Source organism: Lagenorhynchus albirostris, chromosome 3, assembly GCF_949774975.1.
Source record: "Lagenorhynchus albirostris chromosome 3, mLagAlb1.1, whole genome shotgun sequence".
Classification (NCBI taxonomy): domain Eukaryota; kingdom Metazoa; phylum Chordata; class Mammalia; order Artiodactyla; family Delphinidae; genus Lagenorhynchus; species Lagenorhynchus albirostris.
The window spans coordinates 62,524,290-62,646,185 of NC_083097.1; the positions used below are offsets into that span (position 1 = coordinate 62,524,290).

The following is a 121,896-nucleotide window of genomic DNA, read 5'->3' on the forward strand; positions in this document are numbered from 1 at the left end:
ATTGTAAATTGAGATTTGTTCTTAGCTGTACTATACATTTGTCACTTCTTGGCTAAACTTTTTTTTAACCCTCTTTTGAATTATGTTTCTCAACTCCCTTCTGTTTTATTTGAATCAAAATGACTTTCATCTTAAACAGATATGACAAAAGGAATTTTTCTGTTCTGAAAAGTCTACAATACAAGCTCATTCCTTTACTACCCAGTCCTGAAACCTTACCTTGAGTATTTTTAGCCTAAGCCAATCTTTCACTATTTACTTTATGTATGTAAATAACACATGTTCCTTTTAGAAATGCTACTTACATTCCAAAAAAGCAGTGACTCTGATTGCCCGCCACTGTCATTCAAGTCTTAAGGGTTCTAATTTAAGTTCCTGGGTGACTGGAGACACCACCCTCACCCTATTGGATTCATTATGAATAACACAAGGATAATGACACTTGTCATTACTGACAGACAGCTTGCCACCCTCTTTGAAGTTCCCCAAAACAAGATGCCCCAAATGTATGCTCATACTTGTTTGTTAGTTGGTCAGATTGCAAAGCAAACCTTGGCTTACTCAAAACAAAATGGCATTTTTTCATTATTTAACTTGAGTTACAACGTTTCTAACTTAAACACAGAGTATAAATACTCATACATATAAATACATGAGCTGTTTGCATGAAGGTGCCCTCGTAAATAGAAGTCAACCAGTAACAAATTCTGTTTCAGTAGAATTATTACTAATGTTAAAATAGTCAAATCCCACTAAATAAAAATAGATTATTTTCCTTATAAGGCAAATACATTGTGTGTTTCAGTGCTGATGATTCAAAAATGATCATTTCAGATTGCTTATCTTAAGATTTTGGAGAATCTAACGTCTAAAGTTCTGTCTGCCCTCTGGCTTTCTCATCTCCCTTACATTACAGGTTAAATCTCATAATATTGTTTTGAAAGCTTTTGTCCACCTTCCTTCTGACTCTCCATCCTATTTTTATATAGCAAATTTTTTTTTTTTTTTTTTTTTTTTTGCGGTATACGGGCCTCTCACTGTTGTGGCCTCTCCCGCTGCGGAGCACAGGCTCTAGACGCGCAGGCCCAGCGGCCATGGCTCATGGGCCCAGCCGCTCCACGGCCTGTGGGATCCTCCCAGACCGGGGCACGAACCTGCATCCCCTGCATCGGCAGGCGGACTCTCAACCACTGCACCACCAGGGAAGCCCTATATAGAAAATTGGTGACAATTTGACACCCCAAAGTCTATGGCTATTTTCATCTGTCTCCATAGTAACTACACATTCAGCACAATGTAAAACATTAGACCAAAGATAAAAATATATAGCCAAGAAGAAATTGTTTTCAAAGTACTGACTCTCTAAGCCAGTCTAGTATGTTTGCTATGGATTCCATCATCAACATCTTTATAATGGAATTAACTGTGCTTTTTAAATCACCAAGTTTGGAGAAATTATATGAAGCTGATATACAAAATTGTACATTCTCCTGAAGGATTGCTTAAGATGTAATGGTAAAGGCAAAGTAATTGCCTAGGCTGTACTCCAAAGGGAAAGCAAATTATGTGGTCAGGTGTGGCTTCCCCATGACTTGAGCAAAACTATTTCTTCCATCAAGGAAGTAATTCCCCTTCCCAGCAAGAAACTCACTGCAACTCCCCTGAGTCACCTGCAAACTGTGTTGTTATAGATTGACATCAACTCACATCCATAATCATAGTCCCATAATTTTTCAATGTAAACATTTAAAGCCATGATGATCTCATGGACCTGCACAGTCTTTTGGTAGTTAAAGATGACAGACTCCATATGATATTTAACCAAGCGGCAGCAACCCTGTAGCTGCCTACCTAGAAGGGTGACCACCACAGCACAATGACTTACATGTTTATATGTTGGTTTCCCCAGCACCCGTCATTATAACATTCAGGTGTTGTAACACATCAAACATTACAACACAAGAGACTGCCAAAGGCTTAACCAAACTACAAAGCCTCGCTCTTGTTGGTGAATGATTCAGGTAATTGCAATGAAAATAACATCAACAAGGTTCATAAACTGAAACTAATATTAAAGAAAACAAGTGAAGTTTTACTGCGTGGAAAAAGAACATAAGATCCTGGCTTAGAATCATGCAAACCTATAGTTGGAAAGTGGCTTAGAGGTCATCTAGCTCAGCCACCCACCTGATGCAGAGATTTCTTCTACAACATTATTAACAACGGGCCATTCAGCCTCTCCTTTTTCATGCCCAGATCCCAAGAGTGCACTATTGCTACTGAGTCAGAATTTGCCTTGCTAAAACTTCCGCTCATTGATTGTTTTCTAGAGCTTTTAAATCAATTCTGCCACTCCCTGTACCAGTTATTTGGCTTTTAAAAATGCATAATAATAAAAATAAAAGCAAACATTTATTGAGTACTAACTATGTGCCAGGCATTGTACCCGTATTTTATATGAATTAAATTATTTATTTAGAGATTATGAGTGTAAACTCTGGAGCCAGACTGTCTGAGTTAGAATTCTGGCTCTGCCATTTACTAGCTGTATGACATTAGAAAAGTCACTTAACCTCTCTCTGTACTTTGGTTCCTCAACTATAAAATAATAATAATAATAATAATAATGCCTACATGATAGGGTTGTTATGAAAACTAAATGTTAGTATACATAGTGTTTAGAACAGTGCCTAGTACAAGATAAAGACTAAAAATATTGTGCTACTCATTGCTATTATCATTTCTATTATAATCCCATTTTATAGATGAGCAGACTGAGGTTTAGTAAAGAGGTTAGGCAACTTAAGTAACAATTATCATTGTTAAATCACGTCGGGAATCAATTCATTATCCACTGTTTTTGCTATTGCTTATGTGTTTGCTATTCCATTTAGCTTTGCATAGTTTTAAATAGAGTCAATTCTGGGAAATTTTTTCTGTTCTAAGAGTTTGGAACCAATAGTACGGCTTCTCCAAAAGAGGCAATTTTTTTTTAATTTTTTAATTTTTGGCTCTGTTGGGTCTTCATTGCTGCACACGGGCTTTCTCTAGTTGTGTCAATCAAGGGCTACTCTTCATTGAGGTGTGCGGGCTTCTCATTGCTGTGGCTTCTCTTGTTGTGGAGCACGGGCTCTAGGCACGCAGGCTTCAGTAATTGTGGCTTGTGGGCTCAGTAGTTGTGGCTCACGGGCTCTAGAGCACAGGCTCAGTAGTTGTGGTGCACAGGCTTAGTTGCTCTGAGGCATGTGGGATCTTCCCAGACCAGGGCTCGAACCTGTGTCCCCTGCATTAGCAGGCAGATTCTTAACCACTGTACCACCAGGGAGGTCCCAAGAGGCACTTCTAATACTATATTCTCCCATGAAACAAAATCATACAGTGTTAACTGAGAGATGGTAAAAGTGCTTTTGGAAAACAATATTACAAAATGTATCGAGAATCATAAAAATTGTTCAAAAAGACTTTGATTCAATAATCCTACTCCTGGAAAGTTATTCCAGGGAAATAATTCAACAAAACAAGTAAGCTGCTTACTTCTGAATATTTCTTATAGCATTACCAGCTCCATCCCCTAAAAAGATATTAGGAGTAAACATTAGGGGTATAGTTAGATAAATTATGATAAATAAACATGAAGGAAAATTATGTAGTTAATTAAATAATCATTATAACAAATTAAAGCTTGGAAAGAAGTTTATGGCATAATATTAAATGAGAAGAAAAAAGTATTAAATGGGAAAAGAAGAACCCAAAATTGAGTTATAATTGAATTATCACTATTACAATATGTACACTTGAATATAAAACTGGGAGAAAATAGCCCACAAATGAAAATAATTCTGTTAAAATGGTACAACCACTGGCTCTCTTCAAAAAGAAAATTTTAAAAATATTTATACAATAGAATACTATACAGTCATGAAAATTAACAAACTACATGTACCAATATGAATAAATCTTGAGAAAAATTTTCAGAAAGATACACATGACATAATTCCATTTATACAAAGTTTTAAAAACTTATAAATGCCATACCGTATATTATTTAAGTTTATAAACATACATACACATGTGGTAAAAGTTTAAATATTTGGATGAGAACAATAAACACCACATTTAGGCTAGTGATTACCTCTGAGGCTTGGGAGGGAAATGTGACCAGGGAGAGATTCACAGGGAGAGATTACTTCTTAAGCTGGTTGGAGAGTAAACTGGTTATTTAACAATATTATCTTCCACCGGTGGTTCTCGACTCATCTGAGGAGTTCATTAAAAATACGGTTGCCGGGCTTCCGGGGTGGCACAGTGGTTAAGAATCTGCCTGCCAATGCAGGAGACACAGGTTCGAGACCTGGCCTGGGAAGATCCTACATGCCGTGGAGCAATTAAGCCCGTGGCCACAACTACTGAGCCTGTGCTCTAGAGCCCACGAGCCACAACTACTGAGCCCATGTGCCACAACTACTGAAGCACTAGAGCCCGTGCTCTGCAACAAGAGAAGCCACCGCAATGAGAAGCCCGCACACCGCAATGAAGAGTAGCCCCTGCTCGTCGCAACTAGAGAAAGCCCGTGTGCAGCAACGAAGACCCAACGCAGCCAAAAATAAATAAATAAATAAATTTATAAAAAAAAAAAAAATAGGGTTGCCAGGGCCCCACCTTACAGATTCACATTCAGCTGGTTTAGAGTAAGGCCTGGGCCTCAGTAATTTGAAAAGCTCCCAGGTGATTCTAATGAGCACCCAGTTCTCTCCCACTCAATGAAAGATGAGAACTAATGTATTTTTTGTATAGCTAAAATAGTTAATAATGATTAAAACTGATCTTCAATGTTGATATATTGTTCTAGCAATAAAAATATGAGATTTTAAAAATATGCATCTTGGACTTCACTTGATTCGTAAAATTAAAGAACCCTGCAGCTCTCCCAGCCCAGGTACCTGTGGGCACTCTGTTATCCACAGTACAAAGAACCCAGCATGTGCATTATGCAAGAATGGAAACTAAGCCCAAACAGATCAGGGAAACAGTACTGTTCAAATTGTCATGCCAGCGACAGACAACACAACTGAAAACGACACCCCACAGTATTGTTTTCCCTGCAGAGCGAATTTCACAAGAGCTCCCTTGTAGAGGGTGACTTCTATGCCCGCGGCCTCCTCCTCCTCTGGGCCTCTCTCTGACTGTAATAAAGGAAAGAAGAGAAAGAAGCCAATCTGTTATGTCTCTGCAAGGCAGGCTTGTCAGATTTCCATGAGGCCAGGCCAGCGGGTACAGTGGCAGAATCACCCTGTGGGCCAACAAGGAAGATAACCAATTGCCTTCTAAGACAGTCAGCCCGGAGGAGGGTCTTCAAGTCAAGCGCAGAAGTCAAAGGAAGTTGCAGAGGCCAAGTTTTGGCCTCAGGTTAGCTAGATGGGGAAGAAGGTGCCCTGAACTGTTGAGGGCAGCTCTACCCCACCCACTCCCCAGCGTCCCCATCTTCTTTGTCCTTTTCCAGAAGCCCCTGGGCTTGGACCTCCATCCTTTTTCCAGGTTTTCTTTAGAGACCAGAGAGGGGTGTGTGAAGAAGAGGATCTTAGAGTACAGCAGTAATTTTGTGGCAGAAAAGAATAATGAAATAAATGAAATGTAGGCATATTAAGGTAAGAGCCAAATTCATAGAATAACGCCTATAGACTGAACTGTGGTTCCTTAGCAACTTAAAAGTCAGTGTTCTTAAAGAGAAAAGAAATATCCTCTTTTGGTTAAATAAATAAATAAATAAATAAAAGCAGTAACTCACTATCGAACTATTTATTGCACAATCTGTCATCAGTGGAACCTAAATTCTAACGGGACATTTATCACTTGAGGTCCTTGTGGTCCAGGATCCCAGCATCCCAGACTGCAAGCATATTTTTACTAAGGGACCTGAAAATCCCTCTGGGTCACAAAGGGTTAAGCATGGGATTAAAAAGAAAGAAGAGACAGAAGGAATGAAAACAGCATTGTTGAAATTTATTTTTATTAAAGAACCCAAGATTTTAAAATGAGGATATTTCAATTAAGTATTCTGGCTAAGAGAGGCTAAGGAGTGGCATGTGAAAAGCAGTGACTTCCTTAGAAAAGGGAATTTGTGTCAGTGAGTGTGGATCTTATGGTCCGTTTGTAGGAAGTTCATTTATAAAGGCTCAGAAATGAGGCTTCTCAATTTTCTCTAGACTGGAGGAACAGTGATTAATTCTGAGACGTTACAGATGGATGTGCGTGTAAACAAATGTGGGCAGAAACAGGAAGATTAAGGAATGCTACCACTGCTATTATGCCTGGCATACAATTTTTTTTTAAATTTATTTCTCCAGACCTAATCATGCTAGCATCAGAAACAAAAGCTGAGGGATTAAGCTCTGTTCCAAGAACAGTTCTGATGATATTAATTACATTGTGAAACAAATACAGAAATAATAAAAATGAATCAAGCCATAGTTCAGTTCCAGTGAAAAAGCAGCGTCTGCCAAAAAGGCCCTAATAAAAAGGGAGAAATGATTTTCAAGCTTCTAAAAGAAGTCTAGCCATGAAGACTAAATAAGAAAAATTAAAACCTCTGGAAAGGAAAGAAAATAAAGCAATTTGCTATTTTAAAAAGTATTGTAGTCATTTTAAAAGAAAAAAAAAAACAACTTTAATGACCATCGTGTACTAGTGATTCTCTGGAACTATGTGATGAAGTTATCCAACAAGAATTTGCTTGCACTTAATTAGTCAGTTGTGAAGTCATCAAGCAAGGAATGCCAAGACTTTCGCACAATTTCATGTCTTCAGTGGCAAAGACCAGTCAGACAAGTTTCCAGATAGATATAAAAATAGATGCAGAAAAAGTAGAGACCAGGAATACATGGAGAAGATAGGGCTTGTCAACAAAGAGAAGACATATACTTCTTGGTCCCTTGTGAATTAAAAACCCACAGTCCAATTAAAAACTCAAGTTAATTTAAAATTCAACAAATCAAGCAAATAAATTAAAAACTCTTCATTATCATTTAGGTATCTAAATGTAGTACTTCATCAAATCATTCTGGATTATAAACATGACAGTAATAGTTTATACATATGAGTTTCTTTCACATCACATTAATGAGCTAAAATGGTTAGCTCATTAATCTTATACCACTGTGAGGAAAATTGAAAAAGTGATGACAGCCTCATCAGTAAGTATAAACACACTAGAACATTATTTTCTAAACTGGGTCACAGGTCTTTGGTCAAAGGTCAGGTTCAAGTTGTTTGTCTTCCTGCAAGGACATTGAAAGCATCTCTTGAGTAATCATTATAATGCGGACTTCTCCAGCCTAGGGATGTCGACAGGTAAAGATGATACATTAATATCCATTTTATATTGGATTAGTCCATCTCAGGTCCCATTCTGAGATTCTTTCCTCCCCATATTGCTTGGAGGTTGTATCCCAGTGGTGGTGTCTACTGCAACAAAGCTGTAGCTCTACCATTTTCATTCATTCACTCAGCCCTTCATTCATTCACATATTCATTGATTCTTAATTTTTTTTTTTTTTTTGCGGTATGCGGGCCTCTCACTGTTGTGGCCTCTCCCGTTGCGGAGCACAGGCTCCGGATGCGCAGGCTCAGTGGCCATGGCTCACGGGCCCAGCTGCTCAGCGGCATGTGGGATCTTCCTGGACCGGGGCACGAACCCGTGTCCCCTGCATCGGCAGGCGGACTCTCAAACACTGCGCCACCAGGGAAGCCCTGATTCTTGATTTTAAGCACTGACGTGAGGGGACATTAACCCCACATCTTTAATCATTTCATACAGCAAACAGTTTCAATTCAAGCTCCCTAACCTCCAATCTCAACTAGATGAGATTTCTAGATGAGAAATCTCTAGGTTTGAAATCTAGATGAGATTTCAAACCATTTCTATATCCAAATCCTAGAGATCTCACAGTATTAACCTTCACAAACATTTCTGTTTCAGGCATTGGGCTGGCACTGGAGATACGGCTGACATCATGCCTGGCTCAGGTCTCCATCCTCAGAATTATAGAGTCGGGCGAGTATCTGCTTGGACAAAGGTAGGAACAGGATGGAGTTAGAGAATTCTGATTTCGCAAGACTCTTAAGCTGGGAGAGACCTAGAAAAGGATCCAGGATGTAGACATCCCTAAATATTCTAATTTAGCAAAGCTAAAACCTATCACTCCACTAGATACTCACAGTGTGCCTTTCAGAAATAATATTTAATAATAACTGAACACCCCAATACATAAATGGCTCCTGATTTACACGCATCCAATACTGATTCTGCCCCTAACATAAAGAGGAACACTCTACAGACACATTGAAACATCTGCAATCAGGTTAGCTGTGACTTCACGGAGAGATGGGATAACTTGCCTATGATCACACTGCAAGGAAGTCGGGAGGACAGCATTCCGACCTTGCTGGTCTAGCCCCGGGCCTGTACCCTTAACCACCATTCTGGATGAGCTGTTGATGCAACTAGTTTCACTTGTCCTCCCGTTCTGGAACCCTTTGCAATGTAATGACAGTAATTTATTTGGAGCAGGAGTCGTCTGTGGTTTAAAGTAAGTATTTATTTTGTGTGTGTGTGTGTGTGGTACGCGGGCCTCTCACTGTTGTGGCCTCTCATGTTGCGGAGCACAGGCTCCGGACGCGCAGGCTCAGCGGCCATGGCTCGCGGGCCCAGCCGTTCCGCGGCACGTGGGATCTTCCCAGACCGGGGCACGAACCCGCGTCCCCTGCATCGGCAGGTGGACTCCCAACCACTGCGCCACCAGGGAAGCCCTAAAGTATTCTTGACTGAGAATTCTGTTCTTGCCCCAGCTCTGCTAATGAGCCCCATGAACAAGGGCGAGTATCTTTCACCGCACTACCTCTCAGTTCCCTCATCGAAAAAATGCTCACATGGAATGAATGGTCTCAAAAGACTTTTTCATTCCTAAAATGCAAAGTTTTAAGAAAAATATATTTAAAATTAAGAGTATATATTTTAAATTAAGATGTAGCTCATAATTTAAATTATCAGTCTATAATGACATGTTTGAACTTGAGTATACCTTAGGGAAAATCCCATAGGATTTTTGTTTGTTTTGTGGAGAGCTTTATAACATTGTATCTTGATAAAATCTCAACTTTAAAATGATTTTATTTCACTAACCCTTTTCCGGGATAAATCCAGCTCTAGCAGTGCCTTGACTCATGGAGCTCCTCTCTGGAGGCAGAGTAGAAATAGGCAATTTCTGCACTGGCATCTGGACACCTCACTTGACATTATGACATGTCAGTAGAGGTGGCAGCCAGTGTTGATGGGAAAGGAGAATAACGGAACGCAGGAAGGTAGGAGTGAGACAGGTGGTGGCAGAGAAGACGGTGGGACCCTCCTGGCAGGGTGATACCTCCAGCTGTCTAAGTTCATCGTCAGTGTTGACTTTGCATAAGGGAAACAAGCTTCATATGTATTAGTACATAAGTGGTTGCCAAGTTATACACAACTTGTACTAACACACTCAGCCCTTCATCTGACCTTAATAACCCCTTCTTCCTTCTTGCGCCAACTCTTGCCTCCACCTGCCTGAATCCCTGCCTTGACAACAGCTGAGAGTTGAGGGGAGGGCTGCTTGGGTAAGAGTGAGAACAGAATGGGATTACAAAAAGAATTCTTATTCCTTGAGCCTCTTAAGCTAGGAAAGACCAAGAAAAAGGATCCAAGATGATGACTTGTCTAAATATTCTCAGTTGTATAAAGTTGGACCACACTAATATGCATAAAATCCATAAATAATAAGAACCTGCTGTATAAAGAAATAAATACAATTAAGTTAAAAAAAAAGTTGGACCCTGAAACTGTACTAGAAACCCATAGCATTAAGAGCAAATATTTATTGAGAACTTACTAAGTGCCAAGCACTATTTTATTTTATGTGGCACGCGGGATCTTAGTTCCCTGACCAGAAATCGAATCCGAACCCCCTGCAGTGAAAGTGCAGTCTTAACCGCTGGACCGCCAGGGAAGTCCCCCAAGCACCATTTAAAAAAGCCTATATGTATCAACCCATCATTACCCCAAAGCTGTGAAAAAGAAATTAATATCGCTGTTTTATAGATGAAGAATATAGGCACTGAGAAGTTAGATGAGAACTGTGTTACAAACTCAGGTGATCTGGTTCCAGAAAAAATACTGCTAACTGCCACCCTATGCTGCCTTGGTGTAGAAATTTTTCCCTGGAAATCCAGAATCCATCTTACAGATAAGGAAGCCAAGATCAGCAATGTTATGAGGCTTACTCACATCCACACACCTAGTTAAAGGAATAGCCAAGAAAATCCTAAAACTCCCAACTTCTAGAACAGTAACTCTTCTCCCATCTTTTGCTGACTCTGGCGGGGCTAGGAGTTGGGGATATCAAAAGGAAGTGTTTTGAGTTTCTTATTCTTGCTTCATATAGAAGCTGTTCCATGCCCTTGCTAGTTCTGTTGCTTTTTTTTTTTTTTTTTTTTTGCAGTACGCGGGCCTCTCACTGTTGTGGCCTCTCCCGTTGCGGAGCACAGGCTCCGGACGCGCAGGCTCAGCGGCCATGGCTCACGGGCCCAGCCGCTCCGCGGCATATGGGATCCTCCCGGACCGGGGCACGAACCCGTGTCCCCTGCATCGGCATGCGGACTCTCAACCACTGCGCCACCAGGGAAGCCCCTGTTGCTCTTTTCTGAGAGGTTCTGCCTTTCCTGAGATGCAGTACCCAAAAACATACTCTGGCTGAAAATCTCCATTAGCAAAGGCCCACTGTCCTTCAGAAGACAGTTTATTACCGAACCAGGTTTGCCCAAAGCACAGCAAGCCAAATGCTGAGATGCTGAGGTTTGCAGCAGAGAAAAGGTTTATTCACAAGGTAACCAAGCAAGAAGACGGGAGAGCAAGTCTCAAATCTGCCTTCCTGAAGGCGAGGGGCTCAGGATATTTACGGGATAAGGAAGCGGCATGATCTGAGGTGTGGGGAAGGATGACTGGAGTCAAGAAAAGGTGAAGTGATTGGTGTTCTGTGCAGGCCTATCTGAGTTACGTGCTTCTTCATGGGATGCCTGTTCAGAAAATGGCAACGTTAGCATGATCTGAGGGTGGGGTTTTTGGACCTCTGACATCAAAAGATCATCCATTGGACACTTGGGCAGACCCAGATGAATGGTTGGCAGTCTTAAGCTATTTGATCTGGGCAAGAGTAGCTCCATGTTCCTGAAAAACAACTTAAGTAACCATTACTATAGCAACCCACACTTTAGAGGCATTATCTATAGAGGGCAGTTAAAGGAGATTTGTGGTACCTTGTCTAAGCTACATGAAGCTTGGAGAGTATGCAACCTGCAAGAACATTTCAGGCGAGTTTGATCAGTGAAGGCAAGTTACAGGCTTATTTATTCAGCAAGTTATGGTTTAAAGGATCTAACGACTGCCCTAGGTTTCAAGTTTACACACTTTTTAAAAGAACCAAAAGAACATTCACCCTCAAGGACGACACCTGCTACCATGAGCAGAACGTGCCCCAACTTTGATGAGGTTTTCTTTTTTCAAAGTATCACACACACACGTGCACGTGCACACACACACACACACACACACACACACAGAGTAAAGGCTCATGACCCCTGACCCAGACTGACAAGGGCCTAATCCCAGATCTATCACTTACTTACCATTGGGGGAACTAAGCAATGTTACTTAGTCTTTCTGTGCCTCAGCTTCTACTTCTGAAAAATGAAGCTAATAAGCTTCGCAGCATCACTGCGAGGACCTGTTGTGAGGTACTACTTAAGCATTTGTGAGCTGTTTAGGTAACATTAGTTCTGCACAATTAACCCACCCTGAAAGATTATTTATAAATGTCTTGCTAAGGAAACTTTAAAAATCTCTTAAGTCCAATCCATGTGTGGCAGTTTTATGTTTGAGTTAGTCCAGGACAGCCTGGTGTGAGCTTCAGTATTCCAAGATCTGGACTCCCAATGTCACCTGAAGATCAATCCTTCATTATTCTAGAGCATCCTGGAGGTGAGTATTAAATCACACACACACACACACACACACACACACACACACACACGATACCTTCTAAAGAAAAAATAATAATTTTCAAAAGTAGTATACTTAAAGTATATTAAGAGAACTAAATAGCCTTTTCCACATAAGGTGCTCAGCTCAGAGACTCAAATCCACAGGGGATATGGCGCACCACATTACTGCTTAGCCATATTAGCATGCTCCTTGTGCTTGTTTTAAGCTTCTGAACTCACCTAGCTCATTACCCTGTACACAAGCCAGGCCAAGACTCTAAAACTGTAGCCTTTTTTTTTCTTCAAGCAAGATTAGATTCTGCAGCAAGATGTCCCTCATGCCCTGTGTTAATTCCTTCAAAGGAATGATTGCAAACATGAGTCTCCATGATTTCCTGTGCTGTGCCCTGGCCCCAAGGAGACAGGGAGCAGGGGTGAAAGATTTTTTTCTCCAAGTTTTGGGAATTTCAACATTTTTGTGTGTCTTTAGAAATTTTTCAGCATGTTTTGTTTTAATCCAATAAAACATTTATGGACATGTACATTGTTTTGTGTATTGTTTGATATACTGACATGTAAAATATGTCAAACAAAATCATGATTAAACCCATTGACTCGGAGGTGTTTAACCCTCTCAATGAATTTACACCTATTTGTTTCAAATGCTTCATGTTCCTGATTAGACAGTAAAAATAATTTGAGAAATTATCAAACTCAGTCAACACTTGAAATGTATAGCATAGGTCTTCTAAAAATGAAACTATCTATTTACCAGCTGAGAACCATATTATGGTTAAATTAAATAAGAGATAGGAAGCTACAGTTGAAGTTATTACTTTCCATCTTCTTGGGTAGTAATTTAAATTCAAATGCATTTTATTTAAATCAATTCCACCTTAACTTACGTGCATCGATGCAATCATTATGTCATTATGAATAGTAGATGGAACAGATTTAGATAAATAACACTCAGAGATTAGTAGGATGAATAAAAAAGAAACTGTCATCTTGCTCTGATTAGTCAAAGAAAATATTAAGGAATAAGTAACCATTTGGGGATGTCTGTGATATGAAAAGTGACTTTGTGACCTCATGGAAGGGACATAATAAAAAGAAGGTTTTGCGAACTAATTTTTGTCCAATCAACGCAACCAGATTTTCCAGACTTTATATCGATTCATTTTACTTAGCGCTAATCAACTTAAACTTTTTAAATGAGGGTATATAAGAGGAAATCCAAATATAAATTTCTAGGATGTCAAATGAATTATTAATCAGCATTATAAAATTTCAGCTTGTTTCCACTTCATCAACCTGTATTTCAAGTTCGTGTTTATCTCACAGTATGCTTCAGGTTTTTATTCTAAGAAGCCACATCGTCAAAGTCAATAATGAATTCTTATGAAATAGTCATATGAAGTTCTGACTCGTAGAAAATATTCAGAGAGAAATTATTTTGGCATAAAGAAATCATTCTTTGGAGGCAACAGAAACTCAGATTTCCACTGTGCCACAAGCTACAGACTGAAAATGGATATTTATTAAATTAAAATAATATAACGGCATTTTTCTTTATGATCAGCACCAGAATCTTATTTCATCGAATTTACTTTCATTCTCTTGCCTGCCTGTGACCTTATCATTCTCTGATGGCAGAGACAGTCCTTTGTTTGTTCTGGGTGTAGCCTCATCCATGTTGGGTAGAATAGCAACACAAAGCAGGATGCACATGTGTATGACCAAAACAGAGGAATGCCAGGAATTTTATGGGTTTTATTCTCAGTGGTGCTTCATATTAATTTCCTGTGATTTATGTTTTAATCCTTAATTGCTCCATTTTGCAACCAGCCACCAGCTGTAGATAACGCCGTTCACAGCCACCAGATTAGTCAGTCTCACATTCCTGAGGCCATTGTACACATTTGCCAACCGCATTCAGAGCAGAAGCCACCGCAAGGTGACAACAGGCAGATGGCTGGGTAAAGAAAGTTGGTTTAGAGCTGTGTTTCTCAAATCGTGATCCCCGGACTAGCAGCTTCAGCATGACTTTGTTAGAAATGCAAATTCTTGAGCCCCACCCCAGGTCTAGTGAATCAGAAGTTCTGAAAGTGGGACCCAGCAACGTGAATTGTAGCAATCCCTCTAGGTGATTTTGATACACACTAAAGTTTTTGAACCATTGAGGAATTCCCTGGCGGTCCAGTGGTTAAGACTCTGCACTTCCACTGCAGGGGGCACGGGTTTGATCCCTGGTCGGGGAACTAAGATCTCACAAGCCGAGGGGACAAAAAAAAAGTTTGAGAACCATTGGATTAGAGTGATTCCCCAATGTCATGATTTTTTTTAAAATGTATATGATTTTATCACAAAGCTTCAGAAGGCCCAAGATATTGTTCACATTACATTGTCTTGTATCCAGCTATGAAAAATTAGGAGAAATGAAAATTGGAGATTTATGGGTAGTCTAAAGAACACAATATTTTAAAACACAACTAACTTTATAGGGGTGAAATTTGGGTGGAGAAAGGGCGTGAATTCCCTTTCCAACACCTACAACCCACTGAGGCAAAGTCTCTCAAGGAAACTGCTTCCCAGAGTCCCCCGAGATAGGGCTACCATCTCCTGACAACAAAAGAAACTTGGGCGTGAGGGCAGGTGCTCAGGCCGTGGGAGACTTGGATTGCCGTCATCATAGTGACCTATAACACTGACTCATTTTTTCTTTTATTCATTCATTCCCTAAATATTTAATAGAAAACCTGAGCTCATTGGGCATGGTAAAAATCCTTGCCCTCACAGAGTTTATGTCATTTCTGAACCCTGCCAGGAAGGGTCAGGACTGACCAACCAAGGCAGCTTAAATTGGTGGGCACACATTTTGAGTGGATCTAGGACACCTACTGCTCTCCCCACTATCATTCTTTTCCTCACTCTTATCCTTTCCTGGGATCTCCCAAGAGGGTATAAGTGCCAGTCTCCAACACGGAGTTTGGCATACCTAATGTTTACTACCGCATTTAGAGAATCAATGAATTTATCAAAACTTCCACTGCTAGGAATGAATTTAAGAATGAATAAATGAAAAAATAAATGAGTCCTTCTACTCTTTCTTTCTCAGACTTTTTAATTTTTTAAATCTTGTTCCTTGCCTGGGTATAGTCTCTTGCTCTTGTTGGGGTTTTGTTGTTATTTTATTTTTTCAAGTGAACATAGTGTTGCTTTTATGGAAGTATTTTATGGTAATATAAATTCATAGCCCTACTTTTTTAAAAAATAAATTTAGGCCTTACAGTAACTTCCAGTAAGAGATGCATATAGAACACATTTATTGGGATGGAAATATAATACCAAAGTCATAAAAAGGAGGAGGAAGCATATACTCTAGCCCCAAAGGCTAACATGTTAACGGTGCATGATTATTAATTCTATTTTTGCCAACCAGAGAAAGAAGAGCTATGCAATGTATTGCTCTTAGAAAGGCAAATTTGGAAGGCAATCTTTTAGAAGGGATTTTTCCCCTAGTACTAAACTCTAAACTAAAATAAACCCATCATGCAATGTCCTATGTCAGAGACACTGCTAGATATTTTAGTCAACAACTTCAAAAGCTTTATAGCAAATCTGGTCTTTGCACTCTCTAAAAGATAAACAGTAACGGTGATTCTGGAGAAGACTGAGTTAATGTCACATAAATATATAGCTCTACCACGATCTAATGAGATACCGGGACAGATCTTAAAAGTAAAAAATAGATGGATAACATGTCCCTTAATCTTTACTGAATGTCACTTTTCTCTGCTTAGCTTTCGAAAAAAGGAAAGTAATTGACAGTTCAAGGTCATTCTCCAACCAGAATGTAGTGTTAGGATTTTACGTTGTTGACTGATATAAGATACATAAATCTTGTACATCAAGCAAGCAGGTAGCAAGGCTGACATTCTATTAAGCAAGTTGAAAATGCTGCCCTAGGTAGTCCCCTGGGGGCCTAGAGGTTAGGATTCTGGGCTTTCACTGCCATGGCCCAGGATCAATCCCTGGTTAGGGAACCAAGATCCCGTAATGCACACGGCCAAAAAAAAAAAAAAAAGAAAATCCTGCCCCAAACTCTCTGTTCTGAGGGAAGATGGACTGTAGAATACCTGAGCCAAAGCCCAAATTTTCCCTGACGAAACCTTTGCCTCTATTCTAGCACCTGGGTGAGGTCCCTGGAGAAACATACAAATCTGCAGAATTGCATGGGACTCATCTTCCTAGCAAGCATGCTTGGGCACAGACTGGTATACATAAGCTTGACCTGGAAAATTTTCAGAGTAGGTATCATCAGTTTTGCCACTCAGCCACAGAAAAAGTCCAGTAATGTTCCTGTGGAACATCTGATTCTGAACAGCATAATTTCCTGACATGCCTGCCAGAATGAATTAGCTGCAAAATGTACAGCCAGGCACCTGCATAACTTGACCCTCTGCACGGAGCGTTTGAATTCTGGTGATGGCCATGGAAGGCAGCAATTGGAACTTGAGCCATTCTTTCTGGTAGAAGTTGGATAATAGAAAGGACTGCTTATAAAGACTCCTCCCATAACACGTGCTATTAAAACTATATCATATACCACTTACATGTGGAATCTAAAATATGACACAAATGAACCTATCTAAGAAACAGAAACAGACTCACGGACATAGAGAACAGACCTGTGGGGAATTCCCTGACAGTCCAGTGGTTAGGACTCCAAGCTTTCACTAATGTGGGCCTGGGTTCGATCCCTAGTTGGGGAACTAAGATCCTGCCAGCCCCGCAGCGTGGCCAGGGGAAAAAAAAAAAGAGAACAGACATGTGGTTGCCAAGGGGGAGGGGGTTGGGGGAGGGAGGGAGTGGGAGGTTGGGATTAGCAGATTACATCTTAGCAGATTTGGATGGATGTCCAGTATGGATGTCCTTGACTTGTCCTTGACTTTCATGGGAAGGAGCTTGATGTTTCCCATTAAGCATGATTCTAGCTCTTGGGTTGAGATATAGTACTTTGCCATGTTAAGGAGTTATCCATTTATTTCTATGTTATTAAGAGGTTCATTTTTATTTATGTATTTTACCAAGAATGAAGCTTGAAGTTTTTCAAACGCCTTTCAACATCTAATTTCACTTTTTCAATCCTTCTCACCAACTCAGCAGTGTATTCTATCATTCCGTTATTCAGTACTTTACTTGTCCTTGGCCATCCAATTAGCAATTGCCTCACCCTCATACACACTGTAGTGGTTACTGTGGTCTTCCACCCAGATCCCTTCACCATCCCTGCAGGTGCTAAAGGCTCACACCTGCATCCCTCCCTGGGAACTTCCCTAGGTAACAGGCACGGCTCCACCTTAGACAAAGGTTGTAATCTATCTGGCTGATACATGGGTGCAAAGGGCTACCCCTTGGCCTCAGTTTGGGGATGACTGTGAAAAACCGTCCCAGGTCCAGAACTCCTGATAGAATAGTCTGACGCCTTGGGTTGCACCTGCATGGTGAGTCAGCTTCTCCCTCTGTCGGAGTCCTGCTTCCCTCACTTCCTTAAAGCTGTATTTCCTGAGTGAAATCTTTAATAAACGTTCTGCATGTGACTCTTTGTCTCAGAATCTGTTTCCAGGGACCCAGTCGAAGATACACAGAAACATGTGAACCCTTTTGTTATAGACATTTTCCATGTGTCCCTACAGATCTCCGCTCTCTTCCACCTGGCTTTCTGCCCCTTGCAGCTCACTTGTGTGAATTACATTAGCAGGACTCCTGTGCCCCTGTCTTGCTGTTGGATTTAGTCAGCGGAGTGCCACCGCAGAAGATCCAAGGGAGAGAGGACAGTGAGGTGGGATATTTATTCCCTGATAGAGGTTGGCTGGGTTATTTGATTGATTGCAAGTCAATGCTGCTCTCCGATTGGCTTGGTCTACATGACTCTGTCCTTCCATGTTCTGGCAGCATCTGCCTCTTTTGCTCTCTCGGACTCAGGGAAGGTAAAAACTATTGCTACTATCATTTGTGGTTCTCCTCCCCAGCCACACGTGTTTAACTAGCCTCCCTTATAAATAAATGCTCCTCAAATTATCCAGGTTTGATTAATCAATTTCCTTTGGGGACTAAGATTAATACAGACCCATCAGGTGTAAGGAGAAAGCTGGATTCCCGTTGCTTCCTGCCTATACTGGCAAAGTTTTAGCACAGGACAGAGGAAGAGGATGCAATGAAATAATAATAATAATACTAGCTAATATTTACTGAGTACTTACTATGTGCCAGGCACTGTCAAAAAACAAATCCAGATTTAGTTAAGGAGAGACTTCATGTAAAAGGATTATTTCAGGCGTGGGAGGTGGCGGGCCAAGGGGCTATGGCAATAGGAGGAGGTGTCTCATGTAATGGGGAGAATACTCTGATAATGAGAACTGCAAGGGCCTCAGAGGTTAGGTAAAATGGGTTATTCTTTTATAGGGAGGACTACACAAGGCTAGAAAGAATGTAAAACAAGATAGTGGGATGAAAGTGTTGGGATGGCCGATCTGATAGTAGTTCAGAGAATGTTTTACCCCGAGGTCAACCTACTTCAGGAGAAGCTGTTAAGGAGGGGCTGCATGCCACCTTAAACTGAGGACGAGTCAAAGTACAGGGGCTTGAGGGAAGGAGAGAATCCTAACCAAAGTTTGTTTAACAAATATTTTGTTCCGATTCATCAGTGGGGACAAAACAGTTCAGCTCATCATTTATGAGGCAAAGAATAGGAATTGGGCGGGTCCCTGCCTGGCCTTTATCAGGGGTAAACAAGGGAGCACCCATGAGTCTTAGGTAAGTCATATAGGGAAGGATGGCTCTTTGCAGTAAACCGTTTTCCAGAACACAAAGGGTCGGGGCGGGGGGGGGGGGGTTCTTTAACCATAGCTATTTTCCAGGATCACAGGGCTCAAGGTAAAATTCAACACTGTCAGCGCTAATCTAAGAGTTTTACATGCATTCTCTTATTTAATCCTCTCCACATCTCTACTTGTTAAGTATAGTAGTACGGTTAAGAGGGTGCCAATAACACAAACTTAGACAAGTTACTTCAGCTTCATCTTTGTCAAAGGGGGTTAATAACAGTTCTGACCTCATAGGGCTGTTGTGAAGGTTAAACAAAGTAATACACACATAGATGCGTCTGGGGCAGAACGAGCGTTCACTATACCACATTAACTATTATTACTATAATTATCCCCATTTTTCAAATGAAGAGAGGGTATGTAATTTATCCAACTAAGTAGAGATTAAACCCCCCCCCCCAAATTACACACTTTTATCCTCTCTGTTGCACTCCCCATGTGGGGAAAAAAAAAGATAAGGTGGGAGAAAGGTTAGACAAAGTTGTCATAGATTTTCCAGTTTCTGCCTACAATTTGAGAAGAAGGGACAGAAGCACTTTTTTACTTTTCTCTAACCTGAGGGATTTTGAGTCAGTAGCAGAAAGAAAACACTCTTACCTCTTAGAATTGTCATCATGCTGCTAGCAGAGTCTGTGATCACCCCAGGCTGGTACTGGGGCTGCAGCCAAGAGCCCCTCCCTCCCTCCCAAGTTATCAAGCCCTCCAGAGTATCCCCATTCTAACTGGGGCTGTCCTTTATTTCTAGGTGCAAGAAGGTTGTAAAATTCTGCAAAACTGTTGTGATTTATTTTCTGCCAGACCAATTAGCAAAAGCTCTCTACATACTTCATCATTTTGGTGGTTGTTTTGTTGTTATAATATCAGTAACCTTTAATAATTTTGTTTCTTCTCTCTTGCTCTACCTTATTTTCTAGGGGGAATAAGTAGGAATATCAATTATCTTTCTCCCTCCTCCTGGATCTGACCAAGTTCTGGAAAATCTAGAGCCTAAAATGTTCGTTGGATTTTGATCAGGATGGGGGATTATTGGTAACTTCTTAGGCATGATCACTGGCATACCTATTTTATTTGTTATCTGGAGCTGATCATTTTTAAACTCCTAACTCTCTATACAACAAAAAGTTTTCAGTAATCATCATGAAATCAAATTGATCATAATGTCCAGAAAAAGCAACAGTGTATTTTTAATTTATTGAACTTTGTATGTACAAAACATGTCAGTAAAATAAAGAAATAACAAAACAAAGATTATATACCCAAAAATGTAACAAATTAATCCTATTTAATTACATTAATTTTAAGGGAAAAAATTATACCAACATATTGGTCTTTCACAGTAATGAATGATAACATTACATTACCCAAAAACTGGATTAGTCTCTTGGTGGGTCTGGAGCTAAAAGACTCAACCAAGCCAAAGATTGAGAGAAGGAAGGAAGGACATAGCAGGTAAAGAGAAGGAGAACACTGGGGATCTTTCCCAAAGCAGTGTCTCCCAGAATAGCAAAACTGGGTAAATTTTAAGCTAAGGCTATACACATATTCATGAAGGGCCTTGGGCGGTCTATAGAGTCCAAGCTTCAGTGGATTGAAGGTCCCAGGGTCAGAGAAAAGGTCAAACATCATCATCCCTTAGGTTCCAGCTGACCTGGTAATTGAGCACTTCAAGCTAATCCTTACCTTTTAAACAGAACTGGGAGTCTTTACAATTAATAATATTGTCTTTGCTGTTGTTACTTCTCTTGCCTTGTTTCTGCATTCTTTTATCCCCTTAAGATCATTAATTACTGAGACCTGTTCAAGGGCAAGCATTGTGACCAGGCTTAGATAACACAATGACTTAGGCTAAAAAATGGTTTCTCTTATGTCAAGAAAGCCGTGCCTGGTTTTCTTTCTCCAGGAACCCCCTACTTTATCTACTTACAATTAGAGATTAACTGCAATTAAATAAGAATTCCAACTAAAATAAAACAGTTTCATGTATGAACTAAAACTTGTTAGCTTTCTGCTCAGAAGTTCCAACCTGCTCCAAGTCATGAGTTTTAGTGTCTGTCCCAATCCATTTATGAGATCAAGTCTTTATGAAATTAGGCCTAACCCATATCTGAATTCTGTCCACAAAACTAAAAGTTGTTTAGGTATTAGAAAATGTAAAATTACCAGACAAAAATATTTCACCTCCCGGTTCAAACTGTTTCACTGTTTTAAGTTTTAAATCCAAATAACAACTCCAAGCAGACACATAGAATGACGGAATTATAGTAATTCAAGTTCTCTTTGTCTTTACAGTCATTATGCCATCATTGTTCATCTACTGTCTAGATGCAGAAATATTAGTACCACTGGGATCTCAGACACGAGCTGTGTCTCCCTCATCCACAACCCACCCAATATAGCTCAATAATTCAAAACCTTTAGGAATTTACAAAATGAATGTTTGTAGTTCAGGGCCAACTGTGTAACTAACAATTCTCTAACTGCCATTAGAATACAATGTTTATTTAAATATAAGCAATAAAATGTGCTAATTTGAAGTTTACATGTATTATTCAACACTATAAAGCAATTTTTTACAACTAAACAAAAAAATTATTTTAGGGAGAAGTATTTTATCACTGACATTGTTTAGAATTGCCAGTGCATGGTCGGTTTTTTGTTTTGTTTTGTTTTTAATTTATTTTATTTTTGGCTGCGTTGGGTCTTCTTTGCTGCAGGTGGGCTTTCTCTAGTTGTGATGAGTGGGGGCTACTCTTCGTTGCGGTGCATGGGCTTCTCATTGTGGTGGCTTCTCTTGTTGCAGAACACGGGCTCTAGGCACGCAGGCTTCAGTAGTTGTGGCACGCAGGCTCAGTAGTTGTGGCGCACGGGCTTAGTTGCTCCGCGGCATGTGGGATCTTCCCAGACCAGGGCTTGAAGCCGTGTCCCCTGCAGTGGCAAGCGGATTCTCAACCACTGCGTCACCAGGGAAGCCCTGTGCTATTAATTTTTAAAATGTCTCAAAGTGGGGTTTTTTGACCAACATTTTAGGATTTAAATACAAGGCAAGGAATGAGTAAGAAAAAAAATAACATATAAATAAAGGAGCATAGTTTTCAGGAAGTTGAGAGCTGTAGTCTATTATTAGGGAGTCTTGGTTCCGTGTTTATGTTAAATCTAACCACAAAGACAGGGCTATATGAAACCTCAACAAATTGAGTGTAAATCAGTGGAAAGCTAGGTGATAAAATTTTGCAACTTTTTTCAGAGTTAAAACAAAGGGAGAGAGAATTTCCTGGCATCATGCCACAAAAACTTGATTCAACATTTTTTTAAAAAATAAATTTATTTATTTATTTTTGGCCGCATTGGGTCTTCATTGCTGCTCAAGGGCTTTCTCTAGCTGTGGCGAGTGGGGGCCACTCTTTGCTGCAGTGCGCAGGCTTCTCATTGCAATGGCTTCTCTTGCTGTGGATCATGGGCTCTAGGTGCGCGGGCTTCAGTAGTTGTGGCATGCGGGCTCAGTAGTTGTGGTGCACAAGCTTAGTTGCTCCGCAGCATGTGGGATCTTCCTGGACCAGGTCTCAAACCCGTGTCCCCTGCATTGGCAGGGGAATTCTTAACCACTGTGCCACCAGGGAAGTGTAGGACTCACACATCTTGCTTTCTACTCCCGACTCAGCCACATAGAATTTGTATGGCTTTCTCACCTGTAAAATGAGCATGAAAATACTGACCTCATGTTTTTATAAAGATTAGCAATACAGTGCACAAAACCTCTAGGCCAGGGAATTCCCTGGTAGTCCAGTGGTTAAGACTCTGAACTTCCACAACAGGGGCATGGGCTCGATCCCTGGTCAGGGAACTAAGATCCCACATGATCTGCGGTATGGCCAAAACAAACAAACAAAAACCTCTAGGCCAGTGTCCGGTTCATAGTGCACAAAAAAATATGATGCTTACCTAGGAATTCCCTGACAGCCAGTGGTTAGGACTCAGCGCTCTCACTGCCGGGGCCCCAGGTTCGATCCCTGGTTGGGGAACTAAGATCCTGCAAGCTGCATGGTGTGGCAAAAAAAAAAAAAAAAAAAAAAAAAGTATATCTGTTTATTTTTAATTATTTCAGCAGGATAAAAGGAGGCTGGAAAAAAGAGGAAGGATAGTGTTGGCGAGTTTTTCGTATAGCAGAGGAAATAGACTATAAGCCTGTCTAGATGGCAGGCAGAAGTTTTAAGAAAGCATATCTCTGTCCCTAGGAAAAAGTGTTTGTTTTGTGGTTGAGTAGGCAGAGTGGAAAAGTTGCTTGATAAAATATTGAGCTCCTTATTGCTGGCCACCTTTGATGACTGAGAAGTCACATAGTAAGGATGTTGTAAATTAGATTCATAGTGATAGAAGATCCCTTCCTAATCCTGGGTTTTGTGATCTGGTATCACAGAGGTACCTCCTCTCCACCTATACCACATTTCAGAGGTTCAAAGCCCATAAAGTGAAGAATTACTGGGTACTGAACTTTTACCCATAAATCCCCTGCTTACCTCCCAAACTGGGGAGAAGAGGACCATTTACAGACCATGCCTATCAACTAGGAAGAGTTGGTGGAATTAATCTAACCATTTGTTTCTTATGTTCAAAAACATTCAGAAGCGTGCCTCGAACTATTGTATTTAACTTTCTCTCTCCTCCTGGTCCATTCTTTCCTTCCGCTCACCGCAGGCCAGATGTCCCCTTCTACCTCTGAACCTTCTCCAACATTCTACTGTATGTCAGGACACTTTCATCTTCCCCTAACTTTGCCACCTAATCACAGATACAACTTCTGACAGCCCATTTTCCTCTACAACTTCTAGTTAAAATCACCAAGAAGGTAGTTTCACATATTAAGATAGAATAAAAATGTTAAGAATCAGCTGAGAAATATGAAGACTTAAAGAGGATATGACTGCCATGTTTGTGGTCATGAAGTTTTAGAAACAAACGAGTATTCATCAAATTTCACATTATGAAATAAGTTATGTCTCATTGAGCCTGAAGTAGTTCATCTTAGGTCTAAAAACTTCTCAGGATGGCTTTATGCAAAGACAGATGGATGACTGTGATGTAAACATCTTCTCTATCTCTCCCCTTCCTGTAACCCCAGACCACTGGCCCCCCTTCTCTAGGAGGCTGACCTCTATGAACTGCCACCATGAACTCTCCTACCCTCTGGCTTCCTGTTGGGTTTGACCAATGCAGAGCACTGGCAAGAGATAAAGGTAGGGAAGAAAGCATGGCCTGGGTATTAATCTCCTGCTCCCCCCATGTGGGGGTCACTAGAGGCTGGGTGCCTCCTTCCACCAAAGATCTCAACTCCTGTCAAGTGGTCCTCTTCACACAGCCCTCTCTCCGTCTCCAGTTCTAGGAACCGATCCCACCTCTTGCCATTAGGGATGGCTCTGCTACTAGCGTCTACGTCTTGTGTTTCCCTACACCTGTCTTACACCTTTGTTCATCCTCCCTTCCTAAACTCTTCTTGAATGATCCCAATTTGAATATGCAACCTTTCTCATATCAGAACCCTAACTAATATAACAACCATCTCTATTGCTGAGTATCATCAATATGGTACTCACCCAGTTTGAATCTTTTACCAGTGAGACCTTGTGCTCAGTTGGATATACGATAGGACGTAGAAGAGAGTGCAAAAATAAGGGTGAGGCCTAATACATATTTAGCACAAAGCTTGACATACTCCTGCTGGAATGTGGAAAAACTTGGCCTCTTGAACTTATGAGTGAGCACATACAGAGCAATAAATTCATCCTCAAGGCTGAAGGGTAACCAGGGGAAAGCATATTTAGTACGGACACTTTTATGGACAAGGCTATACTGTAGCAGTGATTGACTGTAATCATCGCTGGCTTGCTTAGCATTCATTTAGTCTTTTAATGGTTTCAAACATATCACAAAAACTTGTAATATTTGAAATAGTGTCTTGAACTCAAAAATATCAAGAATCTCTGGGTTTAGTGTTTAAGCCCTGGGTAATACCCATTGCGTAAGGTCTTCTTAGACATTAGGATTAAAATGTAAATTCATTTGGAAGAAGTAACACTAAGGGATTAAATGCATAAGGTAATGTTTCTCAAGTTTAAGAGTACATAGAGGGCTTCCCTGGTGGCGCAGTGGTTGAGAGTCCGCCTGCCAATGCAGGGGACACGGGTTCGTGCCCGGGTCCGGGAAGATCCCACATGCCATGGAGCGGCTGGGCCCAAAAAGAGTACATAGAATTACCTCAGAAGCTTGTTAAAAATAGAGATGGCTGGCCCCTACCACAGATAGTTTTTCTTCATTCAGATGTGACCTGAGAGTTGCATGTTCAATAAACTCTCCAGAAAATTCTGATACAGACCACATGTATTAGGTATCTATTGCTGCATAAGAGATTACCCAAATTTAGCAACTTGAAACTACACACGTTTATTATCTCACACGGTTTCTGAGGGTCAGAAATTCTGGAGGGACCTAGCTGCATGTCATTGCCTCGGGGTCTCTCATGAGGGTGTAGTTAAACCGTTAGCAGAGGCTACAGTCATCTCAAGGCTCAACGAGGTGGGAGAATCTGACTTTCAAGTTCACTAACGTGGTTGTTGGCCAGAGCCTTCATTTCCCTGCCATGTGGGCCTCTCCATAGGGCTGCTCACAACCTGACCACATACGTCCCTCACAGTGGGTGACCAGAGATAGAGACAGCCCAGGATGGAACCCTCAGTCTTTAATAACTTCATTTTGGAAGAGACATATCATTACTTTTGCCATATTCTATGGGCCCCACAGACCAGTCCTCAGAGAATGTCAGAGGGGACTAGGCTAGGGTGTGAATACCAGGAAGCGAGGATCGATGGGAGCTGTCTTGGAGGCTGGCTACCACACTACATTTTGGGTAATTCTGGCAAAAGTGACTAATATCATCTACAAGCTGCTTCTTTCTACAGATTTAGATAGAACAGATGATCCAGTAAGAAAATAAGAACAGATCCTGACCAACCCAGTGCCGGGTCAGCCCCTGTGAACCTAGACTCTAGGACCCACCGATCAGGCAGCTGAGCAGTGTGCCCAGTGTCAACAGTGACACTTGATGCTAATGCCTGGTATCTTGTCTCCTGTTGGCCTGGTCCCTTTTTTGTCTCCCATTTTCCTGTCCTGAGTTTCTGGTCGTGGAGTCTGACATTGCTGATCTGGACTTGCTGCAGAACCTCTCTTACTTCTCACTCCTGCTCTCACTCCTCACCCAGAACTGATCTCTCTGGATCTGACCTCTGTCCTGCCTGCCTGAGGCACCTGCATGGAGACTCACTCCTGGTCTAGCTGAAGCATCTCTCACCTCACACCATCCGGCCTGACCTGACGCAATCTGTCTTGATGTAGAATATATCTACTGCTTCCCTCAGCTTCCCTTTTGGTGCAAAATTGAATGCAGTCAGTCTCTACCATTAAATACATTCCATTTATATAAAAGGGTATTTTGTTGTCTATGTACTGTCTGTATATTTTAAAATATTTTCTGTCCTACGTTTTTTATTACTCTATTCATTCACTTGTTCGTTTGTTCTTTCATTCAATCACTCAGTGATACCAAGTGATATTCTTTGTCTACCACATGCACATTTTCCCCTGCTTGAAACCTCCCGTCCCTGTTCACACATGCCGTTCCTCGCCATCCAGAGTGGAGTCTATTCCCTCTCTTTGAATCTGGCTGGCCTGTGACTTGCTCTCACGAACAGAATGTGGCAAAAGTGCACCCTGCTGGCCAAAGGCCTGGGCCTTAAGAAATCTGACAACCTCAGCTTTTGCTCTCTTGAGGGCCCCAAGTCACTATGTAAAAAATTTCAACCTCCCCATTGGAGAAAAAATGAGGCAGCTGAGGCACCAGACATGAGAGTCAAGCATCATAGATCCTCAAGCCCCAGTTACACCTTCCCAGACAACACCACTTGGAGCAGATACCAGCAGTCTCCACCCAGGCCTGCCCACACTGCAGAATCGGAGCAAAGGAATGGTTTTATTGTTTTAAGCCACTAGGTTTTGGGGTAGTTTGCAGTGCAGCAGTAGATAACATACATTAACAAACATGAAACTTCGAAATAAACAAATACGAAAAGTAAACCAACACGGAAAGTATACCGGGGCAGAAAAGGCAACTTCTGGACTTACCACCTACTCTCAGGACTGAATGGTATTGCATTCGATTTTTTTTTTTTAAAGTTAATGGTTTCAGTAAAGCAGAAGACTCAGAGTCCAGTTTATGGGGAATTAAGGAGAAAACAATTAGTGAAAAAGTAAAAACATGCAGGTATGGAGAAATCATTCCAGAAATTAGAGAAACACGGTGGTTTTCGCCCTGCCTGTATTTTAAAATCACCTGGGGAACTTTTTTTTTCTTTTTTTTTTTTCTTTGGCTGCATTGGGTCTTCGTTGCTGTGCGTGGGCTTTCTCTAGTTGGGGCGAGTGGGGGCTACTCTTCATTGCAGTGCGTGGGCTTCTCATTGTGGTGGCTTCTCTTGTTGCAGAGCACGGGATCTAGGCACGCAGGCTTCAGTAGTTGTGGCTCGCGGGCTCTAGAGCGCAGGCTCAGTAGTTGTGGCGCACAGGTTTAGTTGCTCTGTGGCATCTCCGTGGGATCTTCCCGGACCAGGGCTCAAGCCCGTGTCCCCTGCATTAGCAGGCAGATTCTTAACCACTGCAGCACCAGGGAAGCTCCTGGAGAACTTTTGAAAGTGAAGATTCCTGGGTCCCACATGCTTTAAGATCCTGATTTCAATAATTCGGGGTGGGGTCAAGGATATTGTTCTGAGATGGTGCTGAGGTTTGGAACAGATTGTGAAGAATAAAAATAAACTTGTAGTTGAAAGATCCAACATGGCAAATAAAGATTTTGGGGAGATTGGATTATGTTGGAAGTTTCAGGAAAAATAGCTGGTGAAGAGAGTAGAGCTGTAGATTTGAAGAGAAAGGGAATAATTGAAAGAATTGCAAAGAGAAAAGGCTCAAGCACACAGGATGTCTTGATTGGATGGGTTTCTAAAGAACTTCCAAATGTTGCCTGAAGTCTCAAGAATGAAACATTGCATGCATATAGAATCATGTGAAAGAGTGTTAAGTCAAATCAGAACATGGAATCTTTTAAGAGTGCGGGTTTAGAGGGTACTTTCACTTACTTGATTTTATTTTTCCACAGTGAGAGTATTACTTTTAATAATTAGACACACACATGCACACACACACAAAAGATTAAAAAATCAGCTGAGAGAACTTTTCATTAAGCACCTTTTAACAATCATTCTGTACCTACTAAATTTTTTAAAGTATGTTCAAATGTGTAAACCCAACATTTTTAGATCTAAGATAAATTGATATAATACTGGAATATGAACTTAGAATCACAAAACTATTCATACCTTTTGGCCTAATTCCACTTTAGGATTATACCTCAAGGAAATGACCAGAAAGAAAAGAAGTAGCTTGCACAAAGATGGTCATAGAAATGCTATTTATAATACTGGAAAGTTGGAAAAATCTCAAAACTTCAACAATAGTGGTAAGGCTAAGTAAACCGCAGTGCATTATCAAGATGGAAACTATGGAACACTGACTAGTGTGTGGGCCAAGTGATACACAGAAATGTTAACTGATGTTAAATAAAAAGACAACACCAAAATCCCTTTGTAGGGATCAGAAAATAACATGGAGGGTGCAAATTGTTATAACTTAATATCCTTTCTCCATAAAATTGTTTAAAATCTGGATTTTTTAATGAGGGAGAGGCATAACCTAAGACTTGCCTACCTTGCCTCTTCTCTTAACTTCCAGTGCCTGAGTATACCAATGATTTTGTCCCACTGCAGCAATGGAGTTTTAACACCCCCCAAAATAACTGGACACATAAGTACTGGGGCACTTGTTTTTAATCAGGGACACTAAGTCAGTGTTTTAAAAAAATGGGTGCAGCAAAGGATATACCAGAAAAAAATGGCGATTGGAGATTTATAGAAGACACTCTTTTCCTTTCCTTTTCAATGCCAAACAAGTGATGGCATCTACTGATGTGGTTGTTTTCATTATAACCAGAGGGAAAGACCAATCAAAATGGAATGTTTAAGTTTTTAAAAAATATGAACTATCTCAACTATACCAAGAAGCACAGAGTCATACAATAAATAGCCATGTAGTCAACACTGAGATTGAGCCAATGTGAATATCTGGAAATCTTCTTTGTATCCTTCCCCAGTCCTATTCATCTCCTTGTCTTCTCAAAGGTAAAACTATTTGGATATTATTGGTGTGTTTCCTGCCCTTGCATTTTAAAATACTTTTACCACATGAGTATAGATCTATAAATAATATAGAATGTCATTTTGCTTATTTAAAAATTGAAATGGGGGAATTCCCTGGTGGTCCAGTGGTTAAAACTTTGCCTTCCAATGCAGGGGGTACAGGTTCCATCCCTGGTCGGGGAACTGAGATCCCACATTCCTCATGGCCAAAAAACCAAAACATAAAACAGAAGCAATATTGTAACAAATTCAATAAAGACTTTAAAAATGGTCCACAAAAAAAAATATTTAAAGAAATAAAAAATAAATTGAAATGGCAAAAATATATAAAAAAGAAAAAAAGAACTAAAAAAAGAAAAAGAGAAAAACAAAAAAAATTTAAAAATTAAAAAAAATTGAAACAGCATCATCATGTATATACCCAGCTGCAAATTCTTTTCTTCATTTAGCATTGCTTTTGCAATATATCTATGTTAATGTGTGTAAGGGTAATTAATTTTTCTTTAATGACTACATGGTAGTTTTTTAAATTATTAATTTTATAATGAAGTTGTTTTAACACAGAAAAAATAAATATAATAAACTTTCATGTACTCAAGACAACATTTCGTCATATAATAGCATTGTGCTATAATGCCATGTTAGTTCAGATCTTTTTTAAAGAAACCAAACTTCCAGATACAATTGTAGCCTCTGAGCCCCTTTCCCTGTTGCTAGTTCCCACCCTCCCTTCCTAGATACTATGACGAATTTAGTGGTTATGATCCTGATGAATATTTTATTACTTTTCCTATATATTCATGATCCATAAACAAAATATAGTTGGGTTTTGAATGTTTTAAATTTTATAGAAATGACAGGCATGCTTTTTCCTGCACATGCTTTTTTCATGTAACATCATGTTTCTGAGCTTTAACCATGCTGACAGACGGTGACTCTAGCTCTTGACAGATGTGGTGTTAGTTATTTATTGTCATTGCTGTATGTTTTTTCATCATGTAGCTATTCTACATATCTTTATTGATTATTGTATGATGAAGATTTAGATTGTTTCCAGGGTTTTTTTGTTTTGTTTTCTGGTTTTTTACTTTTATAAATACTACTAGGAACCTTGTGGAAGAGACACGGAGAGGCACAGCCCAGATCCTCTTCCAAGGAATGGCTCGTTGCCTCACCTGCTGAGAGAGTTGCCAGTGTACAGTCTTCATTCAGTCTTCACCTTTAGGGAATCACTTCAGCTTCATCCAGGGTTATATACCCTTCCAGGGACAACCCACATCCAACAACTGGGTGAACGCATAAACACCTGGCCCACTGTGGGGGCACCTCAGCTGCAACGATCTCCATGGACTCAGGGGCATCAGGCCCCCACCACAGCTTGAGACCTCCTTCTCCTTACTCCTGCTTCCTCCTCTTTCCTTCCGCAGGTCTTGATCCCAAGGGCGTGTCCTAGTAAACAACCTGCATGTTAAACACTGCCAACGTTAACAGATTAAAGAAGAAAAATACGATTACCTCAATGCACGCCACAAGCTACTCTGTGGGAGAGAGTCCCCATGGAGGAGAACAGAAGCCCAGACATGTGAGGGAAGCAGCCATATTGGACACCCAGCCTGCTCAAGCCTCAAGAGAGAACCATCCAGCTAAGACCAATCAACCTGCAGTAACATGAGTGATAATAATAAATTGTTTTAAATCGTTAAGTTTGGGTGTGGTTTATTACAGAGTAATATATAAGGAGATCATAGCAATAGAAGACAACTTCCTTACTATGATAATGTATAGCTACCGAAAGCTAGGAAAAATATCCTAAGAATGTTAAATCTTTAGTTTCATTCCCATGAACATTCAAAAGATTAATAAACACCGGAACTGTTTCCAACAGATATTGTTTCAGAGGCCTTAGCTATAAGACATATGGTGGGCAGAATAATGCCCCACCCCCCAAAGATATCCACATGATAATCTTCAAAACTGTGACTATGTGAGTTTATCTGGCCAAGGGGAATTAAGGTTGCAGATGGAATTAAGGTTGCTAATCAGCAGACATAAAAATTATCCTGGATTATCCTTGTGGTCTGATATAATCACAAAGGTCCTTAAAAATGAAAGAGGGAGGTAGAAGTCAAGAGTCAAAGGAGATGTGGCAAGAGAAGCAGGATCTGTCTCTGAGAAGAAATGTCATGTGCTGTGGGAAGAATGTGGCCCACTATTGCTGACTTACAAGATGGAGGGAGAGGCTAGACACCTGTGAAGGTGGGCAGCCCCTAGAAGCTGGAAAGGGCTAGGGAATGGATTCTTCCCTGCAGCTTCTAGAAGAAACGCAGCCCCACAGACAACTTGACTTTAGCCCAGTGAGACTCACTGCAGACTTCTGACCTCTAGAACCTTAAGATAATAAACTTGAGTTGTTTTAAGTCATTAAGTTGGTGGTAATTTTTTGAAGCAGCAATAGAAAACTAATACAAACCATATATATATAAAAGAAGGGATATAAGGATAGGAAAGTAAGTATGTATTTGGGATAGGTATGTTGTTCTCTCTCTCAAACATTTTGTGGAAATAGCAGTTATTGTTTCAGGTTCTAGACTTTAATTTATTATGTAAAACTCACCCAGGTTATCTGCATCAAGTGATATGAATACAGTACTGGGTCTACGCAACGAGGAAGAACTCAAACCCCATTTAGTATTTAGCTTTGAATTTACCTTAGATCTTGAAAAATCATTTCAAACACGATAATGAAGCCATACCTTGAAGATCTTCCTCAAGAGAGTCTGGAAATCTATTTCTGTTTCTAATTTCTAAAAAATTATTTGTGATGATCCACTCAAACTGAAGCCAATTACTAGAATGTGAGCACCACATTGTACTCTATTTGTGCACTCGATGTGTCATGAATCAATGAATGAATAGTACCAAGTTTTTGTACAGCACAGATGGTGTTTGTGGCAGCCATGAGAACGTTCATCTCAGATCTCCAAGCGTAATCCTGACAGCCCAGGTTGCTGCATTATGAATCCACCACATTTCCTCCAGGCTGCTCCCAGCCACTGACTAAGGAGATGGGGAGAATGGCAGGCCTGTTGCTGTGAGACACGAAACTCCTCTGACAGGTAACTTTGGCTTGAGGATTCCCCATTGACTTACAGAAAACACTCTAAACTGCACTGCACTCCAAGATGCTTTCTATTGAAACTTCCTTTCTTCCCCATTCCTTCACCACCACCAGTTCTCCCCTTTGCTCTGGCTCCCTCCCCATTTTTCCCTTAGAGGTGTTTCCCTCCAAATTCTCTTACACATCTAATCCCATCATTCTATCTGCTTATTGGAGGATCTTAATACTGTGGTAAAGGGTATGGGTTTCAAAGGATTCCCTAGATGGGACATTGAGAACAAAAGAGAAACAATTCAGTAGGTACTCAAAGATTTAGGATATAAAGATATAGGATTAGGATTTAGCTCAAGGATGTGAGTGATGACAACTTAAATCTGGTTCTGAAGGGATTGATAACATACATTATTATGTAAACATACACAATGGAATTCTTTTTTTTTATTGTACTTACATTTAAATTACCATTAAATACTAAGCATAAGTATATGCTCATCTTATGTCCAGATTTTTGAAATTACAGATAAATGGATGGATGTCTTAAAGGATATTAGACATTGTAGAGTATATTAAACAATTGCAGAATAAGGGTGTCTCTCTCCTCTGACACATTTGGTGGTGCAACTCCATAGGGGCAGGAAGATGAATATGAGACTTCAGGCTGCAATTGGAGGAAAAATCTGTTCAGGACTGAGTGAGGAGCTTCTTGCACAGTGGAATTCTTTTAAAAACAGTATCAAAGATGTATACTTATTAAAAATTTCAGGAGACATTATTACATGAAAAAGATAGTTTACAAAGTAGTATTTGTAGTGGGATCTTGCTTTTGTAAATAAGTATAGAAAAAAAGTATAAAAATATCCATACCAAGGTTTTAAAAGTGGTATCTCAAGGTAGTATTTAAAGTTTCTTGTTTTGGTCTATCTGCAGTTTTAAATTTGACTACAATGAATATGGGTTGCTTTTGTAATAATACCTAAGAAAGTTTTTTAAGCTCAAAAGAAATTTTGAAGTCCTTAATGAAGCATGCTACTCTTAGGTACTGTCAAACATTGAAAGCAGATTTTTATCAGATGTAAATTTTGTTCACCTTCTCAGCTCCCCTCAGTTGCTTTTCTTTCTTTTTGCCACTGAGAAACACTGGCAAAAGGTGAGAGTCCTCTTTCTAAAATTTTCACTGGGGGTGAGTTGGGACAACATACCAGTGGACATGTACCAGTGGCTGGTGCGAAGATTTAGGCGTTTGAAATGTAAGGGTAACGATAATATATAAGGATAATGGAAGTGGAGGGTTGTTATGAGATTGGGCTGTCATCCTAAGACTGATAATGCAAAAGCTGTGGGTAACTACCATTGTTTATAGACTTGAAGGTCACTCTCTCAGGACAAGAGAATTTAACATCCAAGCTAAGACCCTAGTGGATGTTGAAAACTTGCCATGAGGGTGACTCCTAGAAACCTGGAAAAAGCAATGAGCCTCCCAGAGCCTGAATTGAAATGCTTGAATTGCCATGGTATACAAAAGAGGAAGGGAATAAAAGACTCAGGGAAGTGGGAATGCCGGAATGGGTATGTTACGTGAGGCCAGAACAAATATGTTTCCCAGGAAGGTCCGAAGAATATGCCGTTCACCAAGGGTGTTTGATAGAAACGTGTTGGTGAGAGGGGCCCCAGCGTCCCCATGAAGTTCACTGTGGCTCTCCTTTGTAGGCCAGGGTTAAAGGCAGGAGAAGTGGTCACAGAATTTGGCTCATTGATAGCAATGGGGATGAGAAGGTCCTGGAGCACTAGAGGCCATCGATAGCATTTCACCAGCAGAAGTCAGAGGGTCACAATGTCCACAGTTATGGGGTGGTTAATAAACCACAGCGTCCCGAGGGGCAAAATAGCCAAGCAGCCAAGAGACACTGCTTAATATACACAGTCAAAATAGAGCCAGAATGGACGAGCGGGAGCTTGAGGGAAGTACTCAAAGTAGTCTCTTGCCCAGTTTTCAGTTTTCAGACCTGGTACCATTGACTGAAGAGATGACTGAGTTCCAGTGCAAAGAACTCAGCAATACATAATGATTTCCCCAGTGCTTCCCCAAAGGGATCTAGGCTGTGTACTTGAGTGACTGTTCACTGGGGAAAGGGAAATTCTCAGACATTTCAAGGACTACTGAGGACAGGGTCTAAGTTGACAACCAGAGACTTCATCATGGGCTCTGTGGACCAGGTAATAAGTGGAGTCTTGACCAAAGTCTGGGTCCACCAGGTCTGTGAAGTCACCTGGTACTCATTTCCCTGGTCCCCAAATATATATTGGGATTGACATATGTGGCAGTTGGAGGAACCCATACATTAAGTCTGTTGATGAGAGCTATCATAGCAGGGAAGTTCAAGTGGAAGCATCTGAAACTGCCTACCTCCCGCCAAGAGAGTGAATCAAAAGCACTATAACCCTGGAGAGGGATAGCAGAGATTAATGCCACTCTTAAAGATGTAGGCATGGTTGTCCCTAGAATAGCTCTGTTTAATATGCTGGTCTGGTCTTTGCAGAATCCACATGGATTCTAAAGACTTGCTCAACCAAGAAATAGTCCTGATCACAGCTGCCCAGCCAGATGTAGTTTCTTTGCTACAGCAGATAGTATGGTCTCTGGTACTCAATATGCAGCCATTGATTTGGCAAATGTGTACTTTTCTATCCCAATCAGGAAAGAAGATCAGAAACACTTTGCTCCAGGGCCATGTTAACTCTCCCACCATCTGCCATAATTTAGCCTGAAGACATCTGGACCACCTGGACATATCACAGAATATCATATTGATACATTACACTGATGACATCATGTTGATCTGGCAGGATGAGTAAGAGGGTGCTGGCATGCTGGAGACATATGCACTCCAGAGGGAGGGAGACAAACTCTACAAAAATTCAGGCACTTGCCAACTCTGTAAAGTTTCTGCACATCCTGCGGTCAGGTGTGTGTCAGGACATTCCCTTCAAAGTAAAGGACAGATTGGTGCATGATGCAGCCACTACCAGAATGAAGGAAGCACAATGACTGTTAAGCCTCCTTGGGCTTTGGATGCAACACATTCCACACCTAGGAAAACTGCTCCAGCTCATGTATCAGGCAATGTGGAAGGTGCCAGCTTTGAGTATGGCTCTAAGGAGAGAATGGCTCTGCAGTAGGTCCTCACTGCAGAACAAGCAACCCTGCCGCTTAGAACAAAAATCCCAGCACACCCTATGGTATTCGAGATGGCAGTAGTAGTAAAAGATATGGTGTGAAGTTTTTAGCAAGTCCCAGTGGGAGAATCACAACCCAGGCTCCTGGGGTTATGGAACAAGGTCAAAATGTAGATTTCTGTAGCTTTACTTATTCCCAGGGAGTATTTATACACTCAAGAGATCTTGCTTGACAATCAGATATAGCCCTAAATAAAGAATTGTAAAGCACTACAGTCACCTGCCATGGGAATTTCAGTTTTTTTTTTTCTTATTTCTAGATAACAGTTACTAAGATAGAGGAGAATAGAGGAGAATAGAGGAGACCAGAAACATTGAAACAACTTTTTTGACAAAACACAGTTGCTAGAGTACTGGGCGAAAATACTTAACACCTGTGTGACCACAAACAATTTTTCTCTAGCACTATTGTGATAAGACATAATGTTGTGGATAAATATTGCAATTTTAATATACATGTAAATAAAAATACTTCCCATAAACATATTCTTTTGGCATTCATTCTTAGCATTTATACTTATCTATAATGTATTATAAGAAGAGAGCTATAATTATCTCATCACTTTTTAACAGAAAAACTGTTAGTAGTAACTTTTCCACAGAAAAGAGGAAATTTTTCTATGATGTGCTATTGTTTGCTTAGCTGGTGATAAAGATTTGCAATGGCTTTTCTCTCTTTCTTCCTGCCTTTCAAAAGGTGTTATTTCTGATTTGCATTTGAGAGTTGCCACAAGTTCAGTTACAAGCTTTGAAAATTTATAGTTCACATAAAGAACTGTAAAAAGGTTTAAAAACCAGTCCTTTTCCCTTTTTGCTCATCCTGCCCTGCCCAAAGTGCCCCCACTTTATTTTTTTTTTTTGGTCAGAGCAGATCTACAGGTCTAAAATGTCCAGCTGAGTGACAGAAATAAAGCTTTTGGCTGTTTATTCAGGTGTCAGGACAATACTGAAGTAAGTATGGCTAACAATGCCAGGTTAATCCAAATGGTCTTGCATATATTTTAGAAATATGGATAAAAGTAACAATTCCCATTGTACTTTACTGTGAGTGCAGAATACCTGCAATATGAATTGGATACTAGCAGGAAAAAAAGAATGCCAATAATATAAACTAGATTATAAGATCCACTAGGCAATTTTAAGAATGTGTTTCATCATAGTTCAGTATGAACAGAATTCTTCAGATCTACATGATTTTTTTTTTTTGGTATGTGCTTTCTGGTAACTTATAATTGAATACTATTTCAAAAGGCTCAAGTCAGTGATCTCACAACGAGGTTCACAGAACAGCACACAATGATGAATCCTGAAGCAATAAAACACTGATGAACTGAGATGTAAACATTCATACTATTGGGACATGAGTGAATTTTCATTTAATTTTATTTTATTTTGGAGTTCTACTGAGTTGTCTTCAGACACCTTCCTTTCATATCTTAAACTGTATCGCAAGGGTGCTAGGAGAGAACCCAATAGTCTAGGGGATCCCAATAAAGTTTAGCACATAGTTCACATAACGTTACGGACTACTTTCTGAATATAGGAGTTACCCCTCTGGGTGAATGGAGGAAAATTTACACCTGAGAGTCCCTTTGAATGACTGGAGTTCAAAAATTCTCAGCTCCTCCACATTCGTTCCTCTTTTCCTGGGTTCGGAGGCCACCTGTCCCGCAGGGTACACCTGCCTCTCTCTCTGCATGCGGATCACCAGCTCCAGAGCGCCGGAGTAGGAGGCTGAGTCGGAGGAAGAGAAGACTCAGGCGCGCGGCCGCGAGCGGGCGGGGGCGGGAGACGCAGAGAGGCGGGGCCGACGCGCGCGAGCGGGGTGTGCGCGCCTCCGCCGCCGCGTCACCAGCGTGCGGCACGTGCCCGTGTTTACGTCCCTCGTGGAGCCGCGACGTCAGCAGCCGAATGGCAACATTGTGGCGATACTGAGGCGCAGAGTTTAGGAGACGCGTCCCTCCGTCACGCCGGCTCCAGTGGGTCGGGAAGAAGAGGAGGGGCGGGGAGATCGGCCCGGGCGAGCGGCGGAGGCTCACAAGCCGCCGGTCCCGACCACCTACCCGCCTGCGCGGCGCTAGGCAACCCGCGCCTCACCTCCGGAGCGCCGCAGACGCAGCACCGCGGCCTCGCTCGGGGGGCGGCCCGGGCGGGCGCGAGGCGCTGCCGCAGCGCAGGGCTTGTAAACAGATCCGGCCGCACGTGACCATGTGAACTACCTGCTCCTGCGACGCGTATTGTCTTTCCCGCGAGCCGCACCACAAAGGAGCGCGGTGGGTGCGAGTGCGAAGAGACTGGCGAGCGAGCGGGGAGAGCCGGCCGGCGCGCTAAGATGGCTGAAGGCTCCCGGCGAGGGTGAGCTGGGGGCGCGGTGCAGTCAGCCGGTGAGTCCTCGGGCGGGCAGGGCCGGCGGCGCCTTCCCCGCGGCCTGGCGCCGGAGCCACCATGTCGTTCGCGCTCGAGGAGACGCTCGAGTCGGACTGGGTGGCCGTGCGGCCCCATGTGTTCGACGAGCGCGAGAAGCACAAGTTCGTCTTCATCGTAGCCTGGAACGAGATTGAGGGCAAGTTTGCCATAACCTGCCACAACCGGACGGCCCAGAGGCAGAGAAGCGGCACCCGGGAGCAGGCAGGGGCGCGAGGGGGCGCTGAGCCTGGCGCACCCGCGTCCGACGGGACCCGGGGGCCGGGTAGCCCGGCGGGCAAGGGTCGCCCCGAGGCCACTGCTTCCGTGACTCTGGGCAGGAGCCCCGGGTCCCGGAGGCGCCCGGCCTGGGCGGAGGGAGGCTCTCCGCGGAGCGCGTGCAGCCTTCGGGGGGACCCACTGCTGCGGAGTTCGGCCGGCAAAGGGGCGGAGAGCCCTCTCCGGAGCCTAGTGCGGGCCAACTCCAGCCCGGTCCGGAGGACATCTGGAGGCAGGGATGTGGCGGGGGCTGCGGCTGCGGCAGCCCCGCCGGCGCCCAAGGAGGCGCCGGTGTCGTCGGTGCGGGTAGTGAGCGCCTGCGGGACGGTCACCGAGGAGATCGAGGTGCTGGAAATGGTGAGGGAGGACGAGGCGGACCCGGCGGCGCTGGCGCTCTCGGACGCTGAGCAGCCGCAGCCCGCCGCCGAGATGGAGTCCCCGGCCGAGGAGTGCAGCTGGGCCGGGCTCTTCTCCTTCCAGGATCTGCGCGCGGTGCACCAGCAGCTGTGCTCCGTGAACTCGCAGCTGGAGCCGTGCCTGCCTGTGTTCCCCGAGGAGCCCTCGGGCATGTGGACGGTGCTGTTCGGGGGCGCCCCGGAGATGACCGAGCAGGAGATAGACACGCTGTGTTACCAGCTACAGGTTTACCTGGGTCACGGCCTGGACACCTGTGGCTGGAAGATCCTCTCCCAGGTACTCTTCACCGAGACCGATGACCCGGAGGAGTATTACGAAAGCCTTAGCGAGCTGCGGCAGAAGGGCTACGAAGAAGTGCTTCAGCGGGCCAGGAAGCGCATCCAGGAGGTAAGAACGTAGTCTGGGCTCCACTCATTGCTTTTGGTTCCTCCTCACTGTCGGAGGCTGGAGCCTCGGTCTAGGTTGTGCGCATTTGGGGCGCTTGTGTTTCTAGCTAGACAAGGGAAAAGGAATGGCTCCTGACCTATCTCCCCCTTTATTCCTTTCAATAGTGGGGAAAACCGTGGCTTTCCTTAGTTTGCTCTCTGAAGGAACTTTGATAAGTCTTTAGAGTTCTGCCTCCCACTTATCACATAGCTTCTATAAAGTGCTCTGTTTGCTACGAAGTACTGGTAATAAGATTAAAGCCATTTAGCAGAAAGCTGTCCCATAAGTATAAGCTAAATGAGTGTTTCTCTTTGTCCCTGAAGTTGTTTCCAGCAATAATTACCCAGATTATTAACCTTACTTTCCTGGCGTCATGTTCATTTATTCAAAATGGTTTGTCTTATGGAGCAAAAACGGTCAGTTTTTTGTCTCCATGTGTGATTTGGCAACTTAGGCAAATTTACAAATCATTTTCCTCCAGATGAGTGGCCTGTCCAAATGAAAAAGCCCCTACTGACAATTGGATGCAAATGGACTTTGAAAGGTTTTATACACACTCTAGGAATATAGCAAGTCTTTAAAGAGAGCTCATGTTTCACTCTTGTTTTAGGGAGAAAAAAGGCCCTGGGCAGGAATGTTTATTATGCTTTTGGACTTGAGAAGTAAAAGTAGTGCAAACACTTTTTCAAACGAATCTTTAAAATAACAGGAAACAATGGGCAAAGGTCTGAATGGTTATACACAGGGAGCTCTACGATGAGGAAAAGATACGTATAATTTGAGGTCATGTGTACTTACCAGCTTCTGCTGAAAAAACTACTAAAGAAGTACTCTCGTTCTCAAAGCAATTTATTATTTTTAATATTAGTATCAATTGAGGTTGGAGTTGGGGTGGGGAAATGCCCCCTTTTATCGTGTTTATATTGCTGACATTGTGTTGTCATCTGTCAGCCTTGCCTATGTTTCTGTACTACTTGAATCCTATTAGTGCTAGGAAGCTGGAACCTTCTGGTTTCTTCATAGAATATTATGAAGTCTTTGCTAGACTTCAGGATTTAGGAAATAATACTTTATTGCTTATCCCACAGTGCTCTCTTAAAACTTAGAGTGAATCCAGGTTTTGACTTCTGTTAGTTTACTTTATGCTAAACATCACCCATCATAGTATGATCCTGTAGTTCCAGGAATCTGTTTTTATTTCCCTTTTTATCATCTCATTTCTGGAGTCTGTGTTCTACCTTAAATCCTTTCTGGAAGGAAGTGACAAATCTTAAAATGGTCACATTCTCTTTAGAGTTTTCATAGTGACCGGTATTTCTTTTAAACTGCAAGAACAAAGTTAGTGCTTCTTTCGCTTATTCACTTTACAGGTATATATTATCCTTTTTTTAAAACTTTCTATGTTTTAATCCCTGAATGATGTAGGTATGTCTGCTTTTAACTTTACTGATACTCAGAAAAAATAATTATTTCTGGTTATTTCATTCAAACTGGGTCAAAAATGAAGGCTGCTGAAAAATATAGTTTATTACAGTTTTCTAGAACTCATGTACTTTTTTGAAAAAGAGTATTTTTCCTAATTAAGGTTATATTGACCATAATGTTTTATTCTCTTCAACAGAGAAAATTTAAACTTTTAAAGAGTATTTTGTTTTGGGAAAAACTCTAAATGAAGTCTGTTATAAATTCATTGAACATTAAATACATAAATTTTTGGTTTTTCGCTTAGTTGAACAGTATTTAAAAAATAGCTATCAAGGACAACAAATAGGTTCAGTTATAATGCCCACCCTGATTTCTACTGGAAGGTTATTTTGGAAGAAATTAAGCTCAGTAGGGGGAAAGGATTGCATGATTAATTAGTGATGTCTGCCATGGGTGTGACAGTGGGAGTGTATGGCATAACTGCCATATATTGTTTTCTTCCCCATCTGCTTAAATTTTTTGCTGTCTTAATAGTTCGCAGTACCATTTTTTTGGGTAAAATCGTTGTATAAGTTGTGTCATTTTATCAATTCTATTGAGTTAGTAATTATGTCTAAATCTTTTTTTTTTTTAATTCCCAGTTCCACAATTCTTGTGGAATTGGTTATAGGTTTTTAAAAACTAGGTATATGTGGTAAATCAAACATATTCTTAGGTATGTGTTGCTGGAAAATTTGATCCTTTGGTCATGTTTTTCCTTTAATTTCTCTGAATCTGTTTTCCGGTTCTTTTTTCTACAGTCTTCCTTTTCCTATCCATTTAAAGGTTTCAGTTTAGAGACCACACCTATTTGTGCAAAATGGTCAGTAAATTGTGGAAGGAGGGAATTTTTTTTTTTTAATAGAACAGACTGTACAACGAGACTGTAAACTTCTCAAGGTCACCAGCCTTGACAGTATCATGGAATTCTCTTCTTTGCCACCCCTAGTTCAGGGCCACACATCTTGTGAGCACTCTTAATAATAGTGGACAAAGGACACCAGTTTTTGTTGTTGTTGTTGTTTTTTAGTGTTGCAGGAATTTAAAAGATTTAGAAGTGTCATTTTAATGTAAAGTTGTGAGTAAATAAAAATTTTGAGCTGATAAATGTAAATTCCTCAAGAACCATACTGTTTAAAAACAAGGAGAAAAATCTCTTAAAACTGTAAATACTGTACATAACTTCCTAAATAAGGAGTTGTTATCTGGGGTTGGTGAATTCCCTATAAATTGAGGGGAGCTATATGGACTTTAATGGAGTACCTTAAGTAGAATGCATAGGTGTCTGTATATGCATAGGCATAGTCACAGTTTTGGAGGGAAAGGCTTAAAGGTGTTCTTCAAAAAGAGCCTTAAAACCACAATTATAAATTATCTGCTTTGTAAGCTTAGGACATAACCTCTATTTGAATTTAATTTTCGGAATATATTTATGATTTAATATGGGGTTATAAGAAGTAGTCCTATATCTGTCTTGTGGAGTATTGAAGAATTAAACCTTAAGTTTTCTGCCAGAAGTTTTTATTAATGGTTTACAAATTTGGTCAGTTGACTAGTTTGTGAGGTGGTACAATTTATACAATATTAATGAAATTATTTTTATATGACATAAGAATTGTAGATTGTGTACTACTTAGGGCTTTAATCTTGAGTGCAAATGAAATGTGAAATTTATTACATGGTAGGCTTGTCTTGGACTTTTACAAGGATTTACTGTAAGTAGTGCTATTTATATAGCAAGCACTAAATCCCTGAATGAATCGAGTGCCACCAAGGCCTCTTGGAATGGTTTCAGCAGTAGCCTTGGTTGTTGGTTAAAGCTGAGTATCATATCACAAGCCATACCATGGTTTACCTTTGATGACGTGGATTTTGTAAATAATGGTTTTAGTATAAGGACCACTATTGAAATGATTGTGGTCCTTTAGACAGTAAACCTTAACCATGACGGTAGGCTTGATTAAAATCTAAAAATCATTGTTCACTTTGGAATTTATGATGTTTACAAAACTGCTCAATTCTAACTTTTCCAGTTGAAACCACTGAGAGAAGCATGTGTTTTCAAAAGCAGCCATGTAAGGCACACAGTAGACAGAGCGTACTCTGTTTGGAGTCAGGAAAACTTGGGCTTGAATTAGTACTCATCACTTCTGTGACCTGTTTAGTTATTTAACCTCTTTAAAACAGAGAAATGGGGAAAATGCTTAAAGCATTTCCGAAGACTTAAGACATGAAAAAGTACCTAAAATGTGTTTGGCACTTATAAAGGAGGCTTCCAGAAAGTGTTGCTTCAAGGCAGTGTAAATATTGGCACTACTTAGGTATTGGGGCGCTTCACATTACCTATCCCCTTTCATCCTCCACTCTATCTTCTGAGACAAGTGGCGTTTTATACATATTTTACTGAAGCAGAAGTTGAGATTTGGCCAATTTTAAACTGCTGAGCAGTGACTAAACTCAGAGATTCAAACTTGATTTGTCCTAATCCAGACATAGGCCTTTTCTACACATGCCTTGTTTCCCTGATGACATTAGAAAGGATGTCAGTCTCCGCTCCTGAGAATGGGATGGTGGCATCAGTAATTTAAAATCTAGTCAGGTAAATAATGAACTTTTAAATTAAGGTAACTTGTTCGTTTTACTTCAAATTAATCATGATAGGCATAGTGTAGGGCATAGTCCACACGTTGTGTTTTAGAAGTAGGTTGCCTAGGGTGCAAGGATGGGTTTATGTTAGACAAGAGTGCCCAATCACTGTTTTCCTTTGTATTTTAAAATGACTATAAACAACTCCTGACTTGAGCTGTTTAAGAGAAGGAGCAAGGAGCTCTATGAAGATTGTTTACTTATCACCCCTCTTCCCAATTATGACTTTACTAATTTTCCTGGAAAACTAAGATTAGCTATAAAACTCCAGAGCACTGCTGAAGCCCCAACTACAGACAGTCCCCGACTTAAGGTGGTTCAGTTTTAAGATGATATGAAAGTGATACGCATTCAGTAGGAACCGTATTTCAAATTTTGATCTTTTCCTGGGTATCTTACTCTTGTAACACTGGGCAGCACGCTGCAGCTCCCAGTCAGCCACAGGGTCAGTAGGGTAAAGAACCGTTCTGTGCCCATACAACCTTTCTGTTTTCACTTTCAGTACAGTATTCAATCAATTACATGAGATATTTAACACTTTATTATAAAATAAGCTTTTGTTAGATGATTTTTACCCAAGCGTAGGCTAATGTGAGTGTTCTGAGCATATTTAAGGTAGGCTAGCCTAAGCTATAATGTTCAGTGGGTTAGGTGTATTAAATGCAGTTCTGATTTACAATACTTTAAACTTATGATGGGTTTATCGGGCAGTAACCCCAGTGTAAGTCAAGGAAGATCTGTGTATACATTAGAGAAATGACAGTCGTTTAGGAGTCCTAGGATGCTGGTCTTTGGGCCAGTGAGCCACAACCCATGATTAGGTATAAATAGTAGAAGCAGTCTCAGGAAGGACATAATGTACTTAGTTGCAGAGGACAGAGCTGTTCTGCCTGGATATTTCCATGAACATGGTGCAAACTGCTCTTTTACTGTAAAACAGTTAAGGAATAATGAAGCTAAATGAATTTTGTGGGATTCTTGAAAGTTGTGATGAAAGACAACAGTTGTGATGAAAGACAACAACGTTGTTTTAACAGCTGGAAACTGTTAAAATAATGACTTAGACATTTATCTCTTTCTTCAATCCTATGTCCCAATAAACTTTTGGCCATTTGTCATATTACTGAAAAAAAAAAGGTAGGTGTAGAAAAAAAGTTGAATATATGTTTCTCAGTTAGTGTTTCTGTAAAACAGAAACATGGAGGCTGGTGGCAGGATGGCAGCTTTCCTGATAAATAATTTATGTGGTGGTTTCTCTGCTTGCCATTTAACATCACATGATTCCTGGCCCACCAGATATTTCACAGACATGTTTCCTCCTTGCTAAAACAAGACCAACTTGGACAAATACTTTCGTAATGTGAGTACTATCGTGTGTGTGTGTGTGTGTGTGTGTGTGTGTGTGTGTGTGTGTGTGTGTGTGTGTGTGTGTGTGTATGTGTTGAAGGGAGAAGGTGAGTGGGAGGTTTGGTTTGTCAGACATAACAGTTGTGGTTGAATTAGCAATCTTCATTCCCAAAATCTTAACATGTAACTAGTCTCACTGTTCTCCATTGCTGCTTTATTTGGCCTTTTATTGATTGTAGAATATTGTTGGAAGTGGTACTTGAAAGCACAGGGTGGCTTTCCATTGATGGTTAGATGTATGTGTGCTTATATTTTTGTAATGGGAAATTTCCCTGTGGCTCTTTTTACTACTCATTAATAGGCCAGGATCTGCTCCCTCGGAATCTACCCAGTTTCCTTAGTTGTCATAGGAGAAAAATTAAGTTGTATGAGTAAGAGACATAGGCAGTGAAGACTGAACAATAGTTATTGGTGCTGTTTGTTTTTTGATAGAGGTGGTGAAGTTCATTTGGCTTTTCAAGCTTCTTGTAGGGGACTGTTAATACCAAGTAGCCTTAATACAGAGTTAAGTTACTAAAACTGCATAGGAGCAGAGAAGGATTCATTCAGCAAAAAGCTAGAAATTTTTGAGTTGTTTTCTTAAGTGTGGGGAATTGCCCTTATGCTGGTCCTTGAATTTTAAATTTTATATAAAATTTTAAATTTTATATAAAATTTAAAATTTTATATATATATAAAATTTAAAATTTTATATATAAATTTTATATATATATAAATTTTATAATAGACTTTTCAGATTATAGTGAAGGTTTTGTATAATAGGCTATGAAATAAAAATAGGCCTTGTGAGCGAGACATTTTATAGAGAGTGGTCTTAAGGATAAATGAAGTTCATTTAATGATTTGGGGCTTTATTGTAACTTCTAAGGTTACAGTGAGGGTGATGGCTTGGGGCTTAGTTTATTCAACAAATGTTATTAGTGCAATGAAGTAATATAGGCACAGGGAGAATACAGTGATAAACAAGAATGATCATTTTCTTCAGGAAAAAAATTTTAATTAAAATTGGTTACCAAGTCATCCTGCTGCTAACAATTAGTTGAGGTAGGGTACTTTTTAAGAAATGTCTCACTACACTATCTTAATTAATGCTTAGTGGAAAGAAAATTTATTGAACATGGCTCAGGAAAATCTGTGTTTTTGTCCTAGTTGTGATACTAGTTGCTTGACCTTATGCTGTCACTTACCCTCTGTGGGCGTTAATTTCATGTTTGCAGAATGAAATTACAGTCTTCTTTTCCATAAGGATCCAGGGCAGTTTACAAACACAGTGTGGCAACTGTTGGGACCTGAGCCACTTGTTTTATGTGCTTGTATCCAGGTTTGGGTCCCTCTGCAGTAAGGTGACTGTCTAAGACATAGCACTTCTAATGTTGCTAGAGTTTCTTCAGGCTTTGAAAAAGCTCTGATTCATTTTTGAGTACACGAGGGCACTGAAGCAGGCAGGAGTGGTGTTTCTGCCTGTTTTTTTTTTACTCGTTTTCTAGTCCTCACTTTGTTCATTATCATTACTTGAGGGTTTTTTGTGTGTGTGTGCTTTTCCCTATGGACTTTATTGTTAAAACTGCTTTCCCATTATTTTTTTGATAACTTGCTGAAGTTACACTTACAAAACCGTTTAATTACTAAAATTATTTCTGAAAGCCATTCTTCCTCTTCACCTTGCTATCTGAGTCTGTCCCATCTTTACTGACTCTTAACAGGGTAATAACTGGGGCAACCAATATGTAGAGACGTATGTGAGGCTCTAGGTTTTTTTTGTTGTTTTTTTTTTAATTGATTCATTAGTAAATGTATTTGTTTGGCTGCATTGGGTTTTCGTTGCTCTGCATGGGCTTTCTCTTGTTGCGGCGAGCAGGGGCTACTCTTCGTTGCCCTCTATGGGCTTCTCATTCTGGTGGCTTCTCGTTGTGGAGCACGGGCTATAGGCGGGTGGGCTTCAGTAGTTGCAGCACATGTGCTCAGTAGTTGAGCACGCAGGGTCAGTAGTTGTGGCACACGGTCTTGGTTGCTCTGCGGCATGTGGGATCTTCCCGGACCAGGGCTCGAACCTGTGTCCCCTGCGTTGGCAGGCAGATTCTCAACCACTGTGCGACCAGGAAAGTCCTGAGGCTCTAGTTTTTAATGATCACAATAACTAATTTTTATTGAATGCTTCCTGTGGGTCAAGCACTGTGCAGACGTATTTAAATATTGATACATTAAGTTAGCATGTTGATAGGAGTTAAGAGGTAGGGTTCAAGTGAGTTTGAGCCCTGCTCCTCCACTTAATAGCTTTATGTAGTTGGGCCCACCTAATTCTCTCAGTGCCTTAGCTTCCTCATCTGTAAAGTGAGGAGAATAATACTGCTGCCTCATAGAGTGATTTAAAAGTAGCATTTATGTAAGGTACTTAGAACAGTGCCATTTACTCAATAAACACTTGATAAATGTTAACTCTTATTAATATTAATCTTCATATCAACCTAACAGGTAGGGATTTTACAATAGAGGAAACAGGTTCAAAGCGATTAGATAAACTTGCCTAAGATAACATATCTGTGTAAGAGAACCAGATTCAAATCCATGCCTGATTCCAGCTGGTTTTCTTAACCACTAGACTATCTTCACCCCTGTAGAAAGGGAATAAGGCTAACTGATAAACTTAGCCTTTGTCAAATTGAAATACATGGTTAATGTCTCATCATTGGACAGAAACATTAACAGTGTTTGGCTGATGACTTTTTTTGGGCCTTTGTCAAATTGAAGTACATGGTTAATGTCTCATCATTGGACAGAAACATTAACAGTGTTTGGCTGATGACTGTTTTTGGAAAACCTTGATTATGTTCATATACTGTAACCAACCATGTTGTCTGTCATTGGAGAACATTGTAATCCCAGAGGAGGTGAATTTAAATTTGTGCATGTATGATACATAAAACTCTAATGTGAGACAGAATGCATATGTCTTTCTTATACAGACTCATAAAAATAATTTTCCTGTAACCACAGGAAGAATGAATGTTACACTGATGTTTAAATATCTGTTGTAATTTCTGTTCTATATTAAGCTAGCTAAGGGTGAGTTGGTTTAGATGGTGTGATAATAGCTTACTTTCAAGAAAATTTATTTTCTCCTCTAAACATTTCCTGATACTTTTTCCCCCCACAGTAGAAATAGGGAATTTGGTGTATTTTAAGGTAAGACCTGAAATCTACCTCCTTTCTCATGCTGTTTATTCCCATTTCAAACAATTGGTACATAACTTTGAATAGTTAATATTATACTCCCCTTCCCCTCATAACTATACTAAATAATTATCTTACTTTTCTGGCTAGGCAGAGGAGGAAGGCAGTTAAGGATGTTAACTCTCTTGATATATTTTCAGTTGGAAATACTGCCTCCTTTTTTTTCCCTTTTATATTAGGTGATGTGAGTTTGGGTATTGGGGTTGCCAAATGAAAATGAAAGGTTATGCCAAGTAGGGTTAGAGAAAGGGAGTTTGGGATTGACATGTACACACTGCTGTATTTAATATAGATAACCAACAGAGATCTACTGTATAGCACAGGGAACTCTGCTCAATACTCTGTAATAACCTAAATGGAAAAAGAATTTGAAGAATAGATACATGTACTATATGTATAACTGAACCACTTTGCTGTACACCCGAAACTAACACAACATTGTTAATCAACCATACTCCAATATAAAATTAAAAAAAAAAAGAAATGGAGGATTAAGAGAGAAAGGGACAAGAATTAACTTTAGCAATAGCTGAACATGCATTATTTTGGTAAAAGGAAATTATGTGCCGGCTCACAGTGAAGCCTGTCAAGGTGCTTGATTTTTGTAAACAGTGTGTTAAAAGGTCTCTGGCTCCCTGGAGGGCCTTGGAGTTGGCTCTTGAGCAGGTTTTACTCTATATGTGAAGTGCTATGAGACCTAAAACTTGAAAGAAAAAAAAACTTATTTATTTTTATTGAGTTATAATTGATTTTCAATATTATATTAGTTTCAGGTGTACAACATAGTGATTCAAAATTTTTGTAGATTATACTCCATCTAAAGTTGCTGTAGGACTTTCCTGGTGGCACAGTGGTTAAGAATCCACCTGCCAGTGCAGGGGACATAGGTTCGATCCCTGGTCTGAGAAGATCCCACAGACCATGGAGCAACTAAGCCCGTGTGCCACAACTACTGAGCCTGTGCTCTAGAGCCTGCAAGCCACAACTACTGAGCCCGTGTGCCACAACTGTTGAAGCCCGCACACCTAGAGCCTGTGCTCTGTAACGAGAGAAGCCCCCGCTCACTACAACTAGAGAAAGCCCGCGCACAGCAACGAAGACCCAATGCAGCCAAAAATAAATAACTAAATTTATATATAAAACAAAAATTTACTGTAAAATATTAGCTATGTTCCCTTTGCTGTACAGCATATCCTTGTAGCTTATTTACTTTATACATAATACTTTGTCCCTTTTAATCCCCTTACCTCTATTTCCCATCCCCCTTGCCCTCTCCCCACTGGTAACCACTAGTTTGTTCTCTATATCTCTGAGTCTGTTTCTTTTTTTTTGTTATGTTCATTCCTTTGTTTTACTTTTTAGACTCCATATATATGTGATATCATACCGTATTTGTCTTTTCTGAGTTGTTTTACTAAGCATAATACCCTCCAGGTCCATCCATGTTGTTCAGATGGCAAAATTTCATTTTTTTTAAAATGGCTGAGTATTATTCCATTGTATATATATTTCATCGTATTTTCAGTCTTCCTAGACCCAGAAGATTGGTATCATTCACGTAAGGGAAAGATGATAGACTGGTTATGAGTAGGGACAAATAAGGTAGTGGTTAAGAGCTTGAGTTAAGCTGTGGAGGATTCACTTCTGTCTTTCACCGGCTACCTAACTTTAGGCAAGTTCTGGTTCTCTGCCTCTGGTTCTTTGTAAAATGGCATAATAGTTATACCTACATCACTGTGTTATATGTACATACTGATTAGTAAATGCATACTGATTCAGAAATGTTAAATATGAATTTTAGAACTGAAGAACTATGGAGTCATTCATGCATTGGTTACTGCCTTCTCATGTTGCTCCTATACCCACTTTAGTTTAATCTCACTGTTTCATCCTGGGACTATTTCAAGGATGAAAATATTGAAACTATTCAATAGTTTGAATAGTTTGGATGTATGGACTATTTCATCTCACTATTTCATCCTTAGCTCCCCTTCAGTGTCTTCCTTGCATTGTAGCCTTTGTATACCTTGCTCCCAAACTATTTTATGATGTGGACCATTTTTAAAGTCTTTATTGAATTTGTTACAGTGTTGCTTCTGTTTTATGTTTTGGTTTTTTGGCCCTGCGGCATGTGGGATCCTAGCTCCCCGACCAGGGATCGAACCTGCACCCCCTGCATTGGATGGCAAAGTCTTAACCACTGGACCACCACGGAAGTCCCCCAAACTATTTTAAAGCATTACTTTGCACATCTTCATACCCAACTCTTTAGCTGTAACATACACACACCAAACCAAACTCCTCCATTGCTTACCATTGTCCTGTGAACAGATTACAAATTCCTGACATTCAGAGTCATGCATATTTTGGTTAGCTTGCCAGTCTCTTATCTCTTTCTCTGCTCTACGTGAACCTTTCATTATTCTAGTCAAGCTCTTTTACCCATTATTCACTGAGCTCACCATACACCATGCTCCATTGTATAGGACACCCACCCCACCCATGTTGTCATTCTTTTGTCTAAGTTCCACCCTTCTTTCCAGGGCCAGGTCAGGTGCCCTTCCTGAAGAAAGTCATTTCTGACCACTGTCAGAAACCAGAGGGCTTGCTGTCAGAAATTCGGAGATCAGAGAGGCCTTATGTTACATATGGTTCATATCATGCATAACTGCTGCCCTGGTTTTTCTCCTTATGGACCCCTTCTACCCTTTAAAATGCATTTAACCAGGAGACAGAGATGGGGTTTGTTGTTAGTTTTTTCTAATGCCTGAATTCCCCAGTGTTTCTGTACACAGCAGGTGCTCGGTAGATGTTTTTTGATATGTTATAAAGGTGGTTTCTGTGTATGACATGTATACATGTACCTAACATTTTTTTTTTTTTTTGCGGTAAGCGGGCCTCTCACTGTTGTGGCCTCTCCCGTTGCGGAGCACAGGCTCCGGACGCGCGGGCTCAGCGGCCATGGCTCACGGGCCCAGCCGCTCCACGGCATGTGGGATCTTCCCGGACCGGGGCACGAACCCATGTCCCCTGCATCGGCAGGCGGACTCTCAACCACTGCGCCACCAGGGAAGCCCACATGTACCTAACATTTTAATTAAAGGTGTCTCCTCCCCAGGAGTAAAATGAAGTCGAATTTGCCACTCACCTATGAAGTGAAGAATCTGAAAACCAATTTTTATTTATTTTTTATTTTTTTTTGCAGTACGTGGGCTTCTCACTGCTGTGGCCTCTCCCGTTGCGGAGCACAGGCTCCGGACGCGCAGGCTCAGTGGCCATGACTCACGGGCCCAGCCGCTCCGCGGCATGTGGGTTCTTCCCGAACCGGGGCACGAACCCATGCCCCCTGCATCGGCAGGCAGACTCTCAACCACTGTGCCACCAGGGAAGCCCTGAAAACCAATTTTTAAAATATCAGAATGGGCCATTACTGTCAGTAGCCCTTACACTTTGTAAAATTGGATTTCAGCATTAACAGTTGTTGACAATCAGTGATTAACATAGAAATAACAAAAATGATTCAAACAAGAACAGAGTTGAGCAGTGCTTTGTGAATGTGGAAAATGTGTGTGGCATTGGTCCTTACTTGACAGTTGGGGAAACAAGTCACCTAGACCTAAGGGCAGTTCCTAGGGCCACAGATCCAATTTCATTGCTGGTATAGGCCTCTCCCATCTGAGCACCTCATTGCTAGTCTTGAGTCACCCTTTTCCACAAACAGATGATTGTTTGCATGTCTTAATAATTAATGATGATATTATTTGTAGATTTTTATGTTGCTTCTTAAACATCTTTTTTTTTTGGCTGTGTTGGGTCTTTGTTGCTGGGCACGGGCTTTCTCTAGTTACTGCGAGCAGGGGCTACTCTTCGTTGTGGTGCGCGGGCTTCTCATTGCGTTGGCTTCTCTTGCTGCGGAGCACGGGTTCTAGGTGTGAGGGCTTCAATAGTTGTGGCTCGCAGGCCCCTAGAGCTCATGGGGGGTGTCAGTAGTTGCGGAGCGTGGGCTCAGTAGTTGTGGTGCACAGGCTTATTTGCTCCGTGGTATGTGGGATCTTCCTGGACCAGGGATCAAACCCATGTCTGCTGCATTGGCAGGCGGATTCTTAACCACTGCACCACCAGGGAAGTCCTAAACATCTTTTTTTTTTTTTTTTCTTTTTTCCTGTCTGTACCTCGAGGCATGTGGGATCTTAGTTCCCAGACCAGGGATCAAACCCGTACCCTGTGCAGTGGAAGCACAGAGTCTTTAATCACTGGACCACCGGGGAAGTCCCTAAACATCTTATTAATTAAGGGGAAAAAAATGAGGCACTCTTTGGGGTTTGACACATTAAAGTAGGAAGAAAGTTATGAAACTCTGCTCAGGAGAGAGTTTAACTTCTAAATTTTATACCTAGGACTTCAGAAATTATTCTAGGATCTTCAAGGATAGTGGCAGTCCTATAATCCTGAAGTCAGAAAGAGGACTCTAGAACTAACTCTGATTGGCACAGTACAGGATGGGGACTCCACATTAAGTGGAGTTAAGCACAGGAGGTGCTCTTTTTCTCTCCTGTATTTGTAACTTTTCACTGGGTTAGAAGCCAAGTTGAATAGGATTAGGGAAGGGAGTAAATGGCACAAGGTAGTTTTGTTCTTTCTCTGTTGCAGTGGTTAGGGTTAGGGGAGTCTTGAAAGAAATTATTTAAAAGCTGTTGTCACTATCTCCTTTAACAACCTGATGAAAGTTGTGGGTCCTTGCCCTAGAGAAATTTTGCAATAAGCAGAGCTTTGTTTCAAAAATCAGTGTAGGTTAAAAGCTTAGTTTTTATCAGGTTAGATCAGGGGAGGCAAAAAAGGTGTCCATTAGGAAAGCTGGAAAGAAGGGTAAGGGAGAAGTGTTCTACTTATTAGGCTAATATATTTAATTAATGCTTTATATAATTCTGCTTCATTTCTTTTAAGTGAATCGGTAGAGCAAAATAACTTTCTAAAATTGCATTAGAGATGTGTCAGATTTGGAAACAAATAATTCAGCTCTTTACTTTCAGCCCCTGTTCCCGCCTGTCCTCCTTTCCTCTGCATCCTGTAGTGAGCATCTCTATATTGTATTGGGTGCAGTTGAGCCCTTCTGAAATCATCCTTTGCAGGCATGTTGTATTCTCAGATACATCTGTGTTCTGACTCCGTTTGTGTCCATCAATGAATCTTCCCAAATTAGCAAACAGCATTTTCTCCATTTTAAATTCAGGCCTTCACTGTACATCCCAAACATCCTTAATCCTAAGCAAGCTGACTCTCTTTCCAATTTCTTTGTACGCTTTTTTGTGTGTATTATTTATAGCACCTTTTACATTTCACAGTTCATAACCTGCAAATAGCCACAGTTCAGTTTATTTAGTCCCTGGATTTAGTCAGCTTTGGTTAGCAAAATAGAAAATTAAATACATTACTATAACAGGTTGTGATTATATTTTACAGTTGAATTCTTTTATCTGAGTTTATAGGAAATGGTTTAGACTAAACAGTCTAATGCTTAGTAAATTGCATCTTTTGACATTTTAAAATACATTTCCTTTAAGATTATTTTCGGATCCTTAGATTAAACTAGATTGCGAGTTGAAGCTATAATTGGTTTTTAGGTAATCGAATGTTAGAAAAACATGAAACTTTATAGCAAAGAAGACAAATTAATAAATTAGCAGTGTTAGGTGAGATGCCTTGAGCTTCTCTGCAGGAGTATTAAGTTTAGTTGGTTCATAATAGCTTTGCAGAAGTACTGCTCTGTTGATCAAAGGCATTTGGGAAATAAATAAATGTTAATATTTGAATAGAATAACTGATTTTCTTTCTTGTGGTTGCGTGTCTGTGTAGAGTCCTATTATGATTTAATTAACAAGCATATAGTGACATGATGTTTTTGTGTTGGTACAAAATAGTATCTAAACTGTTTGGTGCGTTATATTTACTTTAGTGTCTCTGTAAGAAGAGCTCAAAGAAGCTTAGTATTTGAGGATTGTCTTACTGATGAATCCTGTCATTTGAGTGCTTGTAAATGGCTCGGGGAAATTTATTATTGAGGGACGTTGCTACCATGTTGGGTTTTTTCTTATTCTTTTAACAATTTTGCTATTCCTAAGACTCGGTAGAAAATCAACGTAAATGTTCCATTTTCAAGTGGAATAAAAAATAAAGGGCTTCTGTGAATGCATATTTTCTTGCAAGGAGAGAATTATTGCCTTTATTAAAACTATAAAAAGATAGTTTAGGGAATTCCCTGGAGGTCCAGTGGCTAGGACTCCGTGCTTTCACTGCTGAGGGTTTGGGTTCGATCTCTGGGGGACTAAGATCCCACAAGCTGCAAGGCGTGGCCAAAAAAAAAAGTTCATGATTCATTGTAAAGATTACCATTGTTTTGCTGCTATTATACACTCACCTCACCCCCCCCCCCATTTTCTTGTCCTGTTCTTCCTTAATCTGGTTATTTTATTTCTGACGCGCTGCATCCTTGGTGTTAAGCCATGGTGGAGGTGAGCACCTTTGCCACGAGTTAGAACTGATTTCTGGGACTTGAGAAGAGTGTCGTGATTAGAAATTGATTATTCACACAGCTGCTATTACTTTCATAATCCTCCTTTTCAATTGTAGCTTAAAATAGATGACTTAACACATGACTTAGCTACTTATGAATAATAAGTAGGTGAGCAAAGGAAGAGAAGTGTGTATCATTTTCATATTTCTCATACTTTAGTAAAAGTTATATATGTAGTTTTGGATATTGTGGCAAAGGGGATAATTTAATTTTCCTTTTTTGATGTGTAAGCCAGGATACTTTTGGGGTGGGAAAGTGAAGAAGAAATAGAGTATAAGACTTTCCTTTTAAAAAAAGAGTGTATTTACTTGATAGATCATGATTGAAAAGTGGAATGTAAACCCAGCTCCTTCCCCCATCTCCTCATCTCTTCAGAGGCACCTCAGAGGCAGTCACCCATAAGTTTCTTGTGTGTCTTGCAGATTCAGTTACATGTACAAAGACATAGAGTATATATATGTCCTATTTTCCGCCTTTAAGCAACTCAAATGGTAGCATGTTATATATATCTTGGTTTTTTTTTTCTCAATAAACAGTATTTCTTCCAGTTGCTAGATAATGCTCCATTGAATCGATTTGGTTTGGTATATAGGTTTTTCCTGATCTTTTGCTGTTGAAATAGCATATCTTTTCCCACATGTGCATGTATATCTACAGGATAAAATTCTGTAAGAGGACTTGCTGGGTCAAAGAGAAATATGCATTTTGTTGAAATTGCTTTCTGTAGAGGATGTATCAATTTACACTTTTTCAAACAAAAGGAGGAGGTTGCTATTTGTTTCTGTATCCTTTTAAACACAAGACTGTATTTTCAAAACCTTTTGATCTTATCCATGAAAAGTTTCAGTTTGTGATTTATTTTGAGGTATGAATGAGTCTTCATTTGTTCAGGAGTAATTTCTGTGAACTCATTCATTCCATTTTTTACCTATTTGTTGTTTGGTTTGTTTTGATCTTGGAAATTGTCTATATTGCAAATATTTTTCCCATTGTTATTTGTTTCTTGATTTAGTTTTTTTGTCTGTAGCCAGATGATTTTGTTCTTTGCATTTAAATTGTTGACACTGCTGTAATTTATTTTGGTGTAAGGAATAAGGTGGGAATCCAACTTTTTTTTATTCCTGACTAAATGACAATTATCACAAACATTTCTTGAATGATTCATACTTATTGTGCAGTAAACTTTCATATATCTGAACTCTTTACTACTTCATTGTACTTGGTGCTTATATTAAATATTTATGCTACCTGGTAGGCCATTGCCTTTCTCCACAATTACTCTTTATAAAAAAATTGCGGGGGGGGGGACTTCCCTGGTGGTACAGTGGTTAAGACTCCATGCTTCCAATGCAGGGGGCACGGGTTCGATCCCTGGTTGGAGAACTGAGATCCCACATGCCTAACAGCACAGCCAAAAAAAATATTATTTTTTTGCTATTTTATTCTCTTATTTTTCCATGTAAACTTTATTTTTTTAACATCTTTATTGGAGAATAATTGCTTTACAATGGTGTGTTAGTTTCTGCTATTCACTGCTATAACAAAGTGAATCAGCTATACATATACATACATCCCCATATATCCTCCCTCTTACATCTCGCTCCCACCCTCCCTATCCCACACCTCCAGGTGGACACAAAGCACCGAGCTGATCGCCCTGTAGTATGCGGCTGCTTCCCACTAGCTGTCTATTTTACATTTGGTAGTATATATATGTCCATGCCACCCTCTCACTTTGTCCCAGCTTACCCTCTCCCCACCCGTGTCCTCATGTCCATTCTCTATGTCTGCGTCTTTATTCCTGTCCTGCCCCTAGGTTCTTCAGAACCTTTTTTTTTTTTAGATTCCATATATATGTGTTAGCATATGGTATTTGTTTTTCTCTTTCTGACTTACTTCACTCTGTATGACAGTCTCCAGGTCCATTCACCTTGCTACAAATGACCCAATTTCGTTTCTTTTTATGACTGAGTAATATTCCATTGTATATATGTGCCACATCTTCTTTATCCATTCATCCAATGATGGACACTTAGGTTGCTTCCATGTCCTGGCTATTGTAAATAGAGCTGCAATGAACACTTTGGTACATGACTCTTTTTGAATTATGGTTTTCTCAGGGTATATGCCCAGTAGGGGGATTGCTAGGTTGTATGGTAGTTCTATTTATAGTTTTTTGAGGAACCTCCATGCTGTTCTTCATAGTGGCTGTATCAATTTACATTCCCAGCAACAGTGCAAGAGGGTTCCCTTTTCTCCACACCCTCTCCAGCATTTATTGTTTGTAGATTTTTTGATGATGACCATTCTGACTTGGTGTGAGGTGATACCTCATTGTAGTTTTGATTTGCATTTCTCTAATGATTAATGATGTTGAGCATCCTTTCATGTGTTGTTAGCAATCTGTATATCTTCTTTGGAGAAATGTCTATTTAGGTCTTCTGCCCATTTGGATTGGGTTGTTTGTCTTTTTGATATTGAGCTGCATGAGTTGCTTGTATATTTTGGAGATTAATCCTTTGTCAGTTGCTTCATTTGCAAATATTTTCTCCCATTCTGAGGGTTGTCTTTTCGTCTTGTTTATGGTTAACTGTGCAAAAGCTTTTAAGTTTCATTAGGTCCCATTTGTTTATTTTTGTTCTTATTTCCATTTCTCTAGGAGGTGGGTCAAAAAGGGTCTTGCTGTGATTTATGTCATAGAGTGTTCTGCTTATGTTTTCCTCTAAGAGTTTTATAGTATCTGGCCTTACATTTAGGTCTTTAATCAATTTTGAGTTTATTTTTGTGTATGGTGTTAGAAAGTGTTCTAATTTCATTCTTTTACATGTAACTGTCCAGTTTTCCCACACCACCTATTGGAAGACGCTGTCTTTTCTCCATTGTATTCTTGCCTCCTTTATCAAAGATAAGGTGACCATATGTGTGTGAGTTTATCTCTGGGCTTTCTGTCCTGTTCCACTGATCTATATTTCTGGTTTTGTTCCGGTACCATATTGTCATGATTACTGTCACTTTGTAGTATAGTCTGAAGTCAGGGAGCCTGATTCCTTCAGCTCCATTTTTCTTTCCCAAGATTGCTTTGGCTATTCGGGGTCTATTGTGTTTCCATGCAAATTGTGAATTTTTTTGTTCTAGTTCTGGGAAAAGTGCCAGTGGTAGCTTGACAGGGATTGCATTGAATCTGTAGATTGCTTTGGGTAATACAGTCATTTTCACAATGTTGATTTTTCCAACCCAGGAACACGGTATATCTCTCCATCTGTTTGTATCATCTTTAATTTCTTTCATCAGTGTCTTATAGTTTTCTGCATACAGGTCATTTGTCTCCTTAGGTAGGTTTATTCCTAGATTTTTACAATTCTTTTTGTTGCAATGGTAAATGGGAGTGTTTCCTTAATTTCTCTTTCAGATTTTTCATCATTAGTGTATAAGAATGCAAGAGATTTCTGTGCATTAATTTTGTATCCTGCTACTTTACCAAATGCATTAGCTCTAGTAGTTTTCTGGTAGCATCTTTAGGATTCTCTACGTATGGTATCATGTCATCCGCGAACAGTGACAGTTTTACTTCTTTCTGATTTGGATTCCTTTTATTTCTTTTTCTTCTCTGATTGCTGTGGCTAAAATTTCCAGAACTATGTTGAATAATAGTGGTGAGAATGGGCAACCTTGTCTTGTTCCTGATGGTTTCAGTTTTTCACCACTGAGAACGATGTTGGCTCTAGGCTTGTCATATATGGCCTTTTTTATGTTGAGGTAAGTTCCCTCTATGTCTACTTTCTGGAGGGTTTTTATCATAAATGGGTGTTGAATTTCGTCGAAAGCATTTTCTGCATCTATTGAGATGATCGTATGGTTTTTCTCCTTCAATTTGTTAATATGGTGTATCACATTGATTGATTTGCATATATTGAAGAATCATTGCATTCCTGGAATAAACCCCACTTGATCATGATGTATGATCCTTTTAATGTGATGTTGGATTCTGTTTGCTAGTACTTTGTTGAGGATTTTTGCATCTATGTTCATCAATGATATTGGCCTGTAGTTTTCTTTCTTTGTGACATCTTTGTCTGGTTTTGGTATCAGGGTGATGGTGGCCTTGTAGAATGAGTTTGGGAGTGTTCTTCCCTCTGCTATACTTTGGAAGAGTCTTGAGAAGGATAGCTGTTAGCTCTTCTCTAAATGCTAGAATTCTCCTGTGAAGCCATCTGGTCCTGGGCTTTTGTTTGTTGGAAGATTTTTAATGACAGTTTCAATTTCAGTGCTTGTGATTGGTCTGTTTATATTTTCTATTTCTTCCTGGTTCAGTCTCGGAAGGTTGTGCATTTCTAAGAATTTGTCCATTTCTTCCAGGTTGTCCTTTTTATTGGCATAAAGTTACTTGTAGTAATCTCTCATGATCCTTTGTATTTCTGCAGTGTCAGTTGTTATTTCTCCTTTTTCATTTCTATTGATTTGAGTCTTCTCCCTTTTTGTCTTGATGAGTCTGGCTAATGGTTTATCAATTTTGTTTATCTTCTCAAAGAACCAGCTTTTAGTTTTATTGATCTTTGCTATCGTTTCCTTCATTTCTTTTTCATTTATTTCTGATCTGATCTTTATGATTTCTTTCCTTCTACTAACTTTGGGGTTTTTTTTTTTGGTTCTTCTTTCTCTAATTGCTTTAGGTGTAAGGTTAGGTTGTTTATTTGAGATGTTTCTTGTTTGTTGAGGTAGGATTGTATTGCTATAAACTTCCCTCTTAGAACTGCTTTTGCTGCGTCCCATAGGTTTGGGTTGTCGTGTTTTCATTGTCATTTCTTTCTAGGAATATTTTGATTTTCTCAGTGATCTCTTGGTTATTAAGTAGTGTATTGTTTAGCCTCCATGTGTTTGTATTTTTTACAGATTTTTTTCCTGTAATTGATACCTAGTCTCATAGCATTTTGGTCGGAAAAGATACTTGACACGATTTCACGTTTCTTAAATTTACCAAGGCTTGATTTGTGACCCAAGATATGATCTATCCTCGAGAATGTTCCATGAGCAGTTGAGAGGAAAGTGTAATATGCTGTTTTTGAACAGAATGACCTATAAATATCAATTAAGTCCATCTTGTTTAATGTATCATTTAAAGCTTTTGTTGCCTTATTTATTTTCATTTTGGATGATCTGTCCATTGGTGAAAGTGGGGTGTTGAAGTCCCCTACTATTATTGTGTTACTGTCGATTTCCCCTTTTATGGCTGTTAGCATTTGTCTTATGTATCGAGGTGCTCGTATGTTGGGTGCATAAATATTTACAATTCTTATTTCTTGGATCGATCCTTTGATCATTATGTAGTCTCCTCCTTTGTCTCTTGTAATAGTCTTTAAAGTCTATTTTGTCTGATAAGAGAATTGCTACTCCAGCTTTCTTTTGATTTTCATTTGCATGGAATATCTTTTTCCGTCCCCTCACTTTCAGTCTGTATGGGTCCTTAGGTCTGAAGTGGGTCTGTTGTAGACAGCATACGTATGGGTCTTGTTTTTGTTTCCAGTCAGCCAGTCTGTGTCTTTTGGTTGGGGCATTTAAACCATTTACATTTAATTATAGGTATGCATGTTTCTATTATCATTTTCTTAATTGTTTTGGGGTTGTTATTGTAAGTCTTTTCCTTCTCTTGTGTTTCCTGCCTAGAGAAGTTCCTTTAGCATTTGTTGTGGAGCTGGGTTGGTGGTGCTGAATTCTCTTAGCTTTTGCTTATCTGTAAAGGTTTTAATTTCTCCATCGAATCTCAATGAGATCCTTGCTGGGTAGAGTAATCTTGGTTGTAGGTTTTTCCTTTCATCACTTTAAACATGTCCTGCCACTCCCTTCTGGCTTGCAGAGTTTGTGCTGAAAGATCAGCTGTTAACCTTTTGGGGATTCCCTTGTGTGTTAATTATTGCTTTTCCCTTGCTGCTTTTAATATTTTTCTTTGTATTTAATTTTTGATAGTTTGATTAATATATGTCTTGGCGTGTTTCTCCTTGGGTTTATCCTGTATGGGACTCTCTGCGCTTCTTGGACTTGATTATTTCCTTACCCATATTAGGGAAGTTTTTAACTATAATCTCTTCAGATATTTTCTCAGTCCCTTTCTTCTTCTCTTCTTCTTTTTGGGACCCCAATAACTCGAATGTTTGTGCATTTAATGTTTTCCCAGAAGTCTCTGAGATTGGCCTCAATTCTTTTCATTCTTTTCTCTTTATTTTGTTCTGCGGTAGTTATTTTCACTATTTTATCTTACAGATCACTTATCGGTTCTCCTGCCTCAGTTTTTCTGCTATTGATTCCTTTTAGAGAAAATTCTTAATTTCATTTATTGTGTTGTTCATCATTGTTTGCTCTTTAGTTCTTCTAGCCCCTTGTTAAACATTTCTTCTGTTTTCTCCATTCTGTTTCCAAGATTTTGGGTCATTACTGTCATTACTCTGAATTGTTTTTCAGGTAGACTGTCTATTTCCTATTCATTTGTTTGGTCTGGTGGGTTTTTACCTTGCTCCTTCATCTGCTGCGTATTTTTCTGTTTTCTCATTTTGCTTAACTTACTCTGTTGGGGTCTGCATTTCCCAGGTTGCAGGTTTGTAGTTCCCATTGATTTTGGTGTCTGCTCCCAGAGGGTAAAAGGTTGGTTCGGTGGGTTGTGTAGACTTCTGGTGTAGGGGACTGGTGCCTGTGTTCTGGTGGATGAGTCTGGATGTTGTCTTTTTGGTGGGCAAGACCATGTCCGGTCGTGTGTTTTGGGGTATCTGTGAACTTGTTATGATTTTAGGCAGCCTCTGTGCTAATGGGTGGGGTTGTGTTCCTGTCTTGCTAGTTGTTCGGCATAGGGTGTCCAGCACTGTAGCTTGCTGGTCGTTGAGTGGAGCTGGGTCTTAGCGTTGAGATGGAGATCTCTGGGAGAGCTTTCGCTGTTTGATACTATGTGTGGCCGGGAGGTCTCTGGTGGACCATAGTCTTAAACTTGGCTTTCCCACCTCAGAGGCTCAGGCCTGCTACCTGGCCAGAGCACCAAGACCCTGTCAGCCACACGGCTCAGAAGAAAAGGGAGACAAAAAAAGAAAGAATGAAATTTAAATAATTAATTAAATAAAGTCATTAAAATAGAAAAAATTATTTTAAAAAAAGTAATAGAAAGAAGAAAAGAAAGGAAGAGAGCAGCTAAACCAAAAAACAAATCCACCGATGATAACAAGCCCTAAAAACTATACTAAAAAGAAACAATGGACAGTCAGAACCCTAGGACAAATGGCAAAAGCAAAGCTATACAGAGAAAATCACACGAAGAAGCATACACATACACACTCACAAAAAGAAAAAAGAGGGGCTTCCCTGGTGGCGCAGTGGTTGGGGGTCCGCCTGCCGATGCAGGGGACGCGGGTTCGTTCCCTGGTCCGGGAGGATTCCACGTGCCGCGGAGCGGCTGGGCCCGTGGGCCATGGCCGCTGGGCCTGCGCGTCCGGAGCCTGTGCTCCGCAACGGGAGAGGCCACAGCAGTGAGAGGCCCGCGTACCGCAAAAAGTTTTTTTTATATATATATATATATATATATAAATTAAAAAAGGAAGAGAGCAACCAAATCAGTAAACAAATCTACCAATGATAATAAGCTGTAACTACTAAACTAAGATAAACATATAACTGGAAACAAATTAGATGCAGAAAGCAAACCCCAAGTCTACAGTTGCTCCCAAAGTCCACCACCTAAATTTTGGGATGATTTGTTGTCTATTCAGGTATTCCACAGGTGCAGGGTACATCAAGGTGATTGTGGAGATTTAATCCGCTGCTCCTGAGGCTGCTGGGAGAGATTTCCCTTTCTCTTCTTTGTTCACTTAGCTCCTGCGGTTCAGCTTTGGATTTGGTCCCGCCTCTGTGGGTAGGTCACCTGAGGGTGTCTTTTGGGAAGTCTGAGGTCTTCTGGCAGCATTCAGTCGGTGTTCTGTAGGAGTTGTTCCACATGTAGATGTAGTTTTGATGTGTTTGTGGGGAGGACGGTGATCTCCACGTCTTACTCCTCTGCCATCTTGAAGGCACCCCCTCCATGTGAACTTTAAAATTGGCCTTTTCTTATGCCATGAAAGTGTGAAGAGGTTGTTTTATTACCATGTGAAATTTATAGATTAGTGAGAATTGATATTTTTATTTTTACTCTTCCATTTATTTACTTTTTTTGTACCTTAACATTTTATTTACATGGCTCTTAAAAGATTTAAGTTTATTCCTAGGTATTTTTCTGTTTTGTTGCAGATGGAATCCTGGCTGGTTGTTTTGTATTTAATATGAAAGGGGCTGTTGGTTTCTGCATGTAAATTATAACACCTTACTGAATTCTTTTTCTCTTGTGATTTTTCAGTTTATTCTAAATTGGGATTCTCAATTGCTAGTTTTTAAATTAATGGATAGAATTCTATCAAAAGAACTGGAATATCTTCATGATCATTTCACTGTTTCTTTGTAGTAGTAAAAGGCTAAATTATAATTTAAAAAAAAACAAGTAAACACATCAGAATGAAGGGAGTTATTTAATTTGATGATTTTAATGGCCATTGCTTTTATTTTTTAATTTTTTGTTTATTCTTTTTTTTTTTTTTTTTTTTTGCGGTACGCGGGCCTCTCACTGTTGTGGCCTCTCCCGTTGCGGAGCACAGGCTCCGGATGCGCAGGCTCAGCGGCCATGGCTCACAGGCCCAGCCGCTCCGTGGCATGTGGGATCCTCCCGGACTAGGGTACGAACCCGCATCCCCTGCATCGGCAGGCGGACTCTCAGCCACTGCGCCACCAGGGAAGCCCTGTTTATTCTTATTTATTTATTTATTTAATGTATTTGCCAGGGGTGGGGGGTGAATTATTGCTTTTAAACATCCAGTTTCATTGAATGGCCCATGTATTAGAGGTAAGATCCTGGCCAGGCCTGGAGGTAAGGCCAGGCTGACTTTGTCTCTTTGTACCTGTCTTTTTTTTTTAAACAGGATTTTCTTTTTGTTTTTTTTGGCCACTTTGGGTCTTTGTTGCTGCACGCGGGCTTTCTCTCTAGTTGCGGTGAGCAGAGGCTACTCTTGGTTGCAGTGTACGGGCTTCTCATTGTGGTGGCTTGTTGCGGAGCATGGGCTCTAGGTGCTCAGGCTTCAGTAGTTGCAGCACACGGGCTTCAGTAGTTGCAGCACGCAGGCTTCAGTAGTTGTGGCTCACGGGCTCTAGAGCGTAGGCTCAGTAGTTGTAGTGTACGGGCTTAGTTGCTGTGCGGCGTGTGGGATCTTCCTGGACCGGGGATTGAACCCGTGTCCCCTGCATTGGCAGGCGGAATCTTAACCACTGCACCACCAGGGCAAGTCCCTGTACCTGTCTTCTAAAGATGAAGATCGTTCTGGGGTTGGCTTCAGTAGTAACTTTTTTTTTTAAATTAGCTAAAAATGCTTTAATAGGGAACTGAACCATGAGAAATGGGAGTTTTGGCTTAATTTTAGTCTGAATAGTGGTAATTGAGCTAAAATAAAATAATACTTAAATAGTAAGAGAAAGAGTGAGAGGGGAAAGTGATTTTAGATCCAGGAAAAAAAATGTTACATAACGTAATTCTACAGTTTTCAGTTTGAAAATTCAGTTTGAAAATGGACTATATAATTTGTATAATTTACAGAGACTTTTGCCTCATGTTGTAGTTAATGTGGCCATATAAGGTGTTTACTGAAGCAGTGCTTCTGAAACTTTGCTGTGCATACTCATCACTCATTCTGATTCTGGGATCTGGAGTGGGCTCTGAGGTTCTATACTAACAAGTAATCAGATGTTGCTGATCCCAGACCATGCTTCAAGTAACCAGGTACTAAATGACCATGACTTTAATATGGTTATTTAGACAAGTTTAACTTTGTAAACTAAAAATCAAACAGGTCCCATTGATCGAATGCATCATTCTTTTTTTCTACTTCATCATTGGTTTCACTGCTTATTAGAATGTGCTGCTTTTACAGTCTCAACGTGATGTCCTGCTCACTAGTGTGTACCCTCTACCCCAGGGAGCACGGCACTCTGCCACCCCCGTCCTCCCATCCAGGATTCAATTGTGTGACGCTTTTTATTCATGTGATTTCTCCAGACTGGGTTGCTCTTCTTCACCTGTCTAGCACTTCCCATCCTTCGAGACCCAGTTCAAATCCTAGCTTTAGAACATCTTTTTCAGCTGCTTTAGCCCACTATGAACCGTGATTGTCTTCTACAGTCAGTATTTTACTTACATGTCTGTTTGTTTGTTTCCCTAGTTAGATTTTTTAAAGATAAGGTTTATCTTGGACATTTTGCATTCCCTTCATGACCTCTCCTCATGGATATCTAAAAAACACTTTGGACACAGTGTCTCTGAATCCATAATTTTTGCCTCTAAAAACCTGTTTCTATTCCTGTGTTCTTTGTATCAATGAATACCAAAGACCTTAGGGTAAAGAGAAAATCCAGTCTTTCATCAAGTCCTGTTAATTTTATCTCCAAAGCATTTCTTAAATCTTTGCTTTTCTCTTCCTCCAATCTAGGCTTACATGGACTGACCCAGGAGATTATGAACTGATCTATCTACATCCACTCTGGTGCCCCTTCTCACCACTGTAGTATAACTCAGGTCTATCATGTATGTTAGTATCTCCAGAATTGTCTTTCATTATGTTCCCTTTCTCTGTTTACTCCATTTTGTAAACCTTATTTTATGGTATCCAGGGATGTGCCCTTCTATCTTTCTAACCCAGTCTTCCCTTTACACTTTTATCCCTTTTTATCCTTCAGAATAAAAGTCAAGATTCCCTTACTTGGGAAAGTATTTATTCCCTAATGCTTCCCTGGAACCAGAGAGGTTTTTGAAGGAAAAACAAAACAACAGTCCTTTTATGGCATCTCTTTGCTTTCGGCATAAAGCAAGATCCTACTTGGTCTGGCCTCTGTCTGCATCTGTAAATTATTTATGTGTTATCTGTTGTTAAAATCCCTGATGTTTGAATTGATTTGTCTTCTAGTGGACCTCTATTAAAAACAAACAACAAACAAAACCAACCTACCGAAAACTACTTGTTAACAAAGCAGAAAGCTATTGTTTGATTAGTCTGATCACCTTAAAACAGTAGGGCTTAACAGGGATGAAAATCAGTGTTAATTGGATATTACAGATTTATTTTTTAATGATTCTCGGTTTTATTTAAAAAATAAAAAGCATGCATACAGTGAAATATAAAACTATGTCTTTAAATAGGTTTGCTATCATTTAAAAGTTAATAAACTAAAAAAAAGTTAATAGACTGTTTTATCACTTTCAGGTTTAAAGAAAAATTGAGTAGAAAAGCATTGTGCTTTTGTGTTATATCTAAAAAGTCATCAAACCCAAGCTTACCTAGATTTTCCCGTGTTATTTTCTAGGAGTTTTATAACTTTGCATCTTACATTTAGGTTTGTGATCCATTTTGAGTTAATTTTTGAGTTAAGGTCTGTAGATTTCTTTTTTCTTTCGTACGCGGATGTCCATTTGTTGAAAAGGCTGATCTCTTCATTGAATTCCCTTTGCTCTTTCGTCAAAAGATTACTTGACTGTGTGTGGGGGGGTTTACTTTTGGAATCTCTTCCATTGATCTGTTCTTTTACCAATACCACACTGTCTTGATTACTGTAGATTTATAGTAACTAGTGAAGTTCAATGGAGAGGTCAGTCTTTTAACTTTGTTCGTCAATATTGTGTTGGTTATTCTGGATCTTTTGCCTTTCCATATGAACTTGAGAATTCATTTGTTGATATCCACAAAATAACTTGCTGAGACTTTAAATGGCATTGCATTGATCCTATAGATCAAGTTTGGTAGAACTGACACCTTGACAATACTGAGTTTTCCAATCCATATGTGGAATACTGCCATTTAATTTGGGTCTTTGAGTTCTTTCATCAGAGTTGTGTAATTTTCCTCATAGATTCTGTACATAATTAGATTTATACCTGTGTATTTCATTTTTTGAATACTTGTATGCAGAACTGTGGATTGGGAGGGAGGGTTGTCTGTAAAGTTATATGCTGATTTTTAACTAGGCAGGGGTTGGCGCCCCAACCCCATATTACAGTTGTTCAAGAGTCAACTGTAATATGTACAACACAATATGATAACCAAAGCAAGAAGCTGGGAAAGAGGATAGTAGTGGAAACTTTAGGTATGAGAAAGAATAGCAGAATTTTGTGCTTTTGAGGAGATGAGACTGTCACCAAGTAAATGGACACCAAGAATAAGTATATAAAATAGTGTCCTGGGAGTCCCTGGCGGTCCAGTGGTAAGGACTCAGTGCTTTCACTGCTGTGGGCCTGGGTTCAATCCCTGGGGACTAAGATCCCACAAGCCATGCAGCATGGCCAAAAATGAATAAATAAAAATAAAATAGTGTCTTGCCACATGGTTCATTCAAAGGTTCTTTAAATTTCAGCTTAAGCTTCCGTGGATAGCCTTTTCTCTCTAACCTGCTCTGAACTAGGTCATAGTTTTTCACCATCTCCCCACCTCTTATTCTTTCTCTTGGCACCCATTGTTTAATTGTGTTACTTTTTTTTTTTTTTTTTTTTTGCGGTACGCGGGCCTCTCAGTGCTGTGGCCTCTCCCGCTGCGGAGCACAGGCTCCGGACGCGCAGGCTCAGCGGCCATGGCTCACGGGCCCAGCCGCTCCGCGGCATGCGGGATCCTCCCGGACCGGGGCACGAACGCATGCTCCCTGCATCGGCAGGCAGAATCTCAACCACTGCACCACCAGGGAAGCCCCCATTGTGTTACTTTTATTCTTTACTTTTTATTTAAATTTTTTTTTTTTTTTTTTGGTGGTACGCGGGCCTCTCACTGCCGTGGCGTCTCCCGTTGTAGACCACAGGCTCCAGACGCGCAGGCTCAGCGGCCATGGCTCACGGGCCCAGCCGCTCCGCGGCATGTGGGATCCTCCCGGACCGGGGCACGAACCCGTGTCCCCTGCATTGGCAGACGGACTCTCAACCACTGCGCCACCAGGGAAGCCCTGTTCTTTACTTTTTAAAAAGTAATAGTTTTCATAGCATTTATCACAGTTTGTAATTTTTTAAAACTTTATTTAGTTTGCTTATTTACTACACAGTAAACATCATGAAGAAAGGAACCATGTTTTTTTAAAAAATTTAATTTATTTTTTATACAACAGGTTCTTATTAGTTACCTATTTTATACATACTAGCATATATATGTCAGTCCCAGTCTCCCAGTTCATCCCACCCCCCACCCCCACTTTCCTCCCTTGGTGTCCATACGTTTGTTCTCTGCATCTGTCTCTCTATTTCTGCTTTGCAAACCGAAGAAAGGAAACCATGTTTTTGTATGCCCAGTGCCTAACATGTATTAAGATGCTCAGTCCTTACTTGTTGAGAAATGAATGAATATCTTTATAAACATACATATACACATGAGTATCAAAGAATGCAAAGCAAGAAAGTTATAAAAATCTATTATAGTCAGTTTTAAACTCTTCAGTAGAGTTGAGGGGTGTTTTCACCTAGAGTTTGAAGGAAGTGATAGGCATGAGTTGAAGTTTTTGAAGGAATGTTCCAAATTTGGAGGAGGAAAAGAGTGGCAAGATTATTTGGGGAAATTAGTAAAATAATGTTGGCAAGAGTTGATAACTACTTTGTAGATTAGCAATGATTATATAAGTATGGAGAAAGCTACTAGATGCTGGGAAGAAAATTTTAAGAGTTAAGGGTAGGCAGATAGTATGGAATTCCAGAAAATGCAGAGAACAGGAATAATATGGTGACAGTAGTTAGAAAAGGATGTTTAGGCAGTGGTCTTGTAGTAAGACACCTAAGGCATGGAGATAAGTGATGAAAGTAATTAGTGCTCCTCGTTCTCTTTAGTTCTGCATTTCAGAGTTCCAAGGTCCTGAGATGATAGGGGATTTGCAAGTTTTATAGGTTATTACAGTTGGATTTCTTTGTAGTGAAATTTTCTTGTTCCACAGCTCTTGGATAAGCACAAGAATACAGAGAGCATGGTAGAGCTTCTGGACTTGTATCAGATGGAGGATGAAGCCTACAGCAGCCTTGCAGAGGCCACAACTGAACTCTATCAGTATTTACTACAGCCATTCCGAGACATGCGAGAACTTGCCATGCTACGAAGACAGCAGATCAAGGTATTTTTTTTTAAATCTAAATAGTAACCTGCCTGTTTCATAGTTCTCAGCGTGGCTGGCTATACATTTTAATTATTAGAGGAGCTTTTATAAATGTAGATATCTGATCCATTGTCCCCAGAGATTCTAGTTTGGTAGTTTTGTGATACATAGAGCCTGAACACCTCATTTTAAAAGCATCTGAAAAGGCGACTTTGCTGAGTAGCCAGGGCTGAGAAAAGCCTAGAAAATTTGTAAATACATTGAGATTCTCATCTTTCCCCCTTTCCTGTGCTTTTTTTCCCCTCTCCATCTACTCCTGTCTCCCTTTTAATGTTTTGGGTATTATCTAGTCTTAGACTTATTTAGTAGGAGTTTTGAGAACATTTGTTTTGGGAAGACCTTGTTTTGAAAGTTACAAGGCATTAATGGTACAGCTTTAAAATTCATGACATTTACTTTTGTGTGTAAAATATATATTACTTTTTTTGAGGCAAGTGTTAAGTGTTTGGTTTTATAGCTGACCTCAAATCAATGTTGCTGTGTTTAATTCACATGGAAATATTGCTGAACTAGGATATTAAAAAACTTTTTGTGTATTAATGCGTGAATTTGGAACATTATTTACGAAATTTATATCTGGGAAATTGCCACTTATTCTGAAAACTTTGTGCTTGGGGGCAAGAATGAGTAGTATAATATTTGAAAAATTATTACAAGGTAAAGCATGTCTGTCTTTTTCCCTTTACTGATGAGTCAAGATATGGAGCAATACAGACTGTCACATAATTGACACACTCTCCTTTATTAATACTTTCGAAAAATATTGGGTTGTTAAGTCAGTTTTATCATAAACTTGGCATTTTGGGTAAAATGGTAACTAGTAACTAAGAATTTTTAGACACTACAGTTTCCTCCAATTTAAAAAAAATGAACTATAGATATTTGTCCATTGAAAACTTGACTGGAAGGCTAGGGATGAACTGGATGATATACATGGAGGCCCCATCTACTTCTACACTAAGTTGCAGTGTTTAGCTGAGATAATCTATATACAGCTTAACATTGATTATCAGAATCTATGTGAATTTTTGCTTTCATATTATATCATGGTTTGTATTGAGTATTAATATTAGCAAATGGATTGAACCTTCTTGTCAGGCTGTATTGTCCACTAGCGTCAGTTACTACTCCATTTTTTTCCCCTGGGAAGCAGAGTATAGGTGAGGAGGAACAGACAACATATTTCTTAAACTGTTAACATTTTCAAAGGTAAAAATCGTATTTTACTGCATTGCCCCTCAAATGCCCCATCAACTATGATGATGAGCTAGTAAGAGAACGTGAACAAATTTGTGCCAAAAAATTCTACAACTTAGATGAAATGGATACACTTCTTAGAGAAATACAGATTGTCAAAATCGAGTCAAGAAAAAATAGAAAAAATTTGGTAGCTCTGTATTAACAAAGTTGAATTCATAATTTAAAACCTTCTCACAAAGAAAACTCCAGGGCCAGGTAAAGGATCATTGGAGGATTTAAAAGAGGGAACACTTCCCAACTCATTTTTGAGGGCAGCATTATCCAAATCAAACGACATTATAGAAAAAAAGAAAACTACAGATAAACGTCCCTCATGAATGTAGATGCAGTAATTCTTAACATAATATTGAAAAATAGGATTCAATAATATACTGTGATTAGGGTTTATCTTAGAAAGGCAAGATTGGTTTAACATTACAAAAACTAATCAATGTAACTCACCATATTATTAATAAAGGAAAAAAATCAACATGTCTGGGTGCAGAAATGCACTTGATAAAAAGTTCATTGCCCATCCGTGGTAAAATCTCAGCAACCTAGGAAGAGAAGGGAACTTCTTTGAGCTGATAAAGGGTATGTGTGGAAAGCCTGTCTAACACCATACATGATGGTGAATGACTGAATTCTTCCCCCACTAAGATTAGTAACTAGGTAAGATTGTCTGCTCCCACAACTTCTATTCAGTATTTCTCTGGAGTTTGTCGCCAGTTCAATAAAGCAAAAAAAAATAAAAGGCATATATAAATTAGAAAAAAAGTAGATTATTTGTTTGTAGATCATGTGATCACACATGTAAAAAAATTAAGAATCTAAAAAAGCTACTGGAAATAATCTGTAAGTTTAGTTACAAGGTCAGTATTAAAGATTCAATTGCATTTTCTATCTTCCAGAAATGAAGTTGAAATCAAAAATTTTTAAATGCCTTTTACATTAGCATCTCTGAACATGAAATGTTTAGGGATAAATTTTATAAAATATATGAAAGGACTATATACTGAAAAATTATAAGATTTTGATGAGAAAAATTAAAGCATACCTAAATAAATGGGAGATAGACCATGTTAATAGATTGGAAGATAATCTATTAACAATAATCAATAATGTTTAGATGTCAGTTCTCAACTGATCTGTAGATTCAAATTAATATTCCAGTTGGGTGTTTTTTTTTTAAAACTAACCAGCCAATTATAAAATAGCTAGAGAAATCCAGACATTGTGGTGATAGTATAGGATAGATGTGTAAATGAATGGAACTAAACAGAATCCAGAAATAAACCTGTGGTTATATAGTCAGTTAGTTTTCTACAAAGGTGACAAGGCAATTCAGTGGGGAGAAAGAATAGTCTTATCGACAAATGGTGCTAGAAGTGGATACCCATATAGAAATAATGAGGTCCAGGCTTCCTTATCTTATACCATACACAAAAATTAATTTGAAATACATGTTAGACCCAAACATAAAGCTCATAGTATAAAACTTTTATAACAAAACTAGGAAGTTTTTACAGGCTTTCAGAAGGAAAGACAAAGGTTTTTTAGATAGGATGCAGAAAACTTCAGCTAAAAAAAAAAAGATAAAATTGGACTTCACTAAAATTAAAATTAAATACTTTTGCTATTTTAAAGATTAAGAAAATGAGGAGGCCACACACTGAGAGAAAATAACTTGTAATACATCTGAAAGAGGAACTGTACAACTCAGTAAGACAAAACCCCAAAATTTTCAATATTAGCTAAATATTTAAAAAGACACAAAGAAATGGCTAATAATCACATGTGAAGATGCTCAACATACTCATCTAGGAAATCCAAATTGGTACCACAGTGAGATACTATTACACACCCATTGAAGTGAGTATAATGAAAAAATTCTGGCCCTCCCAAGGGCTAGTGAGGATGTAGAGTAAGTGGAATTTTCATACATTGCTAACAGAATTTTAAAGTTGTACAACCACTTTGGAAAACAGTTTGGCGCTTTCTTCAAAAGTTAAACATATATGGTTGATCTTTGAACAACCCTTGGGTGTGGTTCCAGGACCCGCCAATGGTACCAAAATTTTCAGATGCTTAAGTCCCAAAGTGGCTTTCCAGATCATCGTTCCCCATCCGTGGATTCAACCAACAGCAGATCTTGTAGCACTGTAATATTTATGGGGAAAAAAATCTGCATGTAAGTGGACTCATGCAGTTCAAATCCATGTTGTTCAAGGGTCAACTGTACAATACCTTACAACTCAGCTGTTTGTCTCTTAGTTACTTATACAAGAGAAACGAAAACATCTGTTCACAAAAAAGACTTACATACCAGTGTTCATGCCAACTGTATTCCCGGTAGCCCCAAACTGGGACAACCCAAATAACCGTCGACAGGTGAATGGATAAACAAAATGTGGATAAAATGGATAAACAAAACCGTCCTGTATATGTGTGAAGGTATGGATGGCAAAGCAGTACGAGAAGGTATGGATGGCAAAGTAGTACGAACATGTTTTGGAGGTGATGGAAATGTTTTGTATCATGATTGTAGTGGTTGTTTCTTGGGTGCATACAGCAATCAAAACTCATCAAATTGAGCACTTTAGATGGATTTACTTGAACACAGTGTATGTAAATTAAATCCTGATTAAATAGCTTATAAAAAATTGTGCTGAGCAAGGATGCCAGACAAAGAGTATGTGCTGAGCAAAAGATGCCAGACAAACTGTGCCTCCATTTACATGGAATTCTAGAAGATTGTCCTAAACAGCTGTTGCCTGGGCTGGGGCCAGGGAGATCCACTGAGAGGAAGCGGGTGTAACAGAATCCTTTGGGGAGATTGATGTGCTTCAAATCTTGATTATGGTGCCTGTTATCACGGGTATATATATTTGTCAAAATTTACACTTAAAACAGGTACATTTTGTTGTATGTAAATTATAACTCATGATTTTTTAAAAGAAAAATGAGCAGTATGTACAAGTTTATGTAGAGACACAAAATGAGGTGATCACCATTGCCTGAAGATATATGGAAAAAGGCGGATGATCACGCTTCACCACTGAAGAATAAGAATTCAGTAGGAAGTGAGTACATATGTCTGTATTGGAGATTGAGAATATTCCAGATAGATATGTAAAAACAGGAATGGTATAGTGAACAGGCATAATACTAGGGCTTTTAGTCACAATAAGTTATTCAAACATACTGAATCACCAACCCAGCACCATGAGTGGAGGCCAATAAGTGGCATGGCTGGGATTGAAACACATGTTTGACTGCAAAGCCTGCTCATTTAGTTATACCACAGGGTGTGAATTGTTTGATATGCCTCAGTCTAAGGATTTGTAGGAGAGGAATGATGGTCAGGGGCTAGAATGCTATCTCATCCTATGGAATTTGACCTTTAGCCTCTTTAAAATACACACCTCTTTCGGAAGCTCCCAGACTCTAATACGCTGGTTCTTAAAATGTGACCCCCAGACGAGGAGCATCAGTATCACCTAGAACCTTGTTAAAAATACAGATTCTTAGGCCTCACCTCAGATCTCCTTTGCTGAAACTCTAGGGAGAAGCTCAGCAATCTTTGTTTTAACAAGTCTTCCCGGTAATTCTGATATGAAGTTTGAGAACCACGTGTCGAATAAAATTTGAAACAGCTAAGGGATGGAGCACACTAAATTCAAAGTTACATTCTCTCTGGGCCCCAGTTTTTTCATCCATAAAATGAGATTTAAACTACATGATGCTTGGGAGATTCCCTGGTGGTCCGGTGGATAGGACTTTCACTACCGGGGCCCAGGTTCAATCCCTAGTCGGGGAACTAAGATCCTGCAAGCTGCGTGGCGTGACCAAAGAAAAAAGCTTAAATAAATAAATAAAAATAAATAAACTAGATGATCCTCTCTAGATTTTTAGGCCCAGTGTCTTAACGAGTCAGGGTTAGCACGGTGACCTACTGATAGTCTTCCTGGATTAACTATAAGCACTTCAGACACATTGTCCAACTTATTTCTGATGATTTGCTGAAAGTACATAAGCTAGAAACTAGAAGACACCCTCAGCTTTTCCCTCCCCTTTGTAGCCAGTCATGTCATTTTGCAATTCAGCTGTCTTCTAGTTGAAACTTGAATGTACTCTTCTTCCTCCACCCTTCCCCAGGACCAGGCAAATCTATAGGTGTCTTTTTGTGAAATAGAAAAAGTCACCTTATTCCAGCAGACAGATGGGCATATGCAGCAGTACGCATGGCTTGGCAAACCCCCTGGTTTTGTGCAGTGTGCAATTTTTACACCACTGGACCACTATATACTCTGCCACGTACACTATGAAATATATAGTGCTACCACTATACATTAAGGTACTTATCTCTTACCTCAACTATTTTTTCCTTTGGTTTCCTTGTCTTTAGATGTCTCTTACCTTCAAAAAATGCCTCATTTCACACTCTTACCTGGGAATAGTACACTTAATATTTGCTTTGAATGTAAAAATGCATGAAATAGATGATGCCAAGTCTAGTCATGTCATTCTCTTAATCAAGAGTCACCTTCAGATGACTCCTGGGCCTGGAAAATTCACATTAAGGTTTCTACTACATCAGTATATTCACAAGTTTATCTTGGCATTTGTTTCACCTAAGAATTGGAATTTTTTTTAACTTAACAATCTCAGCAATAGACAGAAGTAACACTTCAGCTTCTCATATAAAACCCAGTATCCAAGCTAGTGATGTACTTTATAATAAGCAATTCCTTGCCAAGAAATTTGTGTTTATAAACTAGTCTCACTATCCTAGCTACCTAAACTAACTCATTTTTTTCATCTTAAAAACAGACACTGTTTTCTTTCTAGCCCTAAAATTGAAAACAGAGGTGTCATTGTTATTAGCACATGATCCAGCTGACCAATGCTGTACATCTTCAAATTTGCCAAGTTAGGAAGAGAACTCAGTATCCTAGCTTAATGTCTTAGGTACAGTAAACTGTAATTATGTTTTTAAACAGTTGGCTGCAGCATTAGCTACTGAGTTTCAGAAGTCAGTTAAAAAACCAGCATTTAAAAAGCATAGCATGTTTATTTTCTGTATTTTTGAATATACATGTACAATGAAGGTAAAAATAACAACAAAGAACAGGTTATCGCCAAATAATTACCACCAGATTTTTATTATTTTTTCTCTTCAAAAAGATAATGCAAGATTTCTCATTTCTGTACAGTGTTTATGCAAGTGAAAAGGGTTTCTATCTTCATGATCTGAGTTAAGATTTTTGAATTTTGAGCACTGCCTGTTTTGGTTATTACATTTCTGTTCCACAGTTGTGTCTGTTGGTCTGACCAGAAGATCAAATCAGTTATTTCAACAGAGGGAATTTTAAGAACCAGGTATAAAGTTGTTAACAAGGTAGATAAGAAGGCAACTCTTAAGATATCAGAGTTAATTGCAAAAGCAGCCACCACTCCTAGGATCGGGGGTTACAAAGGGAAGAGGTGGTAATTATTAAAGGATAGGTCCTGTGGAGCTGACCTCTGAGAAAGAAGACATTGCTCTTCTAGTGCTGGTGTGTCTGATCTCAGTGGAGAGGACCAGATCTCTGGGGATAGGGCACTGGTGGACAGGTGCTGGTTTGTCTTGGGCACACAAATGAGGTCGGTTCTGTGAAGGTTAAAAAACTGCAAACTTGATTCTGTTAACTCCTTCAAGAAGGTACTGCAGATGCTGGGATGAAGAAGCGAGTCTGGGATGATGATCACAGGAACAGCAAACAGGAAAGTCAAGTGATACAGATAGGAAGAAGCAAATCTTCTCTTTCCTTCAACTCTGAAATCTCCTCCAGCCCTTTCTGTTGGCAAAGGCTAAATGTGGTTTTCAGAGCCTGAACCCCAGCATCACAAGGCAGAAGGTTGAACTTCGGAGTTGATAGAATCTAAATACATTTTGACTTTCAAAGTCAGGGAAAAAACTTAGCTAACCTAGCTTATGGTCTTAGGTATAATAAACATACGAAGTTTAACCATGTCATTGAAAAGGACTTCCATCATAACGTGCCGAGTAAGAATTTAAATTTTTGCTACAATTTATTAAATTTATCATAATATCAATTTATTAAATTTCCTTTTCATACTTGTGAACACTAATCTTTTGCTTTTAACTTGTTTTAAAAATCAAAGGTAATCACAACAAATGAAAGCACAAAACCTTGATGGTTTTATTACAGAAAACAAGTTTTCTAAAACCTTAAATGTAAACTGAAGTCTAAATATGCCCCTTACTATTGCTGAGAAGCCCTCAGTGGTTTCCAGTTGCCTGTCATATGCAATACAAACTCCTCAGCCTCCTCATTGATCTAACCTACTTCTCTAGTGTTATCTCCCACTACCTTCATCTGTTTTACCTAAACTCCAGCTAGGCTGGACTGCTCTCTGTCCTTTACCATGCATTGAACTTACTTACTTACCTCAAGGCTTTTGTTCAGGTTAATTCTTACCTACAGCATCCCTTTTGGGTGGTTCTCTTTTCCCATATGCTCCCCATGTAACTGTCAAAATCCTACCCCTCCTTCAAAGCCCTCTGCAATTTATGGGCCTCAGTAAAGTTTGTCCTGATCTAAACAGCTAAATGTGTTCAAAGACTATGGTATCATAAAATACTTTCCAGAAAAGGTTTTAATCAATTTATAGTTCCACCAGCAGTATATTATGTGTGCCTGTTTCACCATGACTTCACTAACCCTCTTCCTACAATAAATGGTTTGTCACCCTACCATCTAAAAACAGCTATCTTGTGTCTTCTCCCGTCTCCTCTACCAGTTTATTTTTAACTGGATTCTTTCCTTCTTTTTTTAATTTTTATATTATTTTGGAGTATAGTTGATTTACAATGTTCTGTTACTTTCAGTTGTACAGCAAAGTGATTCAGTTATACATATGCATAATTCTTGTTCATATTCTTTTCATAACTGGGTTCTTTCTTCACAGGGGAAGACAGGTTCTCCCTCTCAACCTGCTCTGTGATCTCCCATTAAAATAAAGCAAGAGTGCCTACCCTTAAGCCTTATCCTCTTCTCCACCCTTTTCCCCTCTATTCATTCACACAAATTTCTCAAGAGTATTATACATGTGTCTGCATTTCTCTCCTCATTAAAAACATGTATGGAAGTGAATTTTTATTCACTCATTCAGGAAATATTGTAGATTACCTAGTTCATGCCCAGCAGTGTGCTAGTGAAAAGCAAGCAAGCAGAGATAAAAACCACTTGTGCATTCTCTGCCCTCATGGAACATTCAGAGCAGAAAGGAGGTGATATAAAATAATATAAAGTATGATTGTGATAAGACTTAAGATGAAGGCTATTATTTAGATTGAAGAGCTTATACTGCCTATAATGATGAGTCAGGGATGACATCCATGAACCAGTAATTGAACTGAGGTCTGAAGATATGGTGGGAATTAATAGGCAAAAGGAATTTGCCTGTACTCCAGAACTGTTGTCGCCAAGTTCATGCTGTTAGGTCCATGGGTACTGGTTGTGTATCTACTTGATCCCTAAGCAGTGTTTGATAGTGTTGATTTCTCCTCCATTGAATCTTGCTACTTATATGATTACAATTCCTTACATGAACTCATTCACTCTCGTTGCTTTAAATGTCTTCTAGTGTGTCAAGGGTACCCAAGCTTATATCTCTGGACATGACTTGCAAAGTTAAACTTAGTATGCAAAATGAAATCCTTGGCAATTCCATGTACATATTTTTTCCCAGTAACCCTAGGATCATTCTTGACCTCGTCCTCTACCTTGCCAGTGTCGCCTTAACATTGCTAATTAATTGTTCTGTGTGTGCTGAGCACTACAGTGAGTGCTCATACGTTTTTCCCTCTTTCTGGAAGACTTCATTTGCTTAAGTAGCAGTATATTGTTGCTTCAAGACTCAATCACTGTTTTAGACTGTTCCTTTGATTTCTGTTTATTGTACTGTTTAGAGACTATGACCTGCATTATTTCTACTTTTGAAATTCATTATAATTTTTTAGTGGTGTATGATAACTTACTTGATCAATTTTTTTTTAAGTGTGCCAGGGGTGGCACATTTTTCTCTATAATATTTTTTCCCCATCATCCTAATATGGTGTTATTGTTTAAGTTTCTTTCTCAGTATGTGGTAAAGCAGTACAGAGGGTCTATTGCTGTTCTTCCTGGACTGTAACTTTCTTCCATATTAACATACTGGTTTAGCGCTTTTCTATATTTTAATATTGATATTGTTATTTCTGTGACATTCACTTGGCATACCTCTGTCCATCATTTGATTTTCAACTTTCCTTTGTCCTTTTGTTTTAGTTGTGACTCTTATAAATAATACATAGCCAGTTTTTCTGTTACTTATATCCAGAGTCCTTCAGTAGGCAGATAGGCTGATTTTTATGTATTGTCAATCTTATTTTATTTATTTATGTCAATGATTAAATAAGCATTTTATTGGCACAGATAATTCTTAAACTGAAAATACAATTATCGTAAAGGAGGAAATAAATTTCTCATCCCAGCACTTGAAAATCATCAGTCTTAAACATTTTGTTATATGTCCTTTATATATAGAAGAGGGAAGGATGAAGAAGAAGATAGAGGAGGAAGGGGGAACAATTTCTGCATCAACTGTCTTCAACATTATTGTTAATTTAATTGTTTTGTAAATTGATAGCTTCTACTGCAGAGCAGGGAAAAACAAGTATTCTTTCTTTTAGTACCAAGCACAATGCCTGATATATAAACGTTCAGTAAATGTTAAAAGAGAGAAAGAAATGATCTTTTCCATTTTTCTTTTTTCTCTCTACAGATTTCTATAGAGAATGATTACCTGGGTCCCCGAAGAATTGAAAGTCTACAAAAAGAAGATGCTGACTGGCAGCGGAAAGCTCATATGGCTGTGCTGTCCATTCAAGATCTTACTGTCAAATATTTTGAAATAACAGCTAAAGCTCAAAAAGGTGAGTTTCCCAGTAGAATTATTTTTGCTAGGTATTTTCAAAATGGATGGAGGTATTTTCAAAAATGAGTGGTTTAAGTATTTTATGTTCAAAATAGTTATATAGAAAAGAATTAAAGACCACTCATAATCCTAGCAGTTAAAGAAGACCACTATTAACAAGTTAAGGTATATCCTTTCAGTCTTTTCTAGGCATATGTGTTTACATATAGCCCACCTTTAAAAAAATTAAAAGTGATGGGTATTAGTATAGCATAATTCAATTCTGACAATAATCGTTCACAGTTACAGATGTCATAGCTTAAAGTCCCAGTCACCAGCAAGACTCCCTGCCCTTCAGACACTACTTGCAAATTTGGGGTGTCCTTAGGCCATCTGTACGTCTAACCAACTGGCCACAAATTTGGGGTTCCTACAGCCCTTTTAGGTTCAAAAATTCACTCGCAGAACTCAGGAAAACACATACTTACCATTACAATTTATAAAGGATACAAATCAAGCCAAATGAAGAGATACATCTGGCAAGGTCTGTCTGGCAAGGTCCATTCCTTCCAACTCCCTTCCATAGGAGGCCACAGAAATCGTTCCACCACTCCCTGAGAAGCAGTTTAAATTATTCATTATTTTAATAATCTCTCTATTTGTATACCTGGCATTAAAGTCGTTATTCAGGTTATTCTTTCAGCAAATCCACGTTTCCTTAAAAAGTTTCACTCGAAGCCATTGTGCTGAATGAGAATACTTTCCTTGATTCCTCAGCATCATCTGGCATTGTCACTTAAAAAAAAACAGTTTAATGGATGAAAAGTAGTACAATGTTTTTAAAATTTGCATTTCTTTGCTTACTACTGAGTGTTCATCTTTTTTGTTTTCATGTAATAATTGGTATTTGCTTATCCTTCCTTTTTTCCCAGTTACTGTCTTCTGCCTATTTTTCTATTGGGCTGTTTTCCCCCTATTGATCTATATAAGATCTCCTTGTATTCTCTATATATTAGAAAAGGAGTAAAATAGGCCTTTATTTCCTTCCTTATGCAAAGCCAGGTGTAGCCCAATTTTACTGCTTAGCTTTTAAAAACATCTTAAATGGGCCCTTTTCTGACAGGTATATGTATGTTAGAACATTAAGGTTTTTTAAACAAATTTAACATGATTCCTTGTAAACACCAGGACTGTTGCCTTCAGAGCTTTTTTACATATAATGATCACCATAGGGTGCTATTACATGGTGTTATCCTGTTAATGTTATCAGTCATCTTAGCAAGAATCTTTATTCTTGCCAGCAGAGGGAGAGAAGAATCTGGGGGTTTTTTGGGTTTTTTTGTTTTTTTTGTTTTTTTGTGGTACGCGGGGCTCTCACTGTTGTGGCCTCTCCCGTTGCGGAGCACGGGCTCCGGATGCGCAGGCTCAGTGGCCGTGGCTCATGGGCCCAGCCACTCCGCGGCATGTGGGATCTTCCCAGACTGGGGCACGAACCCGTGTCCCCTGCATCGGCAGGCAGACTCTCAACCACTGGGCCACTAGGGAAGCCCAAGAATCTATTTTAGAGGTGTTCCAATATTGTTCTAGGGGTATTCCAAGCATTCTGTATTCATACTTTTCTACATTATCTTCATATTCCTGAGCTGTTGGAAAATAACTCCAGGTGAAGTGAGCAGCAATTAGGCAGAAGAATACATTCTATCTAAAGATGTTGGAAGACAAAGTATTGACTAGCTCTTGTGGTAGGTAACAACCTGAGACTGAATTAGGACAGGGAACTGCTCCACAGACACAGTCTTTAAGTGGGAAGCAAGAGATAAGGCTCCAGACTATTTTTGTTTATGCAGAATGTTTGACTATATGCTGTGATTACAAGTTCAGGTAAAAATGATAGAAGCAGCAGACTAGGTATTTAAGCAACTTGGGTACTCATATAACTCTCCTTTTATAGGTGTGTAACCTTGGTCTTAAGTCACCAAGTTTCACATATCTATGGTGAAGGTGTTGATAATGCATACCATGCCTATTCTATAGGATTGCTGGGCAGATAAATAGAACACTTGGAAAAAGCACTTTGAAATTAACACAACATCGTATAAATATGAGTGATTGTGGTCACATGTGCATGAGGGAGAGAAGAAACAAAACAGACCATGTATTTGATTAATATTGCCATGTGAAGTGAGAGAAACATTTAAATATCTGTTATTCTCTCATTTAATTTCCACAAGTCTTCCGAGGAGGTACTGTATTTCCTTATGTTTATTATTCAAGGGAATTTAGCCCAAGAACAGTTAAGTTTCTTCTGAAAGTTACATGTTGATGGGTAGAAGTGAGAATTTAACTCCAAACTGTCTAACTCCAAACCCCCTGCTGTTATTTTTTCCCCTACAGTGCACTACTGTATTGATCTTATAGTTGCATAAATATTATCATACATTTTTAAAAGATAGAGATAGAGATGGCAGAATCATTTTGCTATGTAAGCAACAGAAGTAGTTATTATTTGTTAGAAACCCTAAAATAAAGGATCAGATCAATATTCAAATATGTTAGCATTTAAAGGCCAAAGAAAAACCAGAGAAACCAAAAGAACTATATTGAGAGGAGATTCTGAGTAAATAGATTGCTCATTTGTCATAAGAACTCAACAGATTTTTAAGACTAAATCAAGAAATGGTAACGTTCTTGAATGGAGGTAACTACCCAGGAGCAGGTTCCAAGTTGGTTGCATTTAGTCATTGGGATTAAGGGTAGGGGGAGAGCTGAGCATGAGAAACTGCTCTTTTCCACTATCAGCCTCTCTGTACAGTTTTAATTTTCAAGTATGTACTCGGAGTATTATTGTCAAAAAATTGAGGCAAATGTTACTGAGATACTTCTTGCAAAGAGGGTTATGATATAGTAGCATTACAAAAGTATTAATCACCTCTGAACGTATTAAAGAAACTACTAGAGAATGTACACTAATCTAAAGACTACATTAGGTACTGTGTAATCACATTGCCTGACTCTTTTATGATAGTTAAAGCATGTCTGACCTATTAGGCATAAGGATCATAGGATGGTTGGGTTCATTTGTATAAGGACCCAAGATGAGCCAGCACCATGCTATTATCAGTGATAAACTTCTTTAACTGGAAGATACTAGGTGTTTGATTGTCAAGAAATGTTTCTTGAATGAGGCCTCTATTGTGGCAAACTAAAAAGTTCTTCCTTTTTCTGTGTGGTGGCAAGGAGAAGTTGGGTGTCTTCTTTGGGGCTTAGTTAGTTAAGCCCAGCGCTAACTGATTTTGCTCCAGCACTAACCTTAGCAGAATCAGCTCCATGCTAATGTCTAGGATTTATTTCATCCTACCATTATCATTAAAATACGTTTGGAGAACTCAAAAGTACATGAATTTAAATAATTTTTAAATACCCTTTAATAGTTATGGTTCTGATTTCAACTAACATACCTAGGAAAAACCGTGACAGAATAAAGTTTTATAGAAACTTAGAAATTTAATAACACTGGACGATGTGAAAAGAGTATTTTTTTAAGTAAGTTTTAAAATTAACCTGAAAACTCAGTTTCATCTTCAGAAAGTTATTTCTGAGAATGACTATTTAAAATTCTTATTGGAGACATTAGAGAGAATCTAACATACTGTTGAATTATATTTTAGAGCTGTTATAGGTAGTTTATCATGAGGGTAGCATTTGTGTGTTTATCTTTGAGTGTGTGATCAGTGGAATCTAAGACTTTCAATTCTTTAGTATCAAGTTGTTTCATGTCTTAATGTCTCAATGTCTTTTTAAAAATTATCAATAGCTGTATATGATCGAATGCGAGCAGATCAGAAGAAATTTGGTAAAGCATCATGGGCAGCAGCTGCTGAACGTATGGAAAAACTCCAGTATGCAGTTTCTAAGGAGACTCTGCAGATGATGAGAGCTAAAGAGATCTGTTTGGAACAGAGGAAACATGCACTAAAAGAAGAGGTAACAGGGCTTCCTTGGTGGCGCAGTGGTTGGAAGTTCGCCTGCCGATGCAGGGGACACGGGTTCGTGCCCCGGTCCGGGAGGATCCCACATGCCGCAGAGCGGCTGGGCCCGTGAGCCATGGCCGCTGAGCCTGCGCGTCCGGAGCCTGTGCTCCGCAGCGGGAGAGGCCACACAGGGAGAGGCCCGTGTACCGGGAAAATTAAAATAAAGAAGAGGTAACAAAAGCCGTGAGAAAAATATATTAAAAATTTTTTTTTAATAAGATGTGCTATTTGACTTTTTTTTGGTATAAGACTTAAATTTTTCTGACTCTACAGAAAGTTGTTAATTTTGCAGTACCTCCATGAGATGATGATAACTTTCACAATGGGGCCTCTGATAGAAGAGTTAGAGTTATGGCATTTTCACAGCATGCCAGCATGACTGTAGGCAGCAACTGTTAAAAGAAAAAGGAGCACTCATTTCCTATCTCCCCTTCGGTCCTCCCCACACCTAGGCAACTATTTTCTGTCTCTATAGATTTGCTGTTCTCGACATTTCATATAAATGGAATCATAAAAGATGTAACTTTTTTAATGCTTTTTCCCCCACAGAGTGTAATGTTTTCAAGGTGCATCCATATTGTAGCATGCATCATTACTTAATTTACTTTTTTTGGCCGAATGATACACCACATTTTGTGCATTCATCAGTTGATGAACTTTGGGGTTCTTTCTACTTTTGGAGCTTTACGAATAAAGCTGCTGTGAACATCCATGTCCAAGGTTTTCATTTATCTTGGCATGAAATGCTATTTAACCTATTGAGGAACTATCAGACTGTTTTCCAAAGCAGCTGTACCATTTACATTCCCACCAGCAGTGTACAAAGGATAGAATTTCTCCACATCTTTCTTTACGTTACACTAAACAGTCTTTTATATATATTTTATATATAATAGCCATCCTGGTGGGTGTGAAGTGGTATCTCGTGGCTTTGATTTGCCTTTCTCTGATGGCATTTATGTCCATTATCTTTCCATGTGCTTATTGGCCACTTATATATTTTCTTTGGAGAAGTGTCTGTTCAGGTCATTTGCCCATTAAAAATTTTTTTGTGTGTGTGGGAGCTGTGCTGCTAGGCTTGCGGGATCCACTGGACTGCCGGGAAACTCCCTAAAATTGGGTTTTTTAAATCACTGAATTGAAAGTGTTCTTTACATATTCCAGATACAAGTCTTATCAAATATATGATTTGCAAATATTTGTTCCCATTCTGTGGCTTGACCACATTGGCTTCTAAATACATTGAGTATGTATGTGTGAAAGTTGTATATTCTCTAGAGAAGAACAAAATGTCATCACTGCTTTTATTCATACAGCTTTATGTAAAATATATTCTATGAATGTGCATATGCATGTCTAACTCTTGTTTAAAAAATAGTGTATGAGGTGATCTGTAATATTTTAAGGGTACGATCTAGAAAAATCTTTTTGTTAATGGATTTTAAATTATGGATTTAGATTTGTTAATGGATTTATTTTTCCCTTACATTTTCTGATTTGCTACTGTTGTTAAAGGAAAAATTAGAACTTGTTCTGAACTTTTCCACACTATTCAGAATCTCTTCACAGATTTCAGCTCCATCTCTCCTTCACCTGAGGCATTTCCACTCTAATCTTCTTTTCTAGTTAGCTTTCTCCTTTATGTTACTAGGTATCTGGAATTTTCTTAAGGTCTTGAACTTTAAAACTTGATATGCTAGCATTTTATTGACTGAAATAGAGTGCCACTGTCTTCATCAGATTGACTAGCTTTATTCTAACCAGGATGAATTGTAATGACAATATAGGGTGTCCAAAAGAGCTGCTGAGGTAAGATTTATAACTATGTGCTATTGCAAGAACATTTCTTACTGGAATTGGTCTCCTATGGTAGAGGAAGGGTGAGGCTGAAATGGGCCAGGGAGTCTGGCATGTTTATCTGTGGGGTCATTTTCCCTGGGGTTATCCTTAATAGTACCTTAATAGTCTGTTTTTGAATGTTCTCGATTGTGTTTGAATTCTTCAGAGGATTTGGTAAAGCTGTCAGTTAGTCATTCTTGCCAGGTTTATGCCTGTTGAATGATACAATATATGCATTGTGCTTTTTATACATATCTGTGATGATGGCTGCACTAGTTTTATTAGCATTAATTTAACATGACCACATGACTCAGGAGAAACAGACCAAATGTGATTTATTAAGCCCATCCCAAACAAATCCCTTGCTTTATAGTACAGTACAACTCTGTGGTTTAAATTATGGGGAGACTTTTGTTCTTTAAAAAAAATGTTGATATGTCACATCTCCTTAGGTTATTTTAAAAACAAAAACGTCTTCCTGATGTGACAGTGGTATTTGCCATGGTATAATGCTAAACATCAAACAGTTTCTAAAGTAACACTGAAACATTAAATATCACCCAGGCAAGCAAAATTACATTTGACTTAAGAATTTTTTAACCACACTTAGGAGTAAGTACTATTCCTTTTTAACCGAGTCTTGATTATCGTCATTCTCACCTCTTTTAAGTCACAGACTCTTGTCCCTTTATGAATTTGAAAGCTAGGAACACTGTACTCAGAGAAAAATATACATGTTCACACAGCTTTATACACAAATTTAGTAGGTTCTTAAATTATCTGTACACGAGCCTCTGATCCCACATTGTCTGCTGGTGTTCAGTTGCTTCATGGATTTATCCTGTCTGATTAGTTAGTATTCATTTCTAATCATAGCTTAATTTCTTGTTCAAACTAGATATGTCCTTATTTTTATTTTCAATGCAGATGCAGAGTTTGCAGGGTGGTACAGAAGCCATCGCTCAGTTGGATCAATTAGAAGCTGATTATTATGATCTGCAACTTCAGTTGTATGAAGTGCAGTTTGAAATCTTAAAGTGTGAAGAGTTACTGTTGACAGCACAACTGGAAAGCATCAAAAGACTTATATCGGGTATGATGTGTGTCTAATACATAAGTCCACAAAAAGACATTTGAATGAATGATGGAATTTCCCCATGTATTTGTTTGCATACATAGGGAAAATGTACATGGACACCAGTTTTATTTCTTCTGTTGAGGTTAAGAAAACAATGTAAAGTCAAACAAGTGATTTAGTAGATGTAGCAGTGCAACTATGTTATTCCTTCCTACTTCCTTTGTAAGTAACTTGCTTTGTTGCTTCAGCCAGAATCTGTATTCTCAGATTTTTTATTTGGGAAACAAGGCTCTCGGCATTTTATATTGAGCACTTAACTGTGTGCCAGACACTGGTACACACATTCCCCCAAAGAGGTATATTTCCTAATCCGTATTTTACAAAGGGGTAATGGCTTCGCCTGAGGTTATAGAATCAGTGAGTGGATCAGAGCCCTGTTCTGTCTGGCTCCATAGCCCATGCTCTTAACCACTACCCCTTGTTGCTGTTCTGTAACAGAAAAGAGAGATGAAGTGGTATACTATGACACTTATGAAAGCATGGAGGCCATGCTGGAGAAGGAAGAGATGGCAGTGTCTGTGCATTTACAGAGAGAAGAGCTACAGAAACTCCAGCAGAAAGCACGCCAGCTGGAGGCAAGACGTGGACGGGTTTCAGCCAAGAAAGCATACCTCAGAAATAAAAAGGTATAATAGTTACATATTAATTGAATATAACCTTAATTTTACATCTTGCTTTTATTCCATTAAGTAATCTTTTATTTATTTATTTTTCCATTACTTAATCTTTGACCCATATCCAATAATTCTAACGCAATTTGTCACTAATACACATACCTTTTAAAACTGAGTAAGAGTTATATCTTCTCAGTACTTGGGCCATTGTATTGACATTATATGGTTGTCTGAGCATTATCCTCTTAAACACATTAGAACAGCCAGTGGTGATATGCTGTTTGCCTCAGCCACCCAGAGGTGACTCTGATCATGACTACAGGATTCCATGTAATGCAATTCCCGGCTCCTTTTTATTTTAAGGAGGCCAGGGATGCTCTACAATTAAGTTGACTGGTTCTGACCTCAGTCTTCAAGGAAATTTTCATTTATATATAAAAGTGTGTACCAATTTAATCTATATTCTTCACTCTTCATTCTTATATTAAACTAAATCTGAGGTAGGGAAACTCAGCCCAGTAGATTCTGCCCATTTACGCCGCAGCCTCTGATCTGCTGTGACCTGTCACAGCACACAGCCAAGGGTCTCTGAATGGTCTTACCCCCTGTCCTCCCCTTTCCCTGCCCCCAGACCCCCAAATCCAACGGCTTAGGTGACAGAACTGCAGAGGGAAGGAGGAATGACAAAAGAAGGCTGGAAAGAGAGGAACTTAGAAACACTGTTCTGAGAAGAATGATCAGTCATACTTTACCAAAGATCAGAATGACTCTCTTTGTAACAGCACCCTACGTTCCTTGTGGTCTGCATGTCGGCATCCCCAGGGTCACAGGCTCCGTGGTTAACCTGGCACCCACAATAGAATTTCATACCCAGGGGTAGTTCTCTGGCTCTAAGTAAATCATGCCCTGCTTCTCCTCTTGAAAGAACAAAGACGGTCTCTGGCTGTGCCATGAGGACTTGAGGTCTATGCTTTGTGATTAAACTTTTCAAGAAGAATAATAGAAATAACATTGTTCTTTATGTATGTTATCTTCTTTTATTCTCCCAGTAGCCAAAAAGCATTCTGATACTTGATTTGGTGGCAAACCCAGACCTGAACATTTCTTTGTCCTACTTACTTTGACTGTTCATCTGTTTTCACTGCAAAAACATCAGTAATACTTATGATGGGGTGCTGTGTCAGATCCTGCTGGAGTTACTAGGCAATAGATGGGGTATGCAACATATCACCTTTCTAAAATTAAAAAAAAATTAATTTTGAAACACATCTGAGTTCTGTTCTTGATAAGGAATTGTAGACTTGTATCCTCATTTTATAACCAAATGAACTAAGGCTTCCAGTCGTTAAATAAATTACCTAAGGAAAAGCAGCTAGTATGGGTCAAAGCAGGATACTATCCTAGGTCTGTGTGACTTGGAAGCCTGAGCCATTATATCACTATATCATGCCGCTTCTCCCCCTTGGAGACTGCCTTGGACAGGTTCGATGTGTGATCAATACTTGTTAGGCAGTAGAGTCAACGCAGTGTGGGTAAAGATAGGAAGGAGATCAAAGAGCTGCTTTAAAATACAGCTTCCTGGCCTGAAAGGTTATTCATGTATGACTTAACGAGGTTATAAGAGTAATCTTTTGGTATAGCTTTGAGAGTGTTAGAAACTGTTTATCTGGAGGACTTCTCCAGAAGGACCCAGAGAAAATGAAGACTTAGCATGGTGCCACTAGGAAGTTGCCAGATGATAGGGTATGTGTAAAGAGCACATGTCTCTTAATATTATTTTCATGTAAATCTGTAGCATACGATTATTGTACTTTCTAGTCTTTAAGGTCTCTTTTTAGCTCTGAAGTCTATGATCAGAAGATTCAGATTTCATGATATTGTTTAAACCAATCCGGGCAAAATCATGTTCTTTAATTCATCAGAAAGCACTTAAGAAACAGAGTTTAAGTCAAGAGTTATGTGTCCTTTTTTTGCTCAGACTAGTTTAAAGAGTACAATAATACTTAGAATCTTCTGGCCACAGTCTTCAGATTTGAAAGAGACTTTTGAGACTATCTAGGTACACCCCCCTTCCGCTCTACCATGCCCCATTCCTTCCCTTCCAAAAGGAAAAATCAGGAATTCTACAGATGTAAAAGAATCTTTTAAGATCCTAATTATTTGGCTTATGCTGCTTCGATATTCCGGATGAAAAACCAGAGGTAGCTTACTTGATTGATATTTTGCTGTGTAGGTATATGTTAAGATTAAAATTTAATTTATCAAATTGAATTAGATTTTGAGTCTTTCAAGTTTCACTTATATTAAAACACATTTCATGTATTTATAGGAAATCTGTATTGCAAAACACAATGAAAAATTCCAACAGCGCCTTCGGAGTGAAGATGAATATAGAACCCACCACACAGTACAACTAGTAAGTTTGCACTCTGAAAGACTTAGAATAAAACTTCGAATTTTACATATCTCAAAGTGAATAAAATCTGTAGAGAATAAGAAAATGTTATAGCTAGATGTTAGCATTAAGTCACTGTTCAGCCATTCCTCAGTGTCCATGGGGAAATTGGTTCCAGGACACCTGCCCTTCCAACTCCCCCAACCTCCCCACCAAAATCTGTGGATGCTCCAGTCCCTTATATAAAATAGCCTAGTACTTGCATGTAACTTGTGCACATCCTCCTGTATTCTTTCATCTCTAGATTACATGTAATACCTTATATAATGTAAATGCTATGTAAGTAGTTGCCAGTAGGCAAATTCTTCGAGTTTTGCTTTTTGGAACCTTCTGTGGTTTTTTTGCCCCCTGAGTATTTTCAATCCGAGGTTGTTTGAACCCAAGGATGTGGAACCCACAGGTTCAGAGGCCCAATTGTGTATATACTTCCTTATAGCACAGCTTCCTCTACCAGTGCAGTACCACACAAGAGTGGTATATTTGTTACAGTCTGAACCAACATTGGCACATCATTACCACCCAAAGTCCACAGTTCATCCTTTGTTCTGTACATTCTATTGTTTTTGCTAAATATATAATGACATGAATCCACCATTATAGTATCATACAGAATATTTTCACTGCCCTAAAAATTCCCTGTGCTCCACCTTTTCATACCCCTCTCTCCACAAACTCATGGCAACCACTGATCTTTTGTTTTGCCTTTCCCCCTAACGTTTAATTGGAACCCTATATGTAGCTGTTTCATATTGGCTTATGTAACTTGTAATTTGCACTTAAGGTTCCTCTTTGTATTTGCATGGCATGGTAGATTATTTCTTAGCACTGAACAATATTCCATTGTCTGGATATACCACAGTTTATTTGTCAATTCACCTGGTGAAGACACCTTGCTTCCAAGTTTTGACACTTAAGAATAAAGCTGATAATATGGGAAGGTTTTTGTGTGCACATTAAGTTTTCAGCTCTTTTGGGTAAAATAGCAAAGAGCGTGATTGCTGGATCTTATGGGAAGAGTATGCTTACCTTGTAGGAAACTGCCAAACTGTCTTCCAAAGTGGCTGCACCATTTTACGTTCTCACTAGCAATGAATTTAGAGTTCCGTGTGCTCCACATCCTCCATTTAATGTTGTCAGTGTTTTGGAATTTAGCCATTCTAATAAGTGTGTAGTGGTACCTCATAGTTGTTTTAGTTTGCAGTTCCCTGATGGTGTAGGATGTTGGGCATGTTCTCACAAGGCTTATCTACCGTCTGTACCTCTTCTTTAGTAAGTGTTAGATATTTTGTTCATTTTTAATAAGGTTATTTATTTTCTTATTGTGGATAATAGCCCCTTTCAGATATATCTGTTGCAAATACTTGCTCCTAATCTGTGGCTTGCCTTTTCATTCTTTGACATTATCTCAAAGAGCAGTGTTTTTTTTTTTGTTTTAATATTATTTTTTTTATACAGCAAGTTCTTACAAGTCATCTGTTTTATACATATTAGTGTATATATGTCAATCCCAATCTCCCAATTCATCCCCGCCACGTGCCACTTTCCTCGCTTGGTGTCCATACGTTCTTTACACGTATGTCTCTGTTTTTGCCTTGCAAACTGGTTCATCTGTACCATTTTTCTAGATTCCACATATATGCGTTAATATACGATATTTGTTTTTCTCTTTCTGACTTACCACTCTGTATGACAGTCTCTAGGTACATCCGCATCTCTACAAATGACCCAATTTCATTCTTTTTTATGGCTGAGTAATAGTTCCTTGTATATATATACCACAACTTCTTTTTTTTTTTAACATCTTTATTGGAGTATAATTGCTTTACAATGGTGTGTTAGTTTCTGCTTTATAACAAAGTGAATCAGTTATACATATACATATGTTCCCATATCTCTTCCTTCTTGCATCTCCCTCCCTCCCACCCTCCCTATCCCACCCCTCTAGGTGGTCACAAACCACCTAGCTGACCTCCCTGTGCTATGCGGCTGCTTCCCACTAGCTATCTATTTTACGTTTGGTAGTGTATATATGTCCATGCCACTCTTCTCACTTCGTCCCAGCTTACCCTTCCCCCTCCCCATATCCTCAACTCCATGTTCTAGTAGGTGTGTGTCTTTATTGGTGTCTTACCCCTAGGTTCTTCATGACATTTTTTTTTCTTAGATTCCTTCTATATGTGTTAGCATATAGTATTTGTTTTTCTCTTTCTGACTTACTTCACTCTGTATGACAGACTCTAGGTCCATCCACCTCACCACAAATAACTCAATTGTGTTTCTTTTTAATGGCTGAGTAATATTCCATTGTATATATGTACCACAACTTCTTTATCCATTCATCTGTCGATGGGCATTTAGGCTGCTTCCGTGACCTGGCTGTTGTAAATAGTGCTGCAATGAATATTGGGGTGCATGTGCTTTTCTGAATTATGGTTTTCTCTGGGTATATGCCCAGTATATGCTGGGTCATATGGTAATTCTATTTTTACGTTTCTTAAGGAACCTCCATGCTGTTCTCCATAGTGGCTGTATCCATTTACATTCCCACCAGCAGTGCAAGAGGGTTTCCTTTTCTCCACACCCTCTCCAGCATTTATTGTTTGTAGATTTTCTGATGATGCCCATTCTAACTGGTGTGAGGTGATACCTCATTGTAGTTTTGATTTGCATTTCTCTAATAATTAGTGATGTTGAGCAGCTTTTCATGTGCCTCTTGGCCATCTGTATGTCTTCTTTGGAGAGATGTCTGTTTAGGTCTTCTGCCCCCCCCCCTTTTTTTTTTTTGCAGTACACGGGCCTCTCACTGTTGTGGCCTCTCCTGTTGCGGAGCACAGGCTCTGGACACGCAGGCTCAGCAGCCATGGCTCACGGGCCCAGCCGCTCTGCGGCATGTGGGATCCTTGCGGACCGGGGCATGAACCCGTGTCTCCTGCATCGGCAGGCGGACTCTCAACCACTGCGCCACCAGGGAAGCCCTGCCCATTTTTTGATTGGGTTTGTTTTTTTAATATTGAGCTGCATGAACTACTTGTATATTTTGAAGATTAATCCTTTGTCCGTTGATTTGTTTGCAAATATTTTCTCCCATTCTGAGGGTTGTCTTTTCATCTTGTTTGTAGTTTCCTTTGCTGTGCAAAAGCTTTGAAGTTTCATTAGGTCCCATTTGTTTATTTTTGTTTTTATTTCCATTACTCTAGGAGGTGGGTCAAAAAAGATCTTGCTGTGATTTTTGTCAAAGGGTGTTCTTCCTATGTTTTCCTCTAGGAGTTTTATAGTGTCTGGTCTTACATTTAGGTCTTTAATCCATTTTGAGTTTATTTTTGTGTATGGTGTCAGAGAGTGTTCTAATTTCATTCTTTTACATGTAGCTGTCCAGTTATCCCAGCACCACTTAAGAGGCTGTCTTTTCTCCATTGTATATCCTTACCTCCTTTGTCATAGATTAGTTGACCATAGGTGCGTGGGTTTATCACTGGGCTTTCTGTCCTGTTCCATTGATATATATATATATCTGTTTTGGTGCCAGTACCATATTGTCTTGATTACTGTAGCTTTGTAGTATAGTCTGAAGTCAGGGAGTCTGATTCCTCCAGCTCCGTTTTCTCCCCTCAAGATTGCTTTGGCTATTTGGGGTCTTTTGTGTCTCCATACATTTTAAGATTTTTTTGTTCTATTTCTGTAAAAAGTGCCATTGGTAATTTGATAGGGATTGCACTGAATCTGTAGATTGCTTTGGGTAGTATAGTCATTTTCACAATATTGATTCTTCCAATCCACGAACATGATATATCTCTCCATCTGTTTGTGTCATCTTTGATTTCTTTCATCAGTGTCTTATAGTTTCCTGAGTACAGGTCTTTTACCTTCTTAGGTAGGTTTATTCCTAGGTATTTTATTCTTTTTGTTGCAGTGGTGAATGGGATTGTTTCCTTAATTTCTCTTTCTGATCTTTTGTTGTTAGCATATAGGAATGCAGGAGATTTCTGTGCATTAATTTTGTATCCTGCAACTTTATACCAGATTCATTGATTAGCTCTAGTAGTCTTCTGGTGGCATCTTTAGGATTCTTTATGTATAGTATCATGTCATCTGCAAACAGTGACAGTTTTACTTCTTCTTTTCCAGTTTGTATTCCTTTTATTTCTTTTTCTTCTCTGATTGCCATGGCTAGGACTTCCAAAACTATGTTGAATAATAGTGGTGAGAGTGGACATCCTTGTCTCATTCCTGATGTTAGAGGAAATGCTTTCAGTTTTTCACCATTGAGAATGATGTTTGTTGCGGGTTTGTCATATATGGCCTTTCTTATGTTGAGGTAGGTTCCCTCTATGCCCACTTTCTGGAGAGTTTTTATCATAAAAGGGTGTTGAGTTTTGTCAGAAGCTTTTTCTGCATCTGTTGAGATGATCATATACTTCTTATTCTTCCATTTGTTAATATGGTGTATCACATTGATTGACTTGTGTATATTGGAGAATCCTTGCATCCTGGGGATAAATCCCACTTGATCATGGTATATGATCCTTTTAATTTGTTGTTGGATTCTGTTTGCTAGTATTTTGTTGAGGACTTTTGCATCTATATTCATCAGTGATACTGGTCTGTAATTTTCTTTTTTTGTAGTATCTTCGTCTGGTTTTGGTATCAGGGTGATGGTGGCCTTGTAGAATGAGTTTGGGAGTGTTCCTTCCTCTGCAATTTTTTGGAAGAGTTTGAGAAGGATGGGTGTTAGCTCTTCTCTAAATATTTGATAGAATTCACCTGTGAAGCCATCTGGTCCTGGACTTTTGTTTGTTGGAAGATTTTTAATTACAGTTTCAATTTCATTGGTTGTGATTGGTCTGTTCATATTTTCTATTTCTTCCTTGTTCAGTCTTGGAAGGTTATACCTTTCTAAGAATTTGTCCATTTCTTCCAGGTTGTCTGTTTTGTGGCATAGAGTTGCTTGTAGTAGTCTCCTAGGATGCTTTGTATTTCTGTGGTGTCTGTTGTAACTTCTCCTTTTTCATTTCTAATTTTATTGATTTGAGTCCTCTCTTTCTCTTGATGAGTCTGGCTAAAGGCTTATCAATTTTGTTTATCTTCTCAAAGAACCAGCTTTTAGTTTTATTGATCTTTGCTATTGTTTTCTTTGTTTCTGTTTCATTTATTTCTGATCTGATCTTTATGATTTCTTTCCTTCTACTAACTTTGGGTTTGTTTGTTCTTCTTTCTCTAGGTGTAAGGTTAGATTGTTTGACATTTTTCTTGTTTCTTAAGGTAGGATTGTATTGCTATAAACTTTCCTCTTAGAGCTGCTTTTACTGCATCCCATAGGTTTTGGATCATTGCGTTTTCATTGTCATTTGTCCCTAGGTAGTTTTTGATTTCCTGTTGATTTCTTCAGTGATCTCTTGGTTATTTAGTAACGTATTGTATAGCCTCCATGTGTTTGTGTTTTTTACGGTTTTTTCCCTGTAATTTATTTCTAATCTCATAGCATTGTGGTCGGAAACGATGCTTGATATGATTTCAGTTTTCTTATATTTACCAAGGCTTGATTTGTGACCCAAGATGTGATCTGTCCTGGAGAGTGTTCTGTGTACACTTGAGAAGAAAGTGTAATCTGTTATCAGATGGAATGTCTTATAAATATCAATTAAATCTATCTGGTCTGTTGTGTCATTTAAAGCTTGTGTTTCCTTATTAAGTTTCTGTCTGGATGCTCTGTCCATTGGTGTAAGTGAGGTGTTAAAGTCCCCCACTATTGTTGTGTTACTGTTGATTTCCTCTTTTATAGCTGTTAGCATTTTCTTTATGTATTGAGGTGTTCCTATGTTGGGTGCATATATATTTATAATTGTTATATCTTCTTTTTGGATTGATCCCTTGATCACTGTGTAGTGTCCTTCCTTGTCTCTTGTAACATTCTTTATTTTAAAGTCTATTTTATCAGATATGAGTATTGCTACTCCAGCTTTCTTTTGATTTCCATTTGCATGGAATATCTTTTTCCATCCCCTCACTTTCAGTCTGTACGTGTCCCTAGGTCTGAAGTGGGTCTCTTGTAGACAGCATATATGTGGGTCTTGTCTTTGTATCCATTCAGCCAGCCTATGTCTTTTGGTTGGAGCATTTAATCCATTCACATTTAAGGTAATTATCGATACGTATGTTCATATTACCATTTTCTTAATTGTTTTGGGTTCGTTTTATAGGTCCTTGTGTTTTCCACTTACAGAAGTTCCTTTAGCATTTTTTGTAGAGCTGGTTTGGTGGTGCTAGATTCTCTTAGCTTTTGTTTGTCTGTAAAGCTTTTGATTTCTCCATCAAATCTGAATGAGATCTTTTCTGGGTAGAGTAATCTTGGGTTGTAGGTTCTTCCCTTTCATTACTTTAACTATATCATGCCACTCCCTCTGGCCTGTAGTGTTTCTGCTGAGAAATCAGCTGTTAAGCTTATGGGATTCCCTTGTATGTTATTTGTTTTTCCCTTGTATCTTTTAATAATTTTTCTTTGTCTTTAATTTTTGTCAATTTGATTACTATGTATCTCGGCGTGTTTTTCCTTGGATTTATCCTGCCTGGGACTTGTTGTGCTTCCTGGACTTGGGTAGCTGTTTCCTTTCCCATGTTAGGGAAGTTTTCGACTATGATCTCTTCAAATATTTCCTCGGGTTCTTTCTCTCTCTCTCCTCCTTCTGGGACCCCTATAATGAGAATGTTGGTGCATTTAATGTTGTCCCAGAGGTCTCTTAGGCTGTCTTCATTCCTTTTCATTCTTTTTTCTTTATTCTGTTCTGTGGCAGTGAATTCTACCATTCTGTCTCCCAGGTCACTTATCCGTTCTTCTCCCTCAGTTACTCTGCTATTGATTCCTTCTAGTGTATTTTTCATTTCAGTTTTTGTATTCTCTGTTTGTTCTTTAATTCTTCTAGGTCTTCATTAAACATTTGTTGCATCTTCTCGATCTTTGCCTCCATTCTTTTTCCGAGGTCCTGGATCATCTTCACTATCATTATTCTGAATTCTTTTTCTGGGAGGTTGCCTATCTCCACTTCATTTAGTTGATTTTCCGGGATTTTATCTTGTTCCTTCATCTGGTGCATAGCCCTCTGCCTTTTCATTTTGTGTATCTTCTGTGAATGTGGTTTTCGTTCCACAGGCTGCAGGATTATAGTTCTTCTTGCTTCTGCTGTCTGCCCTCTCGATAATTGATATGTTAATAGTATTGAGTCTTCCTATACATGAACAAGGAATATGTCTTTATTTAGTTCTTCTTTGGTTTCTTTTCTAAGAGTTATAGCTTGCTTCATTGATCTTGTTCACATTTTATTAGATTTATACCTAAATTTATCTATCTGCTTTTTGGGGTGTGGTAATGTAAATAGTTTTGTAGGGGTAATATAAAAGGTTCATAATTCCAGTGTTTCATTGCTGTTACATTAGAAAGCAGTTGGCTTTTATATGTCATCCCTGTACCTTGCAGTCTTGTTACAATTGTGTATTAGTTCTAGTAGCTTTTTTGGTGGTTCTTTGAGATTTTCTACATAGACAATCAGGTCTTATGCAAATAAGGGCAGTTTAGTTATTTTGTAGCAGTCTGTATACCTTTTATTTGCTCTTCTTATTGTGTCAGCTAGGATTTCCAGTAGGGTGTTGAAAAAGAGTGGTGAGGGCTTCCCTGGTGGCGCAGTGGCTGGGAGTCCGCCTGCCGATGCAGGGGATACGGGTTCGTGCCCCAGTCCAGGAAGATCCCACATGCCATGGAGCGGCTGGGCCCGTGAGCCATGGCTGCTGAGCCTGCACGTCTGGAGCCTGTTATTCTGCAACGGGAGAGGCCACGGCAGTGAGAGGCCCGCGTACCGCCAAAAAAAAAAAAAAAAGAAAAATAGTGATAAGAGGAGACTTCTTTGTCTTTTCCTGGTCTTAAGAAGGCTTCTAATTTGTTGTGATTAAGAATGACGTTAGCTGCTGTAGGGGTTTTGATGTTATCCTTCAAGCTCATTTTGGCACATACTAGCTAAAACTCTTGAATTTAAACACGTAAGAGTAGCCAAAGTACCCGTAAACTGTAAGATTCATCTGAAATCAACAGCAAATTTATTGTATTTTTATTGTTCAGTACCGTTTTCATGGGCCAGGAACTGCTCTGTAAGGAAAGTCAGACTGTGGGCCAGCTTAAGAGTTAAATGAATAAGAATGCCTCCTACTCTCACCATCAGCACCTGCGCTGTCAGCTTGTGATTAAACTCCACACTTAGAATGCATTCCTTATTGCGTGAAGATCTTGGATTCTGATAAAATGCCAATATTTTTATGGATGGAGGAACGAATTAGCCTTTTAGAATGAATGAGTATCAAATCCTTTCTCAGAGTTTTACGTGGCAAAGTTGAGTAAAAAGAGGAAATTTATATTTGGGGGAATCTGAAAGATGAATGTCATTTGCCTTATAATTTTGCCTACTCCCGACTTTGGGTGGAATACCTCACTGTAGGAGAATGAATCCATTAATCATCAATTCTTAACATGCAAAGCTAGAGGAAAATGAAAGTTGGCTTAGATCAAATCTGGTTTAAACCACCTTTATCACACACACAAGTGTACAGCTCATAAGTTTTAATTTTCACTAGATGAACATATGCATACAGCTAGCACCAGCTTGTTAAACAATGTTAACAGAAACTCAAAGCCCCTTGTGTCACCATCTAGCATCATCTAGTAAGTATTCCCTACCCACCCTCCACCACCCCCCGCCCTCGCCCATCACAAAAGGGTAAATTATCTTCGTTAAATAACTTTCCCCTAGCTAGCCAGAGGGGGCCTGTTACTCACTAGGCTCTTAAATACAATACTATGCTCTATGAAAAGTCCATACAAACCCATCAGTTCATGCCTGAACATGTCTGAAACTTTCTCTTTCCATTTGGGATCTTTTAGATAATAGTATGATCTGACTCTGGTTATACCAGCTATACCAGCAAAATGATTGATCAGTTTTATTTCTGAACTTCACATTCAGCTATTTGTATATTATGTTTAGAGATGCAGATTCACAGTTTGAAAATGCTGAATATCTCTTAGACAACTAATTTCTTCCTCAAGTACTAAGCACTATATTCATTCGGTAATACACTCTAAGTATAGAAAAATCTCTTCATCTCTGAGCCAGTGCCACTCGATAGGCCTTAGAAGACCCTTTGTCCCTGAGTATCCCATGGCATGTATCCCAGCGTGGGAAAGTACAAGCTCACTCCCAATTCCAGGTGGTTACCAGTTGTAAATACGAGATTTTTTCAGTTCCTTCCTTTTGTTGGCTCAGCTGTGTGAATGGAACTGAGTATGCAGTAGGGGTGAGGAGTTGGGATAAGTTCTTGCCTCACTGTGTCCTTGAGCCATTCTGGGCTTTCCTCTATAAAGGACAGAATCCACATGGGACCTTTATTTCTTTTAATGAAGAGCTCAGGTCATATCTTCTTTAATTTCCCATCTGGAAACCTTTAGGATTATATATAGTAATCTGGGATTGTTACTGAGAGATACATGACTTTTTATCTACTAATGAATGGCCTTTGCGACTCTCTTAAGACTCCCCAAGTGAGAGCTCTCTAAAGGGAAAAGGTCTTCTTGACCTGCCATAAGAAGAGATGGAAGAATGTTCATGTTTACTCACCCTTGGCACCCCCCTGCACCCTGACCATGGGTTCCATGGGCTGATTTATATACAAAGGATTCAACCCACCTCACCAAGAGAAAGTGGAACCAATCTGTATTGTATGTGATAGGTACATCTCTCTGGGGACGTGGTTGGCCATCGTGGCACTCTTCAGTGCATTCCCTAATTGGTAACTACCTGTCACCTGACCCTCAGCAGTGAGGTTGTCAGAAGCACTACTCCCACTCTTTATCCTCCTGCCAAGACTTCCGCTTTCTTTCCTTTAGAAAGAGCAATTCGTATTTAACTTGGCCAACATTGGGTGGGTGGTGATACTGTTAATCCAGTTTGGGAATACAAAATCAAAGAGGTTTGGGATTGGGGAATGGGAAGGAAAAAAATTGAATGAGGTATTAAAACACACACTTAGATTTGTGGCAAGAGGAACAGGTTCAGTAATAGTAGACATTATCTACAGAACATCAGGCTTAACCCATATATAATACCTAAATTACTGACGAAGTGGTTATTTTTTGTTTTTAAGGTCAACTATTTGAGTTAGCAGAATATAGCAGTTACAAGTATTGCATAATAAAATTGTTCAAGCCAGAACCTCAAAGATGAAACATTTTTCAGTTCAGAGAAAATATTTACAGAGTAAACGTCTTTTAATTGGTAGGTCATGCAGAAAGTGAAACAACAATATAATTTCAATTAAAACTGATAGTGTTTCATGCCACAGAACATTGCTTAATACATCATTCTTTGGAGTAATCCAGCTTACATATTGGGAGAACTCTCTTTTTTTCTATTAATGATAAAATATAATGGGACACATCGTAATGGAATTACTTTTTTTTTTTTTTTTTAACACCAGAAAAGAGAAAAATTACATGATGAAGAAGAAAGAAAAAGTGCCTGGGTTAGCCAAGAAAGACAGAGAACACTGGATAGACTTCGAACCTTTAAACAGGTAGTAAAAGTATGGTCAATTTATTATTTTTCATTGCTTTTTAAACAGAGGTACATATATACTCCTATTGTAAGATTTCTTTTATGAGAAAAACTTGATTTTCCCTTTATTATCTAGAAAACAATTTTAGTTATGGCAGTCCTTGGCTTACCACTTCAGTGATAGAAGAGGAATGGTCAGGGCCTCTGGGAAGCCTGGATTCATTAGTTCACAACTGACTATCCATTTTAAGCATCAACTTGTTATTAATTCTGTGTACATCAACACTGTGGTGTAATAATATGACCAATGGCAGAATTAGAGGGTGGATCAACACACGTGAGAAATGCTTCAGCAGTTCTCTTGCCAGGCTTATCCATGACTCTGGACACTGATATCACAGCAGCTAAGCATTTCCTTGGAATGTGCTTAAACTAGGTAGTTCTGGTTCTTAGCAGCACTCAAGAGCCTTACTTCTACTCTTTATTCTGAGGGGTCTCCTTACAGGTGAAGGGAGCTTTTGATCAAGTGAAAGAGTGGGGGTGGGTGGGAATGGGGTCCTTAACACAAGGATAAGCTTTGTGTTAAGAAAATGTTGTCTGCCAAATGCATTAATACTAGGTTTTACCATAGTAAAAGAATGAGAGTTCTGTGTATCAGTACTCCAAAAAATTTTATTCATTCTCCTTCTGTTCTATCATAAAATGCATATATTGTTTTCAGAGCTTTAAAAAAATGCCATGTTATCCTTCGAAGAACATTAATGTTTTAATTTTTTATCTGTAAGCATTTGAAAATACATGTAAGAATCTAAGAATAGTTTTTTAGCTTTCTGCCTACCAATAGCATATATATATATGACATCATTTGTTTTTTATTTTACACTGCTACTATTTTCCCATTTAAATTAGTACTTTTTATTCACTAAGGATCTTTCAATCATGTGGTAATTCTGAACAGTTGACCTCTTAAGTGGATAAGAGGGAAGAAGGATTTGATGATAAGCAAATAATAAAGAATTTGGTGATAATTATTTGTAAGGTATTACATTTTGGTATTTTGGTTTTCAGTATATTTTCCCTGAAAAATCACAAAAGCTCTAAAATAAAATCTTGCATTGGAGGGAGAAAATAAACAGCCATTTCCTCATAAATTGTAATCTAACCAGTTATAATAACTTCTGATTTCTTAGAGATACCCAGGCCAGGTCATACTTAAATCAACCAGATTGCGACTGGCTCACGCAAGAAGAAGAAGTGCAGCCAGTCCCGTGTCCTGTGAAGACCAGTGTGACCCTCTGCCAGGAGCGCTACAGGTAGAAGAGAAAAGTGAGGGAGTGGAGGAAGGAAGGGGCAAGCTCGGGTCATCACAGACAACAGAAGCCCAAAGCCTCACACAGCTTGAAGACAATTCATCAGCACAACTTGAAGCTACTTCGTTACCTCCCGGTGGTGGTACCTCTGAACCGCCTCCTGCCGCATCTCCTCCACTTCTGAGTAAGATTGACCCTAAACCAGGTTCTGCCACAGCAGATCCACTCCCCCCACCTCTTCCTCCGGCACCTCCCCCGCCACCTCCTCCTCCCCCACCACCACCGCCTCTGCCTGTCGGTAAGGACGGCGCCCCAGAGACACTGGAAGAAGGTCTGCCTAGAGTGGAGGGGAACGAGAAGAGGATCCCAGAGTCAGCTAGTGCCCCCTCAGCACACCTCTTCGACAGCAGCCAGCTCGTCAGTGCCAGGAAGAAGCTCAAAAAGACTGCTGAAGGTTTGCAGAGGAAGAGAGGTGAGTTAAAAAAAGATTTTTGAGTTCATCTGTTGACTGAGGCATGTAGTTAAAGGACTGTTCATTTCCTAGGACATTACAAAGCTTTAAACATTTTATTTTTGGACATTATTTGATAGCAAACAGGTTTTCAGGGTCTCAGCATGGCAGAATTCTTACCAACCCATGTTTGCACATGTGTACAGACACAAATATGGACCTGCTTGAGCTCTTAGCGATGCTTTTTAAATTATATCTTTTGACTTGATCTATTTGGTAACATGTATTATGTGGCTCCTTTTGTGTTACAATATGATTTTAAATCTCAGAAATACAAGAAAAGGGAAGCTGTCTGGTCAGGAGAACATTGGCAAAACCATGTAACATTTGGCTACATATTTATTGAGGACCCTGGCATATCTTTTATAAAGAAGCAAAGAAGAATAGGGAGTAATATGTATAATTTATTGCATGTCAGATATGCCTTAATAAAGATGTTTTTGAAACAGCAAATAATTTTGGCCCTTAGGAGCTTTAGCATTCACGGAGAGAACATTTTATTTGTGTATTACATTTTAATCTGAGAGACCATCCTATAAAATATTTCTTACCATAGCCCAAGTAGAATTTCAGATGTAAAGCAGTTATTAAAAAAAAAAAAACACACACACACACAGTCACCATAATGAACCAGAATTTAATTTTATAAAATTAAATGTGCAGTCCAGTCACTGTCTGGATTTGATTGGACTTTTGCATTATGGAAACTCTTTAGGACTCTCACCCATAATAATACTAAAGATCACCCCCCAGCCCCCAATCTGCTCACTTCTCTCACATGAGAAATGATAGGAATACCAGTAATGCCTGACATGGAATTTGGGTCTTGGGATCTTTTTAAACAAGCATAATTAGTATACCCTGTATTATGGCAATGTTGTGTCCATGCTTCATGGTCCCTTCTCTAGATACGTTCTTAGCATCCTGGGCTATCACAGTCCTAAAGTCTGGAGGTTATACAGTTCCTGACTCTAAGTGCAATCATAATTGTTCTCTTTCATTTTCTAAAGTGAGCTCACCCATGGATGAGGTGCTAGCTTCCTTGAAGCGTGGTAGTTTTCATCTGAGAAAGGTTGAACAGCGAACTCTGCCTCCTTTTCCTGATGAAGATGATAATAATATCTTGGCACAAATAAGGAAGGGGGTAAAATTGAAGAAGGTACAGAAGGAAGTCTTGAGAGAATCCTTCACGCTTCTGCCCGACACGGACCCTCTAACACGGAGCATCCATGAAGCTCTTAGAAGAATCAAAGAAGCATCCCCTGAGTCAGAGGATGACGAGGAGGCTTTGCCTTGCACAGACTGGGAAAACTAACAAGTAAATGGTCTTACTTTTCTTCAGTAGTGTTCCAGTAATACAGCTTTTGTATTGGATGATGAGGTCTGTTATACGTCATTGAATCTGAGGTTCATTATTTATTATACAGCTCAGTTATAGCCTGGATCATAACTTCAGGTTTTACTTCTGTAGTTTCTGGAAACATAACAAAAAAAGTACAGAGATGTTCCTGTGTAAATGCTGTGTTTTTTTATATCCTGCTCATTAAAAATTTCTTTAGTGCAAGCTATATCCCAAGTAAAAAGGATAGTCTTATTCTAGTAAAGTGACAGTCTTATTCTAGCTTTAAAAAAACAGAAAAGGTTTTTTCTAACTTAGGTATTTCAGTTGCAAACTGTTATGCGTATTGAATTTTGATGTTTTGTTAGCTGCCCACAAGGGAATCTAGAAAAGTCATTGCATTGTCGGATTATTTAGCTTTCTAAGCCTTTAAAGTTTATCATTTAGGGCTTATTGTAATTACTGCATTGTCTAGATAAAATGGCAGCTGACATAATATACATACCTTATTGAGTACCCTGTGGGAATTGGTACACATTTGGCATTCTCCCAAGGTAATACAGAGCTGTCCCCCACTACGCTTTAATAAGCTAATTTATATAGTTATGTGGCACAAATTATGTTAAATACATAGAATTGGTAAAGATAATACATGCTATAAATCAAATAGTATATCAAATTGCTGAGGACCATAACTGAAATATTATTTGTGCAAAATATAAAGTATGCAGATATATTCTATTAATCATTATGCTCTCTTGATGGAATATGTTTCTATGGGCTTTACAAAAGGGGGAAGTAGGTGGGAGTAGGTAAAGGAAGAATCACTGTGCCTGATCTTAAGAACTACCAGGGGGAGCTTACTAAAAATGCATATTCATGGCCTTCACTCCCAGAGATTCTGAAAGAGTAGAACTGATATATATGTAGGCATACATCTGGATTTTAAAGACTTATTACAAAAAGGTAAAACAAAACCCAGAAACTGTGTCATTAGTTTTTAAAATATTGATTAAATGTTGGAAGATACTATTTTGGATATATCAAAATATTACTAAAAGCAGTTTTTACCCTTTTGGGCATGGGTCCATCAGGAAAATGTGCCAATTCCACACTCCCCAACTCCACCCCTCCCCACCAGCATCTGCACTGTAGCTTAACAAAAAGCATGAAGAATCTTGATAAGTGGTTGGGTGTTAACTTTAATGTGCTCTAACCAACATTTGATAGTAACACCGTCTGCCATGGCCATGGGTCTTGGGACTGTTGGCACCCTTTTTTCCTGTTAGTTGTAGAGGTCTTAATTATCGGTCACTTATTGTTTTTGGATCCCCAAATAATTTCAAACTATTTGTGCTTGTACATATGTACACCATGCTAGAGGTGTACAGGAATGTAAATGTGTCCACTCAAGTGTGTGAGTGTGTCTAGAGACTCGGGTGTGCCTGACTGGGAATCTTTCCCACACTGGATGACTGTAGATTGTGTCCCACTTCACAGTGCTTGCTACCTCTTGCCTTGTCCCCTTCAGCATGTAGCTTCTCAGTAAACCCCTAAACCTATGCCAGAAGCTACCATGTTGGCACTGGTTAGGTAATCCCAGTGCTGGACCTTCACATAAGCATGCATTTCGTATATTCAAGTAGCTGGGATGTTACTTATAGCTTTTGGCTGCTAATTTAACCTTAGGTCAGGTGTTAAGAATATGTCCATAATGAATACCACTCTGAAAATCGCCTAAAACCTTCCCTTTTTTTGGCTGATTGTTCATGGCTGGTGTATGTAGTATAATGTTGAGAGGAACAATGAAATACTGCCAGAAAATGCATGAACTGGGATAGTGGCAAAGTCACTAAAGACTAAATGTGTCCCACACCAGAAGCAAACCACAGACTAGTTGTGATCCCTACCAGTTGAGCAGCCATTGATAAAGAGCTATATATCACTGCCTGTGTGTGGTCTTAGGGAGTCTTTTTTTTTTTTTTAATATTTTTATTTATTTATTTATTTGGCTGTGCTGGGTCTTAGTTGCAGCATGTGGGATCTTTTTAGCTGCGGCATGCAGGCTCTTAGTTGTGGCATGCGGGATCTAGTTCCCTGACCAGGGGTTGAGCCCGGGCCCCCTGCACTGGGAGCGTGGAGTCTTAACCACTGAACCACCAGGGAAGTCCCTAGGAAGTCATTTTTAAAGGCTCTGAACTTTTAGACACTTTTCTACAGATGGCTAAAAAGGCTGTAATTTGTATTTCCTATTAATTGGTTTCTTTCTTATAGATTCAAAATAATTAATTACATACTTGTTTTTGAAGAACTAATTTCTTAAAACTTCATGAAATAAAAACTGAAGGTCCTGGACATGTTCAGCTTCATCCTCCTCTAAAAACTCATCTCAGACCTAGCCATAGGTAATAGTATCTTTGAAGGGGTTTTCTAAACATAAGGGAATATATATAATTGTATAGACTTTTTATTATTTATAACTTGTTTCCTGTGGGGTCCTTCTTAAACTCATGAGTAACTATAGTGATGGTGTCCAATAGAAATACAATGTGAGCCACATTAAAAAAGTTAAAAGTGATGGGTGAAATTGATTCTAGTAATATTTTACTAAATGATATATCCAAGAGTATCTTGTCAATATCTTTACTTTTTTTTGGGTACTGAGTCTTCAAAATCCAGTGAGTATTTTACACTTACTAGTAGCACCATCTCAGTTTGGATGCCAAGTATTTATTGGTTACATTGAATAGTCATACCAAAACAACCAAGTTGTGCTTAATGGAAAAGTATTTTTTACAGAGTTTTAGATTTTAATTTAAGTCAAATTCAAATCACTTTCTCAGTCACGCTAGACATATTTCAAGTCCTCAAAAGCCACATGTCAGCTCTTATCTGACAAGTAGGCCATATATATGTTTCTCCTGTGCTGTGGGTCAGCGCATGGATCTCAAACACAACTATTTTGAATTTTACAAAGTCCTGGTAAAGTCATCCATTTAAAGACAGTACTAGCTCTGTCCTCTAAATCTCAATTATAATGACAGCTCTCTCTGGTGTATTTTAAACTTGCCATTTGATAGTTCTTATTATACTGACAGTTTTTGAGGCAAAGATTTTAGATTGTATTTATCTTTTTAGTGTCTAGTTTTGACATAAAATGTTAAGAGTAAAAGGAAGAAAAGTGAAAGTGAATCTAACATACAACCTTTTAAAAAAACTCTTTTTCTCAGCTTTATTGAGAATAATTGGCGTACATCACTGTATAAGGTTAAGGCGTACAGCATGATGGTTTGATTTACATATATTGTGAAATGATTACCGCAGTAGGTTCAACCAACATCCATCTTAAAGAAAAGAAAGAAAAAGGAGAGAAAATAAAAAATATTCTCCTGTGACGAGAACTCTTTAGGATTCACTCTCTTAGCTACTTTCCTGTATATCACATAGCAGTGTTAACTATAGTCATCTTGACATACGATCTTTTAACAGTGATCAAAATCCATGTTCAAATTTTGTTTTACTGTTTTTTTAAGAATACAAACATATCCTTTTGTAAGATGTTTTTTATACATCATCTATATAAAAAGGTCATTTGAAGGAAAAAACCATCAGTGTTCATACTGGATCTTGTGAAAGGTGTGAGGGAATATATATACATACTGTCTTTAATAGGCTGTTCTTTTTAACATACAGTATTACTTTGTTTGTAAACAGGTGACTCAACAGAATGAAAAAAATACCTACAGTTGAACATCGGCTCTTACAAAATTGTAAACATGTGGTCCCACAATTGGATTCCATTAGATCCAAAGTGTATTGGCTCAGTGGTGTGAAAAAGGAAGCACAATTGGCAAGTTATCACTTTTCCAGTCATTCCAACAGATGGTGGTTAACATGAGTTTTAGATGTGCAATGTTCCTGACTGCAACGGAGAAAAGGCCTTGTGAAGATTCCTGTTTTTTAAGCACCTTCCCCACCTGTCTACCCATTTACATCCTTGTAGTGGCCAGTAAAGCTAGGAGTCGCTATGAGTTGGAAGAACACTGGGTTGACAGATCTACTGTGAGCTGCGTTGAGATTGCTTTGAAATCCATCGTTCAGTGCACTGAATAGTCATCTGCCCAAAATACAGAGCTTCTTCCATATCAGCTTAAATAGTGTGACATTCTGAAAAAGAAGTTAATCATGATAGCTATAGGGCAGGAATTGGAAGAAATCAGATGGAAATGCACTGATAATTCCCACATTACTCGTCTACAAAGGAATTTTCATAAAGATGTTCCACAACATCTGAAAAGATACATAACCATGGAGATACACCTATAAATGTGTTTACCACAACGTGATACATTTAACATGACCTATTTTTAGAAGCCCACACACTTACAATTTGTAAGGTTTCAGAGTAAAAATTTCCATGCTTTTAAATAGCCCTTCATAACTGTGAATTTATAATAGTTTGAATTTTATGTGCAGCATTGTTTATGAGAAGCAATACTTTGTAATTTGATATTTCAAATTATTTTTAGTCTTTTTGGTTGAACTATTGCTTGATTACTATAACTCAACATGACTTTCCTATTGAGAATCAAAAATCAGGATTCAGTAGTAGGGATGCAGATCTTAAGTCTTTTTTAACATGCACCATTTGTTTTTATTTTTATGCTCCACAATGGAAAAAAAAAACGTGCTCTACAAATGTACAGAAAGTAGATGGGCAGAAAAGCCTCTTTGGCTGGCATTTCACTATCTTCACATGCTTGGAGTTGAATTTTGGGAGACAGGCTTTGTTAACGTCACTAAATTCTTAAACATATGTATGTAGCTCTAGGTGCTGATTTTGCTGTAATGGAGTCCTGAAGAATGCGTGGAGCCGATACGAATTCTCAGCAGGACTGTTGTGGGCTTGAATGAAGGTAGATATGTTGGACCCAGTTTACAGTACTCTGTAGAGTGTAATTCTGTGTAAGACAGGTTTTGGCCATTATATGAATGGCTGACATACCAAAATGAACTTTCTTTCTTAGGAGGCAATTCTCTGGCCTAGACCCAGAAAGCAGTCCTGAAGTAAAAGCCCTCAGATGTATCTGAATTAGTGATCCTGAAGGACAAAAATGCTCACACCTTTGTTACTTGAAAATGTTATTTCCTTTAAAATAATTATGGAGAAAATTTTCTGGCAACAGGTTATATAAAACAAAATCTGCTTAAATATTGACTATGTTTATTGATGAGAATATGAGCATTTTCACAATATATTGGCTTTTTTCTAGCATCATTCTTACACCTTGTCTGAGAATATTAGAAATACAGATCTAATATAAAATTAATCTCAATCCCCTGATTACAGTGGCGATGGGTTGTAGATTTTTGTAACACACCTTCAGCAACGCATTGAAACATGCCTTTTAACCTAAAGAATGATTGATTTGATTGATATATTTGAAAAAAATTTTAAAGCAAATTTGCAGATCTTAAATCATGTATCTATTTTATGCCTTTGGATGCTTGTTCATAACAGTTTTTTCAGTTTTGTTTCATTTATTGACATTTAGAAAAATACAGGAGGATCTTATGTCATTATTGACAGCAGAAGCACTGGAACCTTAATATGTCTAGAGGAAATTGCTACCCACTTAGTGTTATAGCTGGGATTCCATTAAGAGACAATGCTCACTTTTAAAAGGGTCCTATAATCTGTTTTCCTGAGCCATGTTGTAATAAGTCTCTAGCAAAGAATGCAGGGTGTTCAGATCTGCATGAGTCCTTCAGGAGTGTATCCACAGCTAGAAGCATACCCCACCACAGCACTCCTTGAAGGTTGTCCTCACACTTGTAGAGCCTCATTAGCAACCCCTGTGCTCATTCTCTGGTAGCAACTTTCTCTCCAACACATCCACTTCCCTTCCTCCGGATTCAGGTTCCTCCTTCCACAAAATTCCATGTTACTATAGGTCATCAACCTTTGGAGTTCTCACAAATATTAGAATTTCAGATAACTACAGTCCATGTGTCCAGTTGAATCCACATGTTAATTAAAAAGCAGTTTTAGAGCCCAACAAAAATTATACAAGCATGGTTTCCTTCTTATCCTTGCCCCTAATAAAATGAGCATCTTTGTCCTTAGTATAAAATTTGTATATATTGTTATGATGGTACTTATATATGATCATGTTTCCAGTTCCAAATTTGCCTGTAATACTTATATGGTTTAAAATACTTGACAGTTATATTTCTGTTAATGTATCATTTCTGTATCAAGAATCTACAAACAGCTGCTTGCTTATGCTGAATCAATTTAGCAGTTAATTTACCAATCTAGTCTCAACTGCAGTATACTTAAAATAGGGAAACAAGTAGATGATGACGTGGATGTTTGGTGGTTAATGTTACTGCTCACTTGAATGTCAATTTTGAATATTTCTTCTACTAATACAACTAAAATTATGTATATATAATCAATGTGGCCTGTATAGAAAAGGTATTCCTAATGATTTAAAGTCCTGGTGGTACTGTAGGGTAGCAGTATGAGGAAGAAATACCTGGCTAAAGAGGAATTTTAAAAGATGAGAATTGCTCACTTCGTGTATATTTTATAGGTTTATTGAGTTTGTGAGCAGTATAAAAACAATCATTCTTTAGTTCTTCATTGTGGAACTGAAACATTTCTATAAAATGCACAGCTGTAACAGTTCATCAGGTGTAGTATTTCCACAGTGAGGATATGGGGGCTTTTCTCATTATGCGAACCCACAGAATATTTTCTACTCTATATCATGGGGGTGGGGGAGCCTTGTTTCTACAAAGCTGAACTATGTAGCAATATTTGTTAACATGTGGCATGACGTCTCTATGTCATAAAATGTGATGTGTTAGATACTTTGGCCATAGCAGACACTAAGAATTAAAACTCTTGTATCAGTGGGACAAAAATCAATGGGCAGTACCCTCTCTGTTTGGAATGGGACCAGTATACAATTAATACAATTTAAATTTATACATTCCCTAAGACTCCATTTTTAAATTGCATTCACTGCGTGTGTGCATAAGGAAAGCTTTTCTTTCACTAAATACAAGCTTGTTTTTTTAACCTTTATAATTTAATTATTATGTACGTAACATCAGATACCAACCTGTAAATTGCTAATGGGTCCCTAAAGGCCTTATCAGGGAGTTGAAATTTCATATACTTATACCAGGTTATTTGTAAAAAGTCTTTTTGAACAGCTGTAAAACATTTAAAAACTGTGGCAGATGCATTGTTAACATGCATCCATTTGATAGTGAAAGCAGAAACCTGAACAAGTTTTACCTAATTCTTGCACTGAATTTAAATAATATAAAATGTGCATTTTAAATAGATTTTATTTCCCATTTATTGCTTAGCATAGAAGAACAACTATGCTTAGAGGATTGACCACAAGATTGATTTTTAGATGGAAGAGAGGTAAGAAAGTAGAAGCACCTTACTATTGGAGCATGTTGCATTCATTTAGTGCTACTGAACAATTCAGTAGTTAGTTCTGAACTTTGCTGCAAAGTGCTCTTTATTTAAAGCACATTAAAGTCTCTGCTTAATTGCTTTGTAAAATGAAGCAGTGGTATTTTTTATCCTATAAATATAGTCTAATTTAAAAGTTTTTCCTACAAAATTAGTTTATATTGCTGCCTAAACTATCATCTATGTAAAGGATTTTTAAAGGCAAGAGGGAGTCTGGATTCCGTGTGTGTGTGTGTCTGTCTGTCTGTCTGTTGTAAATGTTTGCCCATTGAAATATTTCAAAGATATGTTCATTCTAAAATTTTCTGTTTTACCCACAGTAAATGTACAGCTTGGTATTTGAGGGACTTAATTGATGGAAATCCAAATTCATGTGTCTCTCCCCTTCTCCAAACACATTTATTATGCCACTGTAAGGTGCATGTACAGAAAATACTTCTGAGGCTGATATATTAAATATTTTATCAATGTTATCTTATACTGAATCTCAAAGCAGTCATTTGTTTTGAGGATTAAGAGAAAGTTTTGGGTTTTTTGGTCAGGTATGACTAAGAGAGGCTCCAATTGGTGAGTTAAGGAAAGTCTGTGGTAAGTGATTTGAGATGTATACTAAAGGTGTGGGTGTTGGTTAAAGAGTTCAATTTTAACAAGGGAATTTTTTTTTTTAATTTGCATGTTCTGTGGTTAACTATCAAAGAGTGCAACAGGTTATTCCAGCTTTTCCCAGTACTAATTATATTGGTTTTAAGAATTCTTCATAATCACAAGATGACATTTCCCCTTCATTTGTGACCAAAGAAGGGTGCACAGTACAACCCATGCAAGTGACTTCTGACTTTTTCGACTTGGACAGAATCCCCACTGTTCCATTGAATTTCTTATTGTACTATATGTCTTGCAAAGTGTGAAACCATAATGTATAATTTATGAAAAATTGAAGGCTACAGATCCTTTTGCATGAATAAAAGCCCATTAGGGCGAATGAAACTGGTATGTTCTTTTAGCCTTTCTGGTTAAATGAAAATTTTAATGGCAAACCAACTCTCCACTTACTAGCTTTGTGCAATATTAAGCAAAACACTAGCACACTGTGCTTGGCTTTTCAGGATGGCTTTAACACCATTACACTAAATGGACAGTGTGCAGAATGTAAGTGACAACTCCTGCAAATTTTACAGTACTTAAATATGCTCAGTTAACATTCTAAAGTATTAAAAGTACAAAGAAAAAAAACTAAGCAAGCATTTAGAGCAATACTATGAACTCTCCAATAATGGTTTTGACTGTTGCCTTTTGCTCTTTAGTGCAACTTTCTGCATTGTAATTATTGTATCGCTTTGTATTTCATGTTTTTTACACTCACGACTTCAAAGTACTTGTACACTAAGTATTGCAATCACCTTTCTCTTCTTGTACATGCAATATAACAACATACAGTTTTGGTGCTTAACAATATTCCTTTTTTCTTTAATAAAAGATATTTATTGAGTTAAGCTCATTTTGTTTGTTTAAAATAGCAATGGTGGTATATAATGTCACTTCATTTCTAATAAGAAGGAGCATAGCAAGTTGTGCATTTGTTACCACATGATGAACAGGATTCAGACTCTCCACCCCTGTACTTCTGCCTCTTCCCGACCACTGTTTGTAACAAAATATGGTTTAGAAGTGTTGACCTCCAAAGTTGGAGGGTCCTTAAATGCCTTTCATTTTAGCAGTCAATTTGTGATCCTCTAAATTGGGGGAGATTAAGGGAGACATTTCTCCCAAGGAAGGGCCTTACTTCCATGTATTCCCTCCATAAATATATCTGAAACTAAACAGAGGGCTTTGATTACTAGATAGTTTTTCTGTGAGAGTTTAGAGAATGGACTTAATAGAAGTGCTTTAGCTAAACTGATAGAATCACCTTCTGCCTCAAAACGAATTAGTTAGTTAACACATTAATTCAGCTCTCAACACAGTACATCCTAGTCCACCCTTGTGAAAATCATGCTGTGGCTGGTTTGGAATGGGCTTACTGGGTGACTTACCAACAGGCGACAGCCTCCCCTGGAAATCTAGGCCCTGTGGAATTCCTTAGTCCTTTGTGATTCTGTCGTTCATCCTGACCTTGCTGAGTTCTGTAAACTGGTTGAAACTTCATTTCTTTGCTACAGGAAGCTGTGTGGGAGAGGTTTAAAATTCTTTGGTGCAAACCCACGAACATACCGTCTATTTCTGACAGTTACTGAAGTTTAAGCACATTTCCCAAGCGCTCTGTCCCAGTGCCAAGTGGATACCTTTCCCACAGCGACCCACAGCTTTGTTGCTCACCAGAGACTTAGTTCTTCCTCACTGCTAACATTTTCTCCAGAGCTCTCTACTAATAATCTTGCTTGTTCACAAGAGCTCACTAGTTTTGTGCTCTCGCTATTCTCTGAACTCAACTATTTGTCAGCTTAACCTCTAACAGACCGCTGACCTGTTAATTCTTCTGCAGAGTTCAAGCGGGCCCATCCTTTAATCACAGTCACTTCCTACTTCCCCTCATTCCTGCCTCTTCCACCTGCTCTTCCAGTTGCTGTGGAGGACTTCATATACTCAGGCCATTAAGCATCTTTCTTCCCTGTCACCAATTCCAATGGCCAGGCCTTGCTGTAGAGTCCTGGGCTTCCTGGCTCCATTGCTGGTTAAGGAAATCATGCACCAATGCCACAAGGCTTTCTGTGGGCCAACTTTGGTCTCCTAAGTCTACCTCTAGTATCTACATTTTCATGCTCAGCTCATGCCTTTCCACCTGCACATGTTTCTAAAATGCTGTTCTTATCTCATCATAATCTAAATTCCATCAGGTATGTTCATTTGGAAAGCACATAGGCAGTAGGTGTCTGGCCCTCCTTGTGTGTCAACATTCTTAATCAGAACATTGAAAGGAAAACAAGACATGAAAGGAAGAATCACAGAATCCGATTTAATCTTCACAATTCATATGAGGCACAAGAAAAGGGTTAGATAGTAAACGTGTCTGGGGTGACTACTGGTTTGGCAGGCTTTGCTTTAAACACTACCCTGCCCAATTATCTCCCACAGCATCTTCAACTTCTTCTTAACCCTAACCCTGTAAGATGCAAGTGGTGCTCAGTGTTCACTTCAGATGGTCTGGAGAAGAGCACTTCATTCTAGGCTAAAACTAGGCCTGAGTCTCCTGTGTTGAGATGTGCTAGAGAAACACTTGATCACTAAACATTTTCAAGAAGAATAAAAACAGAGTTTCAAAGACATCAAGATGTGACTTCAAATAATATTCAAATAAAGTCAGTCCAAAAAAAGCTATTAAGTTCAAATCTCTTCAGAGGCAACTTATTTTAAGACATGAATGAGTTATATAGCAGATTCCTTTGAAGTGCTTTAGGTGTAACATAGTGCTATTATGCTCTGTGGCTTTAGGAACTTTGTTCCCCAGAACATAGTTCCTGCAAGGAGAGTCATGGGGACATATATATCCCCACATAAAAACTCCTAGACCATTATTTGTCTCACTTCCAGTGATGTCTGAGAGTTGCAGATGCTGGGATGTTCTCTTGGCCTCAGCAACTTATCTGTATTCATGTGCTTCTAGAGCTAGAAAATTCCCGGTGACTGCAGCCAGTTTGAATTGTTTCAACCCTGAATAAATGTCTTAGTCTATCTCTGTGGTTATCTGGAGGCCTTTTATATTGAAATATTTAAAAGTCCTTTTATCAAGTTATAGCAGGCCTATGAGTATGATGATATTGGTTTTTGAGGAAAAGCCTTAAGCAACTAAAGCCACTGGCCAATTTTTGTCAGAATAGTTTACCACCAAGAACAATTAAAAAGTTACTCATCCTCAAGGGCACTGAACTTCCTCCACCAACAGATGTTTTGTGTAATTGAAGATGATAGATTGGCAAACTTCAAAGAAACCTTAGCTTGTTTGTAACCATTTTCCAATGGAAAGAAAAGGAAGTCTTGCAGGAATCAGTCACAGTTATTCCTAAAACTTCTTAATGAAAGATTTAGAATAAGAAGCACTACTCTGAATTATTTTGCAGATATTCTACAGTGTGTAAATATCTATTTATGCTAGAACAGTAAATTCACATTATTGACTTGGGAGAGGGGTGAGATGAGGGAAAGTAGCCAACGTGGGCATTTTGCAATATAATCTTATTCAAAATTACATTATGCAAAAGCCACACTATGGCTCTATGGTGGAAGTAGTCCAGTTGGCAAAAACATCCTATAAATGTTTTAGGCCAAAATGATCTTTTTCATGCTTAAAGACCCTAAACCTCTGGAATCTTCTTTAAGTAAAAGTTCAAGTGTTCCAGTGGCTCAAATCTCAATTTAAAAATTCTCTGGTCTTACTTACAGGCCACTTTGTGACCCACCTCTTGTCAGAAATAGGATGGCCTACCCCGGCAAGTGTGTGGGTTAGGGCCAAGTTTTTGAAACAGAAGGTTAACTCTTCCAACAACCATCAGAAGATTCAACAATAAATTCACTGTGACCCAGAACTTGCTGAAAGGTTTTTACATTTCAGTTATGAGTTTCTCTAATGTTATCTAAGCTTTGGTATTGCAGTAAGGTGAATCATCAGAAGGTAACACGTAGAATATTATCTCCCTAACTCCAGCAATTCTTTCACTGCACTATATGTAAGCAATATTTCTACACTTTCTTCATAACCCTTTTCTCAATCTTCTTAGTCTCACCTTTCCCCATGGTTCTAAATGACATTTGTGTCGTAATGATTCCCAATTTTATCTGGCCTGTACCTCTTCTCAGAACACTGGATCTGTATGTATGCAACTGCCCCGTGATCTCTTCATTAGGATGCTTCCTGCAATTTCAAGTATAACATGTCCAAAATGGTTCCCTTCCTATTCTATTAAAACCTGGACCCAATCCTTCTCAGTTTTATCTTTTCTTTCTTCTTTTTTTTTTTTAAATTAATCCAGTTCTGGAATTCAGAACCTGGAAGTTATCCTTGCTGCCCTTCTCACCCTCATCCTCCGTATCCAACGAGTCCTATCAACCCTAACTTTTACATCTGGCATACATCCACTGCTTTCTCTGTCTCTAAGCCCTACACTGGTCCAGACCACATTCATCTCTCAAGTAGGGTACTGCAGTAGCCTCCTAACTGATCTTTCACTGCCACTCTTTGTCTCCTTCCAACTAAACCTCCACTCAAAAGTGGTGAGATCATGTCTCTCCACTGCATAAGACCCTCCGGTTACTTTCCATTGCACTTAGAATAAAATCCCAAATCTTCTTCCTATGGACTATAAGGCTGAATGTGATTTGGCCCTTCCTATCAGCCTCATGGCTTACTGAGCTCTAGCATTGTGTATAATCTCTCTCTTACCTTAGGGCCTATGCACAAACTGTCCTCTTTCTAGAATTGTTCCTTGTTTTAGTATGACCAACTTTGTTGTGTACCTCAAAAAGTTCATATGTTGAAGTCCTGACCCTCAGTATGTGTCCTTTTTTGGAGATAGCGTCTTTACAGAGGTAATCAAGTTAAAATAAGGTCATTAGGGTGGGCCGTATTCCACTATGACTGGTATGTTTATGAAGTGGGGGAATTTGGATATAGACATGTATAGATGGAACATGATGGGAAGAGACATAAAGAAAATATGGTCACCCAATGACCCAGTTGAAATGTGTGTATCCTTGAATCAGAAGACATATACAAGAATGCTTAAGGCAGCATTCTTCCTAATAGCCAAAAACTAAACAACCCAAGGGTCTATCAACTGATGAACAGACAATTGTGGTATATCCCTAAAATGTGGTATAGTCAGACAATGGAGTACTATAGAATAAAAATGAATACAGCTACACAAAATAAACTGGATGAATTTCACTGACATAAAGTCGAGCAAAAAGCAAAAATATCTAATACATGATTCCAGTCAAAGTTTTTAAAAAATACGCAAAACTAAACTATAGTGTTTAGGATATTATTTAGGTGGTAAAACTAACAGAAAAAAAAAAAGATGATTGGCACGAACGTCATGATAATGGTACGTTTTGGGGAGACCAGAGCTTCATGACCAGAAAGGAGCATACAGAGGGCTTCTGTGGGGCTAAGCTTTTCTTTCCTGACCAGGGTAGTGGTGAGATGGGGGTTCGCTTTATAATAATTCACTAAGCTGTGTGTTTATGTTTTTGTATATTTCTGATTATGTATTACATTTCCAATAAAAAGCTTTTTAAAAACCCTAGAGTTCTTTCATTAGCATTGTAGAAATTGCTTCTAGAATTCAGTTGCCAAAAACTTTTTTCTCTGAAAAATAATGTGCATGCTTGCTCTACAAAACAATGAGAACCGTATAATCTAACATTTCACTTTTTAAAATTAGTTGACAGTAGATCAGAGCCAAATTTAGTGCTCCAGTGGAAAAACCAGCTCATCTCAGACTTCCGGTCTACACAGCTTCTTTTAATTGGCTGTGTGTGTGCATGTGTGTGTGTTTTAAACTCTCTCTCTAGGTGTTTTCATATTGTAAGTTTTCTCTGGGGAAGTAGGTGGGAAAATCTTTAGAAGTTTCATCAGATAGAAGAAAAAGATTTTGCAACAGAGCATGGCATAGTGGTGAAGAGCAAGGACTCTTGAGACACTAGCCATGTGAATTTGGACATATTACTCTCTGTGCTTCAGTTTTGTGTTCCAAAGAGAGAGACAAATAATGATACCAACTTCATATGGTTGTTGTACAGGTTAAATGAGGGCACAGAAGAGAGCCTGGCACATATATGAATGTTAGCTATTATTACTCGGAAGATCTGATACCAAAATCCTTCACAAAGAACTGCAAAGATCTGAGTAACTTAGAAGCAAGGACATCTGAGAGTAGGATAGATGCTCCTGGATAATTTGAAAAAGCAGCAATAACCATATACATTTCTTTCTTCAATAGAACATAATTTCACTTACGTGACACAAAATATTATGTAACAGGCAACATTTTAAATTAACAACAAAAATCCTTACCTTCATGTTTACTCTCTGTAGAAAGAACTGGGTGTAGCTGAAAAAGTCAGAATTTCTATTTTCTGACCTTCTGTGGAAAGGCAGACCTAAAGAATCAAAATATAATCCGAAGTTATGAAGAATGCCAACATACTTCCAGTTAAATATGGTGGCTTGAAACATGCTTAATTGATACTCCCTCCTAAAGCCCTAACATGACAGTAAAGGAATAAAGAACAAAAGAGGAGAAAATTATGGACAAAAAATGTGCAGGCTTTGAAAGATGTATGGGAGGTAAACGGCTCAAGCGAGTGGAGGGAGCTGACCTGAGAGCTTGCAGTGAGACACTTGAGGAGCCGGCCGAGCCCTGTGGGGTCTGGCACCGCTGGGGGGCACTGTGTTCCGTGAAAGGTGGGGAGAGGTATCAGGTGAAAAGAGGGAGAATGGTGGGAGTCTCAAACAGGAGCAAGAGACCTTCCCTCCCCCCACCTTCCAGACTCTCCTTTCCCACAGCAAGAGTCTAGAAGTTCATTCCCTGGAAAAAGTGAGCCAGAGAAGATCTAGACTCAAATAGCAGTCCAAGAGGAGGGCAGAGGTAATGCTGAACACTGTAGGATCGAGTTACAATCTACCTTCAGAATCACAAGGCCCCTGGCCTCCTCCTGCTTGGTTCTGACATGGCTCTCAGCGAGGCATCTGTCCCCACCCCCCCTTCCAGGAGTCTGGAAGATCCCTTTCCGGAGACACTAAATCACCCCAGACAAAAGACCAGCACATGGTAATATCTGGATGTGAGGAGAGATGGAGATTTACCAAATGACAAAGCTGGCCTCCCACCCAATCAACCTACCCCCAGAGCCACCAGTCCACCAGCTCCACCCTCTTGGTCCCCTAGAGCTCCCAGGGTCTCCCTGTAGAATATGAACAGACTACTTTGAGTCACAGACATTTTCGGAAAGTCCCCACACAATAGAGACCAAAACAAACAAGGTAACTCAGAAAACAGACAATTCAGGAAGTAGTAGGAAAAACTAAAATTAACTTTGCCAGAAAAGTAAGGCAAAATACTACATCCACGAAACAAGAATGTGTTGCAATAAAAAGGAATCATCTGAGAACAAGGGAGGACACTGAGAAAAACTCTGACAGCTGACATTACATATGCAATACAAGGTTTAAAAGATAGGCAAGGAACTCTTAGAGCTGAATAAACAGCTAAGGAGATAGAAAAGATAGAGGATCAATTCAACTAATCTAATATCTGATTAATGCCAGAAAGAAGGGAGAAATAGAGGGGAGAAAATTATTAAAGAAACCATACGATAAACTTACTGCTTTGTTTGCCACAATGTGAGTTGGATTTTCTTCCGTGTGCAGTAGAAGGATTCTCAGATGGTCCTCCAAGGAGCATTCCAGGAAGATGAGGACTCAGAAATGCTCCCCGGAATGGACGACATAGAGGTTACTGGTTACCTTGGAGAGAGCACTTTTGGCAGAGCAGTGTGGGCAGAAGCCAGAGTGGAGAAGTCCGAAGAACAAATGGAAAGATAAGAAATGGAGATAATTCATGAGCCCACAATTCTTTCAGAAGTTTTTCAGTGAAGAGGGGAGAAATCAACTGATAGCTCTAAGGATTAAGGGCGGATTATTTTTTTAAAGGTAAGAGACACTAGAACATGCTTGTGTGCTGATAAAAAAAAAATAGTAAATAGAAAGTAAAAGTGACTTGAAATAGCAATTGTATTCCTGTCTCTTAGGTAAACAAAAGACTACATTTATAATTAATAAATCAATAGAAAATGGAGAAGAAAATTAATTCTGTACTTCAGGTGGCCCAAACACCTTTGACCTCAATGATGGGAATGATTTAAATTCAAAGGATTAGAGGAGGTGGGGAGAATATTTTTTTTGGTGGTTTTTTTTTTAAGTACCCATCTCAATTCTCCATGATTGTACGTAGATTATATAATCTATTCTGGTCATTAATGAACTTTCTAGAGAAAGTTTCAGCTCTTCGCCCGCAGTTTTTCAATGATTTCTTGTGTCACTACTACACTGGTTTGATTAGACCATTAAGGTCAGTACCTTTATTATCCACTTGCTCAACAAGGAATTCAGCTGACAAATGGCCTCGTGGATGCACAGGTGTCGGCAGTGTTAGGGAGTCTGTCCCTCACGGTGCTCAGTGGAGGGACGCACTGGATACAGGGTTAGACCCGCCCATCCATGGTGCCCACACACGAAAGGTGTGTCCCGCAGCCACGGCACAGCATGGCCCTCAGGACAAGACAGAGTGACCCAGAAAACACCACCACGGGGAAGGGTGGGCCCCAGCACTAACGACAACTCCAGGACGTGCCGTCGCTTGGTGATCCAGGAGCCCCCTCACAGAAGCAGGGGCCGCCGGTGTTGCTTCTTCAGCTTGGGGTGATTCCAACAATCCGAAGTCTTCTTCCAGAAGTTACTGTCCTCATCATTCTACCAAACTCTACAACAGACCTTCTGGGGAGTCTGCGGGAAGAGCAGAACACGTTACCAGCACACCGGCCAACCAAAGGGCCAAGGGCACTGCTAAATGACACAGCTATCATCTTGGTCTCCCCTGCACCAGCACCAGCTGGCAGGTGCCATCCAGATACCCCTGGGAAGCAACATCATGACCCCCAAGGGGACGTCTCGGCCCCGTGAAACCCAGGCGCCGAGGGGTCAGATGCAAGAGGAGGAGGTTGGGGACAGTGCTGAGACCTGGCCTTGCCAAACTGCAGTTTGGAAATTAAAGCCACGTTAGACTGGGTGGTGGTGGAGCTTCCAGAGAGGCCTAATTTACTCCCTGGTAGTGGCTGCTTCACGGCAGAATCTGACTCAACTTCAATCAAGAATCTGCTGTGATGAATGTTCTCTCTGTATGAAATATCTGCTATTTCAACAGCCATCAAGGGGAAGTATATGACGAGTAAAAGGGGCAGCAACGAACAAGAAGCACTTCCCAGTCACAGAGGATGCTTCTACCCAAGAAATAATTTTATTCTATTTTTGCAAATGCAAATAAGAATGGAAATTTAACATGGTCATTTCCACCATGGAGCAGGCTTTTGTAATTGCTGCCAAGTTCTACAAGAATCATAAATGCCTCACATTCATGCCCGTGCTGAGGTTGGATCCTTACGTTTCCTCGCAGTAGGGCCGGAACTGGGAATCTGCTGCATTTCTCTCAGCTAGAATCCAACCATTTTACAGCTTTCATTAAAAAAAATAAAACATTTTTAAAAATTTAAAAAAATAAAGGTGCAGCAGGCTAATTAAGCCTGGATTTAGGATCTGGCTAGAGATTTGGGGTTGTACTTTTTCAATAAGGGATGAGCCAGTGTATTAAAGTGGAGAGACTCCCGGAGAGCAGTGATTTTTAGTCCTGCTGGTGCTTTGTGTTCTTAGGCCACTCACTTACCCTCTCTGGGCCTCAGCTTCCTCCTTTGGGAAGTTGGACAGGAGAATCTCTGAGGCTCCTTCCAAATCTCACATCCTGTGATTCTACAAGTTGGTGCAACTAAAATCGGTCGCCCCTTGTGGCCTATAAAGGAAGAACATGCCCTACAGCTTTCTAGTTTTTCTGAATAGACATTCATAAAGTAGAATGGAATCCACCCCTGAGTAGACCTGTAAATACCACCTCGGGCAGAGTGAAGGAAGAAATCGGTATGCAGGAGCCTGACTTGCTGCAAAGACAGGAAGCTGCCCACCACCATGTACCTGCCTTTGTTTGTGGAGCAACATACCTTGCTTAGCTTCCAAGGCAGTTCTTTGTTCTGGGCTTTACCTGAAATCAGAAGATAAGTTATTTTCCTACAAATTCATACATGCTGCCCAGAAACTAAAGGGCTTTCCAGAATGTTTAAGAATATTTGGGGTTTGTCATTCCTTTTTTGATATCATGGCCCCTCAAAACTTTATCCGCTGCCCATTATGTATTTTCTTCAAGCCCGAGATTGAACAGTCAAGAACTTACAAAAAAATTTCCCCTGATAACTTTGAGAAACAATTTACATAAGTTGTATTCATTTAAAGTGCACATTTTGATGAGCTTTGACAGTTGCATCCACCTGTGAAACTACCGTCACAATCAAAATACAGAACATTTCCCTCCACAAAAAGGTCCCTTGTACCTTTTGCAGACCACAGGCAAGCACTGACCTGCCTTGTGTAACTGTAATAGATTAGTCTGCATTGTCCAGAATTTTACATAACCAGAATGTACAGTATGTCGTCTTGTGTCTGGCTTCCTTCATTCAGCATAATGAGATTCATTTATGTTATTGCATGTATCATTTTGTTCCTTTTGATTGCTCAATAGTAATCCATTGTATGGATGTACAACATTTTGTTTATTCTTTCATCTATTAATGGGCATTTGGGTTGTTTCCAGTTTGTGGTTTGGGGGAATAAAGCTTCCTGTACAAGTCTTTGTGCAGACATGTTTTTATTTCTCTTGAGTAAGTAGCTAGGAGTAGAATGGCTGGATCATATGGTAGGTCCATGTTTAAAGAAAGGTCTTAATTTTTTGAGACAATAAATGACTTGCAGGCCCACCTTTGCCCTCAGATGATAGAAATCTTAGAGTTTCTTTCGAAGCAATGATTCTTAACCCTGTCCTCTTAATGTATTGAATATTCTAGAGATGGAAGAAGAGGTTGGAAGGAGTTATAGGCCATTTCCCTCATTCGCAGAGGAGGAA

The 121,896-nt window shown here is 39.2% G+C and overlaps 1 protein-coding gene and 1 long non-coding RNA gene across 2 annotated transcripts; one reads left to right on the forward strand and one right to left on the reverse strand.

The window, feature by feature from the left end:
- The first annotated feature begins 37,505 nt into the window (after positions 1–37,505).
- Positions 37,506–107,142, forward strand: JMY (junction mediating and regulatory protein, p53 cofactor). Its single transcript, XM_060143180.1, has 11 exons — positions 37,506–39,077; positions 68,434–68,607; positions 78,721–78,871; positions 82,667–82,836; positions 85,650–85,815; positions 86,299–86,486; positions 88,804–88,890; positions 99,442–99,537; positions 100,709–101,300; positions 102,350–102,657; positions 106,393–107,142. Exons 1-10 carry the CDS (start codon positions 38,037–38,039, stop codon positions 102,652–102,654), a joined length of 2,970 nt encoding a protein of 989 aa, XP_059999163.1. The 5' UTR covers positions 37,506–38,036; the 3' UTR covers positions 102,655–102,657; positions 106,393–107,142.
- A 5,038-nt stretch (positions 107,143–112,180) lies between these two features.
- On the reverse strand, positions 112,181–118,753 carry LOC132516913 (uncharacterized). The gene is made up of 3 exons (XR_009539512.1): positions 118,500–118,753; positions 117,189–117,274; positions 112,181–112,342 (listed from the first exon to the last, which is right to left on the reverse strand). It is a non-coding gene; the product is annotated as an uncharacterized LOC132516913 (long non-coding RNA).
- Between the last annotated feature and the right edge of the window lie 3,143 nt (positions 118,754–121,896).

Bases quoted from the DNA above. Each gene is read 5' to 3' on its own strand.
- JMY (XM_060143180.1), top strand. From the start codon at position 38,037: ATGTCGTTCGCGCTCGAGGAGACGCTCGAGTCGGACTGGGTGGCCGTG. The intron at 68,608-78,720 runs GTATTTTTTTTT...TTCTCTCTACAG, and splicing joins TACGAAGACAGCAGATCAAG to ATTTCTATAGAGAATGATTA. The intron at 78,872-82,666 runs GTGAGTTTCCCA...AATTATCAATAG, and splicing joins AACAGCTAAAGCTCAAAAAG to CTGTATATGATCGAATGCGA.